Raw genomic sequence first — 127,733 nt, 5'->3', positions numbered from 1 at the left:
TTTTTATGTCTTTTTCCATTTCTCTCACAAGCTTTCTATAGTTTTCAGTGTATAGATTTTTCACCTCTTTGGTTAGGTTTGTTCCTAAGTATTTTATGCTTTCTGGTGCAATTGTAAGTGGGATCCATTCCTTGATTTCTCTTTCTGCTGCTTCATTATTGGTGTATAGAAATTCAACCGATTTCTGTGCATTAATTTTATATCCTGCAACTGTACAGACTTTATGGATTAGTTACAGCAGTTTTTTGGTGGAGTCTTTTGGGTTTTCCACATAGGGTATCATGTCGTGGGCGAAAAGTGAAAGTTTGACTTTCTCCTGGCCGATTTGGATGCCTTTTATTTCTTTGTGTTATCTGATTGCTGAGGCTAAGACTTCCAATACTATGTTGAATAACAGTGGCGAGAGTGGGCATCCCTGTCTTGTTCCTGACCTTAGGTGGAAAGCTCTAAGTTTTGGGTGGTATTAGCGGTGGGTCTTTCGTATATGGCTTTTACCATCTTGAGGTATGATCCTCCTATCCATACTTTCTTGAGGGTTTTTGTCAAGAAAGGATGCTTTATTTCGTCAAATCCTTTGTCTGCATCTATTGAGAGGAGCATGTGGTTCTTGTCCTTTCTTTTATTGATGTGATGAATCACATTGATTGATTTGCGGATATTGAACCAGCCCTGCATCCCAGGTATAAATCCTACTTGATCGTGGTGGATAATTCTCTTAATGTATTGTAATTGGCCTGTCATTCTCCTTTCTGGTGGGGTCTTTGTCTGGTTTTGGAATCAAGGTAATGCTGGCCTCATAGAAAGAGTTTGGAAGTAGTCCTTCCACTTCTATTTTTTGGAACAGCTTCAAGTGAATAGGTGCTAACTCTTCTTAAATGTTTGGTAGAATTCCCCTGGAAAGCCATCTGGCCCTGGACTCTTGTTTTTTGGGAGATTTTTGATTACTGATTCAACTTCTTTACTGGTTATGGGTCTGTTCAAGTTTTCTATTTCTTCCTGTTTCAGTTTTGGTAGTGTGTATGTTTCTAGGAATTTGTCCATTTCTTCCAGATTGCCCATTTTATTGGCATATAATTGCTCATAATATTCTCTTATTATTGTTTTTATTTCTGCTGTGTTGGTTGTGACCTCTCCTCTTCCATTCTTGATTTTATTTATTTGGGTCCTTTTTCTTTTTGATCAAACTGGCTAGGGGGGTTGTCAATTTTGTTAATTCTTTCAAAGAACCAGCTCCTGGTTTTCATCGATCTGTTCTACTCTGTGTTTGTTTTCGATAGCATTGATTTCCGCTCTAATCTTTATTATTTCCTGTCTTCTGTTGGTTTTTTGGTTTTATTTGCTGTTCTTTTTCCAGCTCTTTAAGATGTAAGGTTAGCTTGTGTATCTGAGACCTTTCTTTCTTCTTTAGGAAGGCCTGGATTGCTATGTGCTTTCCTCTTATGAACGCCTTTGCTGGATCCCAGAGGTTTGGGGCTGTGGTGTTATCATGTTCATTGGCTTCCGTGTACTTTTAAATTTCCCCTTTAACTTCCTGGCTAGTAGGATGTTCTTTAATCTCCAAGTATTTGTTGTCTTTCCAAATTTTTTCTTGTGGTTGATTTCGAGTGTCATAGCGTTGTGGTCTGAAACTATATATATGGTATGATCTCAATCTTTTTGTAATTGTTGAGGACTAATTTGTGTCCCAGTATGTGAGCTATTCTGGAGAATGCTCCGTGTGCACTCAAGAAGAATGTATATTCCTCTGTTTTAGGATGAAATGTTCTGAATATATCTGTTAAGTCCATCTGGTTCAGGGTGTCATTCAAAGCCATTGTTTCCTTGTTGATTTTCTGTTTAAGTGATCTGTCCATCGTTGTAAGTGGGGTGTTCAAGTCCCCTACTATTATGGTATTATTATCAATGAGTTGCTTTATGTTTGTGATTAATTGATTTATATGTTTGGGCGCTTCTTGTTGGGGGCATAAATGTTCACAATTTTTAGATTTTTTTCTTGGCGGATAGACCCCTTAATTATGATATAATGTTCTTCTTCATCTCTTGTTACAGTCTTTATTTTAAAGTCTAGATTGCCTGATATAAGTATGGCTACTCTGGCTTTCTTTTGTAGACCATTAGCATGATAGATGGTTCTCTATCCCCTTACTTTCAATCTGAAGGTGTCTTTAGGTCTAAAGTGGGTCTCTTGTAAAGAGCATATAGATGGATCTTGTTTTCTTATCCATTCTGTTACCCTATGTCTTTTGATTAGAGTGTTTAGTCCATTGACATTTAGAGTGCGAACTGAAAGATACGAATTTATTGCCATCGTGTTGCCTATAGAGTGGGAGTTTCTGGTGATTTTCTCTGGCACTTTCTAGTCTTTGTTACTTTTGGTCTCTTTGTTTTGTTTTGCTTTTTTTCTCCCCTCAGAGAGTCCCCCTTAAAATTTCTTGCAGGGCTAGTTTAGTGGTCATGAACTCCTTTAGTTTTGTTTGAGAAATTCTTTTTTTTTTTTTAATTTTTTAATGTTTATATATTTTTTGAGAGAGAGAGAGAGCGCACAAGCAGGGGAGGGGCAGAGAGAGAGGGAGACACAGAATCTGAAGCAGGCTCCAGGCTCTGAGCTGACAGCACAGAGCCCGATGTGGGGCTCAAACTCACGAACCTCAAGATCATGACCTGAGTCGAAGATGGATGCTTAACCGACTGGACCACCCAGGCATCCCTGTCTGGGAAACTCTTTATCCCTCTTTCTATTTCAAATTATGGCCTTGCTAGGTAAAGAATTCTTGGCTGAATATTTTTCCAATTCAGCACGTTGAATATATCCTGCCACCTCTTTCTGGCATGCCAAGTTCCTGTGGATAGGTCTGCTGTGAACCTCATCTGTCTTCCATTAAGGTTAGGGACTTTTTTTTTTTCCCTTGCTGTGTTCATAATTCTTTCCTTGTCTGTTTATTTTGTGAATTTGACTCTGATGTACCTTGCTGATGGTCAGTTTTTGTTGAATCTAAAGGGAATTCTCTGTGCTTCCTGGATTTTAGTCTGTGTCTTTCCTCAGGTTAGGGACATTTTGTGCTATAGTTTGCTCACATAAACCTTCTGCCCCTTTTTCTCTCCCTTCATCTTCTGGGACTCCTATGATTTGGATGTTATTCCTTTTTAATGAGTCAGAGTTCTCTAATTCTTATATCGTGCCCGTTTGCCTTAGTTTCCCTCTTTTTTTTCTGCTTCATTATTCTCCATAATTTTATCTTCTATATCACTGATTTGCTGCTCTGCTCTATCCATCCTTGCTGCTGTGGCATCCATTCAAGATTGTACCTCAGTTATAGCATTTTTAATTTTGTCCTGACTAGATTTTACTTCTCTTGCCTCCACAAAAAGGGATTCTATGCTTTTTTCAACCCCAGTTAATATTCTTAATATCGTGATTCCAAATTCTCGTTCAGACATTTTGCTTATATCTGTGTTGATTAAGTCCCTGACTGTAATTTCTTCCTCTTCTTTCTTTTGGGATGAATTTTTTTGTCATTTTGGAGGAAGAAAAAGAATTAATAAAATAAAATAATTAAAAGCAACACAAAAAATCAAATAAAGGAAGCTAGATCCTAGGTGTGTTTTGGTCTGCTTGTTGAAAGAAGCTTGATAGAATAGAGAAAAAAAGGAAAGAAAAGAAAAGAAAGAAAAAGAAAACGTTTAAAAATTTTAAAAATGTATACAATAAAATAGAATTAAATGAAATGAAGAAGGTAAAATAGAATAAAAATTTACAAAAAAATACAGTAAAAAAGTTTTAAAAAATTTTACAAAAATGGAAAATAAAAATAATTTTTTTTCTCTTTCTGTATCCAAGATTAAGAAAAGAAAAGAAAAAAACAAAAAAAAAATACCCCCCAAATAGATGAACCAAGAAATAGAATGAAATCCGAATGAAATTACAGCCAGTTTCCCCCAGAAGTCAAACTATGAAGCACTTTATAGTCCGTGCACTAAGCAGGGGAAGAGACTTGTTCTGGTCCTCTGGGGCCTGAGCTTGGTTGGCACAGTTGGATGGGCTTGGTGTAACAACTCGGTTCTCCACTAGGTGGCACTGCTTAGCTTACTGGGGTGGATCGGTGTGGCACGTGCGTGTGTGTGCACATGTGCAGGAGAGGTGAAAATGGCTTCTCCAAGGTTCCCGGTCTCTAGCAACAGAGCTCTACCCTACCGGCCATCAGGTACCCCTCCTTTGTCTCCGGCTTCCATCCACTCCCCGCTTCTACGCTGTCCGCCTCCAAGCCATTGTCCTGCTAGGCGGCACCTCCCTCCTGAATTTTATCTCAGACGGGGCTGTGTTTCCCAATCCTTCACTTCTGAGAACCCTGCGGCTTGGACCCGGTCCAACCCTCTCGTTGAGCAATGGCCGGGTGCCAGCTTGCCCCAGAAACGTTCGTGCAGAGGTTCAGAGGTGATGGTAACCACAACACACGGCAGGCACCAGGTTTCACCGCACCCTGGCGTCTTTGTTCCAGTACCAGTAAAGGTGGCTGTTCTCTGGTCCACCGGGACCTTTGCCTGTGGGGAGGCCGTATGGCCTCTACCAAGTGCCCGCTCAGCAGGGGGAACCTCTTCTTCCTGTGTGGCCCGAGGACCCCAAGGACCTCAAGGACCTCGCTGTCTGCTCCTGGGGATTCGCCCTTCCCACCAGAGCACCCTCAGGTATTGAGCTGCGGAATTTCTGACGCTGCTCTCCCCTGTTTATGGAGTCCTAATGGTATTGAAACCCTCTCCTTTCCCCCTTTCTTCTTCAGTCACTTGTGGGTGTTTCCACTCTTTCTCTTCCTCTCCAGCTACTTTTGGGGGGAGTGCTTTTCCTGTACTGTCCCCCGTTTTTCTGCCCTTTCTCCATAAATACAGCTCCCTACCCTCCAGGGCTTCTCTGTCCCCCGGTTCACCTCTCTGTGCCGCGTCCCTGCTGAGTTCTGTGGCTCAAGTTATACAGTGTTGTGTTAATCCTCAGATCAGTTTCCTAGGTGTGCAAAATGGTTTGGTGCTGACCCAGCTGCGTTTCAGGTATGAGAGAAGCAGAGAACTTCCATGCTGTTCTGCCATCTTGGCCCCTCTCTGCTTTAGCAAATTTTCAACTGCTATGAGATGAGGTTTTTTGGAAGGGGATGCCAAAGAGAACGTATGTTACAGAAGAAGAGAACGCAGTGCCCGTCACAGGTCCATGAAAGACCGTCGCACCCTCTCGTTTTGTGCTAACGCGAGCAGGGGTTTCAAAGTCAAGCCCCTGCTCGTGTGTCATTCTGAGAATCCACGAGCCTTCAGGAAATGCAAGATGTAGAGAAGCCAGTTAAACGTTATGTGGAGGTCCATCAGCAAGGCTTGGGTCACTCGTATCTTGTTCGTTGAGTGGATCAACGAGGCCTCCGGTCCTGCAGCGAAGAAATACCTTTTAGAGAAGAATTTGCTGCTCAAAGCCTTGCTGGTTATGGGTAATGCCCCTGCTGAGCCTCCAGGCTTTGAGGACGACTTACTGGAGGAATTCGAGTTCATTAAGGGCAGGTTCCTTCCTCCCAACACCACTCCAGTCCTCCAGCCCATGGAGCAGCAGGTCATTTAGAACTTTAAAAGGCTTTACACCGAAGCCTGATTTCAGCGATGCTTCGAGGTGACCGAAGGATAAACCTCACCCTCCGAGTTTTGGAAAAATCATTTCCACACCATGGACTGCCCCAAGATCATCGATAAAGCCTGGGATGGGGTCACCAAGAGAACCTTCAATTCTGCTTGGAGAAAACTGTGGTCCGATTGCGTTCTTGGACATGACTTAGAGGGGCTCGTTCATGAACAGCAGCCACCAGTTGTCGACGAAACTGTGTCCTTGGGGAAGACCAGGGGGCTGGAGGTGAACAAGGACGACGTTCAGGAGCTGGTGGAGGAGCATGGCCAGGAGCCGACCACCGACGAACTGATGGGTCTGCATCATGAGCAAGAGCTGAGGTTATGGGGGAGATCTCGTCTGCAGAGGAGGAGAAAAAGGCCGAGGAATCCCTCACTTCAAATGAGATTAGGGAGATGTGTAAGATGTGGGAAACGGTGAAACATTCTGTAGAAAAGCACCACGCGAACAAGGCTGCAGCAGTCCGAGCGATGAATCTGTTTAACGACAATGCAATGTCACACTTCCGCCAGCCAAATCCTCAAAAGGAGGCCAAAGCAGGTGTCATTGGATAAAGTTGAATGAAGAGCCAAGGATCCCATTGAGCCAATAGGTGGCAGTGATTCCGTTAGTGATGGCGAAAGTCGTCCTACACAATAACACTCCTTTCTCGTCTCCCTCACACCAGCCACGAAGGTTTTCAAAAGAAAGGAGGTTAATTTGTTTATTTTTCTGTATATTCCCTATTTTCTTTATTATTTTGTATTATATTACAGTATTATAATCATTTTTATATGAATATTTTTGGGTGGAACGAATCATCTGAGTTTCCATGATTTCTTAGGGGGAAATTCGCTTTGATATACAAGTGCTTTGCTTTACAAGCGTGTTTCCGGAACGAAATCTGCACGCAGACCAAGGTTTGACAAAACAAGAAATGTATGGCGGATGCTCTGGACAGGTCAGGAGGCCCTCCCACCACCGCGAACGGTAGGAGAGAAGGAAAAGTTTGTCGGTGGGAGCATCCTGCCGGGCTGTGCTGGCCTCGGAGCTCCCAAGCTGGCCACCCGCGGGGAAGGACCGCAGCTCGCAGGACGGCGTGTGGGGCAGGGCCGGGTCTCCCACTTCAGTTTCCCCTCCGTGCAGCCGCTGTGTGCGGGGAGCGTCCTCAGAGCCCCTGGCTGGACCCAGGCCCTGGGCGGGGCCGCACGGAGCCTCATGCCCCCCTCGCCGGTCGCCCTGAGGGCGGAACGTGGGGTAGGTGTCCGGCGCCCATTCCTCTCGCCAAGCACAGCGCGGCCGGACAGCGATGCCCTCCGGAAAGGAGGTCCCAGACTCGGATGAAGGCTCAGGCAGAGAGCCCCCTGTCCCGGGTCACCCCACCTCGGCTGTGCCTGGGCGTCTCCCACCTGGGGGCCCCACCCCCCACCCCCGCCCCAAGAGCAGGAGCACAGGCTGTCTCCCGAAGGACCAAGGACGCGGCCGCCTCTCGTGGTCGCGTGTCCGCCCCGCCCCCTCCCGGGAAGCCCCCCCCTCCCACTACCTGCCCGCCAGGTGTGAGGTCCTGCCGAGTCCGCGTGGCCCGGAGGCCGGGCTGTGGCCGCCCCGGGAGTGTGACCCTTCTCAGAGACTGCTCTGCTGGGCTGCCCCGCGGCAGCACCACAGCCCCGTGCCGGGTGAGTGCTTCCGGCCCCGGGGTGTGCGGGGTGGCCGGGTCCCTCAGGTCTGTCCGCAGAGGGCCCGGCGACTTGCCAGCGTTTCTAGGCTCGGACCCTCTTCCCTTCCGTGCGAGGCCCTCCCGCCTCGGTGGCGGTGCTCAGACGCTCTCGGCGCGCTGCTGCTCCTGGAGCCCGCACCGTCAATCGGACCCCACAACTGGGGCTTGGTGGCACACCCACGGCCGCCTCGGCCCCTGCCCAGGTGCTCCTGAGAGCCGGGCCGCTCCAGTTCCGCTGGCGCACTGCAGGTGGCCTTTCAAGCGCCCCCAGGGAGGGTTCTCTAAAGAGGAGCAAAGCCCTGGAGAAGGCCGTCGGGCCTGGGGGCGGAAGCCTCTTACCGGGCTGTGCGGGAGGGCAGCCTCAGGTTGCTGCCCGGGTCTGGGAAGTGTGGCGTGCAGTGTCCCTTCTGTTCCGATATTCATTTTACCGCCGGGCTTGGGTGCCAGATACTCTCTGCAGTTAATGCCCCAGCCCCAGCCGGACCTCCCGTCCCTTCTCCTTCTCGTGAAGCTGCCTGTCAACGGTGGCCGGGACAGAGGGCGTCAGAAGGCGTGTACCTTCCTCTGCCTTCCACCGCGAGGGCGGTTGACTGCGTTCCCACCGAGGAGAGGCAGATTTCCCCAGAGATGGGGAGAGCTTCCCGGCCGGATCACGTACCCTCTCTCCCTGCACGAGGGGCCGCATCTGCCACGCGCAGCTCAGGGCCTGCGAGGGCCCGGAGGCCTGCCAAGGGCCCTGGATGAGCAGCTCGGGGGCTGCGGGCCCCTCTCCGGGGAGAGACTCTTCCCTTGGAGCAGACGTGTTCAGAGGAGGCCCGACCGAAGGCCCGTTTCTCTGGCGTCTCACGTGGGGCATTGCTTCTCCTGGAGCCTCCCTGCAGCCCCGGGCAGACTGCTTGCCAGCCACACCTACCCCCCACGGCGGCCCCCACTACCTCCTGGCTGGCAGCGGCGCCCTCAGGGTCCCTGAGGCAGATACAGCCCTCTTGGTAAAACCGCTCTGCCCTGTTCTTCGTTGGGCCAGCACAGCGGGGAGGGGCCAGGGCCCAGCCATGCGGCGCTCGCTCCGGAGCGGCCAGGGTCAAACACAAGGCGGCTCCCCTCAGCCCCCTAGCGCACCAGCCGCGAGACCACGGGGCAGACGCCTGTGCCCAGTCCCCGCCGCTGCTCCCTACCCAGATCTGGGGCCCCTCAAAACCTCAGTGATCCCATCTTTCCTTTACACATCGCATTTATTGACTTTCCCCAACTCCTGGCCCCACGCTGAACCGGCCACGTGGCCGGTCGGGCTCTCGCCTTCCCGCCTTCCCGGGGCTGGCCGCCAGCTGGGCAGGAGCCCCGCCCTGCCCGGAGCGCTGCCCAGGCGCCCCGGCGGGAGAGCCAGGCTCGGCCCTAAGCGCTGTCCTGGCTCAGATGCGGCAGCAGCACCAGGCAGGCGTAGAGGGCGCTGGTGCGGCCCTGCGCGTCCGGCTGCCAGTGCACCTGGGGGACGTCCACCTGCAGCTCCAGGCCGCACTCCTCCAGCAGGACCCAGGCAGGTGCCTTTGAGTCCCAGCTGCTCCCCAGGAGCTCCTGCGGCAGGGACACAGCCCTGTGCTCCTTCCAGGGGGAGCTCTGCTCCAGGACGCTCTGCACCTGCAGGACAGTGTGGGAGGTCGTCGCTGCCCACTCCACTCCCAGCATCCGGCACGCGCCCCCCCCCCCCCGACAGGCCCAGCCCTGCCCCGGCCACCCACGCTCTCTCACCAGCCTGGACTGCCCGGACAGGTCCCCTGTCTCCAGCGCCTCCGCGAGCAGTGCACGCTGGGTTTCGTTCAGCTCTGGGGAGAGACTTCAGGTAAGAGGGGGTTCCAGAAAGCCAGCTGGAGAAGCCCATCTCCCTGCCCCCTACCTGCCCCCCCCCCCAGGAGCCTCTCACCAGTCAGTGCTTGTACGAGGTAGAGGATGGGGCGGACGAGTTCTTCCTCTACCTTTCCAGAGGACTGCACCAGGCACTCCAGGATGGCACCCCCCGGGGCATCGGGGGACGCCACCCACCCACAGCACAGGCCCTGTTCCAGCTGGGGACATATGGTGGGGCGGGTGAGCCCGACGGGCCGGGCGCAGGTCCCACCCACCCTGCCCACTCCAGCAGGCTGCTCACCTCCTCCTGGAGGCTCTCCAAGGCCGGCTCTTCCCGCAACACCTTCCTCAGGCCTGCCAGGATCTGCCCGCACAGTTCCCCGGACAAGCCCTTCAGGCCGTCGGCGTGGACACTAACCTCTACCTTCAGGCCCTGAAAGTCTTCAGTGACTGGCATCTGGTCCTCAATGTCCCCATCTGTGTGGAGAGGGCTGGAATTGCCCGGGCGCCCGCAGGACCCTGGAGAGCCCTGGTCAGGAAGGGCAGACTCCCAGGGGGCAAAGGGGAGCCCACCAAGGGTTCTGAGGGTCGTCAAGAAGGTACTGACCCGACACCATGTCCACGGGTGTAGATGGGAACCTCATCTTGAAGTAGCTGAGAGGTATCTGTGACAGGAGACCTGTGCTGCTTGTAGGCTTGTGGCCTGGGTGGGGCAGGGTGGGTCAGTGCAGGGTACAGGTCCCCGAGCCAGACAGGGCTGAAGCCTTCCCCAGACCCCGTCGTCCCTCACCACCGCCCCAGCACTGGCCGCCCAGGGCAGGGAGTGAAGGTGTGCCAGGCCGAGTCTGGTGTGGTGTTGCTTTACGGCCCGTGAGTGTGTGTGCACGTGTACGTGTGTGAGTGCACATGTGAGCGTGCATGTGCACGTGCGAGAACATTGTGTGAGCGTGCACACGTGTATAGGTGCGTCTGTACGTGTGCAACTGTGCGTGTGTGCGTGAGTGCACTGTGTGTACGTGTGTGTGCGTGTGCATGTGTGACAGTCCGTGTGCACGTGTGTGCATGTGTGTGCATGTGAGTGCATGTGAATGTGCGTTGTACACGTGAGTGAGTGTATGTACGTATGTGCACACGCGCGCGTGTACATGCGTGCACACGAGCACATGTGAGTGGGTGTGTGCATGTGAGTGTGTGTGTGGGTGCGTGTGCATGTGCCCGCGTGTGTGTGCCCGTGCGTCCAGTCCTCGGGAGCCCCCGGCTGAGCCATGCTGTGCGGAAGGCCTCAGCCGCTGGTCGCCGGCCCCGCGTGGGTGGGGGGATCCCTGGTCCTCACCTGTCTTGGGCAGCCTGAAGGTCCTCTCGTCCTTGTGCTGGAGGTGGTGGATCTCTGGCCGCCAGTGGGAGTGGAGCGGGGGGGGGGGGGGGCAGGTCAGCCAGTGACCCCAGCCTCTCCATCACCCACCGGGACCACCCTGCACAGTTGTCCCCGTGTGCCCCAACCCCTCACATGCCAGAGCATTCCTCAGCCACCGCAGCCAGGAAGCTGTGCAGCCAGACCCCAGCCAGCCGGCGGCAATTCCTGGGCCTCCCTGCCTCTCTGCCACGGAGCCCAGGCCCCCCAAGTCACCCCAGTCCCCACTCACCCCAGTCAGGGCCAATAACCAGCAGGGCCGTCTGGAATGCAAGGACGCTGCCTGAGGGGATGGTGACTGTCTTCTTCCGGTTCAGGTGGCCCTGGCCCTTGCCCTGAGGGATGGGCATGGGCTCAGGAGTGAGCTCTGGGTTGTGGGGTTGGGTGGGCTGGGTGCGGGTGCTGGGGGTCTGCCTGGGGGCACTGGGTTTGACCAGCAAACTCTGGGGTGGCCGAGGACACATCACTCCAGACTCCTGAGTCAGAGAAAGGAGAGGGCAGGGGGCCAAGGGCTCTGGCGGTGATGGCCCCAAGCAAAGCTCTTCTCCAGTTTTTTTTTTTTTGTTTTGTTTTGTTTTACGTTTGTTTATTTTTGAGAGGCAGAGAGAGACAGGGCACAAGTGGGGGAGGGGCAGAGAGTGAGGGAGACACAGAATCCGAAGCAGGCTCCAGGCTCCGAGCTGTCAGCCCAGAGCCCGAGGCGGGGCTCGAACTCACAAACCGCGAGATGGTGACCTGAGCCAAAGTCGGACGCTCAACCGGTTGAGCCACCCAGGCGCCCCTCTTCTCCAGTTTTTATTGAGAGTCTTATCAGTACAACTCGAGGGTGCAGGGGAAAGGAACGTGTGCTTTCGAAAGCAGGAAGAAAGCAGGCTCATTAACTGTCGGGGATCGGGGATCCGGACGATCAGGGTAGTGACGTGTGGGCGGCGGGGGGTGGGGGGCGGGGGGCGACGTGACGGGGGCAGTGTATACGTCACAGGAAGGGGGTGGTTCTTCTACCTCAGATTAAGCGTTTACAGAGCGGGGAACACGATCCACGGGCAAGGTGTGGACGTTTCAAAGGAGACCGGCTTTTCTTGGCCCGCTTTGCTGCTTCTCACCCGGGCCGCCAACGTTCCCTTCTTAGATCCCAGCCGCCCAGGCTCGGCCGCTCCCTCCTGCCTCCCCGACCCCCGCCCGCCCGCGGCCCCCGCCACGCACCTGCACGCGTAGGACTCCGGGCAGGGCGAATTGGCCACAGCCCTCCTGCTTCTGGGCCCGGGTGACCTCCACCTCCTCCTGCGTCTGCAGCACCTCCGTCACCACGAACACGTCGCTGCCGCAGCTCCGCAGCTGCTGCAGGATCTTGTGCTCCGGCTGCCGCAGGCGCCTACGGCGGGGGGTAGGTCTGGAAGCTCCGGGGCGCGTCCTGCCCTCTCCGGCCCCGGCCCCGGGCCGTGGGTCGGGCCTCCCTCCGGGACCTCAGCCTTCGTGCCGGTGGGGGGCTGACACGGCCCGGGAGTGCGGGGGCTCTGCGGGGGCCCGGGCACGGGACCCCCGTCGCTCCTTTCCCGGGGGCCTCCCAACAGTGTCTGGGGGCGGGGCCGGATCCAGGGCTGATAAGTGGACACCCACAGACGCCTGGAGGTGCCCCCCCCCTTGTCGGCTCCACCCCAGTGGCCTGGGCTCTGCCTGACCACCCTGGCCCTCAGGAGGCTGCCCCCCCCCCCCCCCCCCCCGTCACCTCTGCGGGCTCGGCAAACCCCTGGGGACTCCCCCACCCCGACTGTGCTGACCCCTTGGCCCGGCAGCGACACCCTGTGACTCCTGATGCCCCAAGGCTGTGACCCAGCGGTTGCTTAAGGTTGGAGCCTCCCCGGCCCCCCGCCACCGGCTCACCTTTCTTTGTTCATGGCCCCCCAGGTGTGGAGGGGCACTTTCAGCACGCACACGTCCATGGAGGTGCTGGCTGTGGCTGACACCGCTGCCCCGCTCACAAACTTGCCCTGTCCCAGCGCTTTCACCTCCACGTTGCCCTGCACCATCCCGTCCACGAGGTCTTCGATGTGGAAGGAGGCGACGCGTTCCACAGCTAGAGCCAGACCAGAGCTGAGGCTCCATCCTGCCAGCTGCCCCCCATCCCCCCCCCCGCCACCCCCCCCCCCCCCGCCACCCCCCCCCCCCCCCCCCCCCCCCCCGGCAGAGGTGGTGCTTTGTCTTTTGAAAGCACGCAGCCCACACGCCCAGAGCAGGCAGCAGGCCGGCCTGTTCGCTCCCCTCCCACCCGAGACCCCGACTCAGTGCCCAGCAGGGTACCTGGTTCTGGGGCATCAGGCTCCAGAATGTCCTTGATGGACAGGTTGAGACACTTGTAGCGGGGTTTCCAGAACCATGAGCTGGAGAGCTTCCTGCCCAGCAGGCAGTAGGGCCGGAAGCTGGTGGAGCTCCGCAGGCTGTCCACGGGGATGAGGTCTCCTTTGGGGTCCAGCTCCCGGACCACGCTCTTGACCACCCTTTCGAAGGTGGACGTCATGCTCCCGAGGGGTACAGATGGCTCAGGCGTTCTGCGATCAGGGCTGGAAGAGTGGGAGGGGGCACGGGGCCAAGTGGGTACTTGGATGCCTCCTACGACAGGGAGCTCTTTTCCTCCACAGGCCAGTCCTGAGATGCTCCAACAGGCAGCAAGCTCCCGCCGCTGATCATTACTCAGCACCGCCTACCCTGGCATCCACTCGAACCATCTCTCCATGGGGTGGGTGAGTGCCCCTAGGCTGGGACGGCATTCGCAGCCCTCAGTGGGACTCAGGCCATTCACACCATCTGTACCATGGCCAGAGTGCCCGCAGGACGCCCAAGAAAGCCCAGGGACTCTCAGTGCTTGGGGAAGGGTGGGGCAGGGCCGCCCTTGGCTACCCACAGAGGCCTCTGTCGTGTTGTCAGCCCAACAGCGCTTAGAGCCACTCTTGAAAAGCAGCCACCGAGGGAGGGCAGGGCGGGGGCCTCAGGGTGAACCCCAGGCCGGTGCTCTCTCTGCCGCAGCAGCTGTCTCCCTGGCTGAGGTGTTCAGGGGGCAGAGGAAGAAACAGGAGCCACCGAGTTCCTGGGCACTTGGCACAGGGGCCACAGCGAGGCCCAGTCAGAGCGTCCCCAGCTTCCAGGTGAACCCTCTAGGGCTTGTTCTGTGCCCAGAGTCTAAGGCTGAGGCTTCAGGGCCAAAGCAGGCCTGACCCGGCACCCAGGAGCCCTGGGTCCCAGACAGAGGAGCTCCCGTCGGTAGGAACCTCTGAGCCTCAGTGCCCGTCTAAATCGGGAGCGGACCAAAGGGTGACCAGAGACCCAGATGGGCTGGCGAGGGCGCTGCCTTCCCAGAGGCCTCGGGCTTCCCCAAACTGGTCTGGGATCATGGGGAGTCCTGGAAGGTGCTGGAACCAGCACCTCCCAAAAGGGCCGACGTCCTCCGCCCCTGGTGTGAGCCACCCCCACGCCCCCGCCCAGCCAGCAAGGAACGGCACTGGGTGTGGGGCGCAGCTCACCGTGACCGTCACCCCAGGCTCTGGGCCCACGACGTGAAGCAAGGCCTCCCTGCAGACCAGGGCTGTGCCGGGAAGCTTCTGAGCAAGTGCACAGACCCAAAAGTGAAACTGGCCTGGGGAGGCTGGCCGATGCTCCCGGAAACGCCCCAGGCAGCACACACCCCGTGGGGCCCCTCTGCCCGCCCAGAGTGGAGCAAGCCAGGGGCCACGTGGCAGCCCACGGCCTCCCCCTCCAGCCGGCAACACCTCTCGTGGTTTCTTTCTTACGACTCGGGCGATGGCAAAGTCTCCATTAGACATTTCTCTAAGGAAAATGTACAAATGGGCACCAAGCACTGAAAAGCTGCTCACGTCATCAGCCACCAGAGGCCCACGCATCAGACCACACCTGTCGCGACAGGCGCGACAAACACCGAGGTCAGGGTCCTGAGGGTAGGGGAATGCAAGAAAAAAGAGAGAGGAGAATGTTTGGGAACAGGAGGGTCCCCTGGGCTGATGGCCCAAGTGACGGCTTTATTGTTGCCGTACGCAATCTTTTATATCCAGACTCTTATGGGTCAGGCCATTCTAAGAATAAACGGGTTTCACATAATCGCTGCCAACCAAAACATTTAGTTGTGTGTTTCTTGTGAATTTTCTAGACGGGTCACAACAAGACCTCGTTGATAAGATTGCTGGCAAAACACAATTCCCATGTTTGTTTCTATCTGACTCGGGGTAGAAAAAGGGAGGAGCATTACTGCCAACACCCGCAGACCACAGGCTTCAGGAATTAACTTTCTCAGCCTTGACAAGGCTTTCGTATGCCCTTGAGAGGGGGGGAATGGGAGGGGGAACCACCGGGTTGGCTGAGTCAACAGGGAACCATTGCTCGACCCGGTCTCAGCCTGGCGCCGGGGCCCGGCCTCCCACACACACCTGAGATGCCACTTCACGGCCAGCGGGACTCCTGGGACAGGATCCACGAGCTGGGGACGGCTGGAGCTTCTGAAATCGGAGCCTCACACGCTGCTGGGGGCTGTGAGCTGGAGCAGCCCCCGTGGGGGACAGTGTGGCGGGGCTTGGACGGGTTCCACGGAGGACTCGCCTAACCCTCATCCACTCCACTCGTAGGTGGACGCCCCGAGGCAATAAGAACGCACGTGCGTACAAAACCCTGCACGCGAACGTTCACGCAGGACCGTGCGCAAGCACCCACACGTGGAGACAACCCAGGTGTCCAGCAACTGATGCACGAATGCACGCGTGGGGAAACCCACACAAAGGACGACAGGTGACAGAGTGCTCACGGGCCGTGAGAAGGAAGGAAGTACTGACACGCAGAAAGGTGAACGAAGCTGACAGAGAAGACACATCCCCTGATGTGCGGACGTGACACGTCCACGACGAGCCAGGCCATACACAGAAAGCAGGTGACCGGCTGCCCGGGGCTGGGGGTGGACAAGGGGGAGGGACAGCTGATAGGCACATGGTTTCTTTGGACGTGATGGGAGGTTCCAAAATCAATCGTGGTGATGGTTTCACAGCTCCGAATATGCTAACGCCCGTGGAGTTTTATAGTTCAAACGGGTGAATTGTGTGGCATGTGAATTATGTCTCAATACGCTGTTATAGAGAAAATGTGGAGTCCAGTAAGGACATCCAACCGGTCACAAGGGCACTCCTCAGTGCCCTTCCGGTCCTGGGTCACGTGTGAATCACAGCCCGTGCAAGGCAGCCGGGAGCCCCACACCCTTCCTCCACCATCACATCCTGCCTCTGGGCTCTTGCCGTGTGCCACCCTGGAGGCCACACCAGGGCTCCTCCGTCGGCCTGAGACTCACCCTGAAGGCTCTGCCACGTTCCTTCACTGACCCACGAGCCTTCCGTCCGGGGGTGTGGGGGGAGGGGCAGGGTCCCTGTCTGGGTCTGTCCCCGGGCCAGGAGTCTGCGGTGCAGGCCCAAGGGCTGTGCTGGCTGAGGGCCCCTGGGGCCGTGGGCACATCTTCAGCTCGGTGTGGGGCTCCCAGCTCCAGTCCAGCCCCTGGAGCCCATTTGCCGGTATAGACAGGGCGTTCTTGCCGGTAGCAGTAGGAGGCTCCGAGAGCCTGGGTAAGGCTGAGTGCGCATGTGCTCGTGCGTGTGCGTATGCGTCTCCACACGTGTGCACGTAGTGTGCGCACGTGTGTTCACACGTACACATGTCCACCATGTGTGCCTGTGCGTGCACGTGTGTGCGCTTGTGATGAGGGAGCAGGGGGCAGGCTGGGGCCGGCGCAAGCTAGCACCCCCGCCCCCCACGCGTGGGACATTCCTCAGGCCCTCCCGGCTGCCCAAGGACAAAGGAGAGGACAGAGAACAAGCGGCCAACCGACAGAGATCCAGTCCTGCAGGACCTGAGTCTGCATCAGTTTACAAATGTCTTAGTAAATTGCAAGAAAAAGGCAGTCTTCTCAGTAACCTCATCTCCAGAAACCCACAGACTCGGTTTCCTGGAGCCCCAACATCACCCCTCCGTAGTGACGTGGGGAACAAAGGCAGAAGGAAATAGGAGGTAAAACTAAACGTCCTTGTGACCTGCAGCCCATCGACAGGCAAGCCGCGGCAGGTACAGAGTACAGCTTCTCCAGGAACAACCCTTCTGTCCTAAAGTTAATGTCTTACTAGGTGGAAAACCACCTCAGCTTGACAATAGCCAGGCCTCAGGCATCTTAGGAGTCCTCTTTAGCAAATCAATGGCCCTCTGGACGCCTCGCATTTGACCTTGCTCCCCCAACTTCATAGCATATGAGGAGCCACTCCTCACGACCCCAGGGCAGCTCTCCCTGCCCACGGGTCCTGGCCCCGTGCTTTAATAAAATCACCTTTTTGCACCAAAGACGTCTTCGAGAATTCTTTCTTGGCGGTGGGCTCCGGACCCCCCACCGTCACCCCCAAACCTCATCACTTGTACATTTGTATTTGTGTCTGTACATGTTTGCATGTGTTGTGTGCGTTTGTGTGTTGGGGGCTGCGAGGCCCACGGCTCCTACGTGGGGGCTCTCTCTCCTGCAGCCCTGCCTGGGTCTCTCCCTATTCCTGCAGGCAGTCCCCCCGCCCCCCACCCCAGGGCACGGGGTCTGGGGCAGAGGACCCAGGCAGGGGCCATCCACGGGCGGGCGAGAGGAGCAGTGCCACACTGCCCAGGGCCACCACCAAGGGCGGCCCACTGTGAGCCGGCTGCCCTGAGGCTTCCGGGGGCCACCACCTCAGGTGGGGCGAGGTGGGGTGAGGCAGGGCGGGGCGAGGTGGGGTGAGGCGGGGCGGGGCGAGGTCACCACAATTGCGGGTCCACATTTTCAGCTCTTCAGCAATAACCAAAACAGGAGGCTGATGTCAAGCCTAGCGCCATGACCTGGGCTCCTGACTCTAGAGAGGACAGAAGTCAGCCTGAGAGGGCGGGGGGTGAGCCTGTGGGGAGGAAAGGCGGAAAGGGTGGGAGGGGATGGCCCGCAGCCTATCCCCTCCCCGGGTCCCATTCCAGAGGAAAGGGGTGGCCCCCAGGACATTCTGAGGGCCAAGGATGTCTGGGGTGCCATTATGTCCTCCTCCAGCCCCCTCTAGGTCACACTGAGGGAGATAAAGCCTGCGTGGCCTAGGGGTGGGCGAGCCCTGGGGTCCGCAGCTAGGGAGGACACTGTGTCCCTGACAGCGTGCGGTGACCAGAGACTGGGAGCCTTCGTGCCTGGACGGGTCGGGGAGGCTGGGCCTGGGGGGGCCGCTAAGGTGCAGGAAGGTGGAGGGCGCTCGCTGCCACCAGGAACCCCAACCAGGGGAAGGGGCCGGTGCAGGGGTGGCAGTGGGCAATCCAGCGCAGACCCTGCCCTGGGGGTGCCCTGCCCTGGGGGTGTCCGGTCCCTGGCCAAGACGAGGCAGGTTGCTAAGATTCCAGAGACAACCCCGAGGGCTGGGTGGAGGTGGAGGAGGGAGCGGGAGCCGGGGCTTAGGGACGGGAGTCTGGGAGTCCAGAGGCAGCTGCATTCCAGGCACGGGGGGTGGGGGGGGGGGGTTGGCCGGCAGGCCCCACAGGGCGGCGGGGCGGCAGGAGGGTGCCAGGTTCCCCGGGGGCCGGGGGGGGGGGGGGGGGGTTCGGCGGCGGGCCGGTGCAGCGCCCCCAGCGGGAGCCGCTCAGGCCGGTCCCACCCGACCCTCCCGGGACACTCCGGGCGCCCACGCCCTCCGTGGCACCCCGCCCCCCAGCGGCCCCGCTCCCCCTCCTCGGGCGTCACCCCTTGCCGTGTTTGTGTCCCGCCCTCGGGGCCCCTGGGAGCCCTGGCCCGGAAGAGTGGCAGTGGTCAGCATTCGGGACCCGCCCGGCCCAGAGAGCGCCAACGCTGACAGCAAGTCCCGACAGTCCCAGCTTTGGAGGGACTGGGTGACCCGCGGGGCATCCCTCCCGCTGGCCGCCTGGGCCACCCCGTCACTAGCTCTGGACGCTGGGGCGTGCCCGCAGTGGCCTGGTCAGCAGGCTCCGCCCGGCAGGCGCTCAGGCAGCGTTCGGAGGGTCGCCGGGCCGCCTGGGCAGCCCCAGAGCAGGGCGACTGGGTTCAAGGGCGGCTCCGGGGGCGTGGGCAGCAGGAAGGCACTGCACAACGGCTGCTTCCTTTTGGAGTCCCCTGCTGTGACCTGTCTGGCCCCCTGAGCTTTCTGCCTGCTGGCGGCGGGGGCACAGAACCGTCTCCCACCCCACTGGGCCTCTGCAGGAGGAAGCAGCCCCCTTGCTCTCGCTTTTTGTATTTTGAGCCTCACTCCCCTCTGCCCTGGCCAGGACTAGCCTTTCCGCACAGCTGGAATCTGGGCATTGCTGGGGCAGGAGGGGGGATTATGGGCTGTTTGCTCAGTGCCCGGCACTGGGAGGTTTGTCTGGTGAGGTTCATCCATCCTGGTCCCGGAGAGCCTGGTGGAAATGCTGCTATTTAGGGAACAGTAGACCAAACACTCTCCTCCCAGAAGGATCTGGCTCAGAGAGTATGAGGGACGTGCTGTTCAGTGAGGGCTAGTGATGCTGGCGTGCAGCAGGGGTCCACAGGGTCCTCGAGGGCAGCTGTCTTCCACACTAACTTCCTGTTCTCTTCCCTCTGGGACGAAAGGCTTGGGGGCATCCATGGGGTAGCAGTCCCAGCCTGCCAACCACCTGTTCCCACCTGAGTGGGGTCACCTGACTCCCACCCGCCTGCAGATCTGGAGGGAAGGAGGAGGCAGGGAAGGGAGACCCCCAGAGGGGTGGGGGTGCTGGCTGGGTCGGTGGAAGGAGGGAGCGGCTCAGGCAGGACAGATTTGACATTTTGTGCTGTCCATCCTGCATCAGGCCAGCCCTGACTCATTCACAAGGTGACAGTTGTAGGATCCTCAAGAGAAACAACACAGGGCAAGTCCAAGAGTGTTCCCCAAGCTCCCGAAGGGGGATTCCATCTCAATCTTCAAGCACTCCCCTCCCCTGCCCTCATTTTGCCAAGGCCTCAGGATCTTACACCAGTCCCAGTACGTAAGTCACCCTGAGCCTGTCTCCATGGCCGCTCCCCTGGGGTGCCTCTGGCTGCCTTGTGGGAGAGGGAGAGGTGAGCTCCAGTTAGAGTTCGGCAAGGACAGTGGCGGTGGGAGCGGAGGAGGGTAAGACAGAGCATGGACAGGGCTGGGCGGCGCTTGGAAAGGGGCCAGAAAAGGCCCAGGAAGCAAAGATGGTTCCAGATAGATTCTACTTCTCGAAGACATCTGGGTTGGGAGGGATTCCCAGTGGGGTTCTGCAGCCTGAGCACAGAGGCAGCCAACGCAGGCTGGTCTCCTCGGCCAGGCACGTTATTAGCATCATTATTTATATTTTTATCGCAACTGCTTGTTTTCATACTTTTTTTTAAGGTTTATTTTCAAGGGAGCGTGAGCGGGGGGGGGGGGGCAGAGAAAGAGGGAGACACAGAATCCGAAGCAGGCTCCAGGCTCCGAGCTGTCAGCACAGAGCCAGACGCGGGGCTCAAACCCATCAACTGTGAGATCGTGACCTGAGCCGAAGCTGGACGCTCAACCGACTGAGCCACCCAGGCGCCCCTCTAACTACTTCTTTTAAGGCAAATAAGAAGTGAGAATTACAATTTACTAGCAAATTTTCCATTTCCTGTTCTCTTTCTTCACACAGATGTTTCCACGTCCTATCATTTCCCTTCAGCCTGAAGAATTTCCTTCAACATTTGCTATTGCACAGGCCTGTGGCAAACACGTTGCCCATTTCATGTGGTAAAAAAAAAAAATTACAACATACAAGCTGTCACACAGCTATTTCTAAGTGTCCAATTCAGCGGCATTAAGTACATTCACAGTATTGTGCAGTCATCATTTCTTTCCAAAACTTCTTCATCGTTCCAAACAGAACCCTGTACCCACAACGTTTTAACTCTCCATTCCTCCTTCCCACGGCCCTTGGTTACCTCTAATCTACTGTCTCTAGAAATTTGCCTAGTCTAGATATTTCACAGAAGCGGAGTCATACAACATACGTCCTTTTGTGACCCGTTTATTTTACTTAGCAAAGTGATTTTGAGGTCCACCGTTGTCACAACGGGGATCGAGAAGCAGTCCATTCCTCTCCGAGGCTAAATCATAGTCCACTTTCTGGACAGACCACATTGTCCAGCCACTTATCCTCGGGGACAGCTGAGCCGTTCCACGGACCATTGTGAATAGCGCTTCATGGAGCAGCGGCGTGAGTCCCCGCTCTCACTCCTCGTGGGTGCACACGCAAGGTGGAACTGCTGGGTCATATGGTAATTCTAGTTTGGACCTTTTGAAGAACCTCCAGATTGTCTTCCCCAGCAGCTGCACCATTTTGCACCCCCCAGCAGCGTACAACGTTTGTACATCTGTTTTGCACTTGTTCCCGCTGATAAACCGAAATCTTTCGTGTTTTCAGAGCGTCCCCGCCCAGGGACCCCTCGTTCCGGAGTTTCCTCTCCGGCCCTGGCCCACGGGGCAGCGTGAACAGAGAGCCTCTCCGGCGCTCGTGCCACCAGGTCCCCCCGCAGAGCCTCCACAGCGTAATTCTACGCGGAGAAGGAGCTGCGCTGCGGCCGAAGACGGGTCCGGACTTCGGCTCCTCGCCTGGTCCCACAGGGAACGAGAGCCCGTAGCACCGGAGCCAGCTGCCGCCGCACCAGGTCCGAAACCACCCGCCTTCGGCCGTCTCCGGACCCGTGCGCTCGCGCCCCTGGCCGGCGCGCCTTGCTGACGTCGCCCCGCCCTTTGAGCTGTGCGTGCGTGACCCGGCTTTCCGCCGGCGTTGCCAGGACGACGGCGCGTTCCTCGCAGCCCGGCCAACGCCCTGGCCCAGCTGCAGTGCGCAGGCTCGGAGCTTCCGTGGGCCCCGCCCCGCCGGCGGGGAAACAGTCGCGCGGCGATGACGTCTCGGGGGCCTGGCCGGGCGTCGCGGACTCCGGAGATGGAGGAAAAGGAGCAATTACGGCGACAGATCCGTCTCCTGCAGGGTGGGTCGGGTCGGGTCGGGCCGGGCCGGGCCCGGGTCGCGCGTCCCTTTCTTTACCCTTCCTTACCTCACGAAGGGCCGCTGCCCGCCTCCCCGAAGGGGGTCGCTCCGCGCCCTCGGTCTGGACGGCCAGGTCGGGTCGGGTGGGGGCGTGGGTAGGGTCGGGGAGGCGGTGGGGAACCCCGAAGGGCATCCGGGCCGGCCGGGGTCAGCCCCTTGCCCGTTTCTCCGGACGGGTAGTGCGTGTCCTTCAGGCGCTGCAGCGGGTGGCGGCGGGGCCGTCGCTTAGTAACCGGCGGGAGGCATCCCCCCCAACCCCCACGGGCGGGCACTTCCTCGGCGCCCTGTCGCTCTCGGTGCCACACAGTAGGGCGGAGAGCTTGACCTGGTGTCGCGTGGCAAAGCCCCTGGACGCCTCGTCTTGGCTCCTTCCCTTCACACAGTCACAGTCCCCTTGATATTCCAAGGCCCCCACTCGCCAGGCCTCAGTTTCTCATCTTTTCAGTTTTTACACCCAAGTTGAGGTTTCTGTTCTGAAAAATTTCCCCGTTTAAAGTTTTCCCATGAAGAGAAGACTTAAGGATTTGGAAAATGTGTATGGGGGAGAGTCCAGGCGGGCTGGTCCAGCCTGCCAGAGGCTTCTGTCACAGCTGTCCTGGCGTGTCACCAGGTCTGGACATGGCTTTTCTTGGGTCTGGGGACGGGACTTGTGGTGGGCAGCGTTGGCACGGAGGACTTAGCTACTGGTTTGCCGGTTGAGGCCTAACTCCCTGGGGTGTTCCAGCTGAACCTGTACCCCTCCGGCCCCGGGACCGCTATCCACTGTCGGGCCTCCAGACAATCAGGGCTCTTCTCCCCTTAGAGGAGGACGGTGTGACATTCCCATCAACTGTGGAGTGCCGACCCCTGTGTCGTTTGTCTTACGCTCATTGTCCCGTGCGCCAGGCAGGGGGGATTATTAAGGAGTACTCCTGCCTCCTTTGCATCCGTGGGCAAGCCAGAGGGCCTCCGTGGCTGACCGGCCCCCTTGTTGAGGCATTAGAGCATGGGGCCTTGCTGGTCTCTTCATATCAAGTGACATTTCACCTCAAAGCATTGTGGACCCGGATAATACTCCCGACAGATTAGGAACATGAAGCCACAGGGGTGTGTTTTCAGTGTAAGCGACTAGGATGGAAGCAGACTGATGGGAAAGGCTCATGGGAAAGATGGGCGGAGGGAATTCGGGCTGAACTGTCCTGGGGCCAGGCGGGGGCTCACGAGGGAGGTGGGGTCTGTGGGGTGTCTTGTCGGCTGATGCGCCTCCGGGGGACTGGGCTGCTGGCCGAGTTTACTGTCAGCCTCTGGTTAATTGAGCCCGTGATTCTGCCTTCTCAGGTCTGATCGATGACTACAAAAACCTCCATGGCAACGCCCCTGCCCCGGGCACGTCGGCCGCTGCCCGCTGGCAGCCACCTGCTTACAACAGCAGCAGGGCCTTCGGTGCCAGCTACCCTCGTCCCGGCCGGAGGGGCTTCTCCCTGAGCCATGGGCCTGCATGGCGCAAGAAATACTCCCTGGTGAATCGGCCCCCAGGAGCCTCAGACCCGCCCGGGGACTGTGCCGCACAGCCACCTCTCAGGGCTGGGAGCAGCCGGGGTCCTGACCCCGCGCAGTATGTCCTGGAGAGGCAGGTCCAGCTGAGTCCAGATCAGAACATGGTTATCAAAATCAAGCCACCATCAAAACCGGGCTCAGCTAGCGCTGCAGGGGTCTCTCGGGGTTCCTTGGAAGGATGTGAGGACCCCTCCTGGAGCCACCACAGGCCTCAGGAGGGCGAGGGCGAGCCCCCTGGTGGGCAGCAGCAACCCTCGAGGCCGGGAAGAGCCAAGGGGAGCTGCGGTACAGAGGACCCCCTTCTGGTCTGCCAGAAGGAGCCTGGCAAGCCTCGGGTGGTAAAGTCTGTGAGCAGCGTGAGTGACAGCCCCTCCGAGCCCCGGCGGACTGTCAGCGAGAGTGCGGTTGCGGCCAAGGCACGCTTCCTGTCCCCCACCCTGCCCCAGCGCAGTGGCGCGGCTCCGGGCCGGAAGGTGGGCTCACACTCTGTGGCCAGCTGTGTCGCCCAGCACCTTGGAGATGGGAGAGTGAATGCTGGCCACCCAGATCAGCCGGCTTCCTCCAGCTCGGTGGCAGGCCCAGCCAGAGCAGCTTCTGGACCCAGGCAGGCCCGGGAGGCCTCACTGCTCGTGTCCTGTCGAACCAGCAAGTTCCGGAAGAACAACTACAAGTGGGTGGCTGCTTCAGCCAAGAGCCCCCGGGCCACTCGCAGGGCCCTCAGTCCCAGAGCAGCCTCGGAGACCGTGTGCAGGGCCCCCTTTGGCACAGCAGCACAGGGGGAGAAGCCACAGCTCAGAGCTGATCCGGATGCCAAGCCCAGGAGGTCGTCCGCGTCCTCCACGCTCGGGGCCCCCCCCAGCAAATACAAGTGGAAGGCGTCCAGCCCCTCGGCCTCCTCATCCTCCTCCTTTCGTTGGCAGTCGGAAGCTGGCAGCAAGGACCATGCCTCCCAGCTCCCACCTAGGTTCCCCCCAGGGGACAGACCGGCAGTGGGACCCAGCGGCTTGAAGCCCCTCTTCAGTGAGACCACACTCTCGGCTTACAAAGTGAAGAGCCGCACCAAGATCATCCGGAGGCGGGGCGGCGCTAGGTAGGTGCCCCTGCCAGCACCCCAGGGTCCTGTCTGGGCAGGCAGGGGGGCAGGCCTGGGCCTGGCAGCTCCCTGCTGGGCGTGCGGAGCGTGTGGGAGGGCTCACCTGCGGGGCCGTGGGAGGAGGAGATGAAGCATCACCGGCCACGGGTCCAGCCGAGCGTGGCTGGAGGCGTTACTGTACCCAGTGCAAATGAGGCTGGGGTTACTGGGGTAACCGGGGCTCAGCCAGTGACGATAGGGGGAGCCCTCCCATCTCCTGTTGGTGACAGACCAGAGGCTGCTGGGGCAGCTTCTGTTCCGGGTCCACTGGGTTTGCGGATGATGCTTTATACCCAGCTACGCACTAGGTCCGCAAACCCAGGGCGCACCGGGAAGTCTGCCTCCTTGGCAGCCAGGTGACCAGGGGAGTCACTGTTTCACTGAATACGGGTCGTTTCCCTGGCCCTCCACCTGCAAGGATCGTGCAGAGGCTAAAAAATGGCGTTGTGGCTCAGGTTTGGTCTGGGGTTCGGACTTCATCACGGCAGCTGGTAACTGCGAGGGCAGAGTCACTCTCACTGTGAGTCCCCTTTGGAGGTCCTTCCTGCTGTCTGACCTTGGTCCTTGGCCCTGCTCTCCCAGACAGTTAAAAAGTCCCCTGCCTTTTCTGGACGGTGGCCGTCCTGTCTCGGCTGATGTGGACAGGGGAGCTGTGAGCAGTAGCCTCTCCTGCAGAGGTGGCTGGGGGCAGCTGGTGGCGGCCCCTCCCCTGCGGTGGCTCCTTAGCGCTGCCCCCAGCCCCCAGCCCCACTGGAGAGTTCATCCGGCCTAGGGACACCGAGGGGACCTGGTGCAGATACACCGGGTGGGGGTCAAGGGTTGGGAGCCGCTCTCCCTCTGCCCCGGCTCCGGGCTCTCAAGTGGGGGAGGAGCGCACGGGCCGCTGCTGAGAAGGCGGGCAGGCTGGGACCTCCCGGGGTGATTCCACGGTGCTGGGGTCTGGACGGGCAGGGGTAGATGGGGAGAGCCGCCCTGCTGGGGGGGCCCATTGGGACCTGCCTGCTCTTTGTCTCTGCAGCCTTCCCTGCGACAAGAAGAATGGCGCCCCGCCTGCCGCCACCGCCAAGAGCCAGCTGAGCCTGCGGCGGAGGCAGGCCCCCCGGGGGAAGAGCAGCCCCGTGCTGAGGAAGAACCCCAACAAGGGCCTGGCGCAGGTCACCAGGCACCGGCTGTGCTGCCTGCCTCCTGGCCGGGCCCACCCCCCCACCAAGGAAGGTAGGCCCGGGGGGAGGGGGCCATCTCCTGCAGCGCCCGCTCCGCTCGCCTGTTACGAGCCACCTTCCCCGTCCCGAGGACGCTCAGCCTGGGGGGCGGCGGGTGGCTCGGGCCGGAGTGGAGGGGCGGTCCGGATGGACGTCTGTCCCCACAGATGAGCCGTCACACCGGGACGCTGCTCAGGGCTGGCCGTGTCCACAGGCCCCTTTGCGTCCTGCTCCGGGTGCTGGGGGTCTCGGAGGCATGGGGCGGGGCGGTCCCTTCCACTCTCCTGCCGCCTGCATCCTAGCCCACGGGCGCCAAGACGTTTCCGTAGTGACTTGCCCCAAGGAGGGTGGGTCGGGGCAAGTGGAGATTGGGTGGCTGGGCCAGGCGCCTCAAGATGGTGATATTTCAGTGAAACTTGAGTACCAGGGGTGTCGCGTGAGGCACCTTGGGGAAGGATGTTCCCGTCACAGGCGGCAGTGTGTTGAGTGGCCACGGCTATTGCAGATTCTTGCTCTGAACGGAGGCTGAGGGGAATCGGGGACTGTGGCTCTGGTGCCTGGTGGCTGACTGTGACCCAAGTGGGCCCAGCTGGTCCCAGCTTTCTGGGTCCTCCGTGTGCAAGCTCCCCTTCCTTAGCGGGTCGGAGAGCGAGCAGACAGTGTGATCCGGGCCCCAGATCCGCCCCTCCGGAAGGGCCGCCCTGGCCTGCTGCTCTCAGACCCGCCGGCACCCAAGCTGGGGTTTCTGCCTCTGGCTGGCCTGGGAGCTCCCTGCTTCCTGCCCTGCCTTCTTGGGGGCCAGAGTGCTCCGCAGAGCTGGGTTCCCGGAACGCCGGTGAGCATCCGCCGGGCGTCACCCCCCTTTGCCGGGCCTGGAAACAAGTGTTCGTGGAGTTGCCGAGCCAGGTGTTGAGTGGGGCAGGGTTACACAGACCGCGCCCTGGGCCCCTCCATACCCTTCTTGTGTCCCAGGTGCAGGGTGTCCTAATGGAGGGGTGGGCGCCGAGGGGGGTTTGCAGGGCATCCCAGGTGCGCACACTCGACCTCTTCAGCCTGTACTCTTGGTGTAGCTTGGCCGCCCTCCCAGGAGTCCAGTGGGGCTGGCCTTGACTGTGGCCTGGCCAGGCCTCTGCTGTCCGTGTCCCCAAGGAGCCTGGTGTGGGGGCAGACAGGCCTGAGCCAGACCGTTGCCATTCCCCATAGCAGGCACCCCAGAGGAAGGAGCGCTATTCGTACGAATACTTCTCCTGACTTGTTACTGAGGGCCTGCAGCCGCGGACCCCTCTCCGGACGGGGCAGGGGGCGGACGACTCTGGGGCCACCAAACAAAGCTGAGCCTTCCTGCCAGGCAGGTGGTCAGGTGTGCCGTGTGCCCTTCCCTGCTCCCAGCAGGAGGACTCTGTGCGGCTGGGGGCTGGGGCGGGGGCTGCCGTGGGCGCGGACTGGATGGACCGGCGGGCAGTGGGCCTGCTACCGGAGCTGCTGGCTGAGGGGCCTCTGGGGAGAGAAGGACACTGGCCACGTAGGCCGCGTCCTGGGGCCATGGCCTGGAGCTGGCACCCTCACATAGCGACCCAGGCCGGTATGTTCTAGGACACTCAACTGTGGCTGCCAGGTGGACAATGGCCTGGAGGAGTGAGGGGCTGACGGGGGTGCTGGGTCTGCGGGTTTATGGGCGGGGAGGGTCTGTGTGTCACCCTGGAGCGGTGCCCGCAGGCTCAGGCCCACATGCTTGCGTACCTTGCTTATGGGGCCTGGGATGACCGTTCTCTGTCTGGGCCTAGAGCTTTAGCGGGTGTCGCCTGAGGACGTGGAGGTTGCCTCCTGCTGGTGGGGGTGTGTAGTGCTGTGTGAGAGGAGGAGAAAGGCTTTGGGCAAGATGGGGTTGGGGGGAGGGGGCTGACACAGTCCCTGCCTTTACACTTCTCTCCACTAGGGGGCGAACGGATAAGTTTGTAGTTAGAGGAGAACCCTCCATCCCCACTGCCCTGGCCGGAAAGTGCAGGGGTTGGCGGGGTGGGGGGTGGGGGGGAGAGGCCTGTTGGGGGAGGGGCTTGGAGAAGCTTCCGCTCACTCATCCACTTATCCATCCCCTCCCTCCATCCTCTCCCCATCCATCCAACTGTCTGTCCGTCCATTCGTCCATCCGCCTATCCATCCATCCACCTTCCATCCGCTATTCCCTCAACCTGTTTATCCGTTTATCCGCGCACCCTCTTATCCCCCCATCTGCCCTCCATCCCCCATCCCCCATCCGTCCTCCAGCCCCCATCCTCCATTCACGTGTCCTCCACCATCCTGCGTCTCCCCGCTTACGCCTCACCATCACCCCAACCATCCGGCGAGCGTGCATCGAGGGCCTCTGTGCAGGGCAGCGTGCTGGCTCCCGTGGGCCCTGACGTGCTGGAGCCGCGTCGTTGTCGTGAAGACGGACAGCTACTGGGTGTCGTAAACTAGCTGAAAAGCTCCTCTCAGGTGGTACAAGCGCTCAGAGGAAAGGGAAACGTGGGATAAGGCGGTGGAGAGCTGTTGGGAGGGGTGGGTGGTCAGCTTTAGCCAAGCGGTTGGCGTCTCTGAGGAGGGGACATCCAGACAGACCGGCGTGAGGAGAAGAGAGGCGTAAATGCTGTGCCTGTCCGCGGGTGACGGGCACGGGTGGGAATGAGCTCTGTCGTGCTGCAGGAGCAGAGAGGGGTCCTGTGTGGCCGGCTTCCCTGAGGGTGGGAGGGGCCGAGGCCAGAGGGAAGGCGGGACCTGATGATGGGCGGGTGGGGCAGGCCTCCGTAAGGCAGGGGGCGGTGACATGGGACCTCCATGGGACCTGCATGAAGATGCTCGGGGATGCGAGGTGGCTGTGTTGGGGGAGTGTCCGGCAGGCCTGGAGGGTCAGTGAGCCAGGAAGAGCCTGTGGCCAGGTCAAGGAGTGGGGTCCTCATTCTCAGAAGTGGGCAGGAAGCTCAGGGAAGATGCTGGTGCACGGGCCTAAAACGCTGGGCACGTGGCTCCAGACATGCCACCCTGCGACCTGGAGACTGGCCGAGGAGGTTGTGGTGGGACCAGGAGTGGGGACGAGCATTCCCCTGGTTGGAGGACTACCAGGGAGTCAGTGGGTGACTCCCCCAAGCACCTTCTTCTGTAGGGTCCACAGGCTTCCCTCTCTTGTGTCCCTCCTTCCCCTGCTGCACCTGCCTGTCCCCAGGCCAACTGCGAGCTGCCTCACACACAAGTTTCCGTTTACTGCCGTGGGCATTTGGAGTGCAGACCCTGGGCTCGGGCTCGGGCTCGGAGCCCTCCGGCCGTGCCTTCCTGTGGTGGACAGGCCGCTTTGAGGGTTCCCTTCCCCGTTTCCCCACACAGACCATTGGCTCAGGTCCAGACTTCCTTGGAGCAGTGTAGGGGAGGGACCTGAGCCCCTGTGGGCTCCTGCCGAGTGCGGGCGGGGGGGGGGGGGTGCGGGGGAGTGCGGGAACGGAGTGAGGACAAGGGTCAGGCTTCCTGAAACTGCCCGCCCCCACCAAGGTCCCTTCTTCAGCCCTGCCGAACGGCCTGGTGGCCAGCAGAGGGCGTCCTTGCCCCTCTTATTCGTCCGTCCACCTTTTTCTGGTAATTGATTGCCTAATTTCCTCTTTATGTGAAAGAAAGCAGATATCAAGTAATTTGCAGCAATAACCTGCTAATGCTAGGCCAGTATCGAAACTCCCCTGTTCATTTCAAGTGGCAGATAAAACACTAATACATAATTATCCTTGCAAATTGGATTGTTTTAAATAACCAAAAGGCTACGGCCAGGAGAAAGCGATCCCATCTCCCTTGAGTTACTATTGCAGTGTAATTGCCGCGTTCAATCAATTTCCCTGGCATTAGAAATTCCATCACAATCAACATTAAGCTTTATTCATTGTGATGGCTAAGAGCCGGGCCATTTCTCCTCTTTTTCTTAACTGGCAAAATTAATCAGGGAAAAGATTTTAAACATTTACCCGTGCGAAAGAGGTCAGCTCTGCCACTATATTGCTCAGCAGATAAGGGGGCTAATAAAAAGAAAATTGAATTACTAATGATCACCAGGAACAGAGTGTATAAAACCTGGCAATCGCCGGTTCAGGAAAAGGGAGAATCAATTTTCCTGGGACAAGGTGTGCTCATTTTTTATTTTGGCGCATATTATCAGCAATTTAATTTGAGAGCGCATAAACAGGAGGAAACAGTTAGGGAATAATGAGCCCGGAGGTGTAAGTGCCGCAGGCTATATGCTGTACACAATTTATTTGGCACAACAGATAATCGCTTTAATTGAATTCAAAACTGCATTGTTCAGCAGCCGTGTGGCCGCTGGTGCCTTGGGCCTTGGGGACTGAGCACTATGAAGATCTTGCCCGACTCCTCCTCCTGCTGTCTCCCCTCTGCCTTTCCCTCGGCCTCCCCTCCCGGGCTCCCCTGCCCTCCGACCCTCCTGCCCGGTTCACCCCGAGTCAGACTTTGGTGGGGGGGGGGGGTGGGCCAGGTGGCCCCTTGGGGACACCGTGTGACCCCCCCCTTCCTGTGCTCCCCACCTCTCTGCCTCTCGCCTTCCTTCCTCCACTTTTCTTCTGGGGATGAGTCTGTTGGCAGCTGGGGTATCAGGAGGTGACACTTGAGGAGGGGCCCAGGGGAGCTCCATTTGCTGAGGATTGGTGGGGTCTGCCACATTTTAGCTGCACAGAGACCCTGCTTGATCCGTCTCAGGGCGTCCAAACAGTGGAGAAAGCAGAGACAAGAAGACCTCTCATAGACCTCAAGAACGGGTTCCGATTTACCACCCATGTAATTGTGGCAATTGGTGGTTCCAGCTTGTGGTGTCCACAGCGCACACGGCTCACGTTGGCCCCCGCTCCGTTGCAGGGTCCGGGTGTCTGGGCCAGCTCGGCTGGTCTCTGTCCACGCTGGGCCCAAGGCCGTGACTCGGGCCACCCTGAGGCGGCAGGCTTGGTGTGCGCCTGGAGCGTGGCTTGTATAGAGTGGGTATTTCCCAGCCCACTCGCACCCGTGCCCTGGGCCAGGGGGCTTCAAAGTGGCCGCAGGGCATGGGGTCCCTGCCAGCCACTTGGAAATGTTTGCTGTCGTGTGCCAAGGAAAAGCCATGGGTGGGTGGGCAGGTGGGTGGGTGGTGGTGTCACCTCCCAGAAGCCGCTTGGGTGGGAGGGCCCTGTGCCTCCCCTGCTCAGGATGACGGTATTCTGCCCTCCTCTCCCTCCCCTGCTTCACAAGCCTGGCGCCTTGTGCAGGACGCCCCGGACCACACAGAGGAGGGGCTGCTGTGGTGGGTGAGGGTGAGGGTGAGGGTGAGGGTGAGGGTTTGGCGGTCACGCAGGGCTGCGGGGGCAGGGATGCAGCTGGCGGGAAGAGCCTAGTTCTCACGGCGGCCTCAGGGACAGACCAAGGCTTTCCCAGAAGCCAGGCCGCACCCTGCCACTTTGCCCCCAAACCTCTGTCCGCCGTGTGGGCCGCGTGGTCTGGAGAAACTGCCGTCCCCTGTTGCAGATGAAAGTGGGGTGTCCGCTCGCCTCAGGTCACTGGCAGAAAAGGCAGCTGTGGTCTCGGACCCTTGTGCGGGTCTTGCCGGGTCTTCAGCATGCAGCCCGTGACAGTCCCCTGGAGCTGGTATGCAGCAGGGGGGATCTCTGGCTGGGCCTGCCCGGTGCTGGGGGGGACCACCCCGTGACCCCAGCCAGAGGTGGGGCACCTCTTCCCTGTGTCCAGGTTTCTCCGAGGAAGGGCTCAGGGCGTGTCTCCCCACGAGAGCTCTCTCGGGCCCTGCACCCACCCTTCCCCCAGGACCTGGGCGCCTCAGCAAGCCCCTTGGGTGGCCGTTCTACCTTCCTCCTGGCCCCGGAGCAGGGACCCGATGCATGCTCAGTGGTGGACCTCCCTGCCCCCCCCCCCCCCCCCCCCCCCCCGCCGCCCCTGGCTGGAGACGCTGCAGGCTGTCCTGCCCGTTGCCCTTCCTCTCCTGGCTCCTCAGGCAAGGGCACCTGGCCCGCTGTCCTGGGGCTTGAAGGGCTGTCCCGTGGTTCCTGGAGAGGTCAGAGCAGGCCCTCTCAGACTATCTGGGTGTGCCGCCCAGTTTGTGCAGAGACGTCTGCGGGGTTCCCGTTGAGCGGGCGCCAACTTGGGGGACTCGGGCTGTGCCTTCAGGGGGCCCACCCGTTGCCGGCCCGCTCCTCCAGCAGCCGCTTGAGCAGTGGCCCGGGGAGTTCTCTAACGCAGTTCTCCCCTTGCTTCCTTCTCGGAAGGCCTGTGGCTCCCTGTGCATGGAAGAGGCCAGGGCTGGGCAGACAGGGCCCCCCTCTGGCCAGGGTACCCAGTGACCGGGACGGGGTGCCGTGGGGCAGGCAGTAGCACTGCAGCGTCCCTCTTGGGAGGCAGCCCCAGGCCCGCTCGGTGCCGGGCAGGCCCGTGTGTAGCGTGTGCCGGCGTTACGGCTGCGGGCGGGTCGGTGGGCAGGGGGAGCAGAGGGAAGTCCCAGATGTCGCCCTGGGCCCCCACGGGGAGGAGGCTTGTTCTCACCACTGGTGCCGATGGCCGTTGGGAGGGTGGGGAGCGGAGGGTCTGGCCAGCTTAGAGGGGGTGCGGTCAGGCGGCGGGGTGGGCCCTCCGAACTGGGTGGCCTCCCTGGGAGGCTGTCGGGTAGTGCCCAGACTCTAGGGCACGGTGCCTGAGGAGCAAAGAAGCTGGGGGCAGGGGCGTCACTGCCCGCCCAGGGCTAGCCTCCTGGACGTGACATGGGCCTTTTGTGGTGGTTGGCTAGCTCTCCTCTACTGAGCTAGCCCGAGGCTGCCCGTTCCAGCCTTGGGGCATGGGAATCTTGCCGTCGACACCAGGGGCACCTCTCTCGGGCCCCAGGCCCTGTGCCGTGGTCAGGGACTTGGCACTTCTGGCCCCAGCCTCAGGAGGGCCCTGGCTCCTGCCCCCCCCCCCCCGCCCCAGCCGAGGGGGAGGAGGGAGGGCTTCCTGTGTCGCGGCAGGGGAGGGAGGGGGGCCAGGGAGGGCCCGGGCTGGGTGACTTTAAGGAGGCGTGTCCCTCCTGTGTCGCCAGGTGCTGGGAAGCCAGCCCAGGGGTTGGGAGCCTTCCACACCTGGGATGGGGCCAAGGGTCGTGTGGGGGGTTGCTGCCCTGCTGGTTGAAGGAGCCGGGAGGTCAGGGGGCTGGGCGGGGCTTGGTGGGGGCTGGCCGGGCTGGCTGCCGCGGAGGGGTCTGCCGTGGCTGGCGCTCGCTGGTGCGTGGTTGTCTTGTTCGGTTTTACCAGGGTAGATGCCGTAAAGAGCAGTTAAATCCGGAGTCCTGCTTTCCTAAGGAAAAGAGAAAGTGCTGAATTAGGCGCTGCGAGAGGCAGCAGCGGCAGCGATCCTGGAGCCTTGCATAAATTATCAGGCGCATCGGAGGCCTGGATTTCAGTTTGTCGCGGCCGTGCTAATGAATTGCTCCGCAAGGACTGGCGTGGGAGTGCGCGCGCGCGTGTGTGTGTGTGTGTGTGTGTGTGCGCGCGCGCGCACGCGCGCGCGCGCGTTTGCCTGGCTCCTGGGCAGCTTCGGAGCCCCGAGGGAAGCCGAGGGAAGCCGTGACCACCACAGAGCTGGGGGGCTCCCGAGTGATGCCGTGAAGCCTGTCTGGCTGGGGCAGGAGGAGTGGCGTCCTCAGGGCGGCGGAGCTTGTGTCCCTGGGGAGCGGGACACCCCTCCCGTGGGCCTGGGGCTCTGTGTCTGGTGGTCGGACGCGCTGCGGGCCTCCTCGCCCACCGCTCCCAGCCCGGTGTGAGGGTCCCTCTCAGCCTGGTGGGCTCGCGGGTGCCCACCTGTCAGCGGGCACTGGGGTGCGGGCGAAGGCTCTTCCACCCCCCTGTCCTGCCACCTTTCCTGGGCCCAACCCCTCTCACCCCTAGGAAAGGGGGCCAGCTTCAGCGGGGGCCTTCTGGTGCAAGGGTGGGGGTTCGTTCACTTCCTGGAGGTGGGGCATGACCTTCCAGGTCTCTGGAAGTCGACACCTCTCCACAGCTGTCAGGATATTGTTGGGCACACCCTCTCTCAGGCCTGGGGTCTTGTTCCTCCCCCTGGGGCCCTGGGGCACCCCCCCCCCCATGCCTCTGTCCCCCCACGGTACCCTCGCCATGGACACCTGCGGTAGCACCAGGTCCTCAGTGTGCTCGGGCCAGGCAGGGCCACGGGTGGCCAGAGCTCCACACGGATGTGGGTCCTCGTCAGGGGGCCCCCGCGTTCCCCCCGACCAGCAGTGTCCCGTGCTGGGTGTCCACTGGCGTGCCGGGGTGAGGTCCTGGCGGGAAGGAGGCACCGGTTTCCTTTGGTGCCCCCGCACGGTGCCGGGCCGTCATGGCAAGGGCAGGGGGCCGGGGAAGAGGAGGTCTCTGGGAGAGGAGACAGCTCAGCCAGCGCCTCCTGCCCCTGCCCGTGGGGCCCCGTGTCTTCTTGCCACTTTCTCCTCTCTCTCTGCCCCCAGGAAGCGAACGTCACTGAGTGTCTCCTAGCCCTAAGCTGGGCTAGACATGCGGCTTGGCAAGGCCCCAACAGCAGGGGGTGAAAAGGAGGGGCCGACAGCCCAGGTGTGACTCCTGGTGGCAGAGAGAAGACAGAGAGACTGGCCAGCTGGCAGAGAGGCAGGGAGGGGGTGCCTGGCTGGGCAGGGCTTCCAAGGGCCAGAGGGCGGAGAGGGGCCCAGGACGCCATGGGGGCGCTCTGAGCAGAGAGAGCCCAGCCTCGGCTTTCTTCATCTGGGATTGCCCGGAACAGGGGGACAGAGGGCGCGGGACGCCTACAGCGGCAGGGGGCCTGCAGTCCTCTGCCGCCTGCCTCTCCCGGCCCCAGGGGGACTCCGTCAGTTCCTCCGCTGCTTCATCAGCGGAGTGCTGGGAATGTCTTCCTGTTCCACCTCTGCCGACAGGCTGCCAGTCTCCTGAGCCGTTCTGGCGCTGGGCTCTCGGGGAGGCTGCCAGAGGAGAGGAGAGAGCTAAGTTTACTGAGCGACTGCTGTGCAGACGGAGCTCGGGGTGACCCAGCTCCCGGAGGCAGAAAGTGAGGCCGGGGGTGGGGGTGGGGGTGCGCTGGGCCTTCCCTCTGTGGGCAGCAGTCTGCACCTGACTGTGGGCCTGTGCCCACTTCTGTGGCCCGCGGAGTCACGCCTCGGAGTGTGCCAACCCTCTGGGCTGCGTGCCAGCTGCAGAGCGAGTGCTGGGTGTCCCTACGGGGGTGGGCCCTGGGCTGGGGGGAAGCTAATGGCCCCGGGTATGGTGGCAGGCACGGGGGCTGCTGTGTGACCAGAGAAGTCCAGCAGGCGAGGAGGTGGGCCGGGAGAGCCCTGCTCTTGTCCCCAAGCCCTGCCCTGGGTCTGTGGTAGGAATCTGGTGCGGGCTGATGGCCAGACTGGCCGCCGTGAACGCGTCCTGAGTGCCAGATCCTAGCGCAGCGTCCGGGAGCGAAGCCGGCAAACTCCTTGTAGGCGCAGACAGACGGAGGACGCAGAGATCCTCAGGCTGGGCGGCCCCCGGACTGTGGGTGGCCCCGAGAGGCCTGGGCATCCAGTTGGTAGTTGGCAACGGCCTCAGCAGGTTGGCCTCTCAGTGCCCCTTTTGTCCCGTGGGCACCGGGGCTGAGGTAGACCTGTCTTGACTGGAGGCTCATACCTTGGCCCTGGGAGGGCTGGGGGCTGTGGACCCCTCCTGCTGTCTGTTGCCCCCTGTGGCATTTGGGGCTGGAGCCAGGGCAGTGGGCTGGGGGCGTGTGCCCCAGCTGTCCCCTTGGCACGTCCTGGCCCAAAGGTTTTGCCTCACAGAGGAAGGGCAGGTGTGTGATTTGGAAGCTCCCCAGGAGCTCTCCCAGTGGAGCACCGCCCCCCACCCCTGGGCTCCTGAGATACAGAGCAGAGCAACAGCCAGGCTCTTGCTCAGGGACGCTCGCCCCAGGGACAGGCGCTCACCCCCAGGGACAGGCGCTGGGAGCTGCCTGGGAGGAAGTGCCCCAGAGGCCTGGTGTTGGGGGTGGGGTTCTTTCCTGCTAAAGGCAGCTGGGTGAAGGAACAGGACACGTGGGGGGGTGGGACACGGTGTCCCCAGGCTGGACCTTCTGGTCTAGGCCTCTGGAGAAGGATTGGAGCTGAATTTAGTAGGGGACAGCAGTCCTGTGGTGTGTCCCCTTCTGTGGGCTCAGCTTCCTGATGGTTGTGTCTCTGGCCCCATGGGGGGCAGCAGGGCGAGGCTGCCGTCGATCGCTCCCGAGGAACCCGCACAGAGAGTCCCCTCCCCGGCATACCTCGGCCGGCCCTGTGTCCACCCGGCCGCGGCATACCGTGGGACTCTTGAGAGCAGGCGGTGTGGCCCCGAGTCAGACCCGAGCTGCCCTTTGTGGTTCCTCTGCTTGGTGTGGGGCTCGGAGGGGCAGGTGGGCACCCCACGGAGGAAATGTGGAAGCGTGTTTTTCCTCTGGAGCCCTCCGCAGCCTGGCTCTCCTCGCTCCTCGTGTTGTAAAGGGGGCAAGGTGCCGTGTGGGGTTCGTTGTCTGGACCTGGCTCGGGCCGCTTCCCCCGCACGGCGTTGTCCCCTTGGCTTGTGAAGGATGGGGGAGTGGACCCACCGCGTCTCAGGCCGTCCTGGGCACTGGAGCTGGCTGCTGTGTACGTCCTTGACTCTGGGCCCTGTGCCTTTGACTCTGAGGGGCAGCGGGTGGGGAGCTGGGGAGCAGAGGCTGGAGGCAGGGGCTCCTGTTCCGGGTGCCAACTGCCCACACAGGCCACGGTGGGCCTGAGCTCGGACACAGTGCCGGGACACGGTGCCAGTGGCCTTAGGTCTCTTTTTTAAAATAGGCACGTGTTATAAATTCCTCCTGAGCGTAGCTGTATCCTGCAAGTTGATTATTCATGTTTTCTCCAAATTTTTTTTCTAATTTTTCTTTGAGCCATAGGTTATTTGGAAGGGTGTTCCTTCATTTCCAAACTTATGAGGGCTTTGAAGTTCTTTGTAGTTACCGCTTCTGGCTCAGCCCCGCCTGTGTGCAGCGTGTGAGTTCAAGTTCTTTTGAGTTTGCTGAGACTTGTTTTATGGTCCAGCTTACGGTCAGTTTTGGTAAAGCTCTTGAGAAGGGAGTCCCGGTCGCCGGCTGTGGGGCTGTGGGGCGTCGCGTACCCACCGTGCTCGCGGCTTCCGTGCTCACCGATGAGGCCACAGGGAGGGGCGGGCGCCTTCTCCGCCCAGCCCCTGTGGCACCTGTGGTTGTGAATCTGCCCATTTCTCTAGTTGTCAGCTTTACATGAAGTGTTTTGAGGCCATCTCACTGAGCGCAAACCAGTTGGGAATCGCCGTATCTCCCTGGATCTTGGACGGTTACGAGATGTTCTTTCTTGTTCACAGTAACACTTCTTGCCTTAAAGTCTGCGTTCTCTGATGCAAGTGTAGCCACGCCTGATTTCTTTTAGGTGGTATTGTAAAATGCACGTGCCTACGTGCACGTGTGCATGCACAAATATCGTACGTGTGCCATGCATACATGTGTTTACGTTCAGCTTCCTGTGTATCACAATTAGAGAGTTTTTGTATCCAGCAAATAGCTGGGTTTCAACTTCAGTCTGAGATTGTCTTTTTTAAAAATTTTTTTAAATGTTTATTGTTGAGAGAGAGAGAGAGAGAGAGAGTGAGAGTAGTGGAGGAGGGGCAGAGAGAGAGGGAGACACAGCATCCGAAGCAGGTTCCAGCCTCCGAGCTGTCAGCACAGAGCCCGACGCAGGGCTTGAACTCACAGACCGTGAGATCGTGACCTGAGCGGAAATCAGACACTTAACCTATTGAGCCACCCAGGCGCCCCTGAAATTGTATTTTTTTAAATTTATTTTTATTTTTTGAGAGAGAAATGTGAGTAGGGGAGAGGGGCAGAGGGAGAGAGAGAATCCCAAGTAGGCTTCGTGCTGTCAGCACAGAGCCCAATGCAGGGCTTGATCTCATGACCATATCATGACCTGAGCCGAAATCAGGAGTCGGACGCTTAACCGACTGAGCTCCCCAGGCTTTCCTATAATGTGTACTTTTTACTTAGTGATATCAGTACTTCGAGATGTGTCGTGTGATTGCTTCCCAGGCAGCAGGAGCAGCGTGGAGTCCTTAAACTCTATTTCCCTCTCTCCCATCTTCTGTTCTAGAGCTATTATGATTTTAATTCTCTTCGTATTTTAGATTTCACAAAACATTCTACGCATTCAGATTTACCTGCGTGTTTATTTTTCACCTTTTCTCTGTTCTTTCTCCTGTTTGAAGAACACCTCTTAACGTTTCCTTGAACACCTGCAGGTCTGCTGAGGACCGTGCCTCTCGATAGACGTTTATGCGAACAATGTTTGTTTCTGCCTCCGTCTCCGAAGGGTTTTTGCCATGTGAAGCGTGTGAGGGTGGCAGGCATTTTCTATGGCGCCGGGGAAGGGTCTTCCGTTGCCTTCTGACACCAGCAGTGGCGTGGGGGAAGCTGGCCGCTTTTTTTCGCCGGCAACCGGGCTCTTCCCTCTGGCTGTGCCACAGGCCTCCTCCGTCTGGCTTGCGGCAGCTGCTGTGGGATGTTAGTGTGCTTCTGCTTATTCTGCCGGGGTCGGGGGTATTTCCGGACACTGCAGCTTGACAGTTTTCACTTGTGAAAGTTTTCAGCCCTCCTGCCTTTGGTATTGCCTTCGCTCCACTCTTTTTTGCTCTTGGGGTCTCAGCTACATTTACATTAAAGCCTTTCACCACATTCTGTGTGTTTCCTGTGCTCTTTTCTGTATCTGCCATATTTGTTTTTCTATGCTTAAATCTGGACAGTTTCTTCTGACTCATTTTCTAGGTTGCTTGTTGTCTGTCCAGCTCTGTATAATCTGTTGCACCGTCTGGGGAGGATTGGGGGGCTTCAGTTATTTTTAAATTCCAAAACTTCCATTTGTCTTTTCAAATAGTATCTAGGTCTATGCCAAAATTTGCAAACTTGTCTTTAAGCCCTTGAATACATCAGTAGTATTTAAAGTCCATTAAAATTTTTTTTTATAAAGTAATTTTTGCACCCAGTGTTGGGCTTGAACTCATGACCTTGAGATCAGGAGTCACATGCTCCACGGACTGAGCCTGCCAGGAGCCCTCTAAAGTCCATGTTTGATCAGTCAGTCATCTGTTCAGTCCATTGTCTGAACAGATTTTTTTAAATATTGTTTTTTTAAATATTTGTTTTTGAGAGAAAGAGAGAGAGCATGAGCAGGGGAGGGGCAGAGAGAGGGAGACAGAGAACCCCAAGTAGGCTCTATGCTGTCAGCACAGAGCCCAGTGTGGGGCTCGAACCCACAAACCCTGAGATCACGACCTGAGCCAAAATCAAGAGTCAGATGCTTAGCTGACTGAGCTACCCAGGCGCCCCTAAAATTCTTAGTTCTGGGTCATGTCTGATCTGCTTGTGTGTCCGTGATTTTGTTTTTGTTTTTGGATTTTTTTTGTTTCTTTTTTGTTTTTAAGTTTATTCATTTTTGAGAGAGAGCACACGCGAGCAGGGCAGCAGGGTGCAGAGAGCAAGGGGGCGGAGCATCTGAAGCCAGCTCTGAGCGGTCGGCACACAGCCTGACATGGGTCTCGAACTCACAAACCTTTTGGCTTTCGTGACCTGAGCCGAAGTTGGACACTTAACCGACTGAGCCATCCAGGTGCCCTGTTTGTTTGTGTATTTATTAAATGTTTATTTGTTTTGAGAGAGAGAGGGTGCATGTGTCTCGTGTTGGGGAGGGTCAGAGAGAGAGGGAGAGAGAATCCCAAGCAGGCTCTGCGCTATCAGCGTGGTTATTTTGCCAGCGCAGAGCCTGACACAGGGCTCAAACCCACGAACCGTGAAGAGTTGAAGTCAAGAGTCGGACGCTCGACTAACTGAGCTACCCAGGCGCCCCTGTTTTGGTTTTGCTTGTTAGTTTTGGAGTTTATTTATGCAATCTCTACACCCAACCATGGGGCTCAGACTCATGTCCCTGAGATCAAGAGCCACCTGCTGTGCAGACCAAGCCCACCAGGCGCCCCTGTCTGGTTATTTTGTGTTGAGTGGTGGGCATTGTGGACGGAGTTATGGAGATAATTCAAGGATGGATGAGGTTTCTTCTCCCAGACAGGATATGGGGCCCTCGGGGAGGTAGGCCTGCAGAGTTAAGGGCAGTGTTGGTGGGGTGGGGGGTGCTCCAGGGGCACAATGCCCCAGCAGGCTGGTCTGGCAGAGCAGGGTCTGTACAGGAGGAGGGGTAAAGGTGGGGCACCGGGAGACCACACAGCCCATCCCTGCATCTGGTGGCCCACTTTCCTGTCCGCAGGATGGGGGCGCTGGAGTGCCCGTCCCACGCCCAGTGTGTGGCTGGGTGGGGAGGATGGGTGGCTCAGAGTATCCAGTGACCTGTGTGTTGGGGACAGGAGCGGCTCACTCACCTGTGGCCTCTGAGAAGTCTCTGGGGTGTAGTGTCGACAGGGCAGCCTGTGGGCCTCCTGGACGGTGGCCTTGTGCCTGCAGGCGTCTCCCTGCCCCAGTTCCAGGTCCTGAGAGGGACCTCCAGTAGCCATGCTCAGTGAGGATGCGGAGCCTGAGTGGCAGAGCTGGGCAGGCCTGGCGTAAAGTGGGGGCAGTGGAGGCTGGGTGAGGGGCCTGGGGGGGCACGCTGCCCAGGGGTGGGCACTGAGCGGCTGAATGGGGTTGAGTGACAACTGGGAAGGTGGTGCCCATGCAGGCAGGCCCCCTGGGGACAACCAGGGAGAGTCTTGGACTTCCAAGGGTGGCCCCTGGGGGAATGGCCCCAGTGCCCAGCCTGCCTCAGGGAGCAGGGCAGGGTCTCTGGTTCTAACCCAGGTCCTGACAGAAGTTGACTGCCTTCGGGGACACTCTCCTTGGCCTGGGTGGGTGGGGCCCCCCTGAGCGCAGGGGACGGCTCTGTTGGCATGAGAGGACCAGGAGGGTGGAGGGCTTCTCCCCTGCGGGACATGGGGGCTAGGGTGGGTCTTGGGGTTCCTGAGAACTCGGCCCTGCTCTCATAACCTGTGCTGGGCCAGAGCTGCCGGCGGCTAGGAGACCGGGGTCTGGGGATCCTGGGCCCATCACCTCTGTGCACCCGAGGCCCCACTTCTCCTTGCGGGAGCCTCTGGGACACAAAGGTGGGAAAAAGGCTCTTTGCCAGGAGCCGGTGGGTGGGCGGGCGGGCAGGTGGCGGTGCTGTCCTTGCAGCCCCCCGGGCTGTGTCCCTGCAGTCCACCCTGCTGCCGTGTCCTCACAGGACCACGCCGGGACGGATGGAGCCTCTTGGGATGGGTACCGGGACAGGCCTCCCCATGCCCCTGGGATCCGAGCTGGAACCCTTTGTGCTGCTCTACCAAGGGAGGGATCCCTCAGTGGCCCTGGAAAGGGCAGGGTCACGTGGCCCTCCGTGCCTCTACAGCTGTCGGGGCTTCCAGATGGTGCCTGTGTCCGTGGGGGTCCTCTGCTCCTTATGACCCTCCTGCTTTCTTGTCCCCCGTCTTGGGTCCATGGGAGGTGGTAGTGGCCTCCCCTAAGGCCTCTTGACAATGACCTGTTTACCGGTAGGGACCCTTGCTCCCAGATGGGCAGCTAGGATCTCCTGGGGAGTGGTGGCGGGTGGAGCCCTGGCCGGGAGGAGCCTGAGGTAGCACCACTGCCGGGCCTTTTCTGGAGCCACCCGGGGCCACGCTTGTGACCCGGGGCTCTCCGTGCTCATCCACGCAGCCTTCCAATGATGAGATTTGGTCTGAATGGACAGAATTGGTGGGATTTGCGAAGGAAATCTGTAGCCGCACGCACACACTGACCGTAAATCCCAGTCTCTCGTCATTAAGCGTCCGTTATTTGGTCTGTGCATGGGGAGACTGCCGCGCACCTCGGCTGCCCGGTGCCCTGGGTGCCTCCGTCTGGAACGGCCGGAGCCCGGAGGCTGGCTCCCGTTCCCAGGCAGGTGTGCGGGGCCACCCCCTGGCCGCCGTGGACCCGCCCCCCGCCCCCCGCCCCCCCCCAGCGCTCACTGGCCTGTTTGTTGTCATTCTGCGGGGCTCTGCGCTTTCTAAATTAATTCTGGAGCTGTTGTGTTTCCTTTCACAGTGTATTCCGAGCCGCACGGATCTGTGATGGGCTCTGGCAGCTTTTCTCCTAATTGCCCTTTCCGCATCAGCGGCGGAGCGATTAAGTGGCGGGGTGCGAGCCTGAGCGCGGCGGGGTGCAGCAGCCTTAGAGAGCGCGCTCAGCGGTGCGAGCCGTGCCCGCGGCCACTGCCCCGCAGCCCCGCCCCCGGCTGCCCGGCGGCCACGGGGCGGCTTCGGGGAGGGCGGTGCCCGCGGCGGCGGGGCGGGGCGGTGAGGGGGGCCAGTGAAGCCTCCTCCGTGCGGGTCGGAAACCACCTTCCCGACGGGGCCCCCCCCGGAGAGCGTGTGCCTCTTGGGCCGAGACCTCTCGCCGAACGAGGGATGGCCCGTGTCAGAGGTGCTTCCCGGCCAGCGACCGGTGTGCGGGGAAGCTGCTGGCCGGGCCCGCGCTGTCCTGGCGGGTGGAGATGTGCTAGATGGATGGCGGGCCGGGCCTCTGGCTTCGTCCGCCCGTGTGGGGAGATGCTGGGGTCACCGGGTGGCCTGGTTGCCGGTCCCCTGGCCGGGCGTTCTCGAGGGCCTCCTGCAGGGCCCTGCTGCCGGCCAGCTCTGGGGAGGCCTGGTCCTAGGTCGCCCGTGAGCAGGGCACAAACCCGAGGGAAGAGTACCCCCCTCCCGCTGCCAGGCCTGCCCCCCACGGTGCCCGGAACTGAAGGGACCAGGGTTCCTGCCCGAGTGCAGTCTGCCTGCAGGCTGTGGTGTGGCCTTGTCCCTAGAGACACGCTAGTTGGGGCCCTGCTGAGTGACAGGCTCTTGCCGAGATCAAGGGCCAGCAAATTTTCAGCCAACTGAAGGAAACAGGCCTTTAGTCAGAGAGAAGCCCCTGTGGGTCCCCCGAGGCGCCGCGTGCCCTGAGCACTCAAGACACTTGCGGAGATTGGGCTCTGCTGAGACAGAGGTCTTGGGCTTTATTTCAGGGTTTCCAGTGCTGTTTCTGTCCCTCTCCCTCCCCTGCTCTAAGCAAAGGCTGGCTGGGAGGGGGGGGCAGCTCCCGCAGTCAGCACTGGAGGAACCTTAGGGGCCCGTGGCCGACCCCTTCCTAGAAGTCCCCCCCCGCCCCCCCAGCCGGGACCTGTGACCACAGCTCAGAACCACGGTGCCTGTGCTGTCACTGGTGAGCCTGCCGCCCCCCTGTTGTGCTCCCCTCTCCGGGCTCGCGCCCCGTGGGACCTGTGTGCGCATGTAGGGGACAGCTGGGCAGTGAACCTGGTGGCTGGCCAGCTGCCTCCTCTCTCTGGCTGGGGGGTAGGGCCACGTCCTCGTGTCTCAGGAGGGGAATCCAAGCTCAGAGGATGAAGGCGGGGAGGCTGAGGTGAGGGCCGAGCAGGCTCCACGGGGGCTGGGAAAGCTGCCCTGTGCCCCTGGATCCCCACCCACGGGAGGCCAAAGACCCGCCAGATTCAGCTGGGCAGGGGCCTGCTGCCTCCCCATCCGCATCCCCGGGGGGTCCCCGGGGGCACAGTGTGGGCCGGTGGAGCCTGGTGTGTCTGGGGGGTGGGGCTGACCCCGCTGCTTCTGGAAAGACAGGCTTGGGGCCTTGTGGGAAAACGCGAGCTCCCCAGCCGCAGGCCCCACCTCAGAATCTGGGGAAGGATGAGGAAGGGAACCGTGCTCTGTGCCAGAGCGTTGCTTGTGTTGGGAGGTGTGGGGAAGCCGGGACAAGCCCTGGGCCCCACCAAGCCCCCACGTGCTGGGGCGAGCCCTGCTGAAGCCTGTGGCTGTCCAGAAAGTCGCCGATGCCACGTGTTCCCGTCGCTGCTGACATGGGGGCAGGCTGGACTGCTGGGGCGCCCCCGTGGCTCTTGGGACCTGTTCTGCCCCAGCATTCTGGCCGCGGCGCAGTGGGGAGGCGACGCTGAGCGAGGCCGCCTGTGTCCCGTGCCCCTCTAGGAGACGCCCCTGGTTCCTTCTCTTGGTTCTCTTCACTGCTTGCTCGTGGCTGCCTTCTCCTCAGCCTGGCCTCCGGGTATGTGCGTGCGTGTCTCAGTGGGGTGGCGTCACCCGTGGGAGGCTGCAGGCCCTGGTCCCTGCGAGAAGGCCGTGCAGACGTCCGGCAGCCGTCAGGGGCCTGTTTGGGGGCCGGTGTGCCGTGGTGCGTCCGCCAGCCTGTCCCTGCAGCCGCCTGTGAGACGGAGCGGTCTGAGAGCAGCCCCTGTGGGCCACTGGGCCTCTGTGCTGTGTCCCCGCCTGCCCCTCTCTCCTTTGTCCCTCCCTTTTCTCCTCCTTACGCCCTCCCCAGCGCTCCTCTCCTTCCCACTCACAGAGCCCCGAGGCCTGTATCTGTAGGGGGAGCCCCCCTAAAGCTGCCCTCTGGCCTTACGTTGCCTCCTGCGGAGCCTCCCACGTGTGTGGCCCATGTGGCCACGGGGCCATCACTGAGGCCCGTGCTGCTGCTGGCCTGGTGGCTGCACCCTGTGCTGGGGCTGGAGGGCCCTGGGCAGAGAGGTGGGCCGAGCACGGTGGGGTGCCACCTGCCGGGCTGGTATGGGCAGTGCAGGTCCCGCTAAAGCCAGCCGTGTCCCCAGCTCCTCCCTGCGGTCCCCTCCCCGGCCAGGCCCATGTGGCTCTGCTGGGCAGTTCTCTCTGCATGTGCGAAGCACGAGCCAGTTTGTACAGGCCTCCCTGTGCAGTAATGGAGCTAGGGCCCCCTGGACGTGTGGCTCCCACACTGCTGTCTCTGGCTGCCGTGGTGAGCTGTCTCTGGCCCTGTGGCAGCCACGACGGGCCCCCAAGCAGGACTCGGGGTGCGTGAGGCCGGGACACACCCACTGCCCGGGTGCTCGCCTCTGTGGCCCGCTCGCTGCCCTTGCACCATAGCCCTGTCACTGTGGCCACCAGAAAGGCAGTGGCCCGTAGGGAAACCGGGGAATGTCAGGAGAGGGTCCCGGCAGTCTGGGTTTTGTGAGGGGGACACATGGTTTTCTGTGAGTGACAGCTGCTCTTTCTAGAGGTGTTCTTTGCAGCCTCCCTGGCAAGCATCTCTCTTTAGCCCCAACACAGAGGAAGCAGGGGAGGGACCCTGAGAGAAGGTGCAGCTGTGGTGAGCGGGACGCTGTGCCCTTGCAAGAGCCCCCAGGCCCGGGCTCTGTGGGGAGCTGGGACCGCGGCCCCTGTGAGGTCAGGCTGGCGGAAGGGCCCCCGGGCCTGGGCGGGTGGCCCTCATGAAGCTGCGGTTCCCTGGGGGCTGGGGCTGCTGTGTCTGCTAGGGGGACTCCCCTCCTGGTGCTCCCATCCCTGTGGGCGAGAACAGGGGGTCACTAGGGAGGAGGCAGGCTCTGCGTGCCCTTCCTCCCCCGTGGGCGGTATGGCTGCATTGGCTCTGCTGTTGGGATTGCCGTCAGCGTCCACAGGGAGGACAGGGCGCGCTCTGAGCCTTGCCTTCCCCCACACCAGCATCATTGCGTGTCAGACCTGCACCCAGGACAGGGAGCTGGGCTCTTCCCCGTCTCTCATGGCTCAGAATGTGGGGTGTCTGTCCATCTGGGAGCGGTGGGCCCTTCCCATCACTTTCTTGCCCACCCAGAAGTCCCCCCAGCAGCAGCTACCAGGCGGGGTAGATGGGCCTTCATTTCATGGGCCAGGCTCTGCCCCCTTGGCTGGACTGGCCCTGCTTGAATGTGGGCCCCGGTGCTGTTGGTGAAGAGTGGATGTGGCCCTTCACCTGTCCCTGGTGGACTTGGGAGCCCCCTCATTGCTGCCCAGAGCCTCTGGTCTTCTGGGGTTTCAGCCTGGCTGTGGAAGCGAACGCCTTTGTATCTGGTAGGCTGGCCTTCCCGTCCCTGTCTGGCCAGGCCCCCAGATGGAAGGGGCTTCGAGATGACAGAGCACCGGACGTTTGTGAGGCCGGAGACCGCACGCTAGCAGGCCCGGTGCGGGGGAAGGTGTTGGCGGGCACCGGTCCTGCCTGGGTGGTGGGGGCTGTGGCCTCAGGCCGCTGCACTGGGCACGTGAGCCCTAGCAGTGGCATAGGTGAGACGCCTTGGCAGGAGACTGTGGCCTGCTCCCGGGCCTCTCCTGCTGGGCTGGCTTCAAGTCCCGTCCCCTGGCAGGTGTTAGTGGGGGGGAAGCGGCGCTGGGCTCAGCTCCGTGTTTACCGACACAGGGGCTCCAGCAGGCGGCCCCCACTCTGTGCGTCGTCGCACCTGGGTCACAGGGAGGACGGGCCGCCGGCACCGGGCCCTGCCGGGCAGCGAGGCCTGCGCTGGGGTCGAGGGAGAGCAGTTGGCATTAGGCCGGCAGGACCGCAGGGTCATCTAGGCTCTGTGTCAGGCACAGGATGGGCTACCTGGAGAGGAGTTCGGGCATTTCCTGTGGCGCGGGCCCCGGAGTCCCTGCAGCTCCAGGTGGGAAGGCCTCGCGCAGGCTGGGCCCTGGCAGGGACCCCGCGGCGCTCCAGGTTGGGGGGGCAGCAAGTGCTGCCACTGCCTCCCCTCCCCTGACGTGTTCCCTCGGGGCGGGGTCCCTCCCTTCCTGGGGGCGGGGTGGGCTCGGGGCGGGGGGAAGGCTGGGGGGTGCCCACCTGCTAGGAGAGGACCTTGAGGGGCTCGCTGAGCTCCCTGCTTCTTCCCAGTGCACGACAGGTCTTGCCAAAAATGCGTTGAATGAGCGAATGAGCCAGTTCCTGCCAGAACCTTCTGCAGGGGACACAGCGGTGTCGGTGCTGCCTTCCATCAGAGCCTGGCCTGTGCGAGGAGCTGGGGGCCGGAGTCGCACCCCTGTGGCAGCGTGCCCCGCGTGGAGTCCGCTTCCTTCTCAGGCCTCTGCTCTGCTCTGCAGTTGCTTTCCAAACGCTGTTTTCACTGTTCGCGTCTTAAACTTTCCTGTTGTCCTTGGCTGCGTGATTCCACGGAAGTGGTAGATGGACCTCAGGCCACCTAATCCTGGGGATGTGAGATGGGCTCGCCCGGCTCGGTGCCTGGCTGTGGACGACGGACCCCGAGTATCATGGCTGTCAGCGTGGGCCTGGGGGCCGGGCCTTGTGTTCTGGGGGCTCCGCGACTTGGGATCCAGAGGCCTGCACGCGAGCACGAGCACCGGTTGGCCTCAGAAGGGCTGAGGGGTCCCCAGGGTTGCCAAGGCCAGAACTGGGCTCTGAGCACAGGAGGGCACAGGCCTGTCCTGTGACCTGGGGCCAGGGGAGGAAGGGACCAGAGTGGGCCCCCTGGCCACGAGCTCTGCCTTCCTGAAGCTGGAGCTGAGCCCCCGGACCCGCCACGCACCATGGACAGACTCCGGCGCCCTCCGGGGGCGCCGGCCACTCCCTGACGCATGTGTGCTTGCCTGAGGCGCTGGTGCTCCCCGCGTGCTGTCCTGGGGTGCCGGGGTCCTGCAGGGCGTGCTGAGCCAGAGTCGTGCCCTGCCTGGAATGTCCTCTCCCTGCCTGGATTCCTTAGCTGCCCGCCACGGTGCCCCCGTGGCCTTCCCAGTGTGTGGGGGTGCCTCCTGACCTCCCAGGAGGTGCTGGGCCTCCCTGCCCCCCGTGCCCATGCCTGCGGCTGGGGGATCGGTGAGAGGTGCTCAGTCTCCCCCTTGCTCTGGTAGGTAGCACCGTGGTTAGGAGGGGAGGGACGACCCACCCCCGTAATCTATAGCGACTGTCACGGAGCAAACTACTCCCATCTCATACAGACGGGTCAGGTGTCGGCACGATCGATGGCTCACGCACAATAATTATAGGAACTAGCGGCTTGTGTTGCTTGAGTGAGTTTAAGAAGAGTAGGGTCTCAATCTTTCCTCTAATAGGGCCCTGACAGTCCGTGGCAGCGTTGGCGCTGCGTCTTGGGCTGACAGTGTCGTCATTAAACACCAGGTAGTGTGGGACGACAGCGAACACGGCCCGCTGGGGGACAGGCAGCTGACAGCCCTTGTTTGTCATCACCGAGCCGCCCACGCTCTTCAGGCTGCAGGGCCGATGGCTGCTCGGTGACGTATGGCCTGTCGGGCTGCCTCTGTGATTTGATCATCGCTAACTGTTTGTCAGTGGCCGGTCCCCGGCTTGGATGACGGTGCGGCGGAAGGCTGGCGGCGAGCGCCTGCAGGCCGCGGGGTGCACGTGGGAAATCAGCGGGGCTGGATGGACTGCTGCCCCTCAGACCCCCCTTCCCGGGCCCTGGGGTCCCTATGGCTCTGTCACAGAGGGGTGTGTGCTCGGGTCCGTGCTGATTTGGCCAGGGCGCCCTTTCCACGGGCTGGCCTCTGAGCAGAGGGAGCACAGAGCCGGCCTGAGAACTTCCGCGGGGGCCTGTGGACGCGCTGGCCTCCGATGGCCCCAGGGTGCCCGGGAGGGTCTCCAGCTGCCCTGGCTCCTTGTCCCCGGCCACCGGCAGAGACGAGGGCCGGACCATCTGATGGCAGCGGGGCTCTTCCAGCACTGGAAGTGCTGGGAACCATCAAACACAGGAAAAGTGGAGTGATTTATTAGACTCATAAAAATTCATACTTTGTGATTCCAGTCATCCCACCACTGAAGCTTGTTAGAGCTCAGTCCCTGGCAGCTCCTGGCGGGTGAGCGCTGGGCGGGGCGCGCACTGCCTTCTGCCTGGGCTGCTGTCACGCCTCATTTGGAGAAGTGGACGGGCCCCTGCAAGCACATGAATAAGTGTTCGCAGGGTGGGGGCTCTGTCACGGTACGGCTGTGCTCTCTCGGGTGGGAACACGGCGGCCAGGTCCCGTCACCTGTGTGCTTCCTGCACCTGCGGGGCCTGGGTGGACAGCAGGGCACCTGTGCGACAGTACAGGTGGAGGTCTGTGGGCATGTTTATAGCGGTCTTTACGGGGCAGGATGACGTCTGCCTTCTGGCCGCTGTTTTCCAGGCTGGCGTTAGTGGAATCGAGCTCCTCTCCTGTCCTTCCTGAGGGGCCCTGGGCAGAGGCCCCTTGGCCTAGCGCCGACCTGCCCCAGCGGGGCTCCTCCCTACATCTGTACCCCGAGGGGCCAATGTGCCCTGTCAGCTGTGCTGTTCGTCGGGCTTTGTGTGTCCTATGTGGAGGGCAGGAGGGAACGGAGGCTCCCCCTTCTGATGAAGATGTTCCACTAGAGCCGGCCAGAGCCAACCCTGCCTGGGAATCAATGCCCCGCACACAGTGGAGGGGCCTGGGGGCCGGTGGGGGGGGGGGGGCGGGGAGAGAGGCTGGGAGCCTTGTCGGGGAACCTGGGACTCAATCCCCTGCACGCAGTGGAGGGGCGTAGGGGCCTGGGAGCATGTGGGGGGGTGCAGGGAGAGAGGCTGGGAGCCTCGTGGGGGAACCCGGGAATCCCCTGCACACAGTGGAGGGGCCTGGGGGCCGGTGGGGCGGGGGGAACCGCTTCCGTCTGCCTCCTGGCTCGCAGCCTGCCGGTGCCCACCTCCGCGCCGTGTGGCCACCCGCAGGGAGCTGGCTTCTAGCTTGGCCGGCGGGAAGTGGTGCCCAGCAGCGCTAATCTCCCGCGCCCCTCGCCGCCCCGAGGGGCCGTGCTGCCGACCCTCGCCTCCTGCCGCAGGTGGGGTGCCGCCGACAGAGCAGCTGGGAACAGCCTGGCGCGGGGCCTGGCGGGGGAAGCCGGTGGCACTTTCTAAGCCGCTGTGTCTGAGGCAGCGGTGGGTAGGGGGCGCCGGAGGTTCCCTGAGCATCCCGGCGTCCGGGCAGGGGGTGTGCGTTCGTGGGGCGGTCTGGCGGACGCTGCAGCTGAGCTCGGCTGCTGAGGGGCCTAGACGGACGGGCGGGGGATCAGGGAGGAGGTCGGGGCTGTTGACCAGAAAGGACGCGTGCTTCTAGGCTCACCAGAGACTAGTCTGCAGACGGGGCTGGGGGAAGCCGGCACGGGTCCCCGCTGGCGCTCAGGCGGAGGGGCCCCCGGTCTGCAGGCCTGGGAGGCCCAGACGCCCCCCCCCCCCCGCCCCCGGCAGCCCCGAGCGCTCCGACACAGGTGTGGCAAGGTGTCCGCTTACTGCCCTAAACGCGCTGACCCGCGAACTCAATTAGAAGGCAGAGATCATCAGATGAGCTGAAGCCAACGCTGCCCACAGCGGTAGCACCGCCATCCGAATGGGACCCGGCTTGGTGGGTTCTGCCCGTGGTTCCAGCTGGGAGCAGGCCCAGCGGCTTCCTGGGTAGAGCGGCCCGCCCTGTTGCCCGGGGCCCTTGGCTGAGTCTTTCCCATGTGGTGGGCCTGGGGGGGGGGGGGGCGGGGGGGGGAGAAGGGCAGTCCAGCCCAGTGTGGAGAGATGGCCAGGTTGTTCCTCGGTGTCCTGGAGGAACCCTGCGGCTCGCCCCCAGCCAGGGGGCACCGGCGTCAGTAGAAACTGGGGCGTCGGTGTCCTCGCCCCAGATCCCAGGGCTGGATCCCATTCCGGGTGCTGATCTCCCAGTAGCACAGAGATGGGGGCCCATCTGAGACGGGGCGGGGGGGGGGGTGTGGACCAGCCCTGTGTCTGGACACATCCTTCCTGGTTAAGCGCGTAACTGAAGGGTCTGGGCTTGTGCTGCAAAAGCCCTGGTGGGTCTCGGAGGGGCTGGTAGGCGGGCCACATGCTCAGGAAATGACCGCACACGGTGTGCATACATCTGTGCCGGCCCCCGTGCGGAGCCTCGGGCGTGTGGGCCGGGCCGTTCGGCGGGACTGCGGTCAGAGCCGGGGGCACAGAGTCGCCAGGGCGGAGTTCGGGCCAGCGTTCCCTTGGCAGCTACTGCAGACACTGGGGAGCAACCGGCCTGAGGCTGAGTGGGGAGGGGAGGGGAGAGCAGGCCTGGGACCCCCTTCGGCGGCACCCGACGACCAGAGCCCGGACCCCACAGGCCTTCCTTCTGACTGCTTCCTGCAGATGGTGTGCATCCACGGACCTTTCCTGGTGGCCTCTGGGGTCGGCTCGCCCCTCCTAGGAGTGGGGCCCTTTTCACCCCCAAATGCGGCCCCGGTTCCACCGTCTCCAGGACCGTGGGGGTCACCGAGGGGACAGCTCAGATGACGTTGACCTTCAGAAATGCCCTGGTGGACGGGCGGTGTCTAGAGAGAGCGGGCACACCTCACTGTCCCTTCTGGGGCCGAGTGGGGCTTGGGGCCCACCCCACAGCCCTTCTCCGGGCCCCAACCCCCGGCCCTGCCCCAGGCAGACAGGACGTGTTGCTGCCGTTCGCCCTGGTCCTCTCGAGCACTGCCCGTCCTGCCAGGCCCAGGGCTCCGCAAGCAGCTCGGGTGCCCCGCGGGGTTTCAGACGTGAGGACGCCGTTGCACGTTGAAGGCTTCTCAGCCGGTGCACCTGCTGGTCTGCGTACGTTGCCGTGGCCGTCTTGCCAGGAGTGCGGCACACCCGCCGTTAGGACGGAGCCGGGCTCTGCTGGGGTCCTGCAGGGTTGCTGTGACATGTGCGTTTGTGGCCACTGTGCAGCCCACCTGCCACCAGCGGGGAAAGTGGCCTGCCCCTGCGGCACCTCCCGCTGCCGAGAAGACCAGGCGCCTCTGGGCTGACCTGCACCTCACCTGCCCCTGTCCCCTGCACCCACGGTCTGTCGAGTGGCTGGTCTCGGGTCAGGGAGGTAGGGTAAGGCCCTGGAGGGCTGGGTGATGCACCTCGAGCTGGGTGCGGGGAGCCTGCCTGGGCCCAGTCCTCCCGTTGGCTCTCTGTGGGCTCCTTGTTGCCTGCGCACTCTCCAGACCCGCCTGGCTTGCTTGGCCCTCACTTCTGCCCCTGTCACCGCCCCTGGGGTGGTACAGAGTCTGAGGGCGAGGTGAGGCCTTGGCCGCAGGTATGAGCCTTTTGCCAACCTGGAGGCGGTGTGGGGAGGCCCGGGGCCCGTGCTAGCCGGCTGCTCCTTCGTCCCCCGGGAGCCCCCAGGGCACCTCCCTGCTTCCTCCAGGAGAAGCCAGCACCCTGCTTGCCTAGAGCTGTTCCCTGCTTTTCACTGCCTGGGGCCTGTGGCTGTGCTGTCCCTTCTGTTTGGACCCCACTCAGGCCCCTCCCGGTCCTTCCAGGCTGGCGGTGTCACTGCTGGGGGCACTCGTGACAGGTCCTGCCTGCCGTGTGCACCTCTTTGCACCCCTGACCACCATCAGCTGCGGTCACAACCATATGCTGGCCGCTGATCTGAGAGCCTTGCTCTTGCTGGAGAGCAGGATTGTGTCCGGGGCCTGCCCCAAAGGCCGTGGCTCTCAGGAACTGCCCAGGGAAGAGGCCTCACAGGGGACGGGTTTGTGGGCATGCAGGTGCCCAGGTGCTCACAGGGGCCTCCCACCCTCTCGGGCACATCAGCGACCCCACTGCCAGGTGCTGTCCCATGTCTGTGCCAAGGAGGGGGCCAGGCTGGTTTCCGTGGCGCGGCCCCCTCCCTGCTCTGGCCCCTCTTGTCTGCCTTAGGCCAGGCCTCCCTCACCCAGTGCCAGGCCCGGGGCCAGGTCGAGTTGGCACCTCATCAAAAACTCCGGTTAAGGCTGGAAGGAAGACCTTTCGGAGTGAGTTTGGGTGCACACAGCTTGCCGGTAGTTGGCATCCACGGGCCCTGGTCAGGTGGGGGCCCTGTGCCCATTTCGGGTGGGGGCTGTGGGTGGCCTGACGGGAGGCAGGTGCGGGTGGGTGGGGGCACTACCAGCCTACAGCAGGGTGACCAGCTGGGACCTGAGCCGGCTGAGAGTGGACAATGGCTTCTGTGGCAGAAGAGCAGAAATCCCTGTGACTTCTGAAATGCTGAGCCGCAGCATGGCCTTTTAGAGCTGTCTGCAGCCTGTTCGCAGATACTGACGCATCAGGGTAGCTGTTGATGAAAAGCGGATCAGGCAGAGGGAGTTGAATCTCCCTGGACTGGGAACTGGGGAGCCCGGGCCAGCAGAAGCCCTTGGCCCCATGGCCACCCCACCAGCCGGGCTCCCCACCCTCAGCCACAGGGGTCCCCCCCCCCCGCCCCATGCTGCCGCAGTCCCGAGAGGCCAGGGGTCTGGGGCCCGTCTTCCAGGAGCATGGCTTGGTTTGGAGGGTGCACGACAGGCAGGCTGGATCCCGTCTGTGGGCTCTGTCCAGTCCTGTTCCACTGGCACAGGTGAAGTTTGTGCTTAGGTACCAGTCACTCGCTTTTGCTCAGCTGTCCTGTCCCCCAGCAGGGAAGAAGCGCTGGAGACAGCCCTGCCCTTAGTCAGCAGCAACACCCCCGCTGCCTCTTCATGAGGCCAGAGGCTCAGGGAAGAGGCTTCTGGAACGGGATGGGAAGCCAGCTGTGGACAGGTCTGTCATCTTCATGGGGCCTGTCTCTGGAGGCCCCAGTGCCCCTGTCTATGGGCCGCTGCTGGGCGAAGGCCAGAGGCTGGTGGATGGGAGGCCACGGAGCCAGGGGCGCGTGGTCCCCGCCCCGCCCCCCCCCCCAGGCCTCTCCCTAGGGCGCCAGACAGTGGGGTGCTGCTGGGGACACTCGCTCAGCCCTGAGTCTGCCCGCCTGTATGGGGAGCAGCCTCAGGCAGCCCTTTGCACAGTCTTGTCTTCTCCTTATTCATTAAACAGTTGTGAAATTAGCAGCTCATTTTCTACCTAGTTATTGCCCTTTGAAGTTCCATAAAAATCTGAACTCCGTCTCAACTCCTGCTCTGCACTAAAACAGAGAGAGCTGTGACCTCCGTCTGATAGGCTCTCCTGTCTGGTGGCTGGTCAGGAGGGGGACTGGGGGAGCCGGGATGGGGCAGGGCCCTCCCTTTCCTGCCATCCGCCCAGTGCTCTGGGGCCCTGGGAGGGGCTGGTGTGTGCCCCGCTTCCACAGCTGGATCACGGAGGGCAGGACGTGCTGGGGGCAGGAGCCAGGCTGGCTCGGCTCCGCCGCTGGATGGGTGTCCCGCCTCCCTGGGCCTCAGTGGTCTCCCTCCCTGCCACCACGCCTGCCCCGCGTGCCCGTGCTCGGTGCTCAGGGGGGCTCCTGGGTGCAGCCTAGTCCCCCCACTCCGTCTGGGGCCCCCGAGCACGGGCACGCGGGGGAGGCCGGCCCCCGGGCCGACTGTGCAGGCGCGAGGGCTCCGCTGATAGATGGGCTCATATCCCACTCAAATATGATGCCAGCAGTTTTCTGTAGTTCGTCTTCCATTGCGGTAGTAAAGTTTTTAATTAGGAAAGCTAATGAGATCGATTAGTCATTAGAAGTGACCTCTGCACGGCAGGGCGGAGAGGGCTGTGTGTGTGGGCCTGATAACGCGGCGCCCGGGCCTCGTTGGCAATAAAGGCGCGAAGGGTTTGATTTGAGTGAAATGTGCCACAGGGAATACATCATGCGGAGAAAAAAAATTACAACCCTGGGAGTCTGTAATGAAGGGAATTAAACCCACATCCTATCTAAATAACATGATTATCTACACAAACCCTCCGCCAGCCGGGGGGAATGGCCGGCTGCTGGGCTGCCTTCCCAGCCGCGGGGTCGGGGCGAGGCCTGGGCTCCCGAGCCACGGGGAGCGGGGTGGGCGTGTGCCACCTTCGCCCTGGGGCGGGCCTTGCCGCCTCCCACCCCAGCTTCCTGGTCCCCGTGTGCAGGCACAGTGTTAGGATCCCTGCGCCTGTTGGCCACGGGGGCACACACCCACCTGTGTGTTCTTGGCATGGGCGCCCTAGGCGGTCTCTCCGGGGTCAGTGCCGTGAACCCTTCCACTGCCTGTGCCTAAACTGCCCATTGAGGAAAGATGGGGGCCAGGAGTGACCAGCAGGCCAGGCTGTAGGGGTCACAGCCCCGCCGTGGGGCAGGGTGTGCCCTGCTGTGCCCTCCCCTCCCCTTGTTGCTCAGGACCACGGGGGGTGGGGCCTCACAGATGACCTTGTGAAGCAAAGGACACCAGGCTGCCTGTTTAAGAGGAGATCTGCCTTGTTACTTTGTGTCTCCCAGAAGTGGTCATTGGGCACTGATAAGTAAAATGCAGTAAGTTAAACAAAAAGTTGATTTTACAACAGGCCTGCGCTTTGCAGGAGTGCATCCTGAATACAGTTGCCTGTTAACTTGAATGCAGAGTCCAGGCCTTTGGGCGTGGGGGCGGGGGAGGGGGCTTCTTAGAGGTGGCAGTGCTCACATCCGGAAGAGGAGAGTGGGGCTGGGCCAGGCCTGGGTTCCCTATGCTCAGGACGAAGGGGGTGGGGCTGGTGAGTCAGCAGGGCTCCCGGGCAGGAGTCCAGCTGCAGAGCCAGGGCTGTGTGGCTCCAGCCGTGCCAGGGCTGTGTGGCACCTCCCATCCCAGAGCAGCCAGCGGCCGCTGCCTGGGAGGCCTGGGGTCAGGCGTGCTGTCCGGATGCAAGGGCCGAGGGAGCAGGGCGGCTGTGAGGGTAGCTTGGGGCCCGGATGACTTAGAGGAAGGCTCTTAGTTGGAACAAGCTGTTATTGATTTTCTGTGGTCCATCCTTGCTTGTAAGACCTTGAAAATTCAATTCAGCAAACATTTATCTATCGATGCCCACTGTGTGCGAGGCTCTCCCCTGAGTCCCAAGAGCGTGTGGGGTGCTCAGAGCTAAGGATCCACTCACTTTGGTCACTCAGCAAGATCAGGTGTCCCTGGTGATGCCATGTCGCCCTTTGGTTTTGCTGACCTTCTGTTTTCTCCCCAACTCCCTGGAGCTGCTGCTTTTGGAGGGAGGGAGAACCGAGGAGAGACAGAGACAGACAGAAGGGGTGAGGGGAGAAGGGGGAGTCTCCCCTGTTGCCGGGGTGTCTGTCCTGGCCTCACCTGGATGTGTCGTGGCTCCCTTTGGTGGGCAGCTGCTGTGCGTCCCTGCGCCAGTCTGGTGACCAGAGCTGTGCCCTGCCCCTGGCACTCTTTGGGCCTTGAAGCCCACGCCCACCTCTGACAGGTGAAAGGGCCCTGCACAGTCTCCTTGGTCTGGCAGCAGGCGTGGACCCTCTAGTCCGGGGCACTCGGGAGGGCTCTGACCCATGCCGTGTCCTGGCCTTGCCGTGTGGGTTGATGGGTACCCTGGCAGAGGGTGAGGGGACCCCTGGAGTAGGGGCTCTTCCGACATCCGGGCAAGGGGCACAGTGCCAGATACCAGGCTTGTCCTGCTTATTCCCGGCCAGGTGTCCCCCTGGGTGTAGTGGGTTCTGGCGGGCCGGGCAAGCCTGGAGAGGAGGTGTGTGGAGCCAGGAGCTGGTTCGGGGGCCTGGCTGTGGGCTGGAGTCTGTTGGGTCTAGGGCTCTGAAAGATGGGTTTTAGATGCTGTCTGTGATTCGTAACAGCTCCTTGCAGGCCGGCAACGGGGAGGTTCCCAGTCTGGTTCGGGATCTGTGGGTTCTGGGAGGGTCTAGCGGAGCAGGCCCGGGTCATGGAGCGTTGGTCCGCGCTGTCGGAGGAGCCAAAGGACTGGCACCTTTGGCCAGGAGCGGGACTAGTGAGGGGACGTGGGGGTTTGGTGCCGCCCCGTGCACTGCGCCCTCCGGGCCACCTGGGGCCCTGGCAGCCTTTGGCTGAAGGGTCACGGGTGTGCTCTGGTGCTGATGCTCCGGCAGTGAGACCCTGTGCGTTTTCCTGGGGGCCTCGCCTGGCACGCACGCCGCCCCTCCCCCCCCCCCCTCCCGCCCCCGCCACTGCCCGACGGCCTGATCCGGCATAGCGTCTCTGTGAGTGGGAGCCCCAGGAAGCTACCCATGCTGGGGTGCTGTGCAGGCAGGCTGGATGGGACGAGGAGGGGCCCACAGGGAGCCTGGGTCCCGGCGCCGGTCCGAGAGGGGAGCTTCCGGAGAGGCTGCCGGCCGTGGGCTGGGTCACGAGAGGCTTCGGCGCCCCTGTCCCGCGCTGCGTTCGCTTTAATTATCTGGGCAGTTAGAGCTGTATATTATGCGAGCCGGGCAATTAGGTACGTTCCTCGAAGCTGTGGAGAAATTGCCGGCTATCAAGTGGAGGGGAACTCGGGCAAAACAGATCCCTGTTAATTGCATGAACCATTCAGCAAAAGAGAAGCTGTGGTGTACATACATCCCCCGCAAGATGTTATGAAAACATTGGTGATTAAATACATAAATCTGCGTGAGCATGTGCTGGGGGTGCCCAGAGAGGGAGGCGAGCAGTCTGCACCCCGGCCTCCTGCGCCCTCCTGCGGCCCCCTCCGCGCTACTCCTGGAGGCTCTGGGGAGTTGGGGCCAGAGTGGGGGTCCTGAGTCTGGGGGCTGCCTGCTGAGGGGCACCAGCCCATGGTGCCGCCCTAGTCAGCTGGCCCCGGGGCGCTTCTGCCCCCCCCCCCCCCCCCCCCGCCCACGTGTCACTCGGCATCCCCAGTGCCCTGTGTCTCAGGACTCCAGGCCTGTGCCCAGCTCTCTGGAGCCTCGGGCCCCTGGGTGCCCTGGGGCTGTGTGGGGCGGGGCTGGAGTGAGTCGAGAGGCCCCCTGCTGACCTCCACTGACCCCCTCTGTGTGCGTTTTCTCCGCAGCATCCAGCGTGCACACCCTGCGGACGCCTCCCACCAGCAAAGTGATCAAGACCCGCTACCGCATTGTCAAGAAGACGCCCGTGTCTCCCTTAAGCGCCCCCCAGTCTCCTCTGTCCCTGCCCTCTTGGCGGTCACGGCGGCTCTCGCTGTCCAGGTAGGACGCCCTCATCCGGGCTGCCGTGGGCCTGGGGCCTGTAGGGGACCGAGCTGGCCACGCAGAAGCGCTTGGTCTACAGTTTGCCGGCCGTGGAACAGGCTAATTTTTCTGTGTAGCAGTTTCTGCAGCAGACCTGCGGCCAGCCTGCGCATGCCGCGTGCACTCACGGACGCACGCGTGCACTCACGGACACGCGTGCACAGACACGCATGCCCTCCACCGCTGTCTGTAGGCTGTTAGCTGGCAGGGGACGTCCGTGGGGGAAGCCACCATCTGGATAGTTGAGGCCACACCGGGCTTTGTTCCACTTCATGGAGAAACTTCTGGTTAGAGGTAGGGCCTGAGCTGCCCTCTGGGAGCTGTGGCCCATCTTTCCTTCGGCACACGGGGCTACGGCCCTCTCCATGTCCCCCCCCAGTGGGTGCTGCCTGCACCCCACCCCCCAGTGCTGCAGCCTTGCTCTGGGCCGCTCCTGGCTGAGGGCGTACAGAGTGGGGACGGTTCCACTTATTTTCTGGGTGCTCTGGCCCAGAAGTGGGAGGGCTCTGTTGGGGCAGCAGCTTCAGGGGATAGAAGTCGGGGGCCCCTGTTGTGAGCCTGCTGAGCCCTGGGGCCTCAGGAGGCCTGTCGTGGGGGGCATGGCCCCTTCCTTTGCTGAGGTGGGGGGTGGGGCGGCAGCTCTGGTGGGTGAGTGGGAATGCGGCGCCCTCTGGGAGCCTCTTCCTAGGGGAGCAGAGTGGGAGCTCCCTCATCCAGCGTCGGCCTCCACCCGGGTGCGGTGGGCACTCTGGCCGAGGGCTGTGGACAAGGGACCGTTGTGCCCCACGGGACTGGACTACACAGAATCCTGGGCAGGGGCCATCCTGCTAGCCCACCGGGAGCCCCCCCACCTGCTGGCCAGTGGCTCCCTGGCTCTGGGGCTGTGAGAGGAGGTGCTGGCCCGCTGGCCTGTGGCAGGGCGATCGGCCCACCCAGGCCGCGGCACCCACTCCCTCCTCCGTTACCGCGAGGCCGCACTGAACTTGGCCCTGCTGCTGGTTTTTCTGGAGGCAATAGCTGCAAGTATATTTTAAATTAATTTTACTGCACTTTTTGTAATATTTTTGTTTTAAATAGATTTATAAGTATCTTGGGGGCTATTTCTACAAATTTATGAAGATAATTTTCACTCTCTCGATAAGGTTAAATTTACACCTGCTATTTCCATATTAATTCACAGTGCTAAGTGGGTCTAATTTTCTTCCGTTCTCCTATCTAGTGAGCATGGCCTTTCCTAATGCAATTTCCCCCTCACTAAATCACTGTGATCGGGAGTCATGATCGAGCTAAATTAACTTAAATTAATTTACTTAATAAGAGCCCCAGATCATCGTGAATGAGGTTCAGATTTATTGATCTTGCTCGCGCCTCCCCTCCCGCGGTCCGAATTCCGGTCCCGCCTCCCCCAGGGGGCGTGGCTGGGGGCTGGGGCGGCCCTGTGGGGGTCACTGACCAGAAAGGGCTGCCAGGCCCAGTGGGGCGAGGCCTACTGGGGGGGGTGGCTGGGTGCACCCCCCCTGGGCCGTAGCCGCCTCATAACCAGGCAGAACGTCAAGTCCATTAGGTGGGGAGCAGCCCAGTCGGAAGCAGGACAGAGAATACTTGCCTGCGCCTCAGTGTGGGAGTTGAGCAGGTGGGGGTGGAGAGGGCGCTTGTCCATATGCCGTGTGGGCAGGTCTGCGAGGTCTGACCTCCCGGCTCAGGTGGGTGGGATGGGCCGTGAGGGGAGGCGGGCCTCGTGCTGTGGGCACCGTAGGCCCGGCTCAGAACGGACAGGCCCGGACCCAGCTGCCCACCCTGCTTGGCCACGGCTCCCCCCGGGCCGGCTGCCTTGCAGGGAGGGCCATGGCCGTGTGGGTACCCCAGCACAGGGGCCCGGCTATGGGTGAGGACGCCGCTCTGGTTGGCTCTGTGACGCCCTCTGCCAGGCCGTGCTGGTGTCAGACGGCTCAGGTCCTGTGGCCCTGACTCGTGCGCGATGGCTGCGGGCTCAGGTCAGCTTTGCGGGTGCTCGAGGCTTCTAGCGCTCCCTGTGTGCGCAGGCGTGGCTGGGCCCTACTCCCCCCAGGACGGGTACACATAATCTGAGGCCACGTGTGGAGGCTTTGCTTAGTGGGGTCTCCCTCCACCTGACCGCTTTACTCCAGGTCTGTGTTACCCATTGCCAGGGCTCCGGGACACACCCTGAGCACAGAGTCCTAGGTTCTTGGGGGCCAGGCCCCCGGGCTTCGCGGGACTGCGGAGTAGGGTGTGGTGGAGGCCGAGGGCTGAGCGGCTCAGGTCCTGGGAAACGTGGCTGCCAGCGGACTGGGCTTCCTTTGCCCAAGGTCAGCTGGACCCTGGTGGGGGGTGGGCTTCCTTCTCAGCAGAGTGGCTGCCCGCCAGCCTCCCGGCCTGTCGGCTGCGCCCGCCTGGGCTTGTCTTGTTGAGGCAGCGGAAAGGGCCTGTCTCCAGGGCCGGCGGCCAGTCTGGTGCCCACTCACCTGCTACTTTCAGCTCCGTCAGAGCTGGGGGCTGCCTGTGTGAGGTCAGTGGGTCCAGGGAGGCTCTGGCCGACTGGCCTGGCCTGTGGCCTTGACCTCCACCCTGTGCATCTGCAGGCTCTTCAACTTTTCCCTGGGCATGAGGAGGGGTTGAGCCGGTGGCTGGGCCCAGGCCAGTGTGGTCTGAGGGCTCAGGGGTGAGAAAGCAGGGCTTCCCGCCGGGTGGCCAGCCTGAGCCCAAGGCCCATGAGCTCTCCTTGGCCCTCCTGATCCGGACGCACCTCAGAGGGGAACACCCCTGGGGGGTGTGGCAGGCAGGCCCCGACAGTCCTGGAAGTCTCAGTCGGCAGTGTTGGGGACTGGGAGACACAGGCGGGAAGTAAGTCAGGTGACCCGGTGGCCGAGAGTGCCGGTGTTGGCATGGGTGGCCCTGGATCCCACCCTCCTGCAGACACCCGCCGTGGAGAGAAAGCTGTGTATATGTGTGTGTGGAAATGCTGCCGTCGTGGGGGAGCCTGGGGAGCACCGCTGGGGAACACACGCCGTGTGACCCTGAGCGAGCGGGAAGGCTGGGGGGCGGAGCTCCCAGAGGCCCCTGGGGCTGCCTCACGGAGTGGCCAGGTGTCCTGAGCAGGGCCGGGGCGGAACCTGGCTTATCAGCTAGATAGATGGCCAGTGGTCGTGGCAGGTCCGTGCCCTCCCTGTCCGGAGGGATGACACCCCTCGTTGTGGCGAGGGGTTGCCGCACTCGGTCCTGTGCCACAAGGGGCCTGGCGTCAGAGCGAGCGTGGGGGCAGCAGGGCCGCTGCCACTCTTGCTCCAGGCAGATGGGGCCGCGCTTCCCGACTGCCTGGGACTATGGGGTGCAGGCCCCTCCTGGCAGTGGCTGGTGGCCCCAGGGGCTGCGGGTGGGATTGCTGCGGGACCCGCAGGATGTACGGCTGGGCCCCGAGGACCGCACGCCGCTGCTGCCCAGACCGGCCCTGGGGTGTGGGGTGTCTTGGGGGGCGGCGGAGGCTCCCGCCGAGCGAGGGTTTAACGTGTTTGTTCTCAGGTTTGTGGATTTGCCTGTGCCCTCGGCGGCTTCCAGCAAGTTCATTAATCTGAACTGCGGCTGAAACGTGACTTATATCCCTAAACCGCCTGTCACTTTTCACTCCTTCCAAACTCATTTGACGTGAAAGTGCGGGGTAAACAGAAGCCACTGAGCTCAAGCAGATGAGTCTGGAGGCCGCTCCGTCCCGACTACAAATGGCGCTGTCACAGGGGCTGCCACGCGCAGGCCCGCCTTACTTTATTTTATTTTATTTTAGCGCCCGTGCGGTAAATCTTAAGTAATCTCTGGCTGGTTTGACGAGGCTCGGGCTGCGATTTTGAAGGCTCTGAAATGCGTCTCCAAAGTGACGTCTCATTAAAGAGGAATTCAGCCTGAGGATGGGTTGGGCAGCACCCCCCCCCCGGGGGGGCGCTGTGGGGTCCCGTGTGCTTCCCCCTCATGCCCGGCCACCCCCCCACCCTCCCCGGACGCCCAGGATCTCCCTAGAGGCAGCGGGGCCCGGCCCCGGCCCTCGGGCCACTGACGCGGCAGGCTCTGCCTCTCTCTCTCCGTTCCCGGAGGCTGGCCATCTGAGGTGAGGGTGCCGGCGCCCTGTCCACGCTGCAGGCAGCTGCTTCCTCAGCGTGTCCTCGTGTGGCGGGACAGTCCGCTCTCGGAGGGCACCAGTCCTGTCGGGGGGCCCTGCCCTCGTGACTTTGTCCAACCCTAAGCACCTCCCAGAGGCCCACCTCCGCGCGCCAGCCCATTGGGATGAGGGTTTCAACATAGGGATTTGGGGGGCACAGCGTTCGGTCCATCCAGGGAGCATCTGCTGTGAGGGAGCCCCCACGTGAGGTGGGTGCCTCCTCCGTGTCATGGCCACGCCCCAGGCCCTCACGTGTCTAGTGAGGTCTAGTGCACACAGGCCGCTCCCGCTCAGCCCAGGCCAGGACCCGTGACGGGACTAGTAGAGAAAACTGGGCACCCCGTCCTGGGCCGGGTGCCCGCTCTGCTCACGGCGCTCTCCTCCCATCAGGAGGCGAGCGGAGAAGTGAGGCGGGAGCCCCCACAGGGTCGTGAGTGTGGTGAAGCGCCGACAGTGTACCCGGGACAGACGGGTGCTCAGGGAGCCCAGAGAAGGCCGGTCTCGGGGTGGGGCAGGCGTGGTCAGTGTGGGCCGTGTTGCCAGGGCCTTTCCCGTGGGCCTGGGGAGGGAGCCCTGCTCCTGGGCCGGCAGGCGTGTGGGGGTACAGCAGGGGGGCTGCGGCCCTTCCTCCTGCCGAACCCTCTCCTGCCGAACCCCTTCCTGGCTGTGACCACTGGGTTCGGGCCCAGGGCGTGTGCCGCGGCCAACCTTCTCTTGACTTGGCTGCCATGCTCCCGGGCATGCCTGCCTGCACCCCCACCCGCTCTCTGACATTCCGTCTCCCCCGTGCCCCAGCCGCGCCGTGTGGGCTCTGTCTGTGCACACCCTGTACCGACAGCCTGAGAAGGTGCCAGGCCAGGCACGGCTCCCACTGCCCACGAAAGCGCTGAGTGACCGTGGCCAACGCAGCAGGAGTTTGAGTTGGTTCTGGTACGAACAACAGTGTCTACTTCGAGCGAAGAGAGATATCCGGCTGGTTTCGCATGGGTGCCTATCCGGGCCCGGCCCGCTCTGTGCGACGGGCAGTCGGCGCTCCTGGTCTCCTGTCAGATGCAGGGGGGGCCTGGCCTGCGAGCGTCTGCGGTTCCGCCCATCTGGTGTGCCCGGGGAAGGGAGGGCACCTCTTCTGCCGGGAGACAGCAGGTGGGGAGGAGCCTCGGCGTGCGCTGCGGGGACTGCCCTCTGCCCCACACAGGGCTTTCCTTGCTGGACTCAACGGCGGGTGTGCGCCTGCGTGTGGCGGCTTGGGCTTCGTGTGTGTGACCCCCGGGAATGGCCTGTCCTGTGGGCCCTGGGGAACGGCTGCCGTCCATTCTTCCGCTCGACGGTGACAGGAGAGCCCACGGCAGCGTGCTCACGGGCCCCTGACCCTCTCCAGCCAGGGAGAGCGGGGCGGGGGCATCACCGTCCACACTTGGGGTTCCCAGTACTGATTGGGGTGGCCAGACCTGCGTGAGGTGGGGAGCTGCCGCGAGGGCCCAAGGTCGGGGGGGCGTTGGGCCCAGGCCCGGGGCTGGTCCTGCCGGGGCGACTGGCGCCACACCAGCCCTCCTGGTCCCTGTCGCTCACCTCTGTGTTGGCGGTCCCCTCGAAGGGCAGTAGGGAAAGTGAGGTGAGCCGCACAACCTGGCGTGAGCCGCACAGTTGGCTGTGTTGACATCCAGGTCAGGAGCTCTGACTACATAGTGACACCGCGAGTCCGGGTCTCCCGATGGCTCTGATGGGGGCTTCCGAGCGCTGCGTGCTGCAGAAGACAGCCCCCCGCCCAGGCTGGAGCTGGGGGGGGGGGTGGGTTGCGGCTCTCAGCTGGGCGGTACCTTGGCTCCTGGGTGTCGCGGTTCGGGTCGGGCCCTGGCAGAACAGGCGGAGGCCCCCAGGAGGTGGCTGTAGCGGCCCCTCCCAGCCCTTTGCCTTGTCCGCCCGCTGTCCGAGGTCTGTGGCGGCTGCCCTGGATGGGGTCACCCTGCCTGTCTGGAAGCTGTGGCCCAGGAGAGGACAGATCCTGAGCTGGTAAGTCGCAGAAGTGTCCTGGGCCAGCATGCCCGGAGGTCCGGCAGGCCCGGGCGGTGGGCTCTCCTGGGTCTCTCTGTAGCCGTGCATCTCAGCCAGGCCTGGCTGTGGTGAGAGGGATGTGGCCAGGCACGGAAGGGGTCTCCCGCGGCATGCACAGCATGGAGGAGACCCCGAGAAGCCTGAACAGGCAGAACAGGTTCAAGTGCAGAGGCTTGACGAGGCCCCAGGGCCTAGCCTGGGATAGTGGGTGCCATACTCTGGAGCCCACTGGGCAGCCTAGACTTGGCGGTGCTGGGCTCCTGCTCCAGGGCGTCTGGACTTGCTGACTGCATCTGCCTCTGCCCAGCCCTGCGGATGTGCTCTGTGGCTTGTGGCCTGAGTGGGCCGTGTACTGCCCCCCTCCCGCGTCATGCCCAGTACGTTGCCTGGATGGCGTCTGTTGCCACTGACCGCCCATTGAAGCCCAGACGGTGAATTCCAGGGGCCGCCGTGGGGGTCGTTATGTTGGGGAGGGTCAGGGTGGGTCTGGGGCTGTCGGAGAGGGAGGTAGGGAGAGGATAGTCACAGCGTCCTCACAGGTTTCTCGCCATCTAATTTTTGGGGGTAAACACTTTGGGTAAAAAATTTTGGGGTATGTCATTTTGATATACTTTTGCACGTACAGAGAAGTTGCAGACCTCGTATTGTTCGCCTCAGTTCACTGACTGCTTATGCCTTGCCCCATCGGCTGTATCATGTTTCCCCTCTGTGTTCATATACGACCATTTGGGTGGAATTTGCAGACCTGGTGCCCCTTGACCGGGCGCTGCAGTGTGGTCCCTGAGATCCGGGAGGGCTGCCTGGAGGCAGAGCTGGTGTGCAGCCCCATGGCGGTTGGGGGTGGCATCTCTTCAGCATCCTTGAGGCTGGACCCAGCCCTCAGCCTCGCTCCGTCTTTCCTGACGCTGATGTTTTGGGGAGCGGAGGCCAGGTGCTTTGTGCAGCGTCCCCGGGCTCAGACGCCTCCTTGTGAGGAGACTCAGATCTGCCATTTCAGCAGCAATGTCACGGAAGTGCTGGGTGGCCTGGAGGACCTGGCGTCTGGCTGCCTGGTGCCGGGGGGGGGGGGGGGGGGGGGGGGCTGGGTGACCTGACTGCCTGGCTGGCGGCCCGTGTGGGTCCTCAGGCGTCCGGGGGGAGCCGTTGGCCCTGCGTACAGCACCCTGTTCTCTGCTGGGCTTCACCCATGCATCCTAGACCCTTCGTGACTTTCACCCTGTGTCCTTTTGTCCTGGCTGCGTGGCATCCTACCAGGAACCGCTGTCCCTTATCCCCCGTTGCTTTATGTATTTGTTCATCTGTTCATGCTAGTGTGGCATCGGATTCGTACTGTATCTGATAGGCTGTAACCTGTCACCGTCGTGACTCATCCGGCCCTCAGTCTGTGCCAGCCTGAGCTTCGGGGCCCCTTCTGTGGCCCGGGTCCTTTCCACACGGGGCGCCCCACGGGACTTTCGCTCTGCCAGCTCGGAACCAGCCGCCTGTCACAGAACCTGGCTCCTCGTGGTGCAGTGGCTCTTGGCTGCCCTCAGTGCCCCACAGCCAAGGGTCTCGTGGGCCTGGGGTGACAGGGGCACATAGCAGGGCCGTCCCGGCTCGGGGTGTATGTCTTTGCCCCCCGGCCCCGTTGAGTGCGTGTGCGGACCCAGCACCCGGAATTCATGCCATACTGCCAGTTCCGGCTGGGCACGCTTCCTTCTGCCTTCCCCTGGGGCGTATCTGTGACTGTCCCCCATGGGGGACACCTGCTCAGTAGAGCTCGACGTCTGTGTCTAGTTCTTCTCGGCTGACATGGACGCCCGGGGTGGCGCACGAGGCTAAGTGTCCGGCTCTGAGCTTTGGCAAACGCCGCCCCTGTGCGGCTCGGCCCTCCGTCGACGTCGGGGTGTTCTGTTGCCCAGAGTGCTTCCGCGCTGTCCCCGTCGGCAACCCACACCCAGGAAGCCCGTCCCGCCTGTCCGCACCGTGGATTTGCAGACTCTCGAGGCTGGATCTGGAGCGCTCCGGCCTCCGACCCTGGCATCAGCACCACACAGCTCGTGGCCCAGGCCCTCCCGTTGCTCCCACCCCTGCTCGTCTGTGCTCCTCCCGGTGGATGAGTGAGTTATTCCCACTTCGGGACAGGAACCAAGGCAGCCAACTCTTCTCCCCCGGCTCTGCGTAGACCCGTGTTCCCGTCTCCCCTCAGTGCGCGCCTGGGAGTGGGGCTGCGGGGACACGGGAGGGTGTGTTTGAGTCCACGTGAAACCGCCAAGCCTTCCCCAGAGTGGAGGTGTCCTTTCTGTCCCTGTTACGGCACGCGGTGTTACGGTCTTTCTGATTTTCACATTTTCCGTGGCAGCATCTGGTTGTGGTTTAATTTACGTTTCCCTGACTTCCCACGATGTTGAGCACTTACTTGTGGGCTTACCTACGGCCGTTTGGGCTCCTTGGCCCATTTTTAAGTTGGTTTGTCCTTTGTTCTTGAGCTACGGGAGCACATTTGTTTCCGGCTGTGTGTCTTCCCTGCCAGTTCAGGCTTCCCTGGTTGAATGTGGCCTTGTCTCCTGTCCTGGAGTCTGGTGGTGGGTGGTAGGGGGGCCCTCGGTCCTCTGGGGGTTGTGCCCCTGTGGCTGCCGTGCTGCCGGTCTCAGCCCCGAGTTCAGTGTGCAGAGTTAGGGACACCTCCCCCCGGGGGCTCTCACCCGGCCCTGGTCTCTGTCAGCATGGCTGTGCCCCGATTCCAGGAGCTTCCAGGAACCCTGGAGGCTGCGGTCTCCCTGGGGGACCTGGAGCTCCCCAGGGAAAGCCCGGCCTCTCAGGGCCCCACACAGGGGAGGGTGGGCTCCCGCGCGGTGCTGGCGCACAGGGCACCTTTTTGTTTTTTTAATTTTTTAATGTTTGTTTATTTTTGAGAGAGAGAGAGACAGAGAGAGAGAGCGAGCATGAGAGGCGGAGGGGCAGAGAGAGAAGGAGACACAGAATCCGAAGCAGGCTCCAGGCCCTGAGCTGTCAGCACAGAGCCCGACGCGGGGCCGGAACTCACAGACTGCGAGATCATGACCCGAGCCGAAGCCGGAGGCTTAACTGACTGAGCCACCCAGGCGCCCCAGCGCACAGGGCACCTTTGCTGGACCGCACCCTCGGCCCTCACACACGTCCCTCTCCAGCCCGGGGCCCCGGCCTGGTCAGAGCACAGCCTTTCTTCCACGCACGGGGACACCCGTCCACCACCGCCTGTCCCACTGCCAGGCGAAGAAATGAGAGCGGGAAGTTTGGCCTGGGGATGACAGGCGCTGAGGCTCTGGCCAGAGACCAGGGCAGGGCCTCCCGTGGGCCCCAGGGCAGGGCTCTGGGAGGGAGCCTCGGGGGTGACCCCCGGGCCCCGCCCGCTTCCCCATGCCGTGCTGAAGCAGGCCTCCTCCGGCAGGTTTTTTAGAATTTTATTTTATGAGAACAGGCGGTTACGGCTCCCCAAGTACCGTAAAAGTTAATGTGATGGCCTCCCTGCGCCTGTGCTCATTTTTATAATTTTTTATTTTATGAAACAGGACAGGGAGCTTAGTGACTTATTACTATTCATTTCGTTTCAATGCAGTAAATATTGATTCAGTTGGGGGTTTTCAATTTAAACCACTCGGCGATTATATAAAATATTACTGGCCTCTGAAATTATGCTTACCGATCCCTTCGGCTGCTCATTAAGGAAGGAGTGCAATTGTAGGTCCCTCTGCCTTCATCATTCTAATAAATGGGCTGAGGTGTGCTTCTGCTCGGGAGGTGCTGCAGAAACCGCTGGCGGGGGCCTGACAGCGCGGATGCAACTCTTAATTTGGAAGTCGGTTCAAAGCGCGCCTCGGTTATTTATTTATTTCTCTGTCTGTTTGAAGCACGCAGGCCTTTCAGCTGTCAGCAGCCCCGTGGCAGCAGGGCTGAGCGCGTCCTCCGGAGGCCGGGACACCTGCCTGTGCCCCTCGGCACAGTGTGGGGCCGGGGGCGGGGGTGGGGGGGGGTAGGGCGGGGGTGGGGATGTGGGGTTGGCCCGGATGGGCGCTGAGGCCGGGACACCGTCAAGGGACACCTCATCTCCCTCTGGAAGTTCATCTAGAGGAGGGGACCTTTTCCCAGTGACACTGGTGCCCAGCCCCTCGCTGCAGAGCTGGGCCTGGGACGCAGGACCCCGAGGGGTGAGGAGACGGCGTCTGGGTGCCTTCCTGCAGCCTGTGCTCGCGGTCAAATACCCGCCCAGTGTCGGACAGCACGTCGAAGCCTCCCCGGAGCCCCCGTGGCATCAGGCCCTCAGGACACCAGCACAGGCCAGCTGGTCGCTCTGGGTCTGGGATCTGTTCACACGTTTGGTCCCTGTCCCTGCCTCTAAGATGGCCCCATGTGGTGCTGGAGGACAGTGAGAGGGTCAGGAGTCCGGATCTGCAGCCCCCGGGAGAGGCTGCACTCGGCTGGGCCAGCACAGTGCCCCGTGGCCCCTGTGCCCCCCGGCAGGGGCGCCCCGGCCCTATTCCGGGCTGCTTCCTCCTTGGCTCCGTCGGGGGTTGGCACGGGGGTTGGGGGGGTATTGGCATCGGCTGGAGGATGTTCACGTGGGGTGGGGCCGGGGTGGGGCTGAGCTGCCATATCCCTGTCAGTCTGAGCCTCTGCCCGTTCTCCTTAGTGGTCACGTGGCCCCTATGACCGATATCCCGTCCCCCCCCCCCAGTCTCCCCCCCGCCCCCTCCGGTGTTTGTGTCACCACTTGGGGCGTCGCTAGCCTTGGGGATCGCTGGGGTCCGGCCTGGGTCACAGACATCGTAAAAAGTATTTGTGGTGAGACCACGTCAGAGGTGGCTCCCGGGCTCTGTCTGTGGATGGCGTGGGCGGGGAGGGGCCCCAGACCAGGCCTGATGCAGAGGCCTCGTGGGATAGGAGGGTGGCAGACACCATGGCCCCCCGCACCCCTCCCCCCATCTGCTCTGTCTCAGGCTGGGACCTGCCCATCATGCAGGGCTGGTCACCTCCTCTGGGCCTGTGGTGAGCTGGTCCCTGGTATCTGTGTCCCAGAGGGCCATGCTGCTGGGTAGGAAGCCCTGGTGGAGCTGGGGCCACGGTCGGGGCAGTGGGGCACTCATACCAGCACGGCCTCTGTCATCGCCAGCCCCCCGGTCCTGCTGGTCTCACGTGTGTGAGTGTGTCTCTGGTCTTTGGCCACTCTGTCTTTGGTCTCTGCCCTTCCCCTGTCATCGCCTCCACGTGGCTGCGTCCCTCCCATCCCTCCTCTCTGTCCCTGCTTCTCCGCAGCGCATTTGTCCCCGTCTTGCTCCCACTGCCTGGCACTCTTAGACTCTTACCGTGGGGAGCTGCATCCTGGTACCTTGGCCATGCCGTGGGTTCCAGAAACAGGGAAGGTGGGCTTCCCAGTGAAGGAGGGAAGCCAGGACGAGTAGGTGTGCGGGGATTTCCGGCCTGCGTGCGCACGGGGCTTGGCCGTGGCTGTGAGGCGGGTTCCAGCCCCTCTGGTGGCCCTCCTGCCTCCCCATCGCCACGCCAGCCCCGACGGGTCCGCACTCTCCCCAGCTGTCTCCCACCCCCGACGTGCATGGGCCCTGGGCCATCTGCCCCTGGGTGGCCCTGTTGGCAGGCTCACTCCCCCTCGCCGGGGTCGGCCCGTGTTGCCTGCTGTAGCGCACGCACCGGGTCTTGATCCGTGTGACGCGCACGTGGCTGCTTTCCTCTCTGGAGACTGGCTTGAGTGGCCGAGTCCTGCCAGCAGCTCTGGGGGAAACGGCAGGAAAGGGGCTGGGCCGCAGGCGCCTCGCCCCCTTGGGAGCAAACCCTGAGGAGGACAGGACCCTCTAAGAGCTGCTGCTGCCATGGCTAGCCCACAAGCCATGCTGTGGCCTCCCGTGGGCCAGCAGTAACCGCGTCGGCCAGGCGTGTTTCATGACAACATGAGACCGTCCCTTGGTCTGCCGGAGGGAAGCTTCATTCTGAAAACAGCAGGACCGTTGGGAGGGGAGCCTAAGAAGGTCCTGGCAGGTATCTCCCCATGGAACCTGGGGAAGATTGTCCTCAGGTTGTGCCTGGGCCCCTCGGCCACGTCTTGCCAGCACCTCGGGCCCTCACGTGACAGCACTGGTGACCCCTGATGTCCCTGCAGATGAGGAGCAGAGGAAGCTGAAAATACTGCCTCTGACAGGAAGAAATAAAACGTTCTTGTCATCCAGTGGTACCTGGGTGCCTTACATAGTCAAACACCGTTTTAAATACCACTTTCAGCCTGGTTTTAGAGGTAGTAGCAAAGCATCACTCGCATAATCAATATCCTATTCAACTCTTCGCATATATCAACTCTTCAGCCTGCTCTTACCCCAAAATATGGCTCCCCTCTCGGGGCTGGGCCAGGGCCTGTGGAGACGGTGAGGGAGACACTGCTCCGGGGGCTGGGGGGCACAGGAGAGCGGGTTCCTGTGTCAGCCGAGGTGTCGGGGCTCACAGCCACTGAGGACCACGGCCAAAGAGCTCCTATAAGCACGTGCTGGCCTAGGCGGCCCGGCTGCCACCGCATCCCAGGGCCGCACTGTGGCACCCACAGGTTCTCTGGGGGGAGGCTCCTGTGGGGTGCAGGACAGGGCCAGGTGTCTTACCCGTGCCAGGGCTCTGGCAGTTAGCCTCACCTCTGCCTCCCTGCTCCCCACCTACCTCCCCCACTTCCCTCCCCCACCCCCACCAGTGGCATGGGGCATTGTCCTTAGGCATGGGACTCCGTGAGCCCCTCCTCTACTGCCCTTCCTTCGGGAGTCTTCCCTCGCCCTTCTGGGCTAGGACCAGGGTCTGCGTTGCTGAGGCAAGATACAGCCCATCCATCGCCCATCCCCTCCTCCCCTCCCACCTGGCACCCTCTTAAGGCTGTCCGAGGGTCTCTCTGCCACCACACGTGCAGACTGGGAACGGCTCAGGGGTCCTGGGGATGTCTGAGAGGTATTCTGTTTGGATGGATGGGGGCCGCAGCTGCAGAGACCTCCTTGTGCTGGGACAGGCGCAGTGACCCCTGCGGGCCCTTTCTCCAGCTGCGCACTCCCCCCCCCCCCCCCCCCCCCGTCAGGGTGGCCACCATGGCCAGGGGGAGCCCTGACCCCAGCTTGTGCTGAGCCTGGCTCAGGGCCCGCACCTCTGGTGCCCCTATCTGAGAGCCAGCGGGCAGGTGCAGGGTGGTTTTATTTTCCTCTGACTTTCCTCGAAGTCAGCAAGGTTTCCCTGGCTGCCCCGCCCACTCCCCAGAGTAAGGAGCCCCGGTTTAATTTGCGGTTAGATGTCTGTTAAGATTGCGTCCACTTCCCAAGTCAGCACTTAATTGGCAAGGCACTTGATTTAACAGCGTGGGAGCCTCCACCGGAAAAATGGCTTGAATAAATCACCGCCTGACGCCAGAAAATAGATATAATCTCAGCATTAACTACATTAATAGTAGCAGGAGCCGAATTAAGAAAGCCATAAAGCATAGGCGGGGGAGCATAAATTATGGCCCCAGCTCTGTCCCCTAGGCGGGCCTCTCTCTTCTGGGGGCGGGGCAGGCCGAGAGCCGGTGGGTCTCGCCCGGCCCCGCCCCCCGCCTCCCCCTCCCCACCCCGACTGCGGTGGGCGGGGCCAGGCCCGAAGGCTTAGCGCCCCCTTTGCCCCCCCCCCCCCCCCCGCGGGTGCTCTGAAGCATTCCGCACCTTGCACACACGCACACCCCTCCCCCTCCCCTGTCCCCAGCTCCTACTTCGGTTCGGGCCTGGCCAAGTGCTTTCCACCTGGAACGTCCTCTGTCTAAGGCTGTACCGCCAGGTGCTAGCGCCTGTCATCCACACAGTGCTAGAACAGGGAGTGGGCGCGACTCGGGCTGGTGCCAGACTCAGCTCCCACCTGACTCACGACCCCCGCTGCCTCGACGTCCTCCCTGCGACACGTGGCCTTTGCCCTCTGGTCTGCAGACTGGAAGGCTACTTGGAGGAGTGGACGTTTGTCTTGCTGGCTAGGTGGACACACCTGGATCACCAGCTGGGCACCCTTCAGGCCTGGCAGCTGCAATTCCTGCTGTCATTGTTCTTCTGCCCGCCAGGCTTAGGCTGGTTGGGGGGGGGGGGCCCTGCAGCGCCCCCACGGGCCTTCTCCCACCCTTCTCTGCCGGAGCGCCCACCCGCTGCCAGAGGCTTTTGGACTGTACTGGACGAGAAAGCTGTCCGATGTTAATTTCAGTTTTATTTGTATTCTTTGTCAAGTTCAACATTTCAGATGTTTACCGTTCATTTGCCTCTGGCCTGTTTCTAACAGGTTTGCAAGACTCTTTAAGTGCTCAGGCTGTCACCCCTGTTTTATCATAGACGGTCCGTCGTTTCTCAGTTTGAATTCTGCCCTCCAGTTTTGTTCATGAGGATTTTTAACAGATCTTTTTGCTTTTCCGTGTACTTAAATCTGCCGGTCTCTTAAGACTTAGCCTGTTGATTTGTGCAGAACAGCCTTCCCCACCTAAGATTATACAAGTTCAGTTATATTTTCTTCTAGTGCTAGGGTTTCAGATTTTACATTTAAAGCTTTAACCTACCTGGAATTTATTCGGGAATATGCTGTAAGATTAAGGTTCAAATTTAATTGTGTTTAATGGCTATCTGGTTGTCTCAGGACCATTAAATATCAGACTTTCCTGTTATTTAAAAATGACGCCTTTATTGTGTGGAAATGCTTGTTCCTAAACTTGGCTTTCTGCACAGATCTCTGTCTTTAATTTTCCCTTGTAAAACGTTCGTGGTTTGTTTGTTCGGTGGTCAGTTCTGTGGACTTCTGTCCTGTGTACCCACCACTCAGGTCAGGTGTCCCACCCCGGCCCACACGGTACCCCCTCCCCCCCCCCCCCCCCGCCCCCTCGGCCGTTGTCAGGCCACGCTAGCCCTTCCTCCGAGTTCTCGAGCCCCGGGGGAACGGAGTCACACAGTACGTGCTGCTTGGTGTCCGGCCGCATTTGCTCATGTTTGTTATGGCCTGAGTGACCCCACGTGTGGCTGTGTGTGGAGCTGGGGCCTTACAGAGGTCATTGAGGTTAAATGAAGTCAATGGGGCGGGACTCTCATTTGACAGGATTGGCGTCCTTCTCAGGAGAGGAAGAGCCACCGGGGCTCTCCCTGCAGACTTACAGAGGACTTGGGGACAAGGTGGCCTGTCAGCAGCCAACCATGCTGGCTCCTTGATCTTGGACCGTAAGAAAAGAACTGAGAGGAAATCGATTTCTGTGGCGTACGCCGCCCCGTCTGTGGCTTGAGACCCCGTCGTTCCCGGGCCCAGACGCGTCCCCGTGGGTAGCAGTAGCTTGTTCTCCGTCCAGGCGTGTGGACGCACCACGGTGCGGTCACTGTGCTTTCAGTGGGTCGTTCTAGCCTTGCTGGGCGTGTTGCCGAATAGCTCGGAACCCTCATTTCCTCGGACTTGCTGCCTCAGAGGATGGGGGTGCTGTGCGGTCGTAGTAAGGCCGCTGCCCTGCAGGGGCTGTCCTGGTCGGCACAAGAGCACCCCAGCCTCACCAGCACCTCCTGGGCCCTGTCCTCCCCTTTGTGGCCACGCTGGTGGACCGTGCCTGTCTCTCACGGAAGTCTTAATTCGTGTGTCCGGTGACTTACAGCGTCGAGCGTCTGTCCCACCTTAATGTCCGCTGTCGTGCCCCTTTGTGAAGTGTCCCTTGGAGCCCTTTGTGCCCCTTTTTATTGATCTGCTGGAGTTCTTTACACATTATGGATCGTTTCTCAGATCTTCTCATGGTCTGGGGCTTGTGTTTTAACCGTGTCTGATTTATCAGTCTTGTTCTTTTATGAGCAGTGGTCTTGTGTTCTGTGTAAGAAATATTTGCCTACCCAACGCCATGTTTTCTTCCAGAAGTGTGACTAGTTTACCTGTGATTCTTGAAGTAACTTCTACTCGTGATCTAAGGTAGGGGTCACGGCTCCTTTGTGTCCCCACAGAGACGTATTTATTGAAATGAGCCCTCGGCTGTGCCAGAGTCCAGGGGACCGGAGACCGTGCCGTCTCTGGACTCCGCGTCCTAACAACTAACCTTCCTAGCCTTCATCACTGCTAAATGTTTGTTCCTCCAGATGAACTTGAGAAACCTAAGCTCAGTTTCTCAGCCTTCCCCAGCCAATCAGCCTCCAAAGCAGCAGAGTTGCATTTAATTTGTTTCTAGGTTTATTTATTTATTGGGGCGCCTGGGTGGCTCAGTTGCTCAAGCATCCGACTTCGGCTCAGGTCATGATCTCACGGTTTGTGAGTCCCAGCCCCACATCGGGCTCTTCTCTCACAGTGTGGACCCTGCTTGAGATTTCTTTCTCTCTCCCCCTAATTCTCTCTTCCTCCCCACCCAAAATAAATAAATAAACTTCTCGTTTTTGACATTTTTTTGCTTATTTATTTTTGCGAGAGACAGAGTGAGCACACACGTGGGAGAGGCAAGAGAGAGAGGGATAGAGGGGATCCGAAAAGGGCTGCCCACTGCCGGCAGGGTGCCCTGCATTTCATTCTCCTAGCCCACCCACCGCGCAGGAACCCCGCCCACTGGCGGGGACCCCTGGCCGCTGGGCTGCTTGCTCATCCCACCTGTTCGAAGTGTTGCGGGCGCGACGTTCTAGGGCTTCTGCACCACCGCTGGGCACACCTGCTGGGGTTGCCCTCATGTTTAAGTGTGTTGCTTTCTTTCATATGCGCCAGCCTGCTCTTGCGGGGGTCTTGGAAGGCTGTGCCTCTCCGTCCCCCCGAAGGCAAGTCCCTATTCGCCTTCTGGCTGTCGAGCGTTGGCTGTTGAGCTCGTGTGCCTTTTCCTGATGTTTGTGTGGTGTCTGCGTGGCCCGCTGAAGACACCGGCCCCTTTCCAGGGGAGCCAGGCTGCACTTGCTCTGTGATCCCCTCTGGTTGGGGCGGGGGGGGGGGGGGAGGCACCTGGCTCTTCCACCCCCTCAGTCCATGAGTCCCCTCAGGTGGACACGAGGGCTCCACGACGGTCAGGGCTCCTGGCATTCTGTGTGGGTCTCGCTAGGTTTTCACTTTGTCACGTGCCTCTGGCGTGGGCTGCCCCCGGCATCCCTGAGCCCAGCTGTGTCCAGATGCTAGGGCCCCTTGATGACCCGTGCCAGCGTGAATGCCCTAGGGGGCCACCCACGAGGGGCGGGGGTGGCTCATGTGTGAGACCAGGGGTGAGGAGGGAGTGCTGTTCCAGGTGGGGCACAGGCTTGGGGGTGGAGCTTGCAGGGGGGATGTGGAGCACGGGTAGGGGTTCAGCCTGGACGTGACTGTCCCTGTGGGTGTCCTCAGTCCTGCACCGCGGTCAGGAGGGTGGTGGACAAGACGGGCCAGGCGGCTCAGGCCGGGTTCCCTTAGGAGCTGTCAGCCAAGGAGCCAGTGAGCCAGGTGGGGTCTTGACCTCCTGACGTCTTCTCGGAGAGTCCCGGGCAGGAGGTCCGGTGGGTGTTCTGCTGCCCAAGTCGCCCTCCGTTGGCTTGCCCCTAGCGTGGAGATGTCTGCCCGATGCAGTTCTGGGGGCTGGGGGAATGGTCAGCCTGAACTGCACATGCCCAGTGAACAGGGCGGGGGGCAGGGGGGCAAGAGAGAGACGGTGAAGGGGCAGGTGGAGGGAGAGGTGCGGGGGGTAGACAAGGGAACAGAGAAAGGGCCGGCCCTGCCCCTCACCCGCTGTCACGGGCCAAGGCGGGCCTGGGCTGACGACCTCGCCGGTCCAGGGCCCTGCCCCCGCCCCCAGCCTGGGCGCCCGCCCTCTGCCCCCGGAGCTGGACTCTGCTCCAGAATAAGGCCACTGAGGCCCAATACCTGGTTTTTGTAGCTAACGTACAAAACGCCAATAGCTTCAGCTGAAATGGATTTTTAAAAGTGTCATTTTATGGAGAATTTTACTTTCCATCTTGTTGTTTATTAGGCTCTTAAAGGGAAAGCTTGTAATGCATCCATTGATCGAAATACCAATTGAATAGATGTGAGCGCATAAAACAGTCCCGGCCCCTCGTAATGGAGCCGCGGCATTTGTAACGGAGGCAGCACAATTAGCACTGCCCACCAGCACGCCGCTGGCCAGGGGCGCCCTGAATCACTGCCGTCCGTTACTGGGGAGACACGGACGGGGGGTTCCTCAGAGCAGCAGCACCTCAGTGATGAAGCCCTCAGGTCAGCCCCCTGCCCGTACCCCCACCCACCCTCCGATTCCACCCAGGCCTCAGCCCCCACCCCGGACCAGCCCCTCCCCACCGGACAAGGCTGCCGCTCCCCCGCCCCAGGTCACATAGCGCCGCCTCCCCTCCCCCCCCCCCCAGCTCCCACCCAGGCCCCTGGCCCCTTGTCTGCTGCGGGATGTGTCCCGGAAGGCCAAGCCGTCGGCCTGCCTCCGCCCCACGGTGGCCCGAGGATGTGTAAGGAGGTCAGCACGCAGAGCCCCCGGCTAGGCACGGAGCCCCAGCCCTGACTCACCGGGATTGGGGGTCCCTGGAGCGGGCCGTGGGCCACATCGCCCTGGGGGGGCCCGTTGTGTGGCTGGAGGAGGATCTTAGGAGACCAAGGTTGCCACAGTGGTCATGAGGCCTGTGCCATCTGCCAGGTCCCTGGCACTGAGCCCTGTTTCTGAGACTCCTGCCTCTGGCCTGCACTTGGGCCCAGCCTCTCACCTCCCACCCTGCCGGTCCTGCCTGGGCCCCTCACCTGAGACACTGTCCCCCTCCCCCTCAGAAGTCTCCCCATAGACCGCCCAGCATTGGCGGCCCCCCCGCCCCCTGCCCTGGCTCCGGGCCGGGCCACACGTGTGGGCGGGGCGCCGGGTGCTGCTCTGGGGGCAGAGTGGGCCGCGGCCGGGCGGGCGGCAGGCCCCTTGCAGGCCCGTGTGGGCGCACTCAAGCCCCCCGAGCCGAGCTGAGGTGGCGCCCGTCAGCGTTTCCGTGGAAAGCCCACTTAAGCACTTTGCAGCCTGTCACGGTGGCGGCTGAGCCTGACCTACTTGGGATTCGCTGTGCAGAGCCGCCTCCCCCGGGCACTGCTTCTGCTGACGGCGCACTCCCTGCTCGCCTCGAAGCTTCGCAGAACCGTGCTCCATTTCCTGAAAAATGCTTCCCCGGTTGTTTTCTCTGCTCCCCAGTCCGCCTGCCCGCCTCCTGCTTGGTCACCACTGGCTTGGAAGGCCTGACCTAGAGAGGCCGCCGGGTCCTCGGCCACGCACTGACCCTGCCCCAGCCAGCGGGGGTCGGAGGTTGAGTTCCGGCCAGGAGCCTGGCGGAGCCCCTCCGCTGGCACCCGCGCCCACACTCCTGTGTGTGGTCACCTCGGCCCTCTGCCTCCCCCAGCTCTGCCCAGCCGGCCCCGGACAGTGGCCACAGCCTCCTGCACTGCACCCACCCGCCGTGTTCACGCCTGATGGTCTTTCCAAGGGTCCGCGCTCCCGTGTGCTCACGCCCCGCCCCTGCCCCTGCCCCCGCCCCCAGCAGCACCGCCTGTGCGTTCGGGCCCCTTTGTTCTCGGGGAGCCCCTGCTGCCCGTTCTCCCTGCCCGACTCTTACCTGAACCGACCCCAAGAGGGCCACGGTGCGGGGGACCCCAGGCGGCACCCAACCCCTCCCTCCTGGCGTACCTGTGCCCAGGTCAGGGGCACCGTGGTGAGCAGGGCCCGGTGTGCCAAGCTGTGATAGAGCGCTGTATGGGGCTGGCGGCCCGTGACAGCAGGCCGTGGGGGATCGGACAGGCTCCCTGAGGTCCTGACCTCTGAGCTCGGTCTCAGGGACGGCCCGGAGAACAGGCCTAGAGGCCCATGCGAGGAGGGGCCACAGTGCCTTCCAGGAAGCAGAAGTGTCCGGTGTGTCTGGAGTCCTGGCTGGGGGCGGGGGAGGGGTGGTCTGCCAGCCCAGCCGGCGGGGTCTCCTGACGGAGCTGCCCGTGAGGAGAGCGGGGGCTGCTGCAGCGGGTCAGGGGAGCGGGGGCAGGACTTGGTCAAACATGCTGTTTTCAAACCAGCTGGCGGGACAGGGGGGTGCAGGGACCCAAGCAGGGAGCTCCGAGTCAGGGTGGGGACCCGGCCTGCATCTGGGGGGTGAGAGAGCGGGCCAGCCCAGGTGAGGCGGGTCCCTCGGTGACTGCGGTCACTGGCTGGGTGAGGGTCCCCAGGGAGGGGAGGGGTCTGTGTGGAAGGTGGGGAGCAGTCTGTGGGGCCATCCCGACTCCAGGAGCCCTCGCTGAGGGAGGCGGGAAGAACCCACCGGCAAAAATGCCTCCGCGGGCCTGACAGCGTTCACTGGGGGCAGGTGGCCACCAGTTCCCGCCAGTGACTTTCCATCCAGGTGCGTGGCCTCCGGTCCTGCACACAGATCTGTGCCCAGCCTTTGTGTGGCCCGTTGGCCCGGCCCTGTCCCCCAGTCTGGTGGGCCCACGTGGGCTGTGACGTGTGGTTTCCTTGGGGAAACCTGAGGACTGCCGGGAGCCTGAGTGGGGGCTGGGGTCCCCTCAGCTGCAAGGTGGCTGTGCGGGGCAGCCTGAGATGGTATTTGTTGAAAGGTGCCTTTGGGCCTGGTGGGGAGGCTCCTAGTTTGGGACGTGCGCTGTCCCGGGCTTCTTGGAGGTTGGGACCACCCCACCCCTGCCCCTCATCCACTTGCACCTGAGCCTGCCCCTGGCCTCCCTGGCCTCACCGGCTGTGTCCTCAGCCCCGGGTCTGGGGGCGGGGGAGCCGGGTGCGCCGGGGCCTCAGGAGGGCGGGCAGGGTCCTTGTGCTCACGTGTTTGGGAGCCTGTGTGCCTGTCCGCCCCTCACGTGCACCCGCTCGCTGGAAGGCACCGTGAGTGGGCCCGTCTCCGCAGACCCAGCGGGCAGGGGCGCCCGCATACGGTGTTGGGGGCTGCGTGGACCCGTTGTAGGCAGTGGCCACAGGAGATGCCCAGAGGGTGGGGAGTGTGGCGTCCAGGGTCAGGAGATGGGCGAGCACCGTCCTCCCTGGCTTCTCCGGAGAGCGGCCCTCTGTCTAGCCCAGACCCTGCCGTCCCTCCTCTCGGGCGCCCCCGGGGGGTGGCCTCCGTGGCCTCAGGCTGGAACTTGCCAGCTGCTCCCCAGGCAGCAGACACGTGGACAGCTTTTCTTTTTAAACCTACTTCTGTGGTGTGTGTGTCTGTCTCCCCATTACCACTGCTTTTCATTTAAAATGTTATCTCCCCCCACCCGTTCCTCGTGCCCCCCCCGGGGGGGGGGGGCGAGGGGCCCAGCCCTCACCCTGGTGTAGTCAAGGTTATGGTGATAAATCCTGGGGCATTGTCACTTCTATTCGGAGTAAATTGGCTGGCCGCTTTCGGGCTGAAGGAAAGATAATTTGCTGTAGTATTTCAAATGGATTAGAAATGGATTTGAAGGGAAAGTTCATGCCTCCCATTACAAAGGCGAGAAAGAGGACTATCTTAAGGCACGGTTCCCTCCCTGGCCTTCATTATCCACGCTTAATACCTTTCCTATTTTCCAGCGTTAATGAAATTTCCTGGCGGCATGGGCCTGCCGGACGGATGGGAGAAGCCTTTAGATCTGAGGCTCCTGTTGTAGAAAAGGAATTACAGGGCCCGTGCCGCGAGGGCAGGCGCGTTCTCCGGGTCCTTGGCCCGGCTATTATCTCATTAATTTTATCCCCTCTTCTCAATACAGTTGGTTTCCAAAGGCTGTCCTCTCCATTAGGGTAACAATTTACTGGAGTGCCGTGACACCCAGGCACTGAACAGCTACAAGGCAGCCCCTGCCCGCCCGGCGCCTGCCTGGCCACAGGTCCCAAGTCAGCGAGTGGAACCAGCCGGGGTGAGGGAGGGGGTCCTGTGCAGCTGCAGGCTGGGCTGTGTGCGGGCAGGTGGGCCTTCCCCAGCCCAGGCCAGCCCTCCCCGAGTTCTGTGGCTGCATCCACCTCCTCCAAACAGTCCTGCGGCACCATGGGGCTCCTGCGTGGGCCCCTGGAGACGGTGGGCCCCGGGGCTGTTCGTGGGGGTAGCCCCGCACCCTGGGCCGTGTGCCCACCTGTGCGTAGACCATCCACTCTGAGCCAGGGCGTGAGAACCGAGCTGCTAGGCCTGCAGCCCTGCCAGGTGGCCCGTGGTCGTCCCATAATTGCCATTCAGACCCAGGGGCGTAGTTTTTTGGGGGGAGAGGAGACCGATCTCTCAGTCTTGGTCCTCCATAAGAATAAGTGTGGGAATAATCAGCGATGTGTGATCTATGCCTTGTAGCCAAGAAAAACCACGGAGGGCACTTCTCCCAAGCAGGGCGTTGGGTGTGTCCAGTGCCTAGCCGAGGAGCCAGGAGCGTGTCCCTGGGTCCCGCTCTCAGGGGGAGCCGTTAACCCCCAGACTGAGGCTCTTCTGTGTACAGAGCTGTGGGATGGGCCTGGATGGGACCACCCTCGGGGCTGGAACGCAGTCTATCCTGAAGCTTCTAGCTCCTTCTAAACTGAGAGCCTGCCAAGCCTCCACCTCCGCAGGTCCCTGCCTGGGCCTGGTCCCTGTCTGCGGCTTCACCTGTGTGACTGCCCCAAGGAGTGGTGGGTTGTCCCTGTCCGGCCTCGGCCAGGGGCACGTGCCGGGGGGTGAGCTCCCTCACCCCTCGAAGGGCTGGGTTTCTGGGGCATCCGGGCAGGGGGCCGGATCCTGAGGTGCCGGGCCCAGGGAAGGGGGTGGGGCACGTGTCTGCCTGCCCACCTGTCCCTCATGATTTGTGGCGTCCTGTGGTGTGGATGGGGTGCAGGTATGGTGGCGGCCCAGGAGAGGAGGGTCTGTGCCCCGAGGCAAGAGGCAGCTGTGAGCGGTGCCTTATTCCGGTAAGCGACATCTGTGCCATCTCGCTGCGCAGCCTGCCGGGCCGTCTGGGGTCTGGCCCTGAGGGCTGAGTGTGCTGTGTGCGTGGGCTGGGCTTACTGCCGGCGCGCTCGAGCCGCGGGGCTGCAGAGCGGAGGCTCCCCAGCTGCCCCTCCCAGTGGTGACACCGCTGAGGGTTCTGGACGTCGTGGGGCTGGGGGCCAGGGCTGTTGGCGGCCCGTTGGCCTGTGGCTGAGCCAGCTGTGGTGGCCACTCGCCCTGGGCTCAGCTCTCAGTCGTGGGGTTAGGACTCAGGCCAAGCTGTGCCCTGTGCACAATGACCCCGGCGCCCACAGAGGGTCCGGAGCCACCTCTGAGCTCACGGCGTTCTGCGGCGGGTGCGGGCACACGGGATGGGCCTGCCCGGCCCCACCCTCCTCATACCTCGGCCTGGCCTCTGAGCTGGCCAAGGGGACAGGCAGGTACTCACCGGACACATAGATACCCCGAGACCAGGGTGGGTAGAGCTGGGGCCCCAGGGTCTGAGGAAAGCCTGGAGGTCTGTCTTCTCCCCCAGAGGACACCCCCCAACCCTGCCCTCTTTCTGCCAAGATGTACCCTGTGCAGGGACAGCTGGGGCCTGTAGGGCACGCATGGCACGAGCCAGGCCGGCCGCGGTCCCTTGGCAGGACTTTTCCCCAAGATTGGTGTCTGTGAACTTGAGTTTTAATTAAGGGAAACTGGGTTAAGTGCCGTCGGGCTGCGGTGTCCTCGGCCCTCGCTGCCTGGCCTGTCCTCACACTGAAGCTGTGGGTCTCCTGAGCTCGGCTCGCTTGCGCACAGGATCCGTCTAACGTGTCCTCAGAGGCTTTGGCTGGCGAGAATCACCCCCGAGTTGCAAAGAGACCAAGGCCCAGGGGGCCACGTGGTGAGGGTGGCGTCAACCCCCCAGCCGCGATGCCACCACCCCTCCACCAGCCTGGGTGCCGCCGGGAGGCCCCGCCCCGCCCACCCTGCCCCGCCCGGAAAGGGAGCTGCAGGGCCGTGGGGTGCGCGGCGGCGTGAGGACGTTGGAGAACCCGAAGGGAAGGCGCCATGGCGCTGCTCTGGGCCTGCTCACCAGGTCCCCGCTGCCGGTGGTGGTGGTGGTGCCCGCGGCCAGGCCCACCCTCCTCACGCCCTGCCCTCCTGCTGCTGGCAGGCACCGGCACTCACAGCCCCAGATTTGCCAGTGGGGCGCAGTGTGGACGCTCGGTGGTAATAACATTATGAGCAGAGTCTGAGCTAATATGGAATTAAGGTCAATTTGCATAAACAAATTGCTGCTGAAATGTGTCCTGAGGGGGAAAGGCCCCACACCCTTCTGGAGTCATGAAGCTGGCTGGTCTCCATGCCGGGTGCCCTGGGTGGGAGGCCCTTGTCCCCTCATTTGGGTGGCAGCCTGCCCGTGTGACCCCTGGGGGGGCGGGGAGCGGGTGGGCCAGAACAACCTGGGGGCCTGCGGCCGCCGCCCACCACAGCTGTGGTGTCTGCAGGGGAATGTCTCTCTAAGTGGGGGCATCCAGGGCCTCCTCCCGATCCACTCCGCCCTTGGCTTCCCCGGGGGGTGCCGGTTTCTGGCAGGACGGGGCCCAGGACCCCGTGGGAGGAGAGTTTGGAGGGAAGGAGTGGGCAGGTGGCCGCCAGGGCCATCCAGGCCCTGGTCTGCCTTCCCTGCCCGGGTCATCCACTCAGCGAGTCCCGCAGGCCGTCCCACACCCCTTCCAGCATCTCCAGTCTTTCCCCCACATGGCTTGCCTGCGTGGGGGTCTGTGAGGGTCTCGATGCTGGGCTCTCGTGTGGTGGATAGAGGGGCGGGGCAGGACTGGCCGTGGGGCCTGCTGGCCCCAAAGCACCTGCTGTCCCAAAGGCCAGGCTGACGTGGGCTGGGGCAGCGTCTGGGGGAAGATGTTCCCAGGCAGTGGTGACGGCCACCAGTCTTGGTGTGGACCTCAGGAGCCTTCCCCCCGCAGTGGACCTCCCTCGAGAGACACTGTCAGAAGGCCAGGGCCTGGACAGTCACGTGCAGCGCTGTACTTGTCCCCCACCTGTGCCCTTTCAGCCTGGCTGAGTGGGGTTGGGGACAGTGGGTGACGGACTGCGGGCGGCTGGGGCCAGACCGACTGGGCATTTCTCTGTCTCTGCAGGTCTCTGGTGCTGAATCGCCTGCGCCCCACCGCCGGGGGTGGGAAAGCACAGGCCAGCCCCCCTCGGTGGAGGAACAAAGGCTACCGCTGCATCGGAGGGGTCCTTTACAAGGTGTCGGCCAACAAGCTCTCCAAGACCTCCGGCCGGCCTGGCGGCGATGGCGCCACCAGGCCCCTCCAGCGCACAGGTGAGGCTCCTCGGAGGTGGGGGCCAGGAAGCCTTTGCGCCTGGCTCCTGACCCCCCACCGCGCGTCGTCCATCGTGGGCGGCTGCTGCGGCTCGCCCGTGACCCCACGCTCCCAGGGAGCCGATCCCCGTGAGCGCTTCCCAAATGGGCCACGGCCCAGGCCGGGAGTTCATTTTCCCCTTCAGTGCTTGCCGGGCCCCCATAGCCGTCCCTGTCGGAGCCGACGGGGCAGCCGGAGCAGCCCGGGCACGGATGGGGAGGCCTCTCAGCCCCCACGTCCCCTGGGGAAGCCCCCGCGTGCGCTGCCTCTCGCTCGGCCGAGCGGGCCCTGATTTTCCACGTTTTGCTCCTGGACAAAGGAGATGAGCCAGGTATGGTGAACACGGTCCTGGCGGGCGAACACCTGGGGCCACGGCGCCCCGTAATCTCATTGGCAATGCCTCCCGCTGTGTCTGGAGGCAGCCGCCGCCGCCACCACGCATGCCCCCGCGGCCTGGGGAAACAGGCCGAGGAGAAGGAAATGCTTTGGATTCGCTTATTATACAAATTAACTAGAAAATATTTTGGTTTCAGTCCAATTTTACCCCCATCCTTTTCTGTCAAGAAAAAAAGGGTGAGGTTGCAGGCAGTGTGGGGCCTGCAGAGACCCAGCTGCTCCCGGCCCCCACCCCCCAAAGAGGCCTGGACCAGGGGCGAGGCGGGCGTTGGGACCATCTGTAGCTTGGGGGCCCTTCCCGGAAGCCCTGCCCAGCTGTGTCCCCAGGGCCTCTGTACGTGGGTCTAGGGGGTGGGCGGCGAGGTGCACTGGGCTGCCCAGGAGAGGCACTGGGGGGCCCGAAGGCCACGGCTCTGTGCTGTCTCTCTGCCTCAGTTTCCCCATCCCTTTCTCAAGGGATTGGGCTGTGTGATCTGAGGGCCTTTCCACCTTGGCCTCAGCTAGCTGCCCAGTGGAGGAGCAGGTACAGAGCCTTGGCTGGGCCTCCTTTGGGGACTCAGGCCCCAGGGCATGCCACTGTGGGTGAGCAGATAGCCCCCTCCCCCTCAGCCAGCCCATGGCATCCGTGCTCATGGTCTATGAGGCCCCACACGTGGCCGCCGGTCCTTCTCTGGGCTGTCCCTACCCGGGCTGCTGTGTGGGGTGGACGGAGCCACAGAGGGCTGCTGGGCAGCCTTTCTGCGGAGTGATATTCTGGTCGGGCCCGAGCAATAAGGCCCGTTCTGCTGACATTTCCTCAGCACCCTCACCTCCTGTCGGCCCTGGTGATGCCGGGGCTGCTTATTCACACCGGGTGTGAGGGACTCCTCCCTGGCCCGGCCAGACATCATCATTGGCCATCCTGGCATTCACACTGTCTACAGCAGGGACCCGAAGGGGGTTGTGGTTTGGGGCTGCGTGTGGGCCGCTCCACGTGGGCCCTGACCTCAGGCGGGCTGGTTGGGCCTTTGGGGGTGGGGCCGCACCCACCACCCGGCCCCTCGAGTCCATGCTGGGAGGAGGGGCACCTGGAGGCAGAGAGGAAGAGGCGGGTCTGTGCCGCGTGGCGGCCGCTTGAGGGAGGGAACAAGAGAGGCGAGCCAGAGCTCCCGGGAGACCCCGGGCCGCCCGCCGCCTTGGGGTGGGAGAGCAGAGAGCAGAAGGGGCTGTGGGGCTCCCTTCCCGGCATAGACCACACCACACCTGAGCAGACGGCTGTCCTGCGTCGTCTCACCGCGGAAGGCGCCTCGCCGAGCCCACGCCCCTGCAGGTGCACAGCCGCACAGCATTCCAGTCTCCTCGGGACACAGAGCGGGACAGAGCTACGGCCTCACCGCGCCCGGTGTCCCGGCCGCCTGGCCTCGGGCCATAAAGAGAGGACGCAGGCCTCAGGGTGCAGGCAGGGTCCCGGCAGCCCCCACCCCCACCCCAACTTCAGGGCAGGCGGGGGCCGGAGGTGGGACTTGGAACACAGACCGCTGGGTGGCGTGTCCCGGGTGTGAGGCAGAGCTGGAGCCAGAACCCACCGAGGACCAACCCCCCCCCGCCCCCGCCGCCTCCAGCTCCGGCCACCCGGACCCCCGACCGCTTGCTGTGGAGAAGGTAGGCCACCCCCAGCTGCAGGAGCTCCCACTGGCCAGTGGCTCTCCTTTTCTGTCAGCAGAACTCTGACCCGGCAGGGAGGTAGCCCGCCCCCGTCCTGACTCTGGCTCCCGGCCGCTAGGCCTCTCAGGGACAGTGTTAGCCCCTGGTTGGGGTCCCCCGAGCCACGGGGAAGGTGGAGGGCACCCTCCTCCCCCCGAGCCCAGTGACCACGGACTTCCCTCCCGCTTCTCAGGCCTGCCCACCCGCAGGGCCCAGCCCCGGGGGCCTCTCCTTGTGTGGTTTGGCCCCCCGACCTGGGTGCACCCGGGCGTGGGCTGCGGCTCGTGCTCCACCAGGCCTGGCGTACGTCGCGGACCCAAGAGCCCGCTGGTCCCTGCCGTGGAGCAGAGGCCCCAAGTGTGTCTGCCAGAGCCACCTCCCCCGGCCTAGGCTGCGGGGCCGGCCCCCAGCTCCCTGAGGGAGGCAGACTGGAGTAGGCTCCCTGCTGCTCGTCGGCCACCACACACCCCTGGGCAGGTTATCCAGTCATCTGTGACCTGCTGACCCCGCCCTGTGCTGAGAGGGCACAAGAGAGGGCTGGGAGCCACGCACCCAAGGCCCCACCCCGCTGCCTGCCTCCCTTCTGGATGCCTCTTCCTGGGGCCCCCTCCGCCGAGGGCCGCGATTTCCTGGGAATGGCCGGGCCAGCCGGGGCGCCGCGGGGCTGCGGAAGCTGGCTGTGCTGCCCGGCCGCTCCCTCTGACCCCAGAGCCCCTGCCTGGGCTCGCTGGCCTGTGAAGGGTGAGGCGCTGCCCGGTGGGGGCTGGCAGGGGTGGGGCCTTGATGCCAAGCTCGCCGGGTCTATTTTGGGAAGATCCCCGGGCAGGGCAGCTCTCGGAAGGCTGGGCACCGCCTGCTCCGCGGTTGCCAAGGTTTTCGGCCGAACCCTGCAGCGCCCGCAGCACCTCGAGGCCTCTTTTCCGGCAGCTGCTTTATGTGCGTGTTTTAGCACCGCTCGGGGTTTGAACAGTGCCTCCCGCTGCGAGCCCCACACTGGTATCTTCTTAAGAGCAAACCACGGAAAGGGGAGTAAACCTGTCCCTTCCCCGCCCCGCCCCCGCAGACACCAGGCCTGACAGGCAGACACATGTTGACCGTGGGCCCTGGCAGGAGCAGATGGCGCCACAGAGGCACCGGCAGCCTGGGTGGCAGCCCGGGAAGCTGCGCTCCCAGCAGCGATCGGATTGCACTCCGTCATCCCCGGGGCGGGCAGGTGTGCGAGCACCCCGTGCCACCTGGACTGGCCTCCAGCCGGTACCCCGGGACCTGCATCCCCAGCTGGGGAGCCGGGACTCCGCTGTGGCCCGGGACGCCCAGCTCCTCTCCGCCCTGCTGCCCGCTCCCCGCTCTGGAACCGGCCCCGTTCCCGTCTCGGCCAGCCCCTGGGCCTGGGCCCCTGGGCCAAGCAGTTCCTTCTCAGTGGGGGTCTCACCACGCAGCCCTGGAGCCACCCTGCTTCAGCTTGAGGGGACCGAGGCTCAGAGAGGGGCAGACACTGGTCAGGGGATGGTAGCCCAGAGAGGGCACATGGAGTGTTTGTGTGGAGTGTCCACTGAGTGGTTAGGGCTTGGCGCAGGCTAGATGTAGAAGGGGGTGCCTGAAGGTCCAGCCCGCGGGCCACATGCAGTGTCAGAATGCTTGCGTGACCGGGTCTGGAACTCTGGACGGGACTGAGCCGAGCGGGTCCTGGCACAGATCGTCCTGGGGAGGCCGAGGGAGGGGCCTCTGGGTGGCTGGAGGGCCACCTGCCCAGGCCTCCCATGCGGCTCCGATGGGGGCGGCTCAGAGCCAGGCAGCTTGGGGACATCCCTTTTTAAGCCTGGGATGCTTTGTCATTGCCTCAGGTCCCTAGAATTTCTGAGTGATGTCACTTCTGCCTCTCGCCACCGGATCCATTTCAGCAGCTGCCTGTGGAAAATGGAATCTGGTCTGGGAAGGTTCACATGTGTGTTTGAGGAACATCTGAGCAGTCTTGGGCCCTGCCCGGCCCACCCTGGTCCTGGGGGGCAGTGACCTCATCCACAAAAGGGAAGCAGGGGGCTGTACGTCAGTCTGCACTCCTGCCCCCTGCCTGCACAGGACAGACATTGCCCACCTGCCCCTTGTCCCCTGGCTTTGATTATCCTGTCACCTGCTCCCTTCTCATCACCACCGTTCACTTCATGAACAGCTCCCCTTTGGGCCACAGTCAGTGACCTCAGAGAGGACTTGACGGGTCTTTGCACTTAGGGTTTGGGGGAGTGGGCACCCGCCATGGCCCACGAAGGCCTCCGGGCCGGATGTGCTTGTCCGGAGCCTGTGTAGGCCCAGGTCGGCACGTACGTCCCTGTAGAGCCTGGGAGTGAGGACGTCAAGCTTTGTGGCCACGTACTTACTATTATATTTTCATTTAACCCTTTAAATTCATAAGAATCGTCATTCAGGTCTCATAGCCCCAGGCCCTGCCCCCGGCAGAGGAAGGTAGTAGGGAGGCCCCCAGCACCTAGGCTCTCCTGGGACCACCTGACTTGAGGTGAGGCCGCTGCTCAGTAGCCAGTGTCGCCGGGAGCCGTGCTGCCAGATCTGGTCCCTGTACGGGCCGGCCCGCCGCACCCCCCCCCCCCCCCCCCGCGCCTCACGGGGTGGGCGTTGGTCCGGCAGTGTCCCAGGAGGGCAGGCAGTCTCCCCTGGGGGGCAGCAGTGCCTGAGCCGAGAGCGGGGCCCAGGGGGGAGCTGCGCCCAGCAGGTTGGTGGGGAGCAGGAGAGCCAGCTGCCCGCGGGCCTGACGTGACCCGGCCTCTTGCCCCACAGGCCGGTTGGACCCTGCCAGCAGCTGCAGCCGCTCCCTGGCCAGGTACGTCCCTCAGGGTTGGGCTCGGGGCTCACGGGATGGGGGCGAAGGGGTCCCCCGGGCTCACGCACCTCCGCCCTGTCCACAGCCGGGCCGTGCAGCGCAGCCTGGCCATCGTCCGGCAGGCGAGGCAGCGGCGGCGGAAGCAGCAGCAGGAATACTGCATGTACTACAACCGCTTCGGCAGGTGCAACCACGGCGAGCACTGTCCCTACATCCACGACCCCGACAAGGTGGCCGTGTGCACCAGGTGAGCCTCTGGGGCGGGGGCCGCGGGGGTCCCTGCCCACGCCAGCCCCTCTGACGCTGTTCCTCTCATTTGCACAGGTTTCTCCGGGGCACGTGCAAGAAGACAGACGGGACGTGCCCCTTCTCCCACCACGTGTCCAAGGAGAAGGTGAGCGCCCCCCCCCCCCCCGCGCCCCCCGCAGGCACCGCCCCACGGTTCTCGGCTCGGGAGCCGGCTGTGTGGCCACCGCTGCACGTGCCCAGGAGCAGCGGCCTCCAGCTGCCCCCCGGGGTGGGCGCCCGGCAGCGGGCTGAGGCAGGGTGTGCCGGAAGGAAGGGCAGAGGAGGACAGGCAGGTGCACCACTGGGCCCCTCCGTCCCGGGCCCCTCCCCTCGGCCTCGGTGAGCGCGGGGAACCCCTCTCAGCCCCCCACCCTGCTCTGGGGCCGCGGCAAGGTTAGGGGAGGCGGGGTCGGGCCGAGGCTGCTGCCGCTACAACAGCTTTTCCCCTTGAGGAACTTGAAGAGAATCAGCATTTTTCTCCCTAATAGAGCTTCGAAACTCTGTTGTGAGCAATTTGGAAATTCACGTCGAGTTTCAGGTTCATTAGCTCCGGCTCCGAAGCTGGCGCACATTCCGAGCTGTCTGATGTGGGCGCCCGCACGAGCGCCCTGAATTAATGTTATTGTTATTTGTGTGGACGTGGTGGGTGCAAACAAGGTTAATTGAAACGAGGATGCAGCTTCCTCTCGGTAACGGCCGTGCTGACAGCTAGGAGGGGCTCCGTTGGCTGTGAGAGTTGGCTTTATTATCCCTTTTTATTAGAGCTAATTTGGGCTCTATATCAAAAGCCACATTAAGGGAATTGTCTGCAGCCGCACCACCAGCAGCCCCAAACGGGCCGGCCCTTCTCCCCCGTGCGCTGCAGTTAAAAGACAATTAAAAATAAACTCTTGCACGTTAAATCACCCTTTGTTTCTTTGCTTTCTCCCTCATTCCCTCACTGGCCTCCCCTCTGCCCCCCACCCCCCGAGGCTCCTGTGTGGGGCCCCTGGCAGGCCGGCGCCAGACCCCGGAGTGCCAGCCGGTGGAGACCCACTGGGGGCCGGGGGCTGCGGTGGGGTGCGTGAGGGGCGGGTCCGACAGGAGAGGGGAGGGGAGGGGAGAGGAGGGGAGGGGAGGGGAGGTCCCAGAGAGACCCCCCAGAGGGTCAACAGGCCTGCCGAAGGTGGGGAGACCCCCTAGGGGGTGACCAGACGGCCCAGGAGGTGGCCCGGGGAGGGGCCCCAGAGAAGAGTTGCCTGGCAACTGCAGAGGTCAGGGTGGGCAAGATCAGAGACCCCTCCTTGCTGGCCCTCAGGCTTCAGTTTCCCCCTGTGGGGAGAAAGTGGGCCGCCTCTCTGTGTCCCAGGGGCCGGGGGGCGCTGGGCCACACGGGTCTGCCCAGGCTGCCCACTCCGTACCCGCCCCGGGTCCCCCTGGGCTCACCTGCTGGTTTCCGGGGCACTGGAGCCAGGCCCCTTGCCAGGCCTCCGCGGCGTCAGCCTGTGGTCAGCGCAGCCCAGGCTGCTCCGGGGCACCTGCCTGCCTCCCCAGAGTCCCTCCACAGGCTTCCCTGGGTGGAGTCAGGCCTCCGGCCCACAGATGCTGCCAGGTGCCCAAGCAGTGGGGAAATCTGCTGGACCTTCCGGGCCTTGTCGGCCGCTGCTCTACCTAGAGCCCCTGTGCTCTGTCTCCCCCTGACCCTCCAGCCCCTGCGCTTTGAGGCGTCTATCCCACCACGGCCCCACTGCCTGGAAACTGGGGCCGTCTCAGAGCAGGTGACAGGCTCAGGTGACAGCACATCTGGGCCCGAGCCGTCCTGCAGGCCTGGGGCCAGCCCCGCCTGGATATCCTCGCCTGTGCCCTGCCCCGGCGGCCTTGCCTTCTGGGGAAGCCAGGGGTCTGTCTGCCTTTAGGGCTGGCAGCCCCCACCTGGCCTGGCCTCAGGTGCTGGCCAGCACTGCGCATCCATTTCTCCCTTGGGGGTGCGGGTCTCCAGCCACAGTCTCCGCACGGCTCGTGCCTGGCCTCGGAGCCCCAGGCGGTCGGTCCTGCAGGGGGGACCCGCTGCCTTACCTGTAAAGGGGGGGCAGGTGCCTGATGGAGGGCTGGACGGGGGCTGTGGTAGTACCGGGCAGACGGGGCCCATGCGCCCAGGGGCGCTGCAGGGGGCTGCGGGTCCTCACCACCTGCTCCCTCGCCCCCACAGATGCCCGTGTGCTCGTACTTTCTGAAGGGGATCTGCAGTAACAGCAACTGCCCGTACAGCCACGTCTACGTGTCCCGGAAGGCGGAGGTCTGCACGGACTTTCTCAAAGGCTACTGCCCGCTGGGCGCAAAGGTGAGGGGCGCGGGTGGGTGGCCGGCAGCCCCGAGCCCCCAGCGGTGGACCAGCCACGCTCCTCCGAGCCTTCCTTGGAGCGCATGGAACCCCAGGGTGGCGAGGGTAGAAGGGGCCAGTGTGAAGGGATTAGGGAACTGGGTCGCAAGGGCCACCCGCAGGCTAGCGCCTGCTTTGCCCCCTGTGTTCGGGCCCATCACTGCTGCTGCCCTCACCTGTCGGCGAGGGGCTGCTGTGCTGGGGCTCCCCGGCAGCTGAGCACCCCGGCTCCGTCCTGCTCTCCAGAAGGGGCCCCTCCTCATCTCTGTGGCCCGGGCCTGCCAGGGCAGCAGTGCCCTGGGCTGGGAACCCCAGGACAGGCCTCTCTAGCCCCTGGTGCCCCGAGAGGGAGCCTCCTCGCCAGTGCTGAGACCTGCAGTCTGGACTGTGGGGGGACCGGAGCTGGGACTTCCTGGGGACCGCCGGTGGGCAGGGCAGCAGGACTGGGCCTGGGCAAGGGGAGCGCGCGTCAGTGCGTTTCACACCGCGGGGCCCGTGCCCCTTCCCTCCCTGCGTCCTCTCCCTCCTGCCGCCAGGCCAGGGCCCAGGCCGGGCCGGGCTTGGCAAACCTGGGGACCTGACCCGCAGCTGGTGGGTCACCCTGAAGGACGCCCAGGACCCTGGCGGAGAGGCCCCGCCCCATGGGGCGGGGACTGGGAGCGGCTCAGACCAGGGCCGGGTGGGCTGGGGTGCGGTGGCAGGACCCCCGCGGAGGCTGTGCGCGATTACTGTAAGATATTCCCATTTAAATGAAAGTATCAAAGTGATATTTAAGTTCTGCCGCTGGTGGAAGTGCTTACCGTGTCCCTTTCGGCGTGTTGGTGCCGTGGCTGCCACATGATGGATAGCAGCTTGTAATTATATATGGGGGAAAGCGCTGAGCAGGCCAGATCCAGCGGCAGGAGCGGCAGCAGCCTGGGCTGGTGAGGGTTAATTTTATTCTCTAAATAATATAAAAAGTGCTGAGTCGTCGCCTTGTGCCTGAAGTACAAGTCCTCAAATGGGCCCCAGAGAGTTTATAATATTCCACTGAATCAAGTGAAATTGTTAACCTTGCTTCATAAAGCCACGGCTTGTTAAAGAGGCGCGCTCCCTTTTCTTGTGAATAATTTAGGCCGGGAGTAAATCTCTGCTCCCTTCCCTTTTCGGGGGCCACACTGCCGCTCTGGACAGCTCAGAGGTCAGCCTCCGCCCCGCCCACCGGGCCCTTGGTCTGACCCCTTGCCTTCGCTCAGGACGCACTAGCCGGACGACATGGGGTCGCAGTGGGTTGTCTCTCCACGGTCCCAGTGGTGGGTCCCCACGGCCGCTCGACCTGGCATCAGCCAAGGTGCCCTGCTTGTCCCCTCTCTGGGTAACGTGTGTGTGTGTGTGTGTGTGTGTGTGTGTGTGTGTGTGTGTGTGTGTGAGTGAGTGCCTGGCCTGCATGGGGTGCTCGGCCTGTGCGTCATTGCCCAGCCTGTGTGTCAGGGCCCGGCCTGCGTGGGGTGCCCGGCCTGCTTGTGGGGCTCCTGGCAATCAGCCGAGTTGCTGGGGACACTCCCACCACGGCCCCTCCTGTCTCCTGATGTGCCCTGCCTCACAGAAGCTCTCGTGTCCTCTGGCTCCAGAGTCACAGGCTGAGTTTGCATGGCTGTCATCAGCGATTGACTCTGCTGGGGTACCGTTGCTTAGGCTGAAATCTGTCCGGTGTGTGTGGGTCACAGTCCTTCCACCATCCCCCTGCCGTCCTGTTCCAGGACCTGCCCCCTCCCAGGGCCACTGGGACCCTCTCCATCCTCCTCCTGGGTGCAGCTTTGAGGCCACAGTGTGGGAGGCCTGAGGGAGGCCCTGGGGCAGGGGCTCAGGCCCTGGCCCCCCTCCCTGCACCCCCCCCCCTTCATCCTGCAGGGCCTCCGTTTCCTGTTCGGCAAGATTGGGCTAATGAGGGTCTCGAGGGTCTGGGGGACTGTGGTGATTAAGGCCCCATCTGCCCCCTTCCGAGTAGGCCTGGGGCAAGAGCAGGTGTCGCTGACTTGGCTGTGGTGTGAGGTGGGACGTCACTTAGTTTTCTTCCACACGGGGGGTCCTGTCCCCCAAGACCACCCGTGAAACCACCCCTGTCTCCACTCAGCTTTCTGTGCTGACGGCTCGGAGCCCGGAGCCTGCGTCGCATTCCGTGTCTCCCTCTCTCTCTGTACCCCGCCCCCTTCAAAACTAAATAAACGTTAAGAAAAACGTATTGAAGCCCAGCTTTATTGAGGCCCAGTGCACACATGACCTGGTTCACCCGCTGCAAGTACACAGTCTGCTTGCCAGGATCCAGGTTTAGGACGCACGTGTCCGTCGCCCAGCAGCCCTTCTGCCGTCCGTAGTCGGTCCCACCCGCGCCCCTCTCCTGCCAGGCACGAGGAACCTACCTCCTTTCTCCGCAACCTCGTGTGTTCCTGGGCATTTCATATATTGAAATCTGCAAACACATAGACTCTGTTGTCCAGCTTCTTTCCTTCCTTTTTTGTTTTGTTTGTTTGTTTGTTTGTTTGTTTTTTGAGAGAGAGAGAGAGCAGGGGAGAAGGGGAGAGAGAGAGGGACAGAGAATCTCAAGCAGGCTCCACACTCAGCACGGAGCCCAACACGGGGCTTGGCCTCACGACCCTGGCATCATGACCTGATGCTTAACTGAGCCACCCAGGTGCCCCTGGCTTCTTTTTTTTAAACTTCTTTTTTTTTGTAAACTTCTTTTAACGTTTATTTGTTTTGAGAAAGGGAGTGAGTGGAGAAGGGGCAGAGAGGGAGGGAGAAAGAGAGGATTCCAAGCAGACTTCACACTGTCAGCGCAGAGCCTGACACAGGGCTCTATCCCACGACCCTGGGATCATGACCCGAGCCGAAACCAAGAGTCAGACGCTCAACCACCCGAGCCACCCCAGCGCCCCTCGTGGCGCCCCTCTTTTAACGTGACTTTGAGGGTTGTCGCATTGTGGGCTAGATCAGGCCTGTGTTCTTTTTGTGGCTGAAAGCCGCTCCGTTGTGCTTGGACCACGCCGCGGCATTCATCGGTCAGTGGGTGGACATTTGGGTTGTGTCCAGCCGGGGGCCGTTTGGAACCGTCCAGCTGTGAAAGGTGTGCACAGGTGTCTCTTGGGTAGACACCGGGGGTGGACTTGCTGGCGACTGCGCGTTGGACTTCCCTCGAACGTGGCCACGGCAGTCCACGTTCCGGCCAGGAGCGGATGAGGGCTTCCTTCTGTCACGTCCTGGCCACCACCCGTCCCTACCTGTCCTGCGGCTTCGGCTTTGCTGATGGCGGGAGGTGGCTTCTCACTGTGGTTGCATTTTGCGTTTTCTTGACGGCGCGTGATGCTAGACGCATCGGCCGCCCCTCCGTCTGGTCTCCAACAGCTTTGACATCTGATTCGCAGAGCATACAATTCACCTATTTAAGTTACAGTGCGGTGGGTTTCAGTATGTTATGTCATTCATTTTTTTTGATTGCAGTAAAATAAAGATAACATAAAATTTGCCGTTTCTGTCTGTATGATTCAGTGGCATTAATCGCATTCACAGTATTGTCCAGCCGTCACCACTGTCTGTTCCCAGACCTTCTCCGTCACCCCAAACAGAAACTGTAAACGTTCAGGGGTGACCCCCCCATTACTCCCTCTGGGCCTTGGGCACTGACTAATTTACGTTTTGTCTCCGTGAATCCTCCTGTTCTCAGATACCGATGTAAGTGGAGTCGTACGGTGTGTGTCCTTTTGTGTCTGGTTTCTTTCACTTCACGTAATGTTGTCAACATTCACGCACAGTGCGGTCTGTCGGTGCTTCCCTCCTTTTCGTGGCCGAGTAACATCCCCGGGACGCGTGGGCCACTCCTCTGTCCATCCGTCTTGGGATGGACACTTGGGTTGTGGCTTTTGGATACCGTCGCTGATGCCGCCGCGAATGTTGTCACGTAACGTCCATTCAGACGCCTGCTTTCGCTTCCGTTGAGCGGACACCCAGGAGGGGAGCTGCAGGGTTACGTGGCAGTTGTGTGTTTAGCCTCTTGAGGAACCGCCATACTGGTTGTGCTGTTTTGCGTCCTGCCAGCAGTGTGTAGGGTTCTCGTTTCTTCGCATCCTCACCAAGGCTTTGTTGGCCTCACCCCTTTTCCTAAAAGCCACCTTCGTGAGTGTCCGCTTTCCCCTGGCGACTGATGATGGGGGCGTCTTGTCAGCTTGCTGACCGTTGGTGCATCTTCTTTGCAGAAATGTCCGTTCGGCTCCTTTGCCCACTTGTGAATGGGGTTGTTTGGGGTATTTCGCTGTTGCTGTGGACTTCTTTTATGTTCTGGAAATCAAACCCTTACCAGGAGAGGATTTATGACTGTTTTCTCCCATTCTGTCTTTTTATTCTCTTGACAGTATACTGCGAGGCACAAAAGTTTCTCCTTGATTGAGAACACTTTATTTTCTTCCTATTGCCTATGCTTTTGATGTCATATCCGACAAATACTTGTCAACCTGATGTCACTGAAGCCTCTCCCCATGTTGTTGTTGTGGTTGTGGTTGTGGTTTTTTAATACGAGTTTAATAGTTTTAGTCCTGAAATTCAGGTCTTTGACCATTTTGAGTCCATTTTTGTGTGTAGTGTGAGATGAGGGCCCAACATCGGTCTTCCGCTTGTGGACAGCCGTGCACCTTCCCCTTTGAGTGGTCCTGGCACCCTTGTTGACATTCAGCTCATCACATACGTGGTGGCTCGTTTCTGGGTGCTGGGTCCTGTTCCACTGGTCTCGGTGTCTGTCCTGAAGCAAGTATTTTGATTACTGTAGCTTTATAGTGATTTTCGAAGCCAGGAAATGTAAATTTCTCAATTTTGTTCTTCTTTCCCAAGATTATTTTGACCTTTTGGGGTCATTTGAGATTCCATATGAATTTTAGGATGGACTTTTCTATTTGTTTTTTAAAGACCTTTGGGGGACGCTCAGGGGGCTCAGTCAGTTGAGCGTCCAACTTTGGTTCACATCACAATCTCACAGTTCATGAGTCTGAGCCCCAGGTTGGGCTTACTGATGTCAGCGCAGAGCCCAACTTCAGATCCTCTGTCCCCCTCTTTCTCTGCCCCTCCCCTGCTCACTCTCTCTCTCAGAAATAAATAAAACATTAAAAAAATAAATAAATTTTATAAAAGGCCTTTGGGAGTTTGGTAGGGATTGCATTGTATCTGTAGATCACTCTGGGTGGTGTTGTCATCTGGACAATAGGAAGTCTTCCAATCTATGAACATGGGATGTCTTTCCATTAACTTAGACCTTCATTAATTTCTTTCAGCAGTGTTTTCTTAGTGTATCTCTTGCCTCCTTGGTTAAATTTATTCCTAAGGATCTTACATTTTTTGATGTTACTGTAAATGGAAAATTGATTTTTTAATTTCCTTTTTTTAGATTGTTCATTATAAGTGGGTAGTGATACGTTGATTTTATGTGTGTGTTGATTTTATATTCCAGAGTTTTGTTGAATGCACATATTAGCTCTTACGGTTTTTTGTGGATTGTTTAGCGTTTTCTATACATAAGATCATGTCACCTGCTAACAGAGATACTTTTCTTCCTTTTAAATTTAGGTTTGATATGTATATACATACACGTGTATGTGTGTTTTCTTTAATTTTTATTTATTTATTTTGAGAGAGAGAGAGAAAGAGCGCATGAGCAGAGAGAGTGCATGAGAGAGAGAAAGAGTGCATGAGGGGTGGGGCAGAGAGAAAAGGAGAGGGAGAGAGATAGCAAGAAAAGAGACAGAGAGAAACAGAGAGAGAGAAACAGAGAGAGAAAGAGAGAGAGAATCCCAAGCAGGCTCTGTGCCATCAGCACAGAGCCCAGTGCGGGGCTCAGTCCCATGAACCATGAGATCATGCGTGATCCAAGCCAAAATCAAAAGTTGGATGCTTAACCGACTGAACCACCCAGGCATCCCTATGTTTTTAATATTTATTTAGCCTATGGGGCGCCTGGGTGGCTCAGTCGGTTAAGCGGCCGACTTCGGCTCAGGTCATGATCTCACGGTCCGTGGGTTCGAGCCCCGCGTCGGGCTCTGTGCTGACAGCTCAGAGCCTGGAGCCTGTTTCGGATTCTGTGTCTCCCTCTCTCTGACCCTCCCCCGTTCATGCTCTGTCTCTCTCTGTCTCAAAAATAAAGAAATGTTAAAAAAAATAAAATAAAAAAATAAATTTATTTAGCCTAATTGCTCTGGCTAGAATTTCTAGCACTGTGTTAGATAAACGTGGCAAAAGGGGGCATCCCTGTCTTGTTCTTCATCTTAAAGGAAAAGCTTTCAGTCTTTCAGCAGTTAGTATGATGGTAGCTGTGGGCTTTCGGGTACGATTCTTATCCTGTTGAGGAGGTTCCTTTTCTAGTCCTAGTTTATTTGATGTTTTTATTATAAAAGGTGTTGAATCTTGTCGGATCTTTTTTGAATCAATTGAGATGATCATGCGGTTTTCTTCTTCCTAAATTCTACCAAAGTGGCCAATCAGGCATACCGACCACCTCTAATCATAGTTACATTGGCTGGTTTTTGTATGTTGAGCATCCCACTGCTGAATTCAGCTTTCTAGTATTTTGTTGACGATTTTTGTATCTGTATTTGTGACGAGCATTGATCTGTGGCTTTCTTTCTTGTGGTATTTTTGTCTGGTTGTGGTATCAGGGTAAAGCTAGCTTCACAGATTGTTTGGCTGTTTGTTGTTAGGAAGAATTCCTTACTCTTCCGTTTTTTGGAAGAATTTGAGAAAAGTAAGTGTTGGTTCTTCTTCACATGTTTAGTAGAATTCACCAGGGAAGCCCTCTGGTCTTGGGCTTCTCTTTATTGGGAGGGTTTTGATTACTGATTCGATCTCCTTACTATATATAGAGCTAGTCAGATTTTCTTTTTCTTCTTGAGTCAGTTTTGGTGATTGTGTATTTCTAGGAATTGGTCCATCTCATCTAAGTTGTGAAAATTACGTGTGTAGGGTTGTTCGAAGTATGCCCTAATTATCCTTCTGATGTCTGCAGGGTCTGTAGTGATCCCTGTTAATTCCTGATATTGGAAATTTGTGACTTTTATCTTTCTTCTTTGCTTTGCCAGAGGTTTGTCAATATTATTGATCTTTTTAAAGAGCCAGCTCTTTGTTTCATTGATTTCTCTCTTATTGTTTTTTTTTTTTTTTTTTTTTTTGGTTTTATTGACTTCTGTTCTTATCATTACTGTTTCTTTCTGTTGCTTTGGTTCTATTTTGCTCTTTTTCCCCCCCTAGGGTCTGACGGTGGGAGTTAGACTATTGATTTGAAATTTTTCCTTTTTTTTTATGTTTGTTGATTTTTGAGAGAGAAAAGAGCAGGGGTGGGGCAGAGAGAGAGAGACAAAGGATATGAAGCGGGCTCTGCACTGAGAGCGCAGAGCCCAACACGGGCTCAAACTCACGAACCATGAGATCATGACCTGAGCTGAAGTCAGATACTTAACCAACTGAGCTACCCAGGTGCCCCTGGAATTTTTCCTCTTGTATATGAATTTAGCTAGCTGAATCCTACCAGTTTTGAGATGTATTTTCATTTAGTTCTGGTTGTTTCTTGTTTGTTGTTTTTTTCATTTTTGTCCACCTCACCCCACCACCGCTGCCGCCACCACCTCGAGACTTTCTTTTTGATCCACAGATTATTGTTTTATTTCCAAGTGTTTGGAGATTTTCCTAATATCTTTCTGTCATTGTTTTTTTTTTTTTTTAAGTTTATTTATCTATTTTGAGAGGGAGAGGGAGAGAGAGAGCACGTGGGGTAGGGGCAGAGAGAGAGAGAGAGGGAGAGAAGCTTCCAAGGAGGCTCTGCATTGACACAGTGCAGAGCCCAAAGCAGGGCTTGAACTCACGAACCGTGACATCATGACCTGAGCCCAAATCAAGAGTTGGCTGCTTAACTGACTGAGCCACCCAGGGGCCCCTCTGTCATTGAGTTTTAATTTAAGTCTGTAGTGGTAAAGAATACACTGTGTATGATTTTAATTCTTTTAAGTTTCTTGGGCCTTGTTGTATGGCCCAGGATATGCTTTATCTTAGTATATATTCTGTGAGCACTTGAAAAGAATATGTATTCCAGTCTTGTTGAGTGAAGTGGAGAGTTTTATAAATGGCAATTAGATTTTGCTGGTGAAAGGCACTTTTGAGTTCTTCTGTGTCCTTGCTGACTTTCCATTAATTGTTGGAAGACTGATGTTGAAGTCACCATCTGTCATTTTGGATTTGTCTCTCCTTTCATATATATCAGTTTTTATTGAATGTATTTTATAGGGGCGCCTGGGGTGGCTCAGTCGGTTAAGCGTCCGACTTCAGCTCAGGTCATGATCTCGCGGTTTGTGAGTTCAAGCCCCACGTCGGGCTCTGTGCTGACAGCTCAGAGTCTGGAGCCTGCCTTGGATTCTCTGTCTCCGTCTTTCACTGCCCCTCCCCAACTTGTGCTCTGTCTCGCTTTCTCAAAAAAAAAAATAAATAAATAAAATAAAATGTAAAACTTTCTGAGGGTTTTAACAACAAAAAAAAATGTATCTTATAGCTCTTTTATTTGGTGCATGTAAATTTAGGATTGCTATGTCTTCTTGTTGGATTGATCCTTTTATCAGTATAAAATGTGTCTCTCTGGGGTGACTGGCTCAGTCGGTAGAACATGTGACTCTTGATCTCAGAGCCGACCATTGATCTCAGGGTCGACTCTTGATCTCAGGGTTATTGAGTTCAAGCCCCACATTGGACATGGCATAAAAACATGTCTCTCTGTGATTTTCTTTACTCTAAAGTCTGCTTCAGGTGGTATTCATGTGGCCACTCCTGCTATCTTTTGATCCATGTTTGCATGATATACCTTTTTCCATCCTTTTACCTTAAGCTTACCGATAGTATTGTATTTGAAGTAACTTTCTTATAGACAGCAGATAATTGGGTCATGTTTTAAAATTTCCTCTGCCAGTCTTTTAATTTGTATATTTAGGCCATTTACACTTAATGTGATTATTGCTGTGGTAGGGCTTCAGTCTGCAATTTGACTTCTGTTGGTTTCTGTTTTTTGTTCTACTTGTCATTTCTGTCTTTTTGTGGGTTACTGGAACAATTTTAGAATTTTGTTTTGATTTATCTGTAGTGCTTTCAAGTGTGTACATCTTTCTGTAGCTTTTTTAGTGGCTGCACTAGGCATTGTGTTGTGTATCCATAACTTATCACAGTCTACTGGTGTAGAAACCTCACCTTCCTTTATGTCCCTTTACCCTTCCCGTCTATAACCACCTTACATATGTCCTCTACAGACATTTAGAACCACAACAGACACTGGTAATTTTTGCTTCCGTAGTCAAACACAATTCAGGAGACTCGAGGCAAGTCTGGTATGTTTACCCGTGGTTTGGTTATCTTGGCCTGCCTTCCCGTCGCTCCAAGCCTTGTCTTTTATCGTCTCCTTTCTGTTTACAGAACGTCTATAGTCATGTTTAGGGCAGATCTGCTGGTGACAGATTCTCTGGGTTTTCCTTCATCTGAGAATGTCTGGATTTCCCCCACATTCTTGAAGGCTATTTCTGCTGAATATGAGCTTCTGAGCTGATAGTTCTGCCCCTTCAGCTCTTGCAAATGTTATACCACCTCCTCTGGCCTCCATGGTGCTTTAGGAGAAATCCACTGTCATTTGAACTTTCCCGCGCAGGTGAAGAAGTGCCATTTCTCTCTGGCTGCTTGGAGGATTCTTTATAGCTTTTACTTTTTACTTTATAGCTTTTAAGTTTGACTATGATGCAGGGTTTCGTGGATTTCTTTGCTTTTTACTGATTGGGGTTCGCTCAGCTTTCTGAATCTGTGGGCTTACGGTTTTTGCCAAGTTTGGGACGTTTTCAGCCATTACTCTTGAGTTCTTTCTTCTTCCCTTCCACAGCTCTGGATGCACGAGAGTTGTGTTCCCACAGGCCCTTGAGGCACCATCCATGCTTTAAAGTCTGCTCTGTGTCCCTCAGATTGGTTAATTTCTGTTGCTCTGTCTTCTGATTCACTGACTCTTTCTTCTGTGCCTCCCTTCTGCTGTTGAGCCCATACAGGAGTCTTTTTTATTTCGGTTATTGTGCTTTTCAGTTCTAAAATTTCATTTGGTCCTATCTTACATCTTCTTTTTCTTAGTTGAGGCTTTCTATATTGTCATCGTTTCCAGCACGTCTTTAATTGCTTGTTGAAACACGTTTATGAGGGTGCCTGGCGGGGTCAGTCGGTGGAGCGTGTGACTCTCGATCTTGGGGTCGTGAGTCCGAGCCCCACGTTGGATGTAGAGATTACTTAAAATAAAATCTTAAAAATAAAGAAAAGAAAAGAAACACATTTATCATGCTCCTTTAAACTCTTCGTCAGATAAGCCCAACACCTCTGCAGTCTCCTGCCGACAGGCGCTGATTGTCTTCAATTGCAATCCCATTCAGTCTGAGGTCTCACCTTTTTCCAGTATGCTGAGTCATTTTCTGTTGAAACCCGGACATGTTGGCTGTTACAGGGGTCTGGATCTTGTTTAAACCTTCTGTTTCAGCTGGCTTCCTGCGACACCGGGGGTGGGATGGGAGTGGAGGTGGTGACGCACCCCCGCCAAGTACATGTTCCCCACTTGACCTCCACTGGGAGGGCCTGATTCTTCAGGGCCTACTCTGGCCCCACCCCAGCAAGGCAGGAAGGAAATCCTGGATCCAACAGCCTTCTGTCCACCTTCAGAGTCTTCCTGTCCTTGTCACGTGTGTAGACGTCAGAGCCCAGGACAGACAGTCATTTACCGTGTTTAATAAACTTGTCATTTGTAATAATTGTGGATGTACCCAAAAGCTGCAGAGATGGTGCAGAATCCCCACACACCCTTCCCCCGGCCCCCTGCTCTGAACCTTCACCACAACCAGCACCCAACCATCAAAACTAGAGAAGTAACACTGGGCATATTGCTCCCGGCTTGAGTCCAGGCTCTGATCGCACCTTACCCGGTCTTCCACAATTTCCATTTTCTGTTCTAGGATATCACATTGGATTTGGTCACCAATTTGGGGGTGAATGACTGAGTGAATGAGGCAGACCTTAACCTAAATAGCCAGGGAATGGATGAGGTAGATGCCTTCGAGAGCTGTTCAGAAGGGAGATGGTTGGGTACAGCGAGAAGGAGGGGTGGAGAGGGAGGGGAGTGTGGGACTGTCTCCAAGGTGGGGAAGGGGTGGCTTTGGTTCTGGAGGGTGGGAGGGAAGCCGGTGAGTCACTGGGGACAGGACTGATGAGCCGGTTCTTTGGCGTTGCTGGCGGCGGAGGTGGGACCCGGCCCCCTGGAGAGTGGGGGTGGCAGTCTGAGGACGGAGATGGGCTGGCACGACCCAGGAGGGGTGGGAAGGCTGGTGGCCGCCGTGGACGAGCTAGGTGGCAGATTTGGGCCTAGACAGCCCACCCGAGTCCTGTCCCTCCCGTACCAGCTCTTCTGCGGTCCTGTCTGGCCTGGAGCAGGCAGCCGGTGGGGCCGGGGCCTGGGAAGGGAGCAGGGACCCTGGGAGCCCCTCGGTGACTGTGGGGGCAAGCACAGGTGGGCAGTGCGGTCTCGGTCCTGGCCTCTCACGGCCTCACCCCTGTGAAATGGAATGTGCTTCACCGAAGGCAGCCTGGAGTGACGCAGGCTCCGCCTCCGGCCCTCGGGGATCGGGGCTGTAGCGCGTCATTGGCAAGGCCCTGGCCCGGCTCTGGAGGGCACTGGTCTGCTGTGGTGGACAACTGAGATGGCTTCCCGGCGGCTTCTGCCCGTTCACACTCGTAGACCAGTTTTCTTGCCCGCACTTGGTGACGTTCAACCTCTGTTTTTCTTTTTGACCGTTTGAAGGACAAAAGGTTACCTCATTGCATTTTTTAATTTGCCTTTACTGGATTTGATGAGGCAAAATGCCTTCCCTATGTTTGAACCTTTTCGGCCTCCCTTTCTGAAAACTAGGTGGGGTTTTGTTGGGTTTTTTTTAATTTTTAATTTCTCTTTAAATGTCTATTTTATTTTTTGAGAGAGAGAGGGAGAGCACAAACAGGGGAGGGGCAGAGAGAGAAGGAGACACAGAATCTGAAGCAGGCTCCGGGCTCTGAGCTGTCAGCACAGAGCCCGATGTGGGGCTCGAACTCACAGACCGCGAGATCATGACCTGAGCCGAAGTCAGACGCTCAACCGACTGAGCCACCCAGGCGCCCCCTGTTGTTTTTTTTTTTTTAAGTGAGGGTGGGGACATTTTTCCTCTGGGTTGGTTTCCTCTTGTGGATTCACAGGAAATTTATGAAATCTAAATATGAACATAAAAATACATAAATATGAAACATTCTGGACGTTAATCTTTTGTCAGTCATATAAATGGCAGTTATCTTCTTTGTAATTAATTTTTTTCCTTTTTCGTGGTGTTATTTTGAAGAACAAAAGTTCTTAATTATAATGGAAATGACTTTATCGGTGGTGAAGGTTTGCACATCTGTGTCTTGCGGGAGAAATCCTCCTCCTTCCCCGAGCCCCTAGGCCGGCCTTTCACGTGTGGGCCCGGCCCCTTTAGTCCCACCCGGGACAGCTGTGCTGTAGGGTCGGGCCCAGGGCCGTCTGTCCCTGTCCCCGGGGTCTGCAGGCAGCGCAGCGAGGCGGGCTCCCTGCCCTGTTCCTTATGTCCCCTTGAGCCGGCTGGTGCTCTGGGATTACTTGAACTTCGCGGTAATTCCTGGTCATAGATTCTTTCACCTTGTCCTTCTCCACAGCTGTTTTCACTCTCCTTGCCCTTTATCCTCCCAGAAATATATTGTAGATCCAATGTAAGTTAAAAAAATAAAATAAAAAGTTGGAATTTTTATGGAGATTGTCCTGAATCTCTGTCTCGGTTTGGTGAGAATTGGCCCTTGTCTGCCCGCCCGTGAGTGAGCCGGGCATCTGGCTCTTACGTAGGCCACTCGTGTGCTGCCTTTTACTGAAGTTCTGTACCTTTGTTAGATTTATTTGTCACTTTTATTATTTTTATAAATAACAAAATAAAAATTCTTATTTTCTGGACGTTCATGGGTATCTAGACGTGGAATTCGTTATATTCATTTTGTTTCCAGGAACCTTGCTGAACTGTATTAACGATTGTTATAATTTATCCATAGATTCTTTTGGGTTTTCCTAAAGAAATGTATCTTCGGCAAATAATGGCCATTTCTTCCCTCCTTTGAGTTCAAACGTCTTTTCTTTCTTTTTCTTGTCTCTACTCTGGCTATGACCCCAGCACAGTGTACCAGTGATGGGAGTGGGCTTCCACCCTTTCCCCATGACAAGTGATGCTTTTGGAACATTCTTCTCAGAAACCCTTTATGTTAAGCTGAGAAAGTGCCATCCAATCAGTAATCTGTTAAACTTTGAATTCATGCTGGATTTATTAAATACTTTTTGTAGCTGTTGAGGTGATCATATGATCCCATGTGTTGAGTCTGTTAATGTGCGAAATTCTGCTTGTTGATTTTCTAATGTGAAACTAACTTGCATCCTTGAGGCGCACTCGTCTTAGTCCTGGTCAGTCCAGATACACACGGCAGGACTCCCATTTGTTTATAATGTGTGTGTGACCTTTGAACCCTCAGGCATGAGTGCAAATGGCCTCTGTTTGTGATCTCATCAGTCAGGTTTTATTTTTAGGAGTGCCCCAGCCCTGTCACCGGGTTGAGGAGTGTCCTCTCATCCCTGTTCTGTGGACCAGTTCCTGCAGGGTTGGGTAGTACACTGAATATTGGTAGAACTTCCAGGAAAACCCTGGGCTGGAACTTGCTTTATTTTTTAACTACTGGTTCACATGCCTTTATGGCCATAGGAGTATTTGTCCAGGTTTTATTTTTTTCTTGACAGTTTTTCTGGAATTTGTCAGTTTCATCTGTGTTTTCAAGTTCATTCGTGTAAAGTTTCTTCTTGATGTTGTATCGGTAGCGTTTTGTTGTTCAGCAGGGTCACCAGCTACGGCCCCTTTGTCCTTCCTCGTGTTCTGTGCTGGCCTCTTCGTCTCCCAGTCCGTCTTGTTGGACAAATCGATTCGTTTCTTCAGAACCAACTCTCGGCTCTCTCGGGTTTGCTCCCCTTTTGGTATTTCTTTTCTTTCTGTTTTTACCTTCTGTTTCCTTCCCTCTGCTGGGTCTGGGCCATTCTGCTGTCCCCGCGTGTCGAGCAGGAGCCTCTCTGCCGACAGAAGCCTGCAGGCTGCGACCTGTCTCCCGGCGCGGGAGCTGCTCCTGAAGCGTGGCTCAGTACTGGCGCCCAGTTCTCATCGTTACCTCATTTCCGTGACTTCGTGTTTGACCCGTGGAGAATTCAGCAGCGTGTTTCTTCATTTCCAGGCCTTTGGGGGGTTTTCTGGGGCTCCTGCGTGGTTGTTTGGCTTTGCTCCCGCATCTGTGGGCTTGGTCTGGACGACGACGTCCGGCCTTTGAAATTGGAGACTCTGTTTGTGTCCAGTATGTTTCTGAGTCACTTTTTGTCCATCATTTTCCTTTCTTGACGGCCTGTGGATGGTTTGGGAACATTCTGTACCTTCGACCCTCGACGTGTGGCTGTGCCAGGGAGGAGGCCAGCTCAGACCAGCACCATCCAGTAGGCCAGATGTGAGCCACACGTGATATTCTGAGTTTTCTTGTGGCCACCTTAGAAGAGTAAAGCAGAGCAGGTGAAATGAATTGTATTAACCTGACCCGTCACACCTTCCACCGCACAGTCACGGAGGAAACATCGGTGTGGCCTTTTACGTTCGTCCTTGTCTGCCGAGCCCGCGGCACCGCCGTGGCTCGGAGCCTCCGCGTGGCTCGTGGGCTCCACACGGGACAGCGTGGGCCCAGCCACCCGCCGGCCGCCCCCCGATATGCACTCGGCATCCGGGTCACCTCTTGTCCGGTGCCAGGCTCTCTCCACCCACCACTCCCCTGCAGAAGGGCCCGCCGCCCGCCCTTGCCCTGGTACACCAGTGCCCTGCACTCTCCTGGTCTTAGAGCGGAACCCACGGCGGCGGGGCCCCTGCGTTTCAGGACCCCGTGTCCTGAAAGCAAGCGAGCACACATCAGCCTTCTCTCGGGGGCAGGGGGGCTAGCTGGGAGGGGGGTGCAAGTGTGCGTTTGGGGGTCCTGCTGCCCAGATGGCCCCACCAGCTCCGGCCCCCTGGCATGAGCGTGAGGGGCTTCCAGTCCATCGGTGGCAGCCGAGGGGCAGGTGTGGGGCCTCAATGGGGCCAGTGCCCAGATTGTGCTCAGAGAACGGGCACGCACTCCGCGGGGTCCTCAGCCAGGCTCTTTGTCCTGGGTGCTGGGAGCAGGGCCCAGGTCCAGGGCTCCGGGGACGGGCTTCTAAGAGGCAGGTTTCAGAGCTGTTGCCACAGATTTCCAAGTGGTTCAGCCAGCACACAGCCTCCCGGACTGGGTGTGAGCACTGCGGCCTGGCTGCTTGAAACTCGGCTCTGGACGGATTGGCGGGGCCCGTGCAGTGGGTCCTGTCAGGACAGTGTCTCTCCCGGTGGCTGGTCCAACACGAGGGACACTTGCTACATTCCACACACCCCCCCCCCATTGTGCCCCCTAAGACTGGCCATGGGCAGGGGCTTCCTGGCTCCCTGTGGGCCTGGTGGGCGGAGCTGAGGCCCCGTGCTGCACAGAGCACCTGCTGGATGGCGCGTCCCAAGCCGGGTATAATTAGCCGCCGTGACAGGTGGGGTGGATCGGGTGTGCGGCTGGCCTCGGCCGACCTGGGCACCCCTGGGCTTGGAGCCTAAACCCCATGCATAAGGCCCTCCACGCATTGAGCCTCCCCCCACGTCTCCATCTTCAGCCAGGATGGGGTGCTGCGGTCCAGAGAGGGGATTAGTGGCCTGAGAATTCCTATACCAGCCTAGGAGACCCCTGGGCCAGCCCGGTCCCTGCCGTCAGTCCAGCCCAGGGCCCTTCTGATCACCCAGGGGGCACGGGCGGGTGGGGGCGCAGGCTGCTCTGGCCTGGGGGTTTCAGCCTTCCAACAGGAAGTCTCTGGCCCTCAGGCCCCGGGGGACTGAGCAGGCAGGGCCGCCCCACCTGGTGCAGAGGCCTTGACCTGCTCACCCGGCTGCCCTCTTCCCCCCCGCAGTGCAAGAAGAAGCACACGCTGCTGTGCCCCGACTTCTCTCGCAGGGGCATCTGCCCCCGGGGCGCCCAGTGCCAGCTGCTGCACCGCAACCAGAAGCGCCCTGGCCGGCGGGCGGCCTCAGCCCCGGCCCCGGAGCCCAGCAGCGCATCACCCAAGAGCAAGGCCGCCTCCAGCCACGGACCCAGGTGACAGGGCCAGTGGGTGCTGTGTGTGTAAGCTTGGGACAGTGTGGGGGGCTACACCTCCAGGCTGGACAGAGCCAAGGACATCCCTGGCCCGGACCAGGCCTATGTGGGAATACCCAGTCCCTGTCCCATGGAGGAAGGTGGGAGCTTCTCAGCTACCCACTCCCACTCCCCAGGAAAGGGAAGATTCTGGGTGATACTCGTGGCTGGGGCCCCACGTGCTCACCTGTCCCGTGAGTGGACTGTGGCAGGTGAGGGCAGGGTCAGTGGGAACCGGGGCTCACCGGCCAGGCTCACCCCAGCTGCCTCAGGCCAGAGGCCCCTTGTCGTCACCGGCCTGTCCTCCGGGGCCGAGGGCTGGCCTCAGACCTGAATGGCGATGCCCGGTGGCTGCTGGGACAGGTGCCGCATAGCTGGTCGGCTGGTGCCCTCCGGACTCCAGCCCTGCCGGGCGGCCACCCACCCTCACACTTCTGCTCCCCTTCCTTTCCCACAGGAAGTCCTCGGCTGCCCAGCGCCCCACCAGACAGACGCCCAGCTCCCCCACCTCCGTGGCTGCTGGCTCAGCCTCCCCTCCCTCCTCCCCAAGGGTGTTAGCTGCAGCCTCGGGCTCTCCCCTGTCAGCAAAGCCTCCCTCCTCCCCCTCCCCTTCCTCCACCCCCTCCTCTTCCTCCCTCCTCTCCCCCTCCTCCCCCACCCCTCCCTCCCCCTCCCTGTCCTTGGACCAAGAGGAGCTGTCTCTCCGGGAGGAGGCTGCCTCTGCGGCGACGAGCTCCAGCAGCCTCCCCAAGCTGCCTTCCTTCATCTCCCTGCAGTCCTCGCCGAGCCCAGGAGGCCAGCCCAGGGCCCAGACCCCCAGGAGCCCCCCAACTAAGGACTCAGGTAGGCAGCTTGGCCCCTTGAAGCCCGGCGTGGCACGGCCGGGGGCTCTTTTTCAGTGCTCCCCACAGCCCCACCGGGTCAGGGCTCCCAGGTGGGGCCCAGATGGTTCGTGAGCGCCCCGCATGGGCTGGGCGCTGATGGTGCCGCGTCCGCGGCCCCCCCCCACTCCCACGCTGGCAGGGGCGCGCCTCGGGCCCACGGGGACAGAGCTGGCCAAGGTGTGAGTGCAGCAGCGGCCGCCCGCACAGGCCACCCCAGCCGAGGGCTGATTTAATTAGAAAGCGCCCATTTCTGTTAATTTGTTCTGGAAGATCACCGCACACTCCTGGAGAGAACAGATGTTCCCTCTCCCCCGATGAACGTTTGGGGCTTGGTAAATGGCTCCACTCAGCCTTGTTTAGGAGAGAAAAGAGGATTTTATGGCTGCAAACGACCCTTTCTGTAAACATTTTACAGCTCTCCGCGCGTTTGAGTGACGATAAACCCCACGCAGCTCGGCGGGCTGCAAATTTGCGACCATACGGCCATCATTTTATTGTCATATTTCACGGTCGTAACGTTAATGGAAGATGCTTGCCGCAGCCTTCCCTAACGGCCCCGCTGAGCACGCTCAAACGCCTGCCTCCGAGGGGCCGGGACCCGCGGTGCCTGTGTACAGCCCCCGCCTCGGGGCCGCTCCACCTGCCCGCCTGGGACCAGGGCACCAGCACCTTCCGTCCGGGTGGGCCTCCCTGGGGTGGGGAGGGGGCGGATGGGGGCCCTGAGGCAGCCAAGCCCAGTGCCAGTGGAGGCTGGCCCGGGAGAGGCCACAGAGGCTCCCGCTGGCCTCGGAGGCCCCATCAGCCTTCATTTCCTGCCCGGGCCTCCCCCACCCTGGCCGGGGCCGGAGCTAGAGGGGCAGGCGGAGGCAGGCCCAGGCTGGCTGGCTGCACCTACTCAAGCAGTCACCCAGTAGGGGTGAGGCCTGTGGGCAGAGGCCAGTGCAGTGTGCAGGCCTGGAGCCCCGGCTGGGCGGGCCTGGCTTCTGGGCTCTGGCTCGGCCCAGCCGGTGACTGGAGTCCTCAGCCCTGAGTGGGGGCCCAGGAGGAGAGGCGGGCTGGGCTCCCAGGGGCACATAGAGAGTGCGGTGCCTGTGGGCAGCCACATGGAGGCGCCCGTGGGGGGGGGTGATGCCAACCTGAGCCGGGGCCTGGAGCCCTCATAGCAGAGGGCGGGCACTGACTCCCAGGGAGCGCGGGGCACACAGGGTAGGGACCCCTGCGGACGTGACCTGACCGTCTGCCCCCAGGCCCCTGCTGTGCTGGGGGAAGACCTCCCTGCCCACCAGACCGCGGCCTCTCCCTCCCTGGCCCTCCTGCCCCCAGGCCCTGTCACCGCACCGGGGACCCAGGTCTCTTCCCCCCTGCTCAGCCGACCGCTCACACGTGTGACTTTTGAGGTTGAAGGCACAGCTCAGCCTCCACGTGTGCGTCTGGCAGCCGTGTTGCAGGTGGGAGGGGAGCCGTGGGTCTCGGAGTCTGGCGCAGGCGGCGTGCACCTGGTATTTATAGCTCAGCCGGCAGATCGCTGTGGCTCCTGCCTGGGACCCGGCCTGCGCACCGCGAGGATGCCAGACCCCAGGGTGGGCGGGGCCGCCGGACCCCAGGGTGGGCGGGGCCGGACGGCCGCCTGACCGGAGCCGCTTGCCCTCGTTGCTGTGCAGGCCGGGGCTTGATGGAGTCACCCCCCTCCTGACCCAGAAGCTTTGGCGGGAGGGGCATTCCTCCCCGGCTGCGGGGGGTGGGAGTGGGGGGATCCTGGCACCTGACCTTTGCCCTTCTCGGAACAGGGAAAACTCTGCACATCAAACCCCGCCTGTGAGGGCCCAGGGGGCCAGCCCGCGCCTACCTCAGCCCCTCGTTCCTGGAGAGGAAGGAGGCTCCGCCTGCCACCGCCCCAGAGGAGGGGCCACCTGCCACCGAGCCCCACCCTGGGGCCCCGGGGTCGCCGCTCTGCCTGCCTGGCTCCCGGCCTTCTGTGACCAGTGTGTGCCCAGGGGCTCACCTTCTCCCCTGGGCGGGGCCCTGTCCTGCCACCCCTCCGCACACTCACCTTCCCACCCCTGGGCCCTCAGCCTTGCACCCGGGTTGGACCCCGACCCCCAGCCCAGAGGGGTGCCGGGCAGGGCTCGCCGCGGGGCCTGTGCCTGCTGTGGGTGCGGAAGCCGCCGCGCGGCACAAGCCCTAGCCCTCCCCCCCGGGACTCCCCGGTGGGTGTTTTGTGTTCAGCAATAAAGGTCCCGTCCTGTGTCTGCTTGCCTGTTCTGGCTGCTGTCACGTGTCACACCGCCACCCGGCCTCGCCGCCCACCAGCGCAGATGGACGGCATTGGGCCCTGGGGGCCGGATTTTGAGGGGCTGGCCACAGACTCCTGGCAGCTACGGGGCCTGTGGGCAGGAATGCCTGCCCTCCTCCCCAGTCCCTGAAATGGCTCCCTGAAGTGGCTCACAGGGTCGGGGACAGCCTCTCCCCTGCGGCCAAGCCAGCGTGATTTGTGGTGAGGAGAGGCCCTGGAGGGAGCCCTGGGGACGTGTTGGATGCAACAGGCTGGGGCCAGGGTCCCCCAAGCCCAGGTCTCCCCCCGCCCCGGCCCCTCCCCTGGGTGTCTCAGGACAGTGGCTGGGCCGAGGCAGGGGCTGGAGGGCAGGCCGGGGCGGCCTGAGCCATGAAGCAGCTTGTCCAGGCTCACCCCGCCCATGCCAGAAGTGTCTGTGCTTCTGGAGGGAGTCGGGGCCTCCTGGCGGGGGGTCGTAGCCTCAGCTCAAGGCCCTGGGATGGAGTCTGGTATGACAAGGATCGAGGGGCACAGAGCCATTCAGGGTGTTTCCCCGGCCGCTCCGGGGCTGGCCGCCACGCTCCTCCCTCAGTCGCTGCTGCCCCAGTGGCCTCGGCCTGGAGCACCCACGAGGTGGCGGTGAGGATCGGAGTGGGGGGGCTCCTGCTCTCCGCCAGTCCCCGTCTGTGAGGTGTGCCAGCCCCAGAGGTGAGGAGGACCAGGGCTGTTCAGGGCAAGGCACCTGGTCGGTCGGACAGAACAAGAGTGTGACGTCCTTGGGACCCCACGCGGGCGTCCCCGGGGCTCCTGGGCCCTGCTGCGGCCCATGCAGCCGGATGGTGGACTCTGGGGTCACACCGGCCGGAAAGCAAGCGACTCCCCATCAGCAAACGGCGGAGTCCCCACTGCGGGCCGGCCCTCCGCCCCAGCCACCCCTTGGGGTCCATCCGTGTCAGCCTCGGCCCGGGCCCTCGCAGGAGCGGGGCGGATGACGCAGTGGGGGCCAGAGTCCGGGCTCGGTACCGACAGTGGGGAGACCGCAGAACCGGGGGCGCCGGCCTGGGACCGTGGCGGTCCCGGGGGCTCTCGGCCGGCACGGCACGAGCACAGCACAGCCAAGGGGGCTTCCTGCCCCCTCCCCCTCGGGGCTCCCTCTTGGCACCCACCATGACCTCCCCACAAAGGTTGAACTTTTGGTGAGGGGAGGGGCCTGGGGAGTAATCCTGCCTCCTTTCCCAGACAGATGGACACAGGGTTGTTGGTCCAGCCCGATCTGAGCGGTGGCCGCCTCAGACCCTCGCCTCCTCCCTGCACTTCCCTTCTCAGTAAACAAGGGCGACACAGGCCCCCCAGGCTGGGGCTCCCCCAGCCCACCGGGCGGCCCCACGCTCACCCCAGCACTGCCCGCTGGTAAAGCCAGTGTGACAGTGGCTCCCACCCAGGCCCCACTGCCCCACCGTGCAGCTGGTCTGACGAGGGCCAGTGTGGAAGGCTCCGGAAGGGCTGGGCACTCCAGGAAGCAGGAGATGCCGGGCCAGCGGCTGCCCTCTTCTGGGCCGAGCCCACCTCCCCACACACTCCCTGTGACCCATGTGGGGACCTGGTCAGCCTCAGCCTCTGCCTGGTCAGAGTCCCTGCTCCTGCGCCGGGCGAGGGGGCAGTTCCTTGGACCTGAGTGCCCGCCGGTCACTGCCCGCACCAAGCCAAAGTAAGATGCCAGCTGAGGGCACAGCACGGACTCCTGCACACCTGGGAAGGGCCGCCTCTCTCCTGGACCCTTATCATCCTTGCCCCGGGCCCACGCCCTCCCAGGGACTGCCCTGGTGCAGCGGGGCACGCGGCCTCCCTCTCGGAGATCCGCCCCACGAGGGCCACCTGCCCCCCGGCCCTGTGCCCCTCGCTCTGGCTGTCCTGCCGCTTGCTGGTGGCCGGGGCAGAGATGGCTGTCGGGGGGAGCCCTGGAGCCCTGTGGCCAGCGGTGGCACGGGCCGGTGGACCAGCTCAGACCGTGGAGCAGGGCGGGGAGGAGACACTCCACTGGCCCTCTGAGCTGGAGGTGTCGGGCTGGGCCCCAGAGAGGTGGGCTTTGGAGGTCAGAGCCATGGGCCACGTCTAAGCTCTGAGCTGGCGGGGGTGGGGGGGGTCTCTGGGCATCGATCTGTCTGGGGTTTCAGTGTCAGGGTGTAGTGAGGTAGGTGCCTGAAGTGGGAGCACCGCCGAAGAGGTGTGGACTGGGACAGGGTGGGCCTGGCCTCACCTGAGAACTGGGGGAGCTCCCCTGGTTGGATGGGCATCCCAGCCTAGAGCCCCACCCCAAGGAGGCACCTGCCACCCTGCTGAGCGTGCCCCCCCCACCCCCGCCCAGTGTGCCTGGCACACAGCAGGCTCCTCGTTTAAAGTACAAATGAGCCCCCTAAGTGGACAGGGCATGACCCTGGACCCTGCTGTCACTGAGCCCTGGAAGAAACAGGAGTGGATGAGACCCTGTCCCCGGCTGAGCAGCGGGGGCAGGACAGAAATGACCCATCCAGCTGACATTCTCTGTGGGGTCAGACATCAAGGACCCAGTGGCTCCACGTGGCACAGCACAGGCAAGGGTGGAAGGGTGGCTTCCTGCCGGTAGATGAGGTGCGTGGGGCAGGGCGTCAGGCAGGCCCGCCCCCCCTCCCCCCACACCACCACCACCGCAGCCGGGCTCCCTGCTGACCTCAAACCTGCTCCCGCCTGGCCTGGCCCCTCCCCCTGAGGGGCAGACGGGGACATGCTTCCCACCCCAGAACCCAGCTGACTTGTCCCCTGATGCTGTAAGTCTCCCGGGGCTCTCCTCCTTTGGCCGAGTGGGAGCAGCTTTGGGGTCGGGGGAGCCGAGGGCGTCCGCCAGCCCCCTGGGCAGCAAGAAGCCGGGGCCTCCGTTCCCCAGACTCCAGGAAATGGCCCTGCTGACCACCCACTGAGCTGCAGGGGTCCGTCCACGGAGGGAGGGACTGCACGTGACCCCACCTGGGCTCTGCGGGACCCGAGCACAGACACAGAAGACACGTGGGCTGAGTGGCTAGACGTGGAGTGACTGTTCCTAACAGCAGGAAACACTGACACGCTGTAATTCCCTAGCGTGTTACCGTGTGGCTAGTTTTCTGCTCGCTGCCTGCGAGGACACTGTGACGGTAGTGTTCTCTACACGGTCTGCCGGACGGTCGTGGCGTCTGTCCCTCCCCTCGGATGTGGACAGGCCGCCGCCACGCCTCCACCAACCGTGCAGTGAGGGACTCACAAAATCGCCCGGCACATCCCCCCGGCTCTCTCGGGCCCTCGGGGAACCAGCCTCCTCGCTTCGAGGAAGCCCAACCAGCCCACTGGGCGACCGTGTGGCGACCCCGCGGGAGCCGAGCCAGCCGAGGCCGCCCCGCCCTGCCAGGCGTGAGCCCAAAGATGCTGCCGGTGGCTCCGGCCAGCAGCTGTCCCCTCACCCCCTGCTTTCGTGTCCTCCCAGCCGCCGGGGTCAGAGACCAGCCCTCTCACGCCTGGGACAAACCCAGGCAACACAGCCCACGAATGTGGTGAGAACCTGCCTTGTGTCGTCACGCTCCAGCGGGCTTGCTTTCAACCAGCGATCTCTGGGCCACCTTCCCGATGGAAGATGCCCCCGGGGCCATACAGCAGGTACTCAAGGAGTTGTAGGGTAGCATTTATTTGTTTGAGTTTATTTATTTATTTTGAGAGAAAGAGAGAACATGGGAGGGGCAGAGAGAGAGGGAGAGAGAGAATCCTAAGAGCCTGATGCGGGGCTCGATCCCACAAACCGCGAGATCGTGACCTACGCTGAAGTGAAAAGTCACTTAACTGACTGAGCCACCCAGGCGCCCCTGGGGTGCATTTAACGATGAGCCACGCGGTGGTCCCCACGGAAGTCCATTGCTTCAAGCACTGATTGTCGGGTGGGTGTGAGGCCCTGAGAGGGCACGGAGGTGACACACGGGCAGAGAAAGAGCCTTTTCAGGAACCACACGGAACCGGTGTCTCCCTGCCGGCTGCAGACGGGCCGTTGAAGGGTCCGAGAGGACAGCACGCCCGTCCGCTTTCTCTGTGACAGGTGGGAGGGCGGGCCTGGGTCCTCAGGGACTCGGCCCCCAGCCCCGGCTGTGAGTGCCCTCCCGGTCCTGAGGGGGGAGCAGCAAGCTTGGAGGCTGCTTGCTACCTGAGCAGCAAAGGCCAGCACCTTCCCCGGGCTGAGGAGCCCATCACGCCCATTCTGCGCGGCACCTGCAGGCGTGAGCCCTTCAAAGCCTGTGTGCAGGGACTCTGGGTCACTTCCCCACCCAGCCTGACTGTGACTAACCAGCGGGAAGAGGGCTCTGCTGAGGCCACACAGAGGTCAGGGAGCAGACCGAGAAGGTGGTAAGGGCCCCAGGAGCGGGCAAGAGCTGAGGGCAAGCCTGCTGGCCCAAAGGACTTCTAGAAAGCTAGTCTGACCCCAAGGCCAAATCCAGGGCTGGGGAGCTTGCCCAGTGCCTAAGCCAGTCAGGGACATAGGTGCCCTGCTTGGCCCCAGGAGCCTCTCCCCCGGGGCAGTGAGTGAATGAGTGAGTGGGGGCAGGAGTGACGGAGAGCCGCACGCCTCGTGAAGGGGTCTGGTCTGTGTTCAAGGGCCCAGCATCCTTGAATATCACATTTGGGGGCTGGATGTGGGGAAAACTGTCCCCGCTTAGCTGGACTTGGTGATGGCTGAGTGTGGGCCTCCCTCTGAACACCGGGGGACTTTAATGGGAGGCCCAAACGCTGCAATGCCTCTGGCAACCCGTATAACCCGGAGCCCAAGCTCCCAGCCACTGGCTGAACCATCCCTGCAGCGGTGGGAGGACCCTCACGGTCTGCGTGGCCCTGCCTGCCCAGCAGAGCCCAGCGAGCCCTCCCTGGAGGACGATGGGAGCAAGAGGAAGGGGTGAGTGGTGTCCTTGGGGCACAGTGGGGATGGGCCACCCCATGACATCTTAGGAAGTGGGGTTTCACTATCAATTGTACGAATTTTTGTTACTATAAACTAACACGCATTTATGCCTGCAACAACCTAAAAAGCAAGCTGCCCTGGGGACTTCCTGCCCAGGTCCTTCCAGAATTTTCTTTCTACGCACAGATGTTAATATTTAAGATTGAATTTGTTAATTGTAAAAGTCCTATAACAGCAGTATAGCAGTTGGGGGGTGGAGGGGACAGAGCGCTCTCGGTCACGTCGCAGCACGGTGCGTGTGACAAGGACCGCTCTCCGCTTTGGGGGCGCGCACAGCCCCACAGCCTGGGGCAGCCGGACGCACCCGCGCCGCGAGCCCCGGTCCTCGGCCCGGCGCCCCGCCCCCGCCGGCACGCGCTTCTCTTCCCCACCTGCGCCGCGCACCCTCCGAGCCGGGTGTCCCGCGATGGAGCCGCCGAACGGAGATGCCAGCAACTTTGTTGCCTAAATTCCTGAACCCGCCCGAACCGCGGGGCTAAAAATAGCCGGCACTCCCCTCGCCGCGCCCGACCCGGCCGCCCAGTGGCACCGGTGTCGGCAGGCCAGAAGGTCCAGGCGCCGCCACGCTATCGGGGCTGCGGGGTCACGGCCCGCGGGGCGGCGGGGAGACCGAGGCACCGAGGGGCCTCGTCTGCTCCCCGAGACTCTCCGGCCTCCCCGTCGCGGGTGCGAGGCCCTGGAGGCCTCAGACCGGGCCCCGCGCCGCCCGCGCTCCGCGTTCTCCGCACCCCTCTGCCCCGCGCCCTCTGCGCCTGCAGTGCCCCCCGGTGGCCACCAGAGGGCCCTGCCCCCTCCTCTCGCCGGCGGCCAGTCAGCACCCCTTCCCACAGCTGTTCCCCGCAGGAGATTGACAGCTGGGCTCCGGGTTGCCATGGGGATAGGCAAATGAGGGCGGCGGGTCCGGGGCTCTGATTGGCCTGGGGGCTCGCGCCCCGCCCAGAGAGGCGGAACCGAATGCCCTGCTCTATAAAGGGGAGCGCGCGGCGCGGCGCTCAGCCGTGGAGGCGGGGCCGGTTGTACGCGGGCGGAGCGCGGGGAGCCCGAGCAGCCCGAGGCGGCGGCCGCACCGCCACCCTCCCGGCCGCCCGCCCGGCCGCCAACGCGGGCACGAAGAGCGCGGCCGGCCGGCGCCACCCCGCCCCGGGGTGCGGCCGGGGCCGCCCGAGAACCCTGCCCGGCGGCGTCCCCAGCGGCCGCCCCTAAGTTGGCCGCGCGAAACTTTTCCCCCGCGCGCCTGGGCGCCACCCCCGCCGAGACCCGCCGCCCGTGGGAGTGAAGGGGGGGGAGAGGCCCTCGGCTCCCTCCCCCCCCCCCCCCCCCCCCCGCCGTCCGGCCTCCCGTCGGGGCGCAGCCGGGCGCGGCGGCGGCGGGGCCGGGGCCCCGGGCGATGGCCGCGGAGCTGGCGATGGGCGCCGAGCTGCCCAGCAGCCCGCTGGCCATCGAATACGTCAACGACTTCGACCTGATGAAGTTCGAGGTGAAGAAGGAGCCGCCCGAGGCCGAGCGCTTCTGCCACCGCCTGCCGCCCGGCTCGCTGTCCTCGACGCCGCTCAGCACGCCTTGCTCCTCCGTGCCCTCCTCGCCCAGCTTCTGCGCGCCCAGCCCGGGCACCGGCGGCGGCGGCGGCGCGGGGGGCGGCGGCGGCGGCGCGGCGCAGGCCGGGACCGCCCCGGGGCCGACGAGCGGGGGCCCGGGCGCCGTCGGGGGCGCCTCGGGGAAGCCGGCGCTGGAGGATCTGTACTGGATGAGCGGCTACCAGCACCACCTCAACCCCGAGGCGCTCAACCTGACGCCCGAGGACGCGGTGGAGGCGCTCATCGGCAGCGGCCACCACGCCGGGCACCACGGCGCGCACCACCCGGCGGCCGCCGCGGCCTACGAGGCTTTCCGGGGCCAGGGCTTCGCGGGCGGCGGCTGCGGCGGCGGCGGCGCGGACGACATGGGCGCCGGCCACCACCACGGCGCGCATCACGCCGCGCACCACCACCACGCTGCGCACCACCACCACCACCACCACCACCACCACGCCGGCGCGGGCCACCACTCCGGCGCGGGCCACGGCGGCGGCGGCGGCGGCGCGGGCCACCACGTGCGCCTGGAGGAGCGCTTCTCCGACGACCAGCTGGTGTCCATGTCGGTGCGCGAGCTGAACCGGCAGCTGCGCGGCTTCAGTAAGGAGGAGGTCATCCGGCTGAAGCAGAAGCGGCGCACGCTCAAAAACCGCGGCTACGCGCAGTCCTGCCGCTTCAAGCGGGTGCAGCAGCGGCACATTCTGGAGAGCGAGAAGTGCCAGCTCCAGAGCCAGGTGGAGCAGCTGAAGCTGGAGGTGGGGCGCCTGGCCAAGGAGCGGGACCTGTACAAGGAGAAATACGAGAAGCTGGCGGGCCGGGGTGGCCCCGGGGGCGCGGGCGGGGCCGGCTTCCCGCGGGAGTCCTCGCCGCCGCAGGCCGGGCCGGGCGCGGCCAAGGGCGCCCCCGACTTCTTCCTGTGAGCGCCGGGCCCGAGCCCGCGCCGCCGCCGCCGCCGGCCAGAGGCTCGGACTCCGCGCTCGGGCAGGCCCCGCGCGCCCCGCCGCCGCGTCCGCAGGCGCCGGACCGGAGCCCCCCCCACCCCACCCCCACCCCCCCGTCTCGCCGCGCGGCGCCCCCTGCCTTCCCGGCTCGCCGTCCGGACGTGGCCGCGGCCGCTGTGCGCGCGGGGCGCGGGGCTTCCCAGGAAAGTTGAGCCGGATCGAACTTCCTTCCAGGCGTCCGCTTGTACATACGCCGAGCGCGGTTCCCCGCCGGACGCCGCCCCGCGCGACCCCCCCCCCCCCCCGCCTGTCTTTGCCGCCCCACCTTCTTGCCCTTTTTTACTACTCCTTTTTAAAGCGATCTTATTTTCGAAGTATCTCTATTTATTTTGCTCGGTGATTAGGAAAGAAAACCCCGGAGGAAGCCCCCTCGTTCCCGGCCGGGGTCCGCCCTCGGACGTCCGCGTGTCCCAGCATGTGTCGCTCGCTCGGAGGGGCCCGGTCCCTGCCTGCCCTCCTGCCCGCCTGCCCCCCACCCTGCCACCGGCGTCCCCTAGAGATTGAAGCCAAGGAGTATTACCTATGCCGTGTTCAGTCCTGCTGCCCTACAGTACTCACGGGGGGGAGGGGGGTGGGGGGTCGCCGCGCTCTGCGGGTGGGGGCTGGCCCGGACCCCCTGCTGATATTTCTCTATGCACCAGATCGTATTTATGACTCCTGGGGAAATATATCTTATTTTAATCTTCAAGAGAAGTGAAAGAGAAGAAAAAAAAAAAAAGTAATGCACAGTATTTCTAGCAAAAAAAAATTTTTTTTTAAGAGGAGGTTTCAGCCTGAACCTCCCGGCATGGGGGCGAGTGAAGAAAGTGTTTTTATTTTAATTTAAATTGTGTTTCGTTTTGTTTGTGGAATCTTTTAAAAAGCCCCAGTGGCTTTTTGGACTAGCCCGCGGAGAGGAGGTAGCGTGGCCACTGGCGATGTGAGCCCTGCAGACCGCCAGGCCCCTGGGCACCGCGAGGCCTGCGCTCCCCCCGGGGCCTGCTCCCGCCCGGCGCTCTGAGCAGAGACGCCGTAAGTCGTTCAAAGTTTTCTTGTGTTGTTGGGTTTTGTTGGATCATTTTTTTCATTTGCTACGAAGCTGAGGAAAGGGGGGAAAAACACACAAAATAAATCCGTTTAGATCCAAAAGTCACTAGAGCCTGGTTGGTTTTTCTCTGGCTTTCATTTTTGCCATATTTCTCCCTGAATGGAAAGAAAAGGGGGTCCCTGGACAGGGCCCTGCCTTAGCTCTGGGCCACCCGCCTGGGCCGAGCGGAGAAGCCGAGCAGAGTGGTGGCCGAGGCTGCTGTCAGCCGCTGGGCCCCGAAGGCGGCCGCCCCCTCACCCTCTGGGGCTGCCCGGCAGGGAGCAAGGCTCCCACTGAGGCGGCATTGAGGGAGCGGGGCCCGGGGCCGGCCTCGGTGGTGACTCCACGCGCGGCACCATTGCATGCTGGTGGCAAGTGCTCGTTCGTCCCCAGTTCTTCCGAGCCCCCAGTCTCCCGCCCGAGGGGTGGCCTGGCCTCTGTCTTCTAAAGGGCAAGCAAGGCCTGGACCGTGGGGGCACCCGGGAGGAGCAGGACCTCCGGAAACGTCACCCTAAAGGGTCCCGGGCAGCCGCCGGACCTCGTTGACTACCCCCAGCCTCTGCAATGGGACCGAGGCAGGTGAACGTCTGTGGTCCGCATGTTTAGAAGGACGAGCTCTCGGGCGGCCACCCTCAGCAGGGCGCCCCGGGTGCGCGGCGAGGCTCCCCTGTCGGAGACAGCGAAGGCCCTCCCTGGTCGGGGCGGCTGCAGTTCCGTGCGGGGCGCAGGGTCCTCTTGTCTCCATCGGAAGGTGCTGTCGCCTCCCGTCTGCCTTAGAATAAAACTTGTAGCAAGAAGGTTGGGTGTCTGTGGGGGGTGTGAGCAAAATCCCCCCACCCGCGGCTGAGATCTGGAGCCCTCAGGAGGGGAGCACGATGTCTAGTGATGCGGAGACGAGTGGAAATGTGGGGGCGCAGGAATGAACTCAAGGACCAGGCGCGGAGGAGGCCGCAGCACGGGGGGGGGGGCCACCAGCACCCCACGGCCCAGCCCGCTTCAGGACGGGGACCCCAAGGACTCAAGAGGACCGCCAGTGGCCGGGGGTGTCCCTTCCCGCACGGGCGGGTCTGCTGGCCGGTTCTCGCCGAGGACACCTTAGTTTTCGCTGTTGCTGCCAGAAGAGCGAGTTTTCCTCCGGCAGAGAAAGGCTCGAGGACCAGACGGGAAGCCTGGCTCAGGAACTGTCTTTTCCAGGAGGTAGTGGCAGGCAGGGAGCTGCGCTCAGCGCTCTCCCCGCGGCACCCCGGCCTCCCTCCCGGATCCCAGCACCTGAGAGCCTGGATCGGCTCCGGGCCCCGGGGAGAAGAGGGCCGTCCGCACATGCCGTCCTGGGTCACGGCGCCACTGGCCTCGTTTCACTTTCTTCTTCTCTTTTCTTCCTCCCCCCATCCTCTCCATTTCTCTTTCATTCCTTCCTCCCCCACGCGACCCCCCCTTCCTTCTTTCCGGTTTTGCCCCAGGATAAAACGCGGCTGGAGAACAGGGAAACCGTTGCGGGAGGCAGGAGGTGTGCTTATTTTTGTGTTTAGAGACAGATCCTTTCCTGGGCAAACAGCCTATTTGGGGAAAGCCCTCTGGGCGCGGAGCTGTCCTGTGCCCACTCGGCGGGAGTGCAGGGCTGACCGGTGCTGGGGCCCCAGCAGGCCAGGCCTCTCGGGAGGGGCTGGACTGGGGGCCTGGCGGGCACCGGAGAGGGTCCGGAACGGTGAGAATCAGAGGCCTCACAACTCTGCCCCCCTTGGGGGGTCCTGGGTGTGATGGTGCATCTGTGAGGAGCCTGCAGGCGACAGGGGAGGGGGCAGTGGTCGCTCGAGCCGCTGGGCCAGAGGTGTGAGAGGAAGCAGGGCAGCCAGGGGGCCTGGGCCAGGAGCAGGAGTGACAGCGGTGCCCAGGCTCCGGGACAAGCCTCCACTCAGCACCCGGGGCCCGGCGCCCCCCCTGAGAGGGGTGACCGGCACCCTCTGTGTGGATGTGGAAGGGGGCCCTAGTGGCACCCTGGCCTCAGCCACTCAGCTCACCCTGTCCGTCCTCTGCCCTCCCAGAGGAGGCCCCAGGAACCCTCTCTCGGGTGGAATGGGAACATCTTGGCCTTGCGGCCTCCAGGCACCCTGCCCTCCTCCCCCGCGCCCCACCCCCTTCCCCCCCGCCGCTTAGGGGGCACTCATTCATTTACTCCTGTGTCACTTCATTCTGTCGAGAGTCCCTTCTCTGGGCCAGGCCCTGCAGGGACCACGGCAGGGACCCAGATGACAGCCCGGCCCAGAGCTTCAGAGGGAGACTCGCTGGGCACGTGAGTGGGTCAGACTGGAGCGCCTGCCAAAGGGAGGAGGGGGGCTGTGGGTCTGCCAATCAAAGCCATGGGCTGGGACGTCTGGGCACATCCAGGCCACCTGGAGGGTGACAGGAGGATTCCGTTCCCAGCGAACCCTCAGGCCACAGGGAGGTGCGAGAGGGACCACGGGTGCAGACCTGAGTGGGGGGGGGGGAGGGCTGGGGGAGTCCATGCTTGCCCCCGTCACGAACACGGACTCCACGTGCATAGGCTCGGTGCCACGTGTGGTCACCACGTGTAAACTGGTCCCCTGCCCGGCTGCCCCACCGGAGGTCCCTCTGCCACACCCTTACCTGGGGCAGCTGTGCTCAGGACCCAGTGGAACCTGGTGCCACCCCCCATGGGGGGACCACCCTCCCCATGCTGGGCCACAGCCACCCCGCCAGGAGCCAGGGAGCTGCCTGAGCTGAGACCACCCACTCGCCCTGGCTGTGCCCCTGCCCAGCAGCCTCTGGGGGCAGCGTTATCCCAGGCCCCCCACCCCCACCCAGAGTTTCATCCTCTGCACGTCTGCAGGGCACCTACACCCCAAACGCACACACACAGCGCACTTCCCCCTGGTCCTCCAGCTGGCTGAGGACTCCGGGGAAATCTCTAGGTCTGAGATGACTGAGCCCAGCCCCGGCCCCAGATGCCAGCTGCTGGCCCTCGGTGGGCCCCAGGTCTGCTCTGTACTGGGGGCCCCCCACTTCTGTCCGCGCCCTGCAGCCTCTCTCCATGGCCACACGAGTCCTGCCTGTTGCAGCCGGTGCCGTCCGAGGGCCCCTGTCTGGTTTCCTATTTATAGCTGGCTCCGAGGGTGGCCTCTTCCCCAGTGTTCCCCCTTGAGGACGGGCACACACAGGCAGGCGTGCAGAGATCTGGGCGACAGAAACAGACACGTATGTGCGTGCAGACGTGGCCATGTGTGTAGGCAAATGCACAGACCTAGACACCCCTCCCCTCGCCACACACACGCACACGCACACACACATGGCCACACGTGCCCAGGAATACACACATGCTCACTCATGACCTGCACACACGGGCCCCGTGGATTTTGTCTGTCCTGGTCCCTTCACCCCATATCCTGGCCACGTGGCCTCGTGGGCTCTGACTCCAGCCACCCAGGGAGGAGTCGCCCTCAGCCACCACCGGCTTGGTTGCCCCTGACCCCGGGACCCCGCAGCCCTCCCCACCTGCCCTGGGCTCTGCTGCCTCTGGCCCAGCCCGCCTCCTCAGAGCCACCAGCGCGGGCCCAGACACCCTTCAGGAGAGAGGCCCTGTTCCTCGCCGCCGGGCTCCAAGAGCAGAGGCCCTCCCTAGGCTCGCCCAACCCCTGGGGATGGATGTGCCACAAAGCCCAGCCCAGCCCCGCCTCCGTTGGGACCATCACCAGTTGCCCTGACTGGAGGCCGTGTGTCCAGGGCTCACCCACTCAGTGGGTACCGGGTGCAGCCCTGGGCCGGGCCCACGCGGCAGCCTGGAAGGGCTCAGAGGCCTGCCTGCAGATGGGGAATGGGCAGGGGCCAGGGCTGTGTGACCTGCCTACCGGCCAGGACCTGGAGTCTGGGGCTGGTGGCCCCTCCTGGGTCTCAAGGAAGGTCAAACCACCCCTAGTCTGTGGCCATGCGTGGGACCCTCTGGCCCAGGGTCTGGGGACTTGGGAGCGCTGTGGGCATTAGAAGGAAGCTAGCCTGTCCCCAGAGCCCAGTGGAGCCTGGGGTTCCTCCCCTCTAGCTGCTCCGGGAGGCTTTGAGCCAGCCGCGGAGGTGGGACAAGCTGGGTTGTCCCCAGCACTTGAGGGGACGGACGGCGGGCGGACAGGGAAAGGCCCCCAGCCCCGCCTGCTGCTCTGGACCCGCTCTGTCACCTCCCTGGGCCTGGCTGCACGCTCAGCGGTTACCGAGCCACGGAGCCCGGCCTCTCCTCTCTCGGCCCAGGCCGGCGCCCACGGGGACACCTGCACCCCGCTGCCCCAGGAACGCTGGCCTCGAGAAATCTGTTGGCCATGACAGTGGGAGGAGGGCTCATTCATTCACACAAAACTATTGATTAGGCGCCTACGGTGTGCCTGTTCCAGGAGGCAGGAAGAGATCGGGAATTTGTCGGTCGGGAGCCTCCGATGCGGCCCATCCTGGAGGGCGGCAGCCAGCTGGGCCCCAGGGCGGAGGCTGCAGGGAGGCAGCTGAGGAAAGGGCCGGTGGCAGAGACCCAGCCCCGACCCGGCGGGAACAGGTGGAGGGACCTGGCGAGGGTGGTTAAGAAGAGAAGAACGGGCTGGACGCTGACTGGGGCCCAGAGGGGCGGCGGTGGCTCTGAGCAGGGAAGGGGCAGGGGGGCGTGTGAGCTGTAGGGAGCAGCCTGGCTGGTGGAGGAGCAGGGCCGCGTCCCCTCCCCTCCGCTTAGAGAGGGTGCTTAGAGCCGGCGCTCCCTCAGGAGGGGTGCTGGCCTGGGCCCCAGGGTCCCGGGACACTTCCCTGAGGGACGGCTCCGGAGGGCTGGGGAGCGGGCAGGGCCAGAGGAGGGAGGCTGGACGTGGAGGTCAGGGAGAGGCTCGGTGTCCCCTCTGCTGGGACGGGCGAGGGCGGAGGTCCGCAGGGAGGTGCGAAAGGCTGGGAGCTTTTCACACCTGTCGGGAAAGACGGGACGAGGGGGCTGTGCACGGACGCCCATCCTGCGCGCACACGCACACGCGCGCTCGCGGCCCCTGCACCAGCGGAGCAGTGACGAGTAATTTGCCGTTGGCGGGCTCAGCGCCTGCCTAATTCGCAGTGACACCGCTCAGCTGCCGAGGGCTCCAGCTGTCACAGCCGATTAGCCTGCGGCGGCGGAGAGCCGACGGGGACCGGGGGCGGGGCCGGGGCAAGGGGCGGGCCTGGGAATCCCGGACCCGCCCGGCGTCCCCGGGCTCAGCCAGGCCTCCCGCCCCGCGGGGCGCACCTCACTGGTCCGCCCCCTCCGCCCTCTCGGCTCCCTGTTCGCCCACCTCCCCCTTGCTTCCTCCTCTTCCTCCCCGCTTCTCTCCCTCCTCCACCTGCTCCCGTGTGCACTGCTGCCGGATCCTGCTAAAATGCACATTCCCGGGGCCCCTGGGCGGGCCGAGAACCTGGATTTCTAGGGCACTCAGACCCGAGCCTCAGAGGCCACGGCTGCAGTTTTCTCTTGGGGGGGGGGGGATGGGATTTACGAGGAGGCGAGTTTCTGGGCGGCGGGGGAGGGGGCGTGGGCTTTCACGCTCAGCCCAGCGGCCCAGACGCCCCCTCCGCCCGACCGCCCCGGGAGCCCAGAAGGCTGGGCCGGAGGGCGCGGAGGGAGGCCGGGGACCTTCCAGCCGCCCAGCGCGGCGCCCTCCTGCTGTCCCTCTGGGCCCTGGGGCTCCCCGAGCCTCGCCACCTCCTCCACGCGGGCCTCCCTGACTCTGGCGCCCTTTCCTGGCAACATCCTGGTTAGGTGCCCTGAGGCCCGCTGGGGTCAGCATTCCAGGGTCAAAGGCTCCCCTTCACCGGGCCGCCGCCTTCCCAGACAGACGCACCGGCCGCCCTGGGACTTGCTTCCGCCGCCCGTCCCACCCTGCCGGCCGTTCCCTTCGCAGCCCCCCTGGGGGCAGGCTCCTCCCTCTCCAGCCCTGCGGCCACTTCATCCTGGTCCCGGCTGGCCGGGCACTGGCTTCTCCGCCTCTCCTGTGGATCCTCCCCTTACTGCCCTCCCTCCCACCATGTCCCCCGAGAAAGACCAGAAGGGACACCGTGAGGCGTCCAGCACGCGCCAGGTGCCAGATCTGTGTCACCTGGTGGCCTCCTGGCAATAGGCCTGGGGGCGGCAATGACCAGTCTTACAGAGCAGGGCGAGGGTGCAGAGAAGCCCGGGACTGCTGGCCTGAGGTCACTGGCGCGGGGTGGGGGTGGAGGGTGGCGCAGCTGGACTGCGAGACCAGGGTTGGCCCCTTTTCGGCAGGGCACTGGCCCCAGGGGGCAGAACCCACCACTTCCAGAGACGGGAGGGGTTGTATTTATTTTTTGTATGTTTATTGATTTATTTTGAGAGAGGGTGAGCAAGCAGGGGAGGGGCAGAGGGAGAGGGAGAGGGAGAATCCCAAGCAGGCTCCGCGCTGTCAGTGCAGAGCCCGACTCGGGGCTCGATCTCACGAAGCGGGAGATCACGACCTGAGCCGAGATCGGGAGTCGGATGCTTAACCGATGAGCCTCCCCGGCGCCGCAGACGGGAGGGTTTTAACACAGCCGCCAGGGGCGCCCAGACCCCCTCCCCCGCGTCTCCGGTGGGGGCCTCCGGGCCTTCCTTTTCAACCCCAACGGGCTGACGCCCCTGTGGCTCCCGAGTGCCCTCAAGCCCCAACCCTGGAGGGATCCGACCCTTGCCCAGGGCCCTGGCACTCTCTATTCCCGACCCAGCCTTGCCCCTCCTTCCTGACCCCTGCATCCCGACTCCCCCCGCCCCCCAGCAGTGGAGACACCCTCTGGGTTCCGCCCCAGCTCCAGCCCCAGCCCCACCGCCTGGGGCCGCCACACCACGAAAGCCTCCCCGCCCTCCGGGGCCCCCTTGGGAGGGGCCTGGGGGCGTGGCCAGAGGGCACCCCGGGGGGCGGGGCGGGGCGGGGCGGGGGTGGGGGGGGTGGCGGGTGAGGGCCGGGCCGCCGCGGGAGCCCTACCCTGCGCCCTCCAGCCGGTGCGGCCGAGGGTGGGGGCTTTGCCTTGCCGCGGTGGGCACGTGACTCTGCTGTCGCGAGTGGCGGAGGGTGTGAAGCGGTGGCGCTTCCAGATGTGTGTCTCCGTGTGTGAGACGTTGCGGGCCGTTACTCCGGGGTGGGGGGTGAGAGTGCCGTGCGCGCGGGGACAGCGCTGGCGGCACACGGGGGGCCGCTCTACTGGGGAGAGAGCCAGTCAGCAAATTAAATAAGCAACTGATGGAGTAACTGGGAGAGGGCCGCACGCGCTGGAGAGAGTAAAGCAGGGGAAGGAGGAGCGGGCGGGGAAAGGGGGAGGGGCGGGGGGAGAGCAGAAGGAGGGAGGTGGGGGGGGGGAGACGGGCGGGGAGCCCCCACCCCCGCCCCGCAGGCGTCCCGGTGCCGGAAGTGCTTGGCCGGGCCTGAGTGGAGAGCAGGGAAGGGGCCGGGGAGAGGGCGCAGGGGAGGGCAGGTCACAGGGTCCAGTCGGGTGGGGACAGGGTACAGACAGATTGGCTGCGGCGCAGGGAGAAGCCAGCCTGGCAGCGAGGCCTCGGTTTCTTCCTCCCTCACCTGCGCAGGGGCTTAGAGGAGCCCAAGCCCTCAGTTTCCACGGCTGCAGCATGGGGATGAGGGTAACGACGGGCGGAGATATTAAATGGACTGTGGCGGTGTGCGTGGGTGGGGACACGCTGTCACCTGAGGGCCTGGCCCTTCTCCTCCTTGTTCCTGCTGAGGACAGGTGCTCACGGGTCCCGAGCCACGGTCATCTTAGCCCTCTGGACTGTGGGGTGCCCTGCCTGGGTAAGAGCTGGGCGGAAGTTTGCCCCATTCCGGGCTCCTCATTTGTGGCCTGGGGCGACAGAGAACCTGCCCCTCTGGGTGTCATGAGGTTAAATTTGGCCCCAGCACCTCCCCCCACACCCCTGCCTGGATGACCAGCCCCAGCCCTCATCCCACCAGCCTCAGAGGTCGTGAGTAAGCAGAGGCAGGAGGAGAGTCTGGGAGCCCCCGGGGGACACCCCATCAGCACCCCAACACCCTGAGGCGCAGGGGATGGGGCGGTGAGCCAGGAGGGGACGCGGTGCCCCTTCTCTGGAGGGAAGCAGGGACTGCCCTCGCCTTGGAGGTAGGTGGGGCAGAGCGGGTGGGCGGATGCCAGGCCCTGGGCGCTGGTCAGGCCGGAGGGATGCCTCTCCCCACCCCCACCCCCCCCACCGGCTCCCTGGGCTCCTGCACCTGAGCTGCTGCCCCATCCACACCAAGGCCGTGGCATCCCACCCGGCCAGAGTCAGGCCTGATCCCACTTCCACATCTGCCCCACTGGTGCAGGTGAGGGGGGCAAACTTCTCTGGGTTTAGTCGTGTCCCCTGTGAGAAAATGAGTTCCCCCCGCCCACCCCCTCATCCACAAAGGGTGTCGTGGGGGGCAGATGAAAAAAGGCAAGTCCTTTGTCAGTCTGGGAAGGCTTCCTGGAAGAGGCGGCTCTGTATGGGGCAGGGTTTGCGGGGAGGTTGCCCCCTCATCCGTAGCCAGAGGCATCTTGGCCACATTTATGGAAGCCATCACCTTGCGGCAGGGGGTGGGGGGGGGCTGAACCTTGGGCTCCTGGTCCCGGTGAGAGGGGGCGGGGCAGGGGGCTGCACAGAAGGGGGAGTTCAGAGCTGTCCTGACCTCTGCTGCTCAAGTCACCTCCATCTGGGTCTGTCCCTGAGCTGCCCCCACACCAGGGGCTGTTCTCAGGGGACAGGCACTTCCTGCCAAGGTGGGGGGGGGGAAGCTGAATTAAGCTGAGTTCAGAGAGCCTGGGGCCTGGACAGGGTGCTTAAGCCACATCAAAATGCTGATCCGGGAAAGCATGACTGTTAGTCCTGGGCAACCGGTCCACAATGGATGCCTCGGAGCCTATGGCCACAGGCCAGGCCGCTGCTGGGGTTGCAGCCGGAGCCCGGGGTCAGGACTGGCCACCTGGGGTGGCTGGCTGGCTGGACAGACGGACAGAAAACGGGACGGATGTGTGGTGGGAAGACCCGAGGGAAGATGCTGCCTGGTTGGTGACGACAGCGGTGGGGTGGCTTGTGAGGGAGGCCGACGGGCGGTGACCGTGCGGGTGGACAGGAGGCCGTGGGCACCGCGCCTTCACACCTGTCCCCTGCCCTCCTGTCTTCGGCGCCCCCCTCAGTCTTGCACCCCTGGTTTTCAGGAGCCCGTGTCACTACAGGGGAGCCGAGCCGTCCTCTCCCCTGCCAGCCTGGCTCCTCTCCACACCCTATCGTGCACCGAAGTCACCGCGGCTCCTGACCGCGCCCACTCCGCGCGTCCTCAGTGCCGCCTCCCGGGCCGAGGACAGGGCTGGGCCCGGCTGGGACAGCTGTTGGGGGG

At 61.6% G+C, this 127,733-nt stretch overlaps 3 protein-coding genes and 1 long non-coding RNA gene across 5 annotated transcripts; 3 read left to right on the top strand and 1 right to left on the bottom strand.

The window, feature by feature from the left end:
* Nucleotides 1-8,559: 8,559 nt before the first annotated feature.
* Nucleotides 8,560-14,202, bottom strand: GSDMD (gasdermin D). Its single transcript, XM_042973306.1, has 11 exons — nt 14,115-14,202; nt 12,898-13,157; nt 12,481-12,673; nt 11,803-11,971; nt 10,832-10,934; nt 10,522-10,575; nt 9,796-9,891; nt 9,490-9,665; nt 9,265-9,406; nt 9,093-9,166; nt 8,560-8,981 (listed from the first exon to the last, which is right to left on the bottom strand). The coding sequence occupies exons 2-11, from the start codon at nt 13,112-13,114 to the stop codon at nt 8,739-8,741; spliced, it is 1,467 nt and encodes a 488-aa protein (XP_042829240.1). The 5' UTR covers nt 13,115-13,157; nt 14,115-14,202; the 3' UTR covers nt 8,560-8,738.
* Nucleotides 11,940-16,961, top strand: LOC107180511. The gene is made up of 3 exons (XR_006213094.1): nt 11,940-11,983; nt 13,236-13,333; nt 15,228-16,961. It is a non-coding gene; the product is annotated as an uncharacterized LOC107180511 (long non-coding RNA).
* A 4,470-nt stretch (nt 16,962-21,431) lies between these two features.
* ZC3H3 (zinc finger CCCH-type containing 3) lies at nt 21,432-109,688 on the top strand. Of its 2 annotated transcripts, none has more exons than XM_042972818.1 (12): nt 21,432-21,604; nt 22,981-24,289; nt 25,350-25,546; nt 57,032-57,185; nt 82,424-82,611; nt 87,521-87,563; nt 87,649-87,810; nt 87,888-87,957; nt 90,040-90,171; nt 106,334-106,518; nt 107,015-107,400; nt 109,229-109,345. In XM_042972818.1, the coding sequence occupies exons 1-12, from the start codon at nt 21,517-21,519 to the stop codon at nt 109,258-109,260; spliced, it is 2,946 nt and encodes a 981-aa protein (XP_042828752.1). In that variant the 5' UTR covers nt 21,432-21,516; the 3' UTR covers nt 109,261-109,345. The 2 variants fall into 2 exon arrangements, with proteins under 2 accessions (XP_042828752.1, XP_042828753.1); XM_042972819.1 differs by having other exon boundaries at nt 21,433-21,604; nt 107,334-107,400; nt 109,229-109,688.
* A 6,417-nt stretch (nt 109,689-116,105) lies between these two features.
* Nucleotides 116,106-117,209, top strand: MAFA (MAF bZIP transcription factor A). The gene has a single exon (XM_042973295.1). It carries the CDS (start codon nt 116,106-116,108, stop codon nt 117,207-117,209), a length of 1,104 nt encoding a protein of 367 aa, XP_042829229.1.
* The last annotated feature ends 10,524 nt before the right edge of the window (nt 117,210-127,733 follow it).

The sequence above is a fragment of the Panthera tigris genome, chromosome F2 (genome assembly GCF_018350195.1).
Source record: "Panthera tigris isolate Pti1 chromosome F2, P.tigris_Pti1_mat1.1, whole genome shotgun sequence".
NCBI lineage: Eukaryota > Metazoa > Chordata > Mammalia > Carnivora > Felidae > Panthera > Panthera tigris.
Note: the sequence above shows the minus strand (reverse complement) of the source record. Positions and strands in the feature narration are given on the sequence as shown.

Bases quoted from the DNA above. Each gene is read 5' to 3' on its own strand.
- ZC3H3 (XM_042972818.1), top strand. From the start codon at position 21,517: ATGACGTCTCGGGGGCCTGGCCGGGCGTCGCGGACTCCGGAGATGGAG. The intron at 87,564-87,648 runs GTACGTCCCTCA...CCCTGTCCACAG, and splicing joins TGCAGCCGCTCCCTGGCCAG to CCGGGCCGTGCAGCGCAGCC. The intron at 107,401-109,228 runs GTAGGCAGCTTG...TTCTCGGAACAG, and splicing joins CCCCCCAACTAAGGACTCAG to GGAAAACTCTGCACATCAAA.
- GSDMD (XM_042973306.1), bottom strand. From the start codon at position 13,114: ATGACGTCCACCTTCGAAAGGGTGGTCAAGAGCGTGGTCCGGGAGCTG. The intron at 11,972-12,480 runs GTGAGCCGGTGG...CCCCCGCCGTAG, and splicing joins GGGGCCATGAACAAAGAAAG to GCGCCTGCGGCAGCCGGAGC. The intron at 10,576-10,831 runs GTGAGTGGGGAC...ACTGGCGGCCAG, and splicing joins GGTTATTGGCCCTGACTGGG to AGATCCACCACCTCCAGCAC.
- MAFA (XM_042973295.1), top strand. From the start codon at position 116,106: ATGGCCGCGGAGCTGGCGATGGGCGCCGAGCTGCCCAGCAGCCCGCTG.